General features: G+C 43.9%; 2 protein-coding genes across 4 annotated transcripts in view; both read left to right on the plus strand.

Moving 5' to 3' along the window:
- Nucleotides 1-13,078, plus strand: part of LOC121863613 — a 48,121-nt gene extending 35,043 nt beyond the window's left edge. Inside the window, exons 11-12 of one of the 3 annotated variants that reach the window (XM_042362349.1) lie at nucleotides 11,690-11,716; nucleotides 12,206-12,343. In XM_042362349.1, coding sequence (XP_042218283.1) covers nucleotides 11,690-11,714 — 25 coding nt within the window. In that variant the 3' untranslated portion in view covers nucleotides 11,715-11,716; nucleotides 12,206-12,343. Of the gene's footprint in view, nucleotides 1-5,423; nucleotides 9,279-11,689; nucleotides 11,717-12,205 lie in introns of those variants that run through there. The other 2 variants (XM_042362348.1, XM_042362350.1) reach the window with 2 other exon arrangements.
- A 48,761-nt stretch (nucleotides 13,079-61,839) lies between these two features.
- LOC121863614 lies at nucleotides 61,840-120,489 on the plus strand. Its single transcript, XM_042362351.1, has 5 exons — nucleotides 61,840-62,009; nucleotides 70,671-70,847; nucleotides 71,172-71,922; nucleotides 118,447-118,736; nucleotides 118,994-120,489. Exons 1-5 carry the CDS (start codon nucleotides 61,995-61,997, stop codon nucleotides 119,066-119,068), a joined length of 1,308 nt encoding a protein of 435 aa, XP_042218285.1. The 5' UTR covers nucleotides 61,840-61,994; the 3' UTR covers nucleotides 119,069-120,489.
- The last annotated feature ends 1,407 nt before the right edge of the window (nucleotides 120,490-121,896 follow it).

A 121,896-nucleotide genomic window follows, 5' to 3' on the forward strand; every position in this document is an offset into this window, starting at 1 on the left:
CCGACCTGATAACGAGATCTGAGATTGCCGAGTTCCACGATAATTTAAATAGTGAGTTACTTAATGCACAAAGGCAGAACATACCATACAAAAAACTCAGATCAGACAACAATGACCCTAAATGGATAAATAATTATTTAAAGAACATCATTGGCCAAAGGAAGGCTATAGGTAGAAGGATAAATCGTGGCGAAATTCACCTCCGGGACTATTATAGGGTATTGGCGAGTAGAGTTAAAACCGAGATAAGGAAAGCAAAGAGGAATAATGAGGTAAGGATAGCAAGGGAGGCGAAGACAAACCCCAAAGGATTCTACCAAATGTATCAAACTAAAACACGAGAAAAGATTGGACCAATACGGTCAGACTCCGGCGAGCTCACTGATAACGACGGAGAAATGAGCAATAATTTGAATAAATATTTTTCAACAGTTTTCACCACCGAAAATCTAAACATGATACCCGAGGCACCGACTCTATTCAGAGATAGTGAAGAAAACAAATTAAGTGAGATAGTAGTGACTAGTAACGATGTTAGTAAGCAAATAGACAAACTAAAGCCTAATAAGTCACCTGGTCCCGATGAGATATTTGCCAGAGTATTAAAGGAATGTAAGGAAGAGCTTAGTATGCCCTTAGCAAAGTTGTTTAACATGTCCTTAAAACAGGTGTAGTACCAGAATCCTGGAGGATAGCTTAACGTAATACCGATGCCAAGAAGGGGGATAGGATCACTATCTCTAACTACCAATCAGTCTGAATATCATTAGTAGGCAAATTACTGGAAGCAATCATTTCAAACTCCTATTCGAAATCACCTGGAGAAGCAACTGATTGATCAATGATTCCCAGCATGGCTTCACAAGCGGACGTTCTTGCCCAACTAATCTATTAACATTCTTTTCATCAGTTTTCGAATCGGTGGACGAGGGGCACAATTATGATGTGGTATATCTCGACTTTAGCAAAGCCTTCGACAGAGTCCCCCACGAAAGACTAATTAGAAAGGTAGAAGCTCATGGTATCAAAGGTGACATCCTTAAATGGATTAGGGCGTGGTTACAGGACAGGAAACAGCGAGTGAGCATTAACGGCACTAAGTCCCATTGGAGCAACGCTGCGGAGTTCCCCATGTCAGCATTGGGACCATTATTGTTTATTATATATGTAAACGACATAGATATCGCATAGACAGCAAGACAAGAATTTTGCCACTAATACTAAATGGACGGTTAGTCAAATCTGAATTTGAGGACTCGCAAAACTACAGGAAGATTCCAAACAAATTCTTTTGAATGGTCTAAAAATACAGATGAAATTAAACGTTTCCATAAAACAAAAAGCACTTTAGTATAGGAGATGTAAACAGGGAACCAGATACCAGATGAACAACAATGCCATAGAGAAATCCGACTGTGAGAGAGATTTAGGAGTAATGATAAGTAGGAACCTTAAACCAAGTAAACAATGTGTTTTTGCTCGTAACAAGGCTAATAAAGTACTTGGGTTCATACAAAGGAGTGTTAGTTACAAGACTAGCTAGGTCATCCTAAAACTGTATCTTGCTCTTGTGAGACCACACCTGGATTACGCAGTTCAGTTCTGGTCACCGTATTACAGAATGGATATAGAATCCTTGGAAAGAATTCAGAGGAGAATGACAAGACTAATCCCGGGCATTAGGAACCTTGAGTATAGAGACAGGTTAAAGCATCTTAATTTGCACTCCCTCGAGAGACGTAGAGCGAGGGGCGACCTGATAGAGGTGTATAAGTGGAAGACAGGGCTAAACAAAGGGGACATTACAAAGGTACTCAAATTATCCAACCAGGAGCGAACTCGTAACAATGGTTTTAAATTAGACAAATTTAGATTTAGGCGTGAAATAGGTAAACACTGGTTTGGAAACAGAGTAGTGGATGAATGGAACAAGTTACCAAATATCATCATTAACTCGAATACGCTGAATTGCTTCAAACATAGGTTGGATGCTCATATGAGCAATAGGGGTTGGGTGTAAACGGGACTGCCCAGTATGAGCCAATAGGCCCGCTGCAGTTTCCTCCATTCTTATGTTCTTATGTTCTTAAGTGTTATATCCTTTCTTTTACGATCATCACCGGGAATTCTATCACCAGAACGCTTCTTGTTGATATTCTTCTTTACTATAGGAAGCAAAAATCGCGTTATATCAAACAAGCGTTCGCGTTATACAAATATCGTTCCTAATTCATAAATCGCGTTAGAGCAAATTCGCGTTATCAAAACACGCGTTATAGCAGAACTCACTGTAGTACAATAGTGTACAATACTGTAGTACATTTAAAAAAAATCTGCTGTATTTATGGGTAGATTTACATAAATTTCTTCATGTATTTTCATACATTTACATGCACACACCCTACTAAAAGAAACGTAAAAGAAATACTGTAAATGACTTTAGTGCAAAGCTGGAGTGCACATGTACTAATTTGATTCCGGTACTAAAATTGTTATGTCTAGTGCGAATTACAACATGTTTATATTCAAATAAATCAGTATCTTACAAGAATCCCAGCTATGTTAATTATATTCTCCTAGGTCATATCACTGGCATTTTAAAATGAGAGAAGCTTAGTAGGACTGTTAAATAAACACACAGAGACCTTCGGCTCAAACTTATCACCTCAACCCCCCCACCCCCCCAACCCCTCGCTGGGTGGCGTTGCTGGTTCCGTCAGAACCCCCTCCCTCCCTCCCCAGCCAGGCTTTTAGGCTTACAGTTTTTATCTTATATAATATCTCAGACTAAAGTTAGGAGATTATAATTTGCATTGCTGGAATCCTTGCAAGACAGCCAATAATTTGAATATAAACGTCATATTTTACTCAAGAGAGAAAAATTGTTGTACATTAGTGTACAGTACTGTAGTACATTTTATAAAAAAAAATTTCAACTGTATTTTTGGGTAGATTTACATAGATTTCTTAGTGCAAAGCTGGGGTGCACATGTACTAATTTGATTACGGTACTAAAATTGTTTTGTCTAGTGCAAATTATAGCATGTTTATATTCAAATTAATCAGTATGTTCCAAGAATCCCAGCTATGTTAATTATATTCACCCAGGTCATTTCACTGGCTTTTTATAAGAGAGAAGCTTAGTCACCTAAGAACTGATAAATATACACGTGTTAGACCTGGGCCTGTGCCAACTGTCAAATGTACCACCTCCCCTCCCCCCACGCCGCCTCGCTCGTTCCCACCCTCTCCCCCATCTGCTCGGCGTTGCTGGAATCCTTGTAAAACAGTGAATAATTTTAATATAAACGTCATGTATTTTGCACAAGAGATAAAAATTAATCACATGTATCACATTACAGTAGTGATTTAAGAGTAAAAGTGTATATGTACGTATATAGTATTCCACATACACATAAGTATAAATAAAAAGTTTATGTGATGATCGGACAATGTCCATTTCGGTTAACGTCACATTTCCAAGAACGCATCTAGGACGTTAACCGGCTCATGACTGTATTCATTTTGCACAAATATTAAAGAGCACAATTTTCATTATATTTACTCCACTGGAAATGAATATAAACATAGAACAGATTACTGAATTGGCAGACTAGCCCATCAGCTGATGCTCACAACAAAACGTGATATTCGTAAGGATTTCGTTAATCAAATTTTTGTTCGTTAACCGAATTGAAAGCGCTTATGTAAGGTAATTCGTTAACCGAACCAATCGTTAACCGAGGGACCACTGTACTGGATAACAATATATTGACATCTTATGAAACCAGAAGTAAATATTGGTTTGAGTCATTTTATGTAAACGGTATTAACTAGTTCAATGGTTTATGGGTCTTGTTTATATTTAAAACAGAATAGTACTTTTATACAAATTTTGTATGAGATTAAAAATGGCAGTTGTGATATACCTGTACTATCGTGGACAAAAGTTCGTTCCTTCCCAAACTGAAGCAGTATCGACCCGCACCAGATAACAATCAGGGTAAGTCAGTTCGGAGACTCACTCCCGTGTCTCAGTTTCACTACAGGGAGCGAACTTTTGTCCACGATAGTACCTATTATCATAGTCATTATTTATTATTACTATTAGTAGTGTCAGTAGCAAATGATGTAGCGTAGTATAATACAGTACTTGTGTTAGTGAGTAATGGAGATGGTATAAGCAATGATGATAGCAGGGGCAGATCCAGGAATATCAAAAGGACGGGGTCCAAGAAGTTGTGGGTGGGGAAACATGGTGAGCAGAGCGAGCCCATCTAGCTGGGGGTCTTGGGGTGCCGCCGCCGGCCCCCTTCCCCCAAGAAAGATTTTTTAAATCTGATCAATATCATGTTTATTTTTTTTTTTTTTTTACAAAGTACAGTGGTCCCTCGGTTAACGAGCACAATCCGTTCTAGAAGGTTGCTCGTTAACCGAAACCATTGTTTCAATGGGTTTTTGGGTAATTGGTTCCAGCTCACCAAAAATTGCCTAAATTCAACAAAAAAGGTAGAAAAGTACACTTACTTTGAGGTGTGTATGTAGAAGGCTCCTGGATGATGATGATGGGAATTAGAATGGGGGTGGAGAAGGGAGAAGAGAAGGCATTGGGGTGGAAGAGAAGTCACCCCATGGCGCCATTTCACCCATGAAATTTTAGTTCTCTTGGTGCAATTCAAGATTATTTTCTTTAAACCAACACTGCACTGCATTATATATTGTCAATATGTAAAATAAATTTCAAAATGACCAATAATTTGCTTGCAAAAACAGAAAAAAGGCATTTAGTTGAAGAGAGTCTCAAGCAAGATGTTACCTCCACTGAAAAGATACAAAGACTGACGCCTGTATGGTGTGTTGTGAGGCTGGATGGCACGCATAAAACTAGTTTCATTACCTTCAATTATGTTCAATAATTGTTAAAATGAGTAAAAAATTTAATATTAAACTTTTAAAATTATTGAATAGTATAAACTTCTTGATATTTGCTAAAATGGTAAGGAATTTAAGCCCTAGAACCGATTACTGTATTGGCGGATTAATACTACAGCTGGTGGACCGCCAAATGCAAGCGAAATCATGTTCAGGTTGGCTCGTAAGAAACTCGTTAATCGAGGGATTGCTCGTTAACTGAAGTTAAGAATCTTATGGAAGGCAACTGGTTAACCGAAATCTCGTTAACCGAGGGCCCACTGTAGTTTATTGGGCACCCCCCTACATCCTGTGCAAGGTGAAGCACAGAAATACTTACAGTGCCCATATGGGAAGCATGCTAAGTTCATGCTTGCCTTTATGTCTCATGAGTTAAGGGTGTAGAAGCCTGAAGATTCACAGGTTTTTTTTTTTTTTTTTTGTCTGCAAGTTATTGGAAGCTCCAACAACTTTCCCTGAATACGAATTCTCAACTTTTCGATTTACAACAGGTACCTACTTTACTGCTAGGTGAACAGGGACCAAGGAGGGCTGGGAAGTGTGTCCAAACAACTTTCCACTGGCCCAGGAATTGAACCCGCTCTACCACCGGCGGCCCTTTTTGGGGCCATTTTGAAGTCATGTGCGCTTAATATTAGGAGATATTCTGAAGTCAATAATAATTACTCTTTACTCAACAAAAATGCCTGAATACAATACTGCATTAAAGAAAAAGTATTGGAATTTTCTAATGAAAAGGGGGGTCTGGACCCCCAAGGGCCCCCCCCCCCTCGATAGTGATACTAATACCTGTAGTATAGTACAGTAGAGTATAGTAGTATTGCTGTTATAGTACTGTAGTAATAAGTAATTAGTAGTAGCATTACTAATTGTGAAAGTTTTTCATTTTGTTACATCATAATTTTCTTTGTTTGTTACATTTCATAAAATTTAGGTTGAATTCTTAGTACTTTAGTTTTTGTTTTGTTATATAATATTTCAAGTGTTTGTACTGTACTAATATAAAAAAATTTGTTTGTTATATGTACCGGTAGATACTTCATTTTCTATATTATTCATTCTATATGTGAAGCATGTACTACCAGTGTGGACAGAGTGCCACTATGGTCAAGTTGATATTTATTGAAGGATAGGGAAACTACCTTTGGAAGTGTCAGTATGGTCTATTTTGCTATTAAGTAAAAGCTACCCCTGAGTCACTCTGTGTGGGGCTGGTGGTGAGGGTGGCGGGTTGCAGACCATAGAGGTGCTAGAGGTCCTTTTTTTTTTTTTGCGCTTTGTCCACTCTGGTTGTATGTGCCTCATATATAAGATTGAACTGTGAGGGTGATGATGTTCTTAGTAAATGGTGTCATAATTCATTTCCCTCTTGTACTGTGCAGTATTGTGTTGAAGGGAGTGGCAGGGGGTGGGGACATAATAGTCATCTCTGTCTGGTTGTATTATTCTGGGCATCTTGTGAATGTGGTAATTTAAACAAATAGAAATTAGGCTGTCGGACAAGACTGGTTATCAGTATGTTCCTACCACACCTCGAACTAGCAGTGGGGTCATAATAATGACAGTTTGACGTAATCCTGAAGTGAATGGGAAAGAAAAAAGATGGTGACCTTTGGTCTGTTAGAGTGGGTAATACAAGGGTCCTCATTATAAGTGCTTAATGAGAAAAAAGCCACTGATAATGAAACCACTTGTAAAGGGGAATTGATTCCCATAAGAATTAATAGGAATAGTGTCTAATCAGGACCATCACATTGTTAGTAACACTCATAAAGTTTAATTTGTTATCTTTAACAGTTATATACACCTTAGAAATATTTGTTAAACATTTGATTACACATTATTTTATAAAATTATTTAACTTTATAACTTATTTAAGGTACTTAAAGTCATTTGGGGTCGGTGTGTTGATGTGACATAAGCTACCGAACCATGCATTCGCACACTCATTTCAGTGAAAGTGGTTCATTGAGACACACTCACCACTTTTCTTACGACATATAACTTATAATTTCATGTCCATCCCATAGCTACTACGCTTCCTTTTAACCACTACCCCACCTTGCTTCCACAACAGAATTAGTCCACCAATATCACCAATGACACAACAAAGTTGATAATTATAATTCTTGGAGCACTTCAAAATAATACCTGTGGATACAGGTGACTGGTATTAAGAATGCATAGCGCAGGTGAGAAGGATGTCCTTTACGAGAATAGGAGGTGGGTGGGAATTTCAATCGCTCCAACGCTTGTGCTTTTAAAGACTGACTGATTTCAGCCTTAGAATCTTCTTATCTTTTGGGACTTTTTATGTGGAGGTACTCAATTATTTGTACAGGACCCCCTGTACAACCGAAGAAGCCATTGTGCATAAATTGGATATAGATGTTGAGCTGTTGGTTGTTAAAGAAGGTATAATTGGTTGAGACAGATAGTATTCTCCACTTATGAAAGAATCTACAGTATTTAAAGATTTTATTGATGCAAAAGATGTGAAGTTTGACAAGTTGTTGATAAAGAGGGAATTTTTTTTTATACAATTAATGAACAAGGGCCATGAAAATTGATAATGTATGTACACGTACTGTACTGTACTGTATAGTGTATGCATGTAAGTCTGTTGAATCCTAGGAAGGATAGAATTGTGGGGAAAATTACTGAGAAGTAGTGACTGAACAAAAACTTCTTTTAGTGAACCAGTCAGGATTGATATTCATTAAACTAACTAGCTTGTGCAGCTAAAACTAGAACATTGAATTTATTGGACATGGATTCACTAGTGTGCACATTGTCCACAAAGTTAAGTGAGCTAGATGAAAAGGCTTATAAAAAATTAAGCAAAGTCAGAAGGTGCTAAAATGTAGGGCATTGTGGGCTACTTTTGATGTGATGCTGTATTGCTTATCAAGATGCATGTGCATGTAACATTTCGTGAATGAGTAAGTGCTAGTGAGGTATGAGAAAAGTTGGCTCATATGGAGGTTTGGATGGAGAGACAAGGGTAACTGTATGCTCCTTACAAATTCTTTGCCATCTAGAAATTTTTTTATTGTATTGTTTAAGATTGGCTTTAATATGGTTAATGTGTCATATCAGTTTGAAATTGTTTTCATACAATTCTTGGGGCTTGTGTCTGTATTGTAAGTATTTAGAGTGTGCCACTGGGACTAAAATATCATTATCATGCAAACTCTGAAACTGTCAACTTAAACATGAACAAAAACACAGGTATATTGGGGCCATAAACAGATTTACCTCAACCTTGCTCCCCAAATTTGGAAATAGTGTGTTGAGTAATAATATTATCTCTAAGATACCTTTAACTTCATAGAAACTAATATACTGTACTACAGTATTAATTATCTATGATTTGAAAACTAGCAAGCCCTGTGACTTAAAATTTAATTACACAGAAACTGATATTTAATTTTCCATTACACAGATGCTAACACAATAGGCTCTACTTTTATGTCACAGAAGCTAATATTTATAGATTTTTATGTGATGAAAGATATTTTGTCTTATGTAAAATGAAAGTCATTAAAACAGGATACAGACTGAGGCCAAATGCTGAGTAACACTAGAAAATTATCACAATAAATATACTGGACAGTATGTGTGTTAAACATTCATGAACAGAGACTGACCTGCCATGTTACTGTTAGGTCACCTGTGAGTCTCTATCTCATTGTACTGTATATCAGGAATTGCTTCCAACAATGTAGCATTATTCATTGTGTCCATAAGTCTTCTGTTTGACATTTCATAACAGTACACCCACTACACCTTCTCTTGATGGACAATCGTGACCCCCCCCCCCCCTCCATTTATTTTACCATGCCCAGAATGGAGTGGGATGGGGTTGTCTTCTGCCATATGATGAAAAATAGGGCCACTATTTACCATGTGATCTTGGGCTTTGTAACCATCTGTTATCCAGACTTATATAGATTTGAGTAAATCCCCTTGTTAAGTAACCCCCATTGAGAAGTCCTGGATTCACCTCTGATTATCATATGAGGCGTTCAGTTGGAGAAGAGCGATCTGGCTACTCTCCCGAAAAAAAACATTTTCTCTGGTACCAGAAAATTTCATCCATTCTCTGTGTGATGGTAAGGTCTCCAGAGTGGAAGTTCGCCATTATCCACATATAAATTACCATTAGTTATGAGGGGTGAAATGGATGTGTGACTCCATAGAAAAAGGAAAACAGCAATTACTTAAAACATTGACTTGGCTAGTTCACCCTTATCATACTACAGGTGCTCCCCGACTTACGACGGGGTTAGGGACCCAAATCCAGGTCGTAAGTCCGACTGGTCGTAAGTCTGACATAGATAAAAGAAAACTTTAAAAAAAAAATTTCCTCCAAAAAATAAAAAATCTACAATGAAATACAGTACAGTAAAAGTAATGAATAATGAGGAATGGATAAAGTGTGACTGAGCACTTACCTTTAATGTAGTCAGCTGAATGCACACGGGGCCCCCATAATTTTCTATTTACAGGATACATGGAGACTATATTAATTGGATGAAGCAGAGGAGGAGACAGGGCTGGGTGGGTCAGCAATGTCGCTTTCTTCAGACAGGTTTATGTACTGTGGAAACTTGCTGGTTGAAGGTATTGGATCATCTTGAGGGAGTGAAGAGGCAGCACTGGTGGGGCGTGAGGAGACAGCACTGGGGGACTTCTTAAAATAGATGTCCAATTTAGACTGCACAGTTTCATTATAAATTTTTCGGTAGCAAGCAAGTGCATCTTGGATCATTCTGTCAACTTTGGCATAACGCTCATAATTTTGATCCATGCCATCAAACATTTGCATTCCTTTATTAATTGTAGCAAATGCCTCTGCCATTTTTTTCATTGAAGACTTTTTGAGGGGTGCAGGTTCTTCTTCTACATTTTGTCTCTCTTCTTCCTCTGCAATTTTCTGTGCATCTAGTTCAATAAGATCCTCGTTACTGAGCTCTTCTGCTACACTTTCAACCAACTGTCCAACATCTTCATTATCAATTTCTAACTCCAGCTGTTTACCTAACTCCACTATCTTGTTACTAATATCCGATATAACTTCATTTTCATTAAATCCTTTGAAACTGTTCGCATATCTTTTTAGGATTTTCTTCCATATTCCATTCATGCAATGTTTTGTAACCTGATCCCATGCTGCACTAATGTTCTTTATACATGACAAAACGTTGTACTCCTTCCAAAACTTTCTGAGCGTTTTCTCACCTTCAGTAGCAGCAACAGCCTGAGCGAAGGTCGTGCGTAAATAATACGCTTTAAAGGCAGCAATAGCACCTTGATCCATGGGTTGGATGATAGAGGTAGTGTTAGGTGGAATGTAGACTACCTTAACATCAGGGTGCATGTTGTCCAGGTGTGGTGGGTGTCCCGGAGCATTATCCAAAATCAGCAAAATCTTGAATGGAATCCGTTGTTGCAGACAATACTCTTATTACTGCGATAAAACACTGGCAGTGTGTGCTTGCTGACATGTCCTTGAATGCCTTGAATCCTGGCATTGTTTTCGCCTCTTTGTGGATGTATGTCTGCTCAGGCATGCGCTTCCACAATAATCCAGTCTCATCCACGTTGAATATTTGCTCAGGCAAATAATTCCCTTCCACAATCACATCATCTAACTCTTCCTTAAAAGCTTCGGCAGCACCAACATCGGTACTAGCTGCCTCTCCACTCACCTTAACATTGTGTAGACTGTAGCGTTTTTTAAATCTATCAAACCACCCATGACTTCCTGTAAAGGTTTGATCACATTCATCTCCTGCCTGCTCCTTCAGGCTTTGGAACAGGCTTCTTGCTTTATCCTGTATGGTTAGAAGGCTTAAGGGTACACGCTTTTGTATCTGGTCTTCTATCCATATCACTAATAACTTTTCCATATCGTGAATAGGACCTTGTCTTTTCTTTGATATTTTAGTTCGCTTTATTGGTGTTGTTCCTTTCACTACATCACGAATACGTTCCTTGTCCTTCAGAATAGTGGATATAGTCGAGTGTGAGAAACCTAGGTCGCGTGAAATTGTTGCTACAGTTTTTCCATTCTCATGCTGTGTTATTATCTTCATTTTCATATCAGAAGTAATTGCCTGTCTCCTTTTCTTTGGAGCACCACCAGCACTCTCACTTTTATGCATTCCAGTCATTATAAAGTCAATTAAATACGATAATAACGAAAGTTCACAGCGTGATCAGTATAGGATATGATAGCCAAACACCAACTAAGCGCTCCACTGAGTGAGTGTACCCACGCGGTGGCGACCCGAGCCGCACCACGCTCTCGCCCGAGACGGAAACGTTTTGGTATAGAAAATGCGCGCGTCATTTGAAAATATTTTTGGTCACGACTGCCGCGGTCGTAAGGTCAGAGCAGGTCGTAAGTACCGATGGACGTAAGTCCAAGCAGTCGTAAGTAGGGGAGCACCTGTATATGCCTCATAAATAATGGGAAACCAATATATTTATTGCAGGTACTGTAGTTAATGATGCCAACTTAATGTATTAAAGTGATATTCCAGAATTGAATTTGGAAAGATCAATACGGTATTTTAGCACTAAGAATTCATTTCTTGAGAAACTGATTTGCTACAATGTTGAAAGGTTTCCAATTGTTCCAGTATAAATTTTAAAAGTAATTGTCAATGCATCTTGGTAAAGGGTTTAAACCAGTCAAAAAAAATCCTATATCCTTCTAATATAATTTTTCTTTTTCATGGGACGATAGAGGGCGCACTAGGTACTATATCTGAGAGTAAGTGTATTTTTTTGCTGTTTTCATCATTTCTAGTGAATGAATATGGCATTAATACTGTACCACTGGTAAAGGGTTTTAGAATATCTTCAGCCTCCCAAAAACTTGATGCCAAATATTGTATGGTAAAGGGATACGTCAAAGATGGTGTCAGGCGGGCACTGTACTGCATGCTTCTTTAATAGTTTCTGTATGTTGCTTCATTGCCATAGTACCTTATTATGAATTATGTAAGTTACCCCTCTGTAATGTACTGATATTGTATTTCTACTGAATTTAGCTTGACTCACACTACCTAATATTATTGTCATATTTGTCTCTTTTGACATGCATGATGATAGTACAGTACTGCATTATTTAATTCGGAAATAATGCTCTTGAAATTTAGCTGCTGCAATTGCTTATATGTACTGTGTGTTTTTAAGCTGACTGAAATAAACAACAGTTGTGTTGATTGTATTATTGTATTTCTTCTTCACACCCCATCAGTGGTGGGACCACCATCAGCAGTGACCTAACAAACTTAGGGAGATTCAAGCGAGATGATAGAGTGGTACCAGACTTCCCTACCATCTACCAGGCGCTCTTCAACAAGCCTCAGGTGCCCACGTCCAACCACATGTTTCTCGTCAAGCTTCCAAAGCAGCCTACAAGAAAAGAAGTTACCTAAAATGTAGGAAATCTGCTAAAGTCCTTAATGACTGGGAATATTTACCCATCATGGACTTGACCATAAAGAATAAACTTGCTTGGTTTCATTGATGATAAAATAATCAGAAGTAGGTTTTTTATACAGTAGTTTGTGATGAACCAAAGGAAGAAAATTATACAGGATAAGTAGTGCATTGGCAACTGAGTAAGGGAAAAAAATTCATTTTGTATTATGTAGAACAGTAACCACCTGAGTGATCACTTATAAGGACAGCAAATCTTTAACATTAAGTGACCTGTATTGTATTCAGGATTACTGGATTAATTTAGAATATTGTACAAAACTACCATTCAATTTATATAAAATAAATATTGCATTTCTTTTATGTCTATTTCTATTATTATATAAAGTATATACCCTGTACACCAAAAGAACTTATTCTTGGTTCTTTAGGGATTTTTATGGGGGAAAAGGATTTGTATCTTTATATTATAATTTTAAGATTTTTTTTTTTATGTTTGATATCTTTTTCTTCTTTTTTTTCATTTATGATGTAAAAATGTATTACCTAAGAAAATAAATATGAGGTTCATGTGGTCTTCCTGTTATAGTCTGGTTATCATGAATGATTTTTAACTACATCTAGTTACTAGGCAACTTACAAGTGTTTACTGTTTGTTGCAAACAGAAATAAACCCTCACCTCTGCTACATTGTTGTGTTAATTTCCTTTAGGTACCAAATACATCAGCATCACTGTATTATGGCCATTTTTCACACTTGCATGGGTTAGCAGTGATTACCTGATGGTATGGTATCCCAGTTTCCACCAGGCAAATATGAAGTAAAATAAAGGAAGGACTTCCAGGTGCTCTCTTAGGTGGCAAGACACGGTTTCTACTTGAGGTAATCATAAGTGCTATGTACAGGGGTATTTACAATTCTTAGTCCAACCCACTCCTGTTGCTTACTACACATGTCTTGCATTACTCATCCTTTGAAGTTAAAGTACTCCTTAACTACTTGTGTACAGGAAGGTCCCTTCTGGTCCCTGAGGTATGCTAGAGATTATCAATTGATTGAAAATGTCCGAAGGAGGACCACCAGACTGGTGCCTGCTCTAGAGAGCCTCAGTTACCCAGAGAGATTGGAGCGCCTGCAACTACCTCGCTTATACTACAGACGGGCGAGGGGCGACCTAATTGAAGTGTGTAAACATATCAGGGGGCACTACTCGGTCGAATGTACATACCTGGAGCTGGCGGACGTCCGCCCCACAAGGGGTCACAGCTCAAGGTTGAAGAAGCCACAAGTCCAGAAAAGTGTGAGGGCAAATTTTTGGGGAGGGAAAATTGTGAACTCTTGGAACAATCTGCCCAAGAGCGTTGTGACAGCACCGAGTGTGAGCTCATTCAAGGCCAGACTTGACCAACACTGGAGCAGGTTCTGATATATTCAGGAGCCAGTGCATGTCCTGTATCTGCCAACAGTGCGTATGAGAGATGTGAACGACTGCCCAAGCGGCTAACGAGCCATCTGTGACTGAGGATAAAAGTAAGAGATGGATAAAATATTAAAAGTGGCATGACTGTAGTGAAAGGTTAAACCATCCCAGATAATGGTGGGAGGTTAGCAATACAGTCGAACTGGATCACCCAAAGTTTAACAAACCAAAAGCTAACCTAGTCAAAACTTCCCAGGTAGCATTAGGTGAAATAAGCTCGTGGTTAATCTTGAGGTGATCCATATAGTATATTTACTGTAAGTCGTATATTAACAAACATACCATTTGTCATTTTTTCCTCTCTGTCCAGTGTCCAGAACTTATATTTGTTGTTTTGCTCTTATTAAAGTATTTTCATAAACTCCTTTATTAAGTTGCCACCTGAATAATATTTTAAGACCTGGTTGTATGATGAATAAAGAACTTATAGAAATAGTATCTCCTCCAACTATTCCATGTGGCTCATTCTCCAAATCCTTCTCTAATACTAACTTATTTCACCTGAAGATTAACCACCCTAACGCTATCTGGGGGTTGAAGATTTGCGGGAGTTTATGGAAAGTTCCTAGTTGTTTCAGCCCATATTTGTTGCTTTCTAAACTTTCAAACATTCAGACATGTAAAGAAATATCTAGGTATTGCTTGTCATCTCAAAAGTTCATCTTCCTAATAATTTTGTACTGTCGCAAAAAAATATATATCAGTCCTTGGCATCACAAAAGTTTCTCCTTTTCTTGTCAATAATGTGACAAGTGCAGTAATAGTTGTACAGGGGGGAATAATTTAGTTTTTTGTTTTATCTTTCTTTTTCTTTCTATCGTATTAATTGTGTGTGTGTCAGAGGAGATATCTTTTCTTTCTATCGTATTAATTTTATATTTTTCTATGTCTTCTATTTCTCTTTTCTGTTATTTCAGTATATATTATATCTTCTAAATCACTTTATTTATGTGTTCTAACTTTAATATATTTTGTATGTTATTTCTATCTTATATAACCTTTAATTTTCTTAGTTGTATTATTTTATTTTCTATATTTTTCTAAGTCTTTGTTTCAATATTTTTATTAAATTATTTTCTGTATTTTACTTTGATTACGGTACTTGTTGTTTATTTCTTTCAATGTCAATATTTGTTTCTTGTCTTTTCCTCTTACTTCCTTTAGTATTTATGAACGCCCGGTAAGGAGATTAACCTGCCTCGTCAACTGATACAGTTTATTTCGGTCAAACCTGTCAAGTACAAATGCAGTAATCAATTTACAAGAGGGAAACTGAAGGTTCAGTGACATATCATATACCTAATATTAGCACAAGTAAGTACATTATCTTAATAGTAAACACAACATAAGCTGCATATCGTCAGGAGTTACTCAATTAATATTCTTCACGTCCACAATAAAACAATATTTTCACACTTAAGTGTTGCAGGCTTGGCTTGGACCAGACAGCCTCTGGTGTGTTCAGGGCGATCAGTTGTTGGGTACTGCCGTATGTTATCATCCAGGGGCCTGGCCCGCCTGGGTGAATGTCAAGCCAATTCAGCATATACACGCCTTGTTCCTCATTAAGACACGAGCTGACTCACCAGCATCTCGTCACTTGGTACATAACAACATTAATTCTTATCACTCCCCATAAATACTTTCACTACTCTTTTCACGCCTATGATTACCGCTTCCAGAGGTTAAAGTATTTTTCAGGGCTTAGTTATATTTTATTCAATGGAACAACCCCTACGCGGGCTAGGGTGCCGCTGGGGTAAGTCGAGAAAAATCAGCTTTACCAAAAGTTATTTTTAACCTTTTTAAATGATAAAACAATAACAAATAAGTAAGAAAAACTATATATTGACCCTCTCGAAACTTCCCTGGGGCCGCAGTGGCACGGGAGATAAGGGGACCGTGTTGTTTCAACGGCTAGCATTCGTGGTCACTACTCACTTACCGGCCTTTTTTTGCTTGTCTTTGTGTCCAGGATGGGCAGTAATGCATATAATTACTGATCATAATACTTATTTCCTATAAATAATTGATTTACAATATTTTATTGGCATTTTTCATAAAAAATGCTCGGCAACTCACACAGTCTGTTGCCAGGCTGTCTGGCTGTCTTTGTGTTTGGTAGAGCAGGTACTGCAATATAAATAATTATCGGAATAATAATTCCACAAAAACATACATTTATAACATAATCATAGCATTATTTTCCAGTAATGCTACACTACAATACAACTACACTACTTTTAGCATATTACTTTGATACAGCTTGATAAAATGGGCAAACACTGAAAATGAAACAAACAAAAGTAGGTAATTACATTCAGGAAGCTTCCCGGTGGCCGAGCGTGTGGCGTAACAGGCAAGTAGTCATGCTGGAACGTAATAACCTGCGCTGGGCATTCAAACAATGCCACAAAAAGGCGCATGTTCCAGAACGTCAACCAGGGCAAAGGAAAACCATGTCATTCTTAACAACACCTATGAGTATAATTATTAAACCTTCACGGTAGACTGCCACCATCCAGGCTTTTATTAGAATATAACTTGTATAATTAAGGTGTTAGGTAGCGTGGTAGATACAAGCTTAGGCACGTGAGTGAGTGTTTATTTTCTGAGAAGCAATTGTTAGAAGGAAAAGAGCGGCGATACTCACAATTTACTAATTCAATATTTATTAAAATCAATTATGTATAAGATGCCAATTTGAACATACTCAGTCATGAATGGACCACTAGGTCTTTCTTTAGAAGTAACAAAATAGTTCTTTGATTATTTGTTACAATATTCAACAACTGTTATATTATTTCCTTGATAATAAAGATGGTCACTTTACACGCTTGCTAACAGCACAGATATTAACACATTACTTATAATATCATGTTATCACTGAATGAATAACATGGAAACGTATAACCGGCCATATCAACTGTTATTATGGGCGATCTACTCCCATATACCCTGTATATACATATTTGGTCTGTAGGTAACACTGTTTAGACCAGTGGTTCTCAACCTTGTTTGCCCCATGCACCCCTTTCACCATATGTCAGAATGTCATTCCCCCCTCCTTTCCAAGATTGTCTGCCTCAAAAAGTGCATTCCAAATAATATGCATATAATACTGAAAATCCTTTATTTTTTCCATATTAGTATCAGTTTTCCCCCCCTGAAAACCTGAGGGGGGGAATTCCCCCCTGGTTGAGAACCCCTGGTTTAGACCAACCTGCTCTCACAGGAACATGTACCAGCATTTCAGTTGAGAGTAAACATTGAGGGTTTACTCACAATAAGAAAACAACTCTAAAACTGGTGTAGTGGACGTCTCCCCTACAAACTGCGTATCGCATTCCAATGTGCCGCCTCCCCTAGCAACCAAGCGAGAGCTGTCCCCAGATGTTACCGTATCTTAGCAACGAAACTAGTCACCGGCTACTTCTCGGGTTTTCCCAACATGACTCATAGAGGACTGGCGGCTGCTGCCGGGTGTATATAAGCTCTGTCTCTCCATTGAGATTCATTCTGCCCATTTTCCTGAACAAGCAACATCTCCTCCAGCAAGCTCCACGCTGTTAACATTTCATTCAACCAGGAGGCCAGCAACAGGCAACACCTTCTCTAACGAAGCTCCTGCACATCTACCTCCTTCAACACGATACTCACCGAACGTCTTCTACTGAGCTGCTCCCCACCACACGGCACCTCCAGCACCAGACTGTCTATCATATAACTTATATATATTATATAAGAAAACCACATTAGAGTTTCCTTCCATCCTGAGTGCTAGACAACATTAATATCTCGATACTGGTAATAACCAAAGACATGGTTTCCATACTCCACTGGGACAATTATATTTCTGCTAATTATCCCCAATCATATGCCAAAACACTATTTTGCACATATTATCAAGATTAGTTACACTAGGCTGACACCACTGGTGTTTACATTGTAGTGGACGTCTCCCCTACAACTGCGTAGCCGCATTCCAATGCCACAGTATCCTAGCAACCAAACGAGCGGCCCAGGGGGGGGGGCGTCACCAGATGCCACAGTATCCTAGCAACCAGCCATGTCTTCCCTAGCAACGGAGTCAAGAAACCGGCGACTTCCCACGGGTTTACTTCCAGCGGCTGTGTATATAAGCTCTGTCTCTCCATTGAGATTCATTCTACTCTACGTTCCCCAACACGCAACACCTCCTCTAAGCAAGCTCCTCGCTGTCCAGCTTTCATTCAACCTGGAGGCCAGCAACAGGCAACATCTCCTCTAACGAAGCTCCTGCACATCTACCTCCTTCAACACGCTACTCACCGAACGTGTCTACTGAGCAGCTCCTCACCACACGGCATCTCCAGCACCAGACTGTCTATCATATAACTTATATTATATAAGAAAACCACCACCTTTGAGTTTCCATCCATCCTGAGTGCTAGACAACATAATATCACGAAACCCTACAACTTCAACAAACAGCTGAAGCTCGTTTGCTAGTAGTATAGGGGAGCTGCCACCATTTTATTGGGGATTTATTCTCTTTCTATTTCTTTAATTTCCATTTTCTATCCCACTACTTTTAAACAACTACTTTTTGTTGTGTCTTAATTTCTTAACTCTTCAAACCTTCTTTACTTCAAATTTTACTTTATTAATTCCATATGTTAGTTATTTCTTAGTTACTTTACTTCTCATAGACACCACCTAACCTCTGACCTGTGGTAACATGGCTCGGGGGTTAGAACACGGGGTATACTGTAATACTGGTACCAAGTTCTGGGAAGAAGCAAAGGTGAATACTGCCAGAGAATGGTACTCCCAATATACAATAAAAATGTTACTTTCAGTAGCACACAAAGACAAGGATCAACTCCCTGGCTCCACTCATTTTGTACTTTCAACTCGGTCCATTTTCCAACTTGCACCATTACTTGGTGTACCTCTAAGAAAATACATAACACTATAATCTTACATATAGCACACTTCAGCATCATCAATACAGGTTATCAGAGAACTGTAGCTCTTAATTAGTAACAGGACTAGCAATAGCACCACAACTAATACCTCACTAGTACCAGGACTAGTAGCTTTCCTGCGCTACTTTGTTGCATTTGCCAAGAAGTAAAGTAGCGACCTTCATACTCTTGCTGACTCCAAACACCCATACAACTGAGGAGATTACATACATGGATACTCAGGTGAATAACACACCCAAAAAGTAGCTCTACTTAGTGGTGGACTCATTCATAACAATGCTATGAGCTGGACGTGTTTACTCCTCACGTGAGTTCAACAGGTGGACAGCGAACACATTCTGGCCACCTCCTCTGAGCCGTTGGCTGTACCTGTATGTGAGATGACTGAGCTCACCACATCCGTGTATTATGATGCTATCCGAGATGACTGAGCTCACCACATCCGTGTATTATGATGCTATCCGATCTCAATGGGTTTCATGACCCTCCATACTAGTGTTGGATGTCCTCATGGCATACAGCGACCACCCTTGGTCTATCAGGCACCTGTTCACAGTGAAGTCGAGGTTTGAGTATGTAGTGGATACTCTCCCCTACAACTGCCACTTCTGCCTTTTTTGAGTTTCCCAGCCAAAGCCTCGTGGTCTGACAGAGCGGGGCCGGCTATCAGCGACGTTTACTTCCGGCGGACCCTATATAAAGCTCCCTTCTACCTACAGCCCCCCAACACGCAACACCTCTCAGCAAGCTCCTCACCACACAGCACCGCACTGTTCTTACATATATATATATATATATATATATATATATATATATATATATATATATATATATATATATATATATATATATATATATATATATATATATATATATATATATATATATATATATATATATAATAAAACCGCATTGTGAGTTTCTCTTCTCCAACCCATCCTGAGTGCTAGACAACATCACGAAACCCCACAATGGTGAGCCCCAGAGAAACGCACTCACACAGGATAGAGGAGAAACGGATCACTCTCCCAGTCTTCAATCACAGCATTGAAGACTGGCTAATCCACACGGAGACAGCTCTCATCGGCTCTACACCTACAGACAAACAGAAGTACGTTGCCCTGGTCTGTTCCCTGCCCACAGAAGTCACCACACAAGTTGCAGAAGTCATCACCTACCCTCCAGCTGACAACAAATTTGCAGCTCTACGAGATGCTCTCAAGAGGCGATACCAACGGCCTGACACCAGTCTCCTGCAAGACCTATCCGGTCTCTCCCTCGGCAACTCAATGCCTGCACGTCTCTGGGACGAGATGCGGAGACTGAACTCCCGCCACACAGACAGGCTTCCTGACACTATCCTGCGCCAGCTTCACACTCAGAAGCTCCCTGCAGAAGTTTGTCTCGTCCTCTCGGCATTGGACTACTCCACAACTTCGGCGACCTATGCAGCCACGGCAGACAAAGTATTCCACGAATACACTGCTGTGCGCCATGCTGCCGCGAACAACTCAGCGGCCACACCGTCACTTTCCTCCGGTCTCGTCAACCAGATCAACTCTCCCCAGACGAGCACCATCTCACAAGAAATGAGGGACCTGCTACAGTCCCTACACCGCAGGATGGACACCCTCGAGCAGCTCTGCTCCTCCAAGCCTGCAGCTGCTCCTGTTCCTGCCCCACGCACTGTATCCTACCGACCCCAACACCCCCATCCTGCTCAGACGACGCCGCCAGCCCCCAGCACAGTGTACCTACCTTCTGTTGGTACCATCAACGTTTTGGTGCTAACGCTAGACGCTGTGAGGCTCTTTGCAACTACACGAGGAAGTGACATCGACGGAGATTGGTAGACGCCATAACCTCCGACACTATCAAGCAGCAAATCACATGCCTTACTTCTGACCTTGACCACTTCACTCCTGCTGCCCGTCACGACCTACTACAAACACTACGACAGGCAGTTTCGACATTCAAGGCTACTGCCCTACGCCAGCCTTCCCATCGCCCTGAACACATTCATCCCTCACCTCCTTCGCCAGTCTGCCCACCATTGCAACTTACAGCACCACCTCGCCCACAACATTTCTGGGTACCCTCTTTTCATCCTCAAGTACCTACTGCTCCTGACATGGACCCTGCTCCTGATGAGGATCCTGCAGCCAGCCCTATGGACCCAGACACCCCACCCAGCGCCCCTGAGGACTTTGCACCTGCCGCGAGAGTAGCAGCACATTCCTCGCCTGTTCAACCTTCTCTCCTCTACAACCCTCCTTCTCCCAAACCTTCTCCCACAGATTCCGCGTCACTAGACAGAGTCGTCTCCCGTAGCGGCCAAGTGATCCACACCCCCTCCCGTTTGTGGGATACAGCCCTGCCGACATCAAGTCTCCTGCAGCGCTCAGAGGGGAGGGGGAGTATTGTAGTGGATACTCTCCCCTACAACTGCCACTGCTGTTTGTCGCTGACCAGCCGATCCTTTTTCGAGTTTCCCAGCCAAAGTCTTGTGGTCTGACAGAGCGGGGCCGGCTATCAGCGACGTTTACTTCCGGCGGACCCCCTATATAAAGTTCCCTTCTACCTACAGCCCCCCAACAAGCAACACCTCCTCTCAGCAAGCTCCTCACCACACAGCAACTCCCTAGCACCGCACTGTACTTACAATATATATATATATATATATATATATATATATATATATATATATATATATATATATATATATATATATATATATATATATATATACAGAAAACAGCATTGTGAGTTTCCATTCTCCAACCCATCCTGAGTGCGAGACAACATCACGAAACCCCTCAAGTATTCAGTGTTGACACAAATGTCATAAAATACGTTTCGTAAGCTGATGGCGCCTGAAGACTTTACTAAAAGCAACAAAGTTACGTTACTGGATCACTTGCATATTCAAATAAAACAGACTACATCAAATTACGTAAAAGGACTGGGTGGGACATGAAGTACCAGACATACCTGTTCACAGAGAAGTCGAGGCTTGAGTTTGAGGTCAGAGGGAGTTTGCCTCTCCTCTCCCGATGTTCACAACCCTAAGTTACCAAGTTGAAACTTTCACATATAATCATCAGACTCCTTTACTGTACACATCAGTTTATGAAAATTAGGCTACGAGCTTATGATAACTTTATAAGAATAACTTTTCAAACTAATCGGGGCCCGAGCTCTCAAAAGCAAGAATTAAACTGATGTCAGGTGCTCAGACTGGCAGTACATTGTGGGCGGAGCTTACAACGGAGAGATACAGTGCTGAGATCTTATTTATTAGGTAGTAGGTATTAGGCAGCTACCAAACAGGGAGGTACTACCGCCTGGGAAGGTATTGGAAGCATAATGCGTTGACTATGGTAGACCCTGCTGCTATATGGCATCACAAAAATGTGACCAAGTCCCAGGTTGCTCATCTGACTTTCTGCCTCATTTACACACAATTGCAGGGTCTCAATTGTTTCACTTACTATTGACAATACAACATACATATACAGTATAGTCTGGATTTACACGGTTTTTGTTTACGTGTTTGGTCATTTACGCAGTGACTTGCCAAAATGAAATGTTTTAATTACGCAGTAAATTTCATAATTTACGCGGCGAGTGGCTGGAGAGGTCCAGATGCGCCGCGCCATTTTTTGCTCACACGGTCCATTCTTGACCAAACGCGGGAAGCGGTGCGGTGAGGGGTGCGCATTAGGTCGCTCTTACGTTATCGCTGACGTCATATGACATATCTGACTGTGATTGGGCCACGCATCCTTACCACCCACGCATTCCCTCCGCCGCTAGCTGTGATTGGTCTAATGTAACATGACGTGCCCTGCCACCAGAAGTCGCTGACCTAGCCGGGCCAGTCTCATCGTTCTCAGTCCGCGTATACAGTTCTCTCTTGTGCCCGCTATTCCCCTCACAATGGCTTCCGCTGGACCCCCACCACCCCAGAAAAACCTTGAATTACCTGGACCAAGCCATGATTATGTGAAGGAAATCATCGAGTTGGGGGAGAAAACTAAGCTCATCCTTGACAACGACCCAGACAAGCTTCGGTATGAAGTGTCTAATAACCATCTGACGAAAGTTATGGAGTCTTATATCCAGATCTATCTCGACAACATCAATGCTAGTTGTCAACGTAGTATTAAGGACTTCTTCGCCCGCAACCCACCACAACCACAGCCAGCCCAAGTCAGTGATAGTGACAGTGAGGATATGGACTTTGAGGGGTTTGTCTGGGAGGCCCTGCAAACCTCTGCGAGTAGTGAAAGTGATTCAACGGAGGGCAACTAATCTGCCCTCTGCCTCGGAACCAGCTGCCATCCACGTGTGCCTACCCATCGCTTCTACTAACGTAAGTGTTAAACACCTTTAGATTTGTAGTTTTTTATTTAGATATTATGTGTGTAGCAATACCATCATAAAATTATGATGTTAACTTTACTACAAGGTACATATTGTGTCGGAAAAAGTGGAGTTTGGGAGTCGGCCCAACCTCTATTTCAATTAATCCCATATGTTCTGTTATTTTATTATTATTATTATAATCATTATTACATCCCCCCCCCCAGGCCCTGATGTGGGTCTGTGACCTGTGCCCGGGTGGGCTAATCCCCGTAAAAAAAAAAAATTCTTTCCGTTAGATCTCAGAGATAAGAAGACTGACATTTCCCTTCAGGATATTAACTACTCTCTAAAATACAGTATATAACTGATAACAATTTCAATACAAACACCAGATCCTCTGATGATTAAAAATCAAAATGATCTAATTTCAGTAACAATCTGGAGACTCAGAGTGTCCCCACTGACGATGTCATACTTTTTACTTTTTACTTTTTACTTTTACTTCACCACTGACCGGCTTGTTAGCCGCTTGGGCGATCTGTCACGTCTCTGTTACACACTGTTGGCAAGTACTGGGCATGCACCGGCTCCTGAATGTACCTGAACCTACTACAGTGTTGGTCAAGTCTGGTCTGAAAGAGCTCACACTCGGTGCCGTCACAACACTTTCTGGTAGATTGTTCCAAGAGTTCACAACTCTCACTCCGAAAACGTTTGCCCTCCCAGTTTTCTGGACTTGCGGCTTCTTCAATCTTGAGCTGTGACCCCTTGTGGGGCGAGCGTCCACCAGCTCCAAGTAAGGACACTCGACTGAGTAGTGCCGCTTGAGATGCTTATACACCTCAATTAGGTCATCCTTTGCACGTCTGTAGTATAAGCTAGGCAAGTTCAGGCGCTCCAATCTCTCAGGGTAACTGAGGTGCCGAAGTGCAGGCACCAGTCTGGTGGCGCTTCTTTGAACATTTTCAACCAACTGACAGTCCCTAGCATATCTCGGGGACCAGACGGGGTGACAGTACTCCAGATGGGAAAGCACTTCACTATTAAAGATCGTTACGAGGGACGGACCGTCTAGATATCTGAACGACCTTTTTATAAGACCCAATAATTTATTTGCCACATTTACCTTCCTCTCGCAATGGCCCGAGAACTTCAGCTCATTGTCAACATACACACCTAGGTCCTTCTCACATTCAGTCTCAAATAGTGCAGATTCTTCATCCCATTGGGACATATTATACACCTCCTAACCGTTGGTATGCCCCAGGTGCATCCTCTTACACTTCGTGACATTGAATCTCAACAGCCATTTCTTCGGCCATTCTTGGAGTCCACAGAGGTCCTTCTGCAGCTCTTCACAGTCCGCTTGGTTCTTGATTTCCCGAAATAACTTGGCGTCATCGGCAAACATTTGTATGGAGGAGTGTACAACGTCAGGCATGTCATTTATGAAACAAACAAACAACAGCAGGCCCAATACACTGCCCTGTGGTACCCCGCTTGTGACAGGTACGGATGATGATTTCGTGCCATTAATCACCACACACTGCTTGCGGCCATGTAGAAAGTCTTCTATCCACGCTAGGACATTTCCCCGAATTTCGTACCCTTCCAGTTTGATTTTCAGCCTTTTGTGGCTTACACTGTCGAAAGCCTTGGCAAAATCTAGGTAAATATTGTCGATATTACCACTCTGTTCCAGAATATGGGTCCAAATATCCAATACCTTGAGCAATTGTGTTAAGCAGGAGCGCCCGGCATAAAACCGAGTTGGCAATCCTTTTCAAGGTTGTATCATAGTAGATGTTCCATCGCGGCATCTCTAATTATACTCTCAAGTACTTTACGTACTATGCTGGTCAGGCTCACCAGTCTATAGTTGTTCGTGGAGTGACGATCGCCCTTCTTGAAGATAGGACTCACATAAGCCATTTTCCAATCACTGGGGGACCTTTTGTTCATCCAGGCATTTACAAAACAAGATCTTCAGGGGCTCGGCAAGCTCGTCGCACAACTCTCTTAGCACTCTAGGATGCACCATGTCAGGGCCGGGACTCTTATGGACCTTTAGCTTTGAAAGTTTATTTCTAATACCCTCTTCTGTGAACACATTGTGGGTCAGTGCTGTGTCGAACCGTCTGTCCTCAAACACATGAAGGTTAATCGCATCCTCTCTTGTGAACACCGAGGAAAAGAAGCTGTTCAATGCCTGGTCAGAATCTGCGTAACTTCCATGCATCTTCAAGCCTCAGGTCTGTTACTCCTACTCGCGTTTTTAATTTCGACTTTGCATAGCGGTAAAACGACTTTGGGTTTGACTTGATCTCACTTGCACCTAGCCTCTGGAACTTCTTTTCAGCCCTTCTACACTCTATCTTTGCTTGGTTTCTGCCTCTTGCATACATCCCCCTGTCCTGCTCATCGTTTGACCCAACCCACTTCTTGAATTTCTGGGTTTTCTTCTTAACTTTGTCGACCGCCGCTTGGTTCATGTGTAGGGATCCACTCGTATTTCTAGAGGCACTGGGTTTGGTCTTGGGTATATATTTATCGATCAAATGGGTCACTTTATTAGTTATGGTATTCAGCATAATGTCTGCATTCTTGTGCCTTAATGAGTCAGGCCAGTTGACACCCCTCATCTCTTCCCTCATAACAGTAATTTCCCTTTTAATATTTGCACCTTGGCCTGGCCTTATCTTGAACTAGGTAACAGTTAAATCTGAATGACAACACTATATGGTGACTGGTGCCAACTGGGGCAAGGTGTTCCAGTTTGGCCACCATACCCTCCTCGTTTGTTATGATAAGGTCTAGTGGCTTGGGTGTTTGCTCCCCTCTGTAATGTGTCGGGTCTCTAATATGTTGGAACAGAAAATTATCTCTTGAGTTTCTACAAAAAGAGTAGCAGGGTTATTCAAGTCATTTGAGGTGAACTCGTTTCTCCAGTCAATGTCGCCATAGTTAAAGTCTCCCATGATAAGGAGGTGGCTAGGGTTGAGCATTGCCGCATTGTGTTGTAGTGGCTCCTCTCCCCTACAACTCCCAACTGAGCTCTGGCCGCGCGCCTACCAGCCAATCAGCGTACAGCGAATCGAAAAATGCTAGTGACAGGGGGGAAGGAGGTTCAGGGGAAGAATAAAGGGAGGATTGAAGTGAATTTTAGGAGGAGAGAATAGGTGCAGTGGCTAAACACCGCTTGCATGAGGGATTATAAGTTGGAGGCAGCAGCAACTCGCCCAGACGCGGCCAGGAGGCGACAGGACAGAGTCAGGCTAGCGTCAGGTCAAGCATCAGGTGCGTGTTGGGTTGGGCCATGGAATCTCAGTGCTTGGTCGGCTAGATTGTGTGTGTTGTTTTCTTGTGTGGAGGAAATGTCTTGGCCTTCTGTCTTGGTATTCTTCTTAGCTTGATGTAGATTTTCTTCTAACTCTCCTCCTCTTCTTGCTCTCTTGAAGTGTCCATTCATTCGTGTTTGGGTCTTGTTGTTCATCTTTCTCGTGTCTTAAGTCCTCATAGGTGTGGAAGAAGTCGGAGACGGTGAGGTTGACCACGTGGGCTTCAGCTCCACGGGCCTCGTGGTGTTCTTGATTCTGTGTGGCGGGTGTCTTTTCTTGAGTTTTTTTTTGGGGGGTTTTCTTTTTTTGGTTTTTCTTTTCTGCTGGTTTTTTCTTGTCTTGGGAGCGTACAGCAAGGAGGGCCTCTTTGTAGCTCAGTTTCTTGTCCAGTCGCGCCTTGGCTATCCTGCATCCCTCCTTCCATTTCGGGCAGGTCCGATCGGCGGAGGAGTGTGGGCCGCCACAGGCAGCGCATTTTTTTCACTGTGTTGGGGCAGACCGTGTAGCGGTGTCCGGGGCTGCCGCACAGGGAGCAGGTGTCCTCCTGCGCCTCACACTTGTTGACAGTGTGTCCGTAGTGCTGGCATTTGTAACAGCGTTTCGGTCTGCAGTAGGGCTTGACTGGCACAGTTACCCACGCCAGTTGAGCCTCCTTGGGTAAGGTTGTATGGTGTCCGATGAGGGCAGTGGTGTCGGACAGCTTCTTCACAACTTGGAGTTGCCCCTTGAGGAGCTCACTCAGCTCTGCTTGGTCCACGTGGGCAATTTCGGCGTGGGAGATTACTCCCAGCTTCAGGTTGTCCCACTTGTAGGCAATCATTTTAAATGGAATGCCGTTGATGTCTGGGATCTCCGCGAGCTGTACGGGCATACCCTTCTCGGCGAAGGTGATCTTGATGTCACCATGGAGCTTCAGTCGTTCCACCTTGGTGACCCCCACGATCTCATTAGTTTCAAAGAACTTCTTGAGAACGAGGAGGTTTAATTTCTTGGGGCAGGTCGGCCTATCCGGACGTATCCGCGCCACGTTATCAAACTCGTAACCGTTCATGGTGAGACAGGGTTAGGCTGAGAGCTTGTACTTGTATTGGGGATTGCTGGCCACTCCGCCTTTGGGCTATTTCGGCCGGAGCTGATGTCTTCTTTCTTCTTCTTGAGGTTTCTTCTAGTCTTGGTCTTCTTTCTTGCTACAACTAATCTGATGTTCTTGTTTCTTCTTTTCTTGTTCTTCTTGTTCTTGGTTTCTTCTTTCTTCTTGTTTTCTTTGGGATGAATTATGGTATGAGTGACTTACTGACAGACCAGATGAAATGGCCGGTCAGGTGACTAGTTTCTCTGTTTTTTTTTTTTTTTTTTTTTTTTTTTTTTTTTTTTTTTTTTTTTAGGTTAAGGTGGGGAAAGGATGGAAGGCATGCTGGGGCTCAAGGCACAGCCAGACATGAGGGATGGAGAAGTCACAACATATAGTCGTGGGGGGAAAGGTTGGAAAAGAAGTTTAATGAGTTAAACAGAGGGGGACGACACCCCTTGTTTTACATATTACAGAGTTTGTTGGCTAACTAAGCTAACCTAGGATTTAGAATGAGGTTGCACAATGGTTATTTTAGTAGACAATGACTAGATTGATTTTACAATTACAAGTTTATTAACATCTTATACTGTATTACGTTATGGACTCACTCGATTTTGACTTGTTAAATGTGAATTTATATCATCTAAGTTTTAATCTAAGGTGGATCACTGTGGCGGACATAGATGGATCGCGGGTTGGGTTGTTGTAGTGTGGGCAGACTCCGGGGCCACCAGGCGTGGGGTCTCCCTCCGTTGATGTCTTCCCCGCGTAGGTGGTCTGGGCTGTGAGGGTCGTCCAGGAGCTTGTCCCAAACCTTCTTCCCTAGGCGATGGAACCTGAAGTTGAGGGCCTCTGTTTTATTTCTTAGGTGGATGGTTTCCACTGTCTCCTGGTAGGGTGGCGCTTGGCCACTGGCTGACCTCAAACATTTGTTTTGGAAGCTCTGTAGTTGTTGTAGTCTAGTCTTCCCGAGTGTGACGAGTGGTATAGATGGGTACTCCAACACAGGCCTCACCAGCGCCTTGTACAGGTGAACTTGTATCTTCTCAGGCATCAATTTAAAACGTTTTAATTTGGCTGCGGCGACTTTGGCTTTATTTAGTCTGTCCTTCACGTGGGGAATGATGCCCGTCCGAGAAATGATGAGGCCGAGCAACCTGCCTTGTTTAGAGTACTCAATCTCTTCGTCGTCGATCATCAATGGGGCCGGCTTGAATTTGGCTATGGGTATGACCTCAAATTTCGTTTTGTTTGTTTTTATTTTCCATTTATTTTCATACTCCGAGATCTCCTCTATTGCCCGAGCAGTGAGTCGCGCCATCCTTGCCGTGGACCTTCCTGGGCAGGTGACGATCTGTGTTACATCGTCTGCATACATGACGTACTCGCTGCCGACGATTGGGGGTGGCAGGTCAGCCGTGTAGAGTGTGTAAAGGGTTGGTGAGAGACAAGAGCCCTGAGGCACGCCGCTCGATAGTGAGAATTCTTCTCCAAAATGTTCTTGCATCTTAATTTTGGCTCTGCGGTCCGTAATGAAGTTGCACAGCAGGCGAGTCAGATTTTCGGGTAGCCCCAGTTGTATGATCTTATACTGCAGTCCTGCGTGCCAAACTTTGTCAAACGCCTTGCTGACGTCCCTCAGTACTATATTGCACTGTAGGCGGCCAGTCATGGCATTGGCGATCTGCTCGTAGGCCTGAGCTATGGCGGTGGATGTGCCTCGGTACTGGCGGAAGCCGAACTGGCGGGGATTATGCACGTCTTCGTCCTCCAGATACATCCGCAATCGCTTGTTGACTATTTTTTCGAAGATTTTGGCAGGTACCTCTAGCAGCGATATTGGTCGAAAGTTTTCGACTTTGTTTGGAGGCTTCCCTGCTTTTGGTATGAGGCGAATAACGGCGATTTTGAACATCTTAGGGAAGTATCCAGAGGCGAGGCAGGCGTTGCATATATGAGCAAGCCTCTCTATCATGTTGTCGGGGAGTTGAGCCAGGATCTTCTTGTTAATGTGACTTTGACCAGGTGATTTGTTTTTAAACCCTTTTATGACGGCTGACACATCTGCAGGAACAATGCGTTCCGTCAGGTAGCTTCCGTCCACCAGTCTGGTGAAGTCAGTCCGTGGGAGCGGCTGGAGCAGGTGCTGATGGTCCTGCAACTGACCTAAAATGTCCTCCTCAAAGTCCCTGTCGAAGCCCTCGTTTTCCTGTTCACTAATGGTAAAGATCTTTCGTAAATATCGCCGATGTAGTTGTTCTTGGTTTTCTTCCTCGAATATTTTTACGTTGTTTTGGTCGAGCAGGTAAGGGACCGTGCTAGAGGTGGAACCCATCAGTCGCTTGATCCCTTTCCAGAATGCAGCAGAATCGCGGTAATTGTTGGCTGCCTCCCACACCAAGGCGGCCCACTTTTGTTCATGTAGACGTTTGCTCTCGTGCTGGATGTCCGTCTGTAGCTCTCGGTACCGGTCTCTCAGCTCCTGCGTCCACCCGCGGATACTGGCTAGCTGTCTCACGTGAGTGTACTGGACACTGAGCTGCCTCAGCTGGTGACTAGTGTGAGGATGGGGAATGGTCCTGTAACTGGTGGTCGGGATGTTGTTGTCCATCTCCGTCTTCACATCCTTATACCATTGTTCGACCGCGTCGTCGATGTCATTAGGGCTGGCTTCTTCCAGGTTTCTCCCCTGCTTGAGACTGAGAGACTCCTTGAAAGAGTCCCAGTCTGCCCGTTTGAGGTTTGACCTGATGTTGGCGGGTATCATAATGGGATTGGATGAGAGCGTCACGACGACTGGCAGGTGATCGCTGGTACTGATGGGTCCGGCGGTAACGTGCCTGTTCAGGACGGCCTCGTTGTTAGAGAGGATTATGTCGGGTGTTGTGGCACTGGCACGTCTGATCAATGTCGGGAAATCTGGCCCGAGGTGTTGCAGTTTTCCCCTTCTGATGTTGTCATACAGCGCCACACCGACGTTGTTCTCATTACCGTGTCCGAGTATGGCGTGGCGCGCATTTAAGTCCCCTATGATGTATGTTGGTTTTCTGTGGCGTAGCAACTGGTTTAGGTCTTGTTCGGGTAAGTAAGGACGTCTGGGAGGTAGGTACATCGTGCATATGATAACAGATCCCCTAGTTGTCTCCACCTGCACTCCTAGAACTGAATCCTCGAAGTCTGGCAACACTCTATGACTCAGACGTGACCTGACGGCCACAGCGACACCATCGTTCAGCTCACCCGTCATGTTCCTCTGGTATACAGTGTAGCCAAAAATTTTCAGCTTACTTTCGTCCTTTATGCCCGTACTGTTTAACAGAATGATGTCTGGGTCTAATTGATAGTATAAGTTAGACAGTTCATTACGTCTATTAAGGGACCAGTGTAGGACATTATGTTGGACAATTTTCATCCTGCTAACGACTGCCATTTCGGAGACTGTAGCTTGGGGCGTCGCTTGGAGTGTTTGCTCGGCTTCTGCCATTTCTAGGGGGACGGAACTTCTTAGCAGAGCCTTCGGACATCTGCTTGTCAGTCAATGGCGGGCCCTCGAACCTCTCGTCACCCTTGTACAGGAAGGTGTTCAGGTCCTGGGCCTGCGTGTCGTAGTAATCAACTGACGCTGCAGCTCGAGGGTCTTGTTCCTCTGTGGGTTGAGTCGTCATCATCTGGTCGCAACCATTGACTGTGGTTGCAGTCCGATGGTCACTGTCGTCGCTGGGAGTGCATGTAATGGGATCGCGGGCATTTACGGTGTCGTTGGAGCTGTGATCCCTGGGGGACTGACTGGCCACGTCGGGATTGCGGTTGTACTGACTTTTGCCTAAGTCAAGGAGGTCATGGTCTATTTCTGGCGTGGGTTGAGGCCGTCCATAGGTCGTTGAGTGGGTTACTGCCTTAAGGATTTCTTTTGAAGGGACTTCGTCGCTTATTTCAACAGGTGCAATGTTGTTCCTGGTTAGTGTCTCGTTGAGGTGTTTCGAGAATGAACCTGGATGAACCATGTTCATGTGATGGGCATGCAGGTAAGACAAGTATATAGTGGTGGCTTTGGACTCGTCCAGCTGTGGAGAGGAGACGCTCCTGATACTCTCCGCCACTGCGTCCCTCATGGCGCCCAGTGACTCAGTAACTGCCTGTTGTATTGAGTCCTTGATGGTTCTTATCTCTGATTGCAGGACTTCCATGGTCTCGCTGACATTGTTGAGCTTTTGGGAGTCTGCTTGAGTTTCTTTCAGAGCGTCTTTTAGGGTCTGGCTGTAAGCCATGATTGTCGACTGAGTGGTCCTTTCTATGGTGTTAGAAATTTCCCTGGTTTCTTTTTGTTTGGTTATTTCGGTCAGTTTCTTCTCTGTTTCTTGAAGTACCTGTTTCCTGACCAGGCAGGTGGCAGAGAAGGTCCTGTGGTCACCCTCGCAGACGACACACTTTTTTATGGTGCTACGGCAGTCTTTGTAGAAGTGCTGATCAGATGAACACTCAGAGCATATGACCCCTTGCATGGGGCAGTTCTTGGTCATGTGGTCATTGTATATATAGCACTTCATACATTGTTGGATGGGCGTATACTTTTCATATTCTATTTGGTGGGATGAGATGGAAGTGCCATATGCATAGAGCCCTTTCTCCTTCATTCTTTTTGCATCCGTTGTGTCTGCAAAGCGAACCTTGATTATATTATGGGCATACATAGGATACACCTCCACAACCTTGACATTGTTTTGCTTTTGTATTTCATCTCTTATTTCTTCTGCGTTATTTTCCACTACATCTTTGTCTAACTTCTTACATACAAGGGTGAGCTTGGCGCCGTATTCCCGTGGGACAATGACCTCGTAACCGTTAATTTTCATTTTGTCCATGGCACTAGACTTAAGTAGTTTATCAGCATCTTCATCTGTTTCTGTGAGGATGATGTAACCATCTCTCAGATCCACAAGTCTATTTATTCTCACCCTTAGGTCGCTCAGTAGCCTTTTTAGCCCTATTCGAGACCCCTGGGTCGGGGTTCCGGAGATCTTCACTCTCACTTTGGCCATGGTCAGTAACATACATGAATGAATCAATGAAAATTCTACCTAATCTGTCCACCTCAGCTAAACCCCATGGATGCCGCTCCTTCTGTCCGCTTGCTGGGCGAGTAAAGACGGGTCTAGGGGTAGGGTGAACAGACAATCCCCTGGCGGGGGCCTAGCCAAGCCCTAACACCTAGCAGTGACAGGTTATGAAGCACTGTCGAATCCCTAACAGAAAATGTTGCCACCCTTACTGTCTCGACTCAGCAGCCCTCTGAGGGCCCCCCTTGTGGCTCTGCCCGCAGGGTTCGCGTCGTTACCAAACAGCAGGGACTCTAGGCGAAAGGATAGGATAGGGAAGAAGCGCAGTGTACAAGAATAATGATATCCATGTACAACTACATGATAAAGCAGACAGAACGGACCCAACGCGAAAAACAAGGCAGACAGTCGTAACGGTCAGCGATTTGAACTGAGCAGGGAGCGACGCGTGGCGCGTCCGCTCGCTATGAAGGTTGGGTGCGCTCTGATGTTCAGTGCTTGGTCGGCTTGATTGTGTGTGTTGGTTTCTTGTGTGGAGGAGATGTCTTGGTCTTCTTAGCTTGATGTCGATTTTCTTCTCACTCTCCTCCTCTTCTTGCTCTCTTGAAGTGTCCATTCGTTGGTGTTTGGGTCTTGTTGTTCGTCTTCCTCGTGTATTAATTCCTCATAGGTGTGGAAGAAGTCAGAGACGGTGAGGTTGACCACGTGGGCTTCAGCTCCACGGGCCACGTGGTGTTCTTGGTTCTGTGTGGTGGGCGTCTTCTCTTGAGTTTTCTTATCTTGGTTTTTCTTTTCTGCTGGTTTTTCTTTTTGTCGGAGCGTACAGCAAGGAGGGCCTCTTTGTAGCTCAGTTTCTTCTCAAGTCGAGCCTTGGCTACCCTGCATTCCTCCTTCCATTTGGGGCAGGTCCGGTCGGCGGAGGAGTGTGGGCCACCACAAGCAGCGCATTTTTTCTCTTTGTTGGGGCAGACCGTGTGGCGGTGCCCAGGGCTGCTACACATGGAGCAGGTGTCCTCCTGCGCCTCACACTTGTTTACAGTGTGTCCATAGTGCTGGCATTTGTAACACCGTTTCGGTCTGCAGTAGGGCTTGACTGGCACAGTTACCCACGCCAGTTGAGCTTCCTTGGGTAAGGTGGAGTGGTGTCCGATGAGGGCAGTGGTGTCGGACAGCTTCTTCACAACTTGAAGTTGCTGCCCCTTGAGGAGCTCACTCAGCTCTGCTTTGTCCATGTGGGCAATTTCGGCGTGGGAGATTACACCCAGCTTCAAGTTGTCCCACATGTAGGCAAACATTTTAAAAGGAATGCCGTTGATGTCTGGGATCTCCGCGAGCTGTGCGGGCATGCCCTTCTCGACGAAGGTGATCTTGATGTCACCATGGAGCTTTAGACGTTCCACCTTGGTGACCCCCACGATCCCATTAGCTTCAAAAAACTTCTGGAGAACTAGGAGGTTTAGTTTCTTGGGGCAGGTCGGCGTATTCGGACGTATCAGCGCCACGTAATCAAACTCGTAACCGTTCATGGTGAGAGAGGGTTAGAGAGTGATGGAGTGTGTGATGAGGGGGTTGCGTACAGCCAGCTACGCTGAGAGTCTATGCAGAGGACGTAGGGGTACGATCGCCGACCTAGTCTCGACCTTCAACCTCCAGTTCAGGATCAGAGCGTTTCACACCTTACGCTTAAGCCACTGTGATTGGCCCTCTCGCTACGCTCACCCCAAATCCTGATCCTCGTAAATTGTATAAATACGGCCATGCTGGACCCGGAACTGTGAAGACCGCCCTCTCCCTTGTGCCATTGTTGGCCATCTTCCCGGACCGGACCACCCACGACTGTCATCGTCCACAACAACTCACGAGCGTTCTCGGTTTATCGAGCATTAGCTTGCCCTCCCCACTGGTGGTGTGAGTGACCCACACTCCAGCTGGAGAGCAGCTATAGCGCGATATTCCCGGCGTGGTTTGAGCTCTTTTCCTTCTACTACTATTTTTCCTTTTTCGCTCTGGCCTAGGGACTTGCACCCTCAAAAAGTGTATTCGTCCTGCGGTCCCCCCTGTAACTGTTCACCTCCCTCCCAGGAGATTGTGAACACGAAAGGGGGTTGGAGCAAAACCCATCCCAGCCGAGTCTTTCCAGGAAAACCGTGATCGTGCTGGTCCACCTGGAAAGAGGGTAGCAATCCTTATCCTTCCCAAATAGGCACACTTAGCTCACGTCTATAAGTGAGCAGTCACATACACTAGGAAGTAGGCTTCCCCAACGGGGCTCCGGGAGAGAAGCTCAGGAACCACTCTACGACCACCAGCCAGTGGGGAGTGCTGAAATTCCTCTGCTATTTACTCAACCGGAATAGGTAGGATCTTAAAATAAAAACCGGTTATGGAGCGCGTACGCCCTCCTAACCGCGATCCCCGCCTGAACCGCCAACCTGACGACCCGAACTACGACAGGCTTCGCACAGAGAAAGCGGACCAGTTACGCGCCTTCAATGAAGCCCTGAAAAGTAGGAACACTGCCACCACCTCCAACAACTCCACCACCACTGCTACCGCCACTGAGGACAACTGGACGAAGGTAGAAAACAAGAAACGCCGACGTGCTTTTTCGGGAAACGAATGCCGTCAAGCAGCCCAAAAGGCACCCATCACCACCACCAGCTCACCTCCAACGACACTGCCAAAATTCCGGATCACGAAAACGGACGCAAAAACAACATATGCCGCCGTCACAGAGATGGAAAAGCTAAATCCACTGGCCAAGTTCTCAGTGCGGCCCAACCTAAAGGGGGAGATGATTATTCACCCCAAAGACAAGGACTCCGCCACCACCCTCGACACTTACCTGCAAAACACCACCACCGTTGCATCAACAAAGCTGGACCCCGCCCAGAAACTGATGAAGTCGGTAGTCCTCCGGTACCCAAAGGAACTACCTCTCGAACCCCTGGAGAACCACCCGAAGATCTTAAAAGCCGAGAGATGCTCTCCCCTGTCCGACAAGACGGCCACCACAAAACAAGTGCTCATAACGCACTACGGTTCACCCCCCAGCACCATAGACCTCAAAACCTGGGGGATCTACGAAGTGAGGCCCTTCGTCCCAGAGCCCCTGCGGTGCTTCAGATGCCAGAAATACGGGCACCATCAGACAAGGTGCACGTACAAGGAAATCTGCGCAGTCTGCGCACAGAAGCACGGCACACACTCCTGCCTCACCAAGTTGAAAAATGGGGAAAAAATTGCCCCCAAGTGTGCCAACTGCGGGGGCAAACACCACGCCTGGAATCCTGGATGCTCCGAGAGAACAAAGAGGGTCCAGGCAAACCGACCAGCAGCAAGACCGGCCCCCACCGCCTACACACCAGCCCCACCAAGTACCTTCGTGTGGGGAACCCAAAGGCCAAAACAACAAAGACAACCTCCTCAGCCAGTCAACACCCAAAGTGCAGCCCAGTTTCCTGGCCTCACTACGGCCACACCTCAGCCACCCAAGCAGCAGACAACGACAACCACGAAAAAGACAAAAGAAGCACACACCAAGGCACCAGAAGGAATGATACACGTATCAGACCTAGCCAAGGTACTGACAACCTTCGCGGAGGGCCTAGCCGGACTACTGGGCCACAAGATCCAACCCACACAGCTCCAAATACTCATGGGGAGCGTCCTCGGGCAAGTCGCCACAGCTCCAGCCAACTCAGTGGAGGAAGCCACGCCGGTCCTCACACGAGTGACAGCCGAGGTACACTCTACACCGAAGAAGGCCACCAGAGAACCCAAGATACCGACAGCTCCCAGAAAGAAACTGGACGTTTCAACTCCCCTGAACCGAACCACGGCCCAGAAGGCAAAAACCACAGAACACGAAGATATGAACCTGATCCAGTTGGAATCGAACTTGGACATCTCCATCGAGGACCACCAGAAGTCCCCGATGAAACAGTGGTGGAAAACATCAGCACCCTGAACATCCTAACATGGAATGCTCAGGGCATCAAAAACAAGAAACACCTCCTACAAGAAGCAGCAGCCAAGGACAAGCTTGACATCATACTGCTACAAGAAACGCTTCTACAAGAACACCACTGTTTCAAATTCAGCGGTTACAAGACATACAGGAGGCATTTCACGCAGGCGTCAACAAGAGGATGTATGATCTTGGTCAAGTCAAGCATACCCTCCGCCGATGTCACGCAGCAATTTCCATGTGGGGAAAACATCGAGACACAGGCCGTCAAAGTAACCCTCCAAGAACGGGAATTAACTGTTCACAACATCTACAAGAACCCAAGGGGCTCACTGGAGGTTACTCAATTATTTGCTTCGGCCGCTGACCACGCCACACTCATAGGAGGGGATTTCAACGCACATCATCCCTTCCTAAGCTCGGCAAGCCCCACAAATGAAGACGGCCTACACCTATACACCACCTTTCAAGATACACCCGAGATCTGCCTCCTGAACACCGGAGAGCCCACCCACACTAGGGGAGGAAGGCTAGATCTAACCTTCGTCTCCAGTGCACTACAGCCTTCGGCCTCCTGGCAGATACACCCCACGCTGACCAGCGACCACTTCGCCACCCTAACAACGCTGAAGGTGAACAAACTCCCCACTCCACCCCCCCCCCCCGAGATGGAGATACAATACCCAAAAGGCAGACTGGGGACTCTTTAAGAAACACCTGGCTAAGTGGCGCGAAAAATCACAGCCGGCCGGCGCAGCACCCGTGGATGAGACAACCCTCCACCAACAATTGGTAGAGGCGTTTCACCAAGCGGCAGAAGAGGCTATCCCAAAAACAAAACCCACATCAAGACAGTACAATGATTACTGGTACTACTGTCCCAGGGTGAAAGAACTCAACCACAGAGTGAACATGGCCCGAAGAAACTACAGGAGACATCCCACGGCAACAAACAGACATCTCCTGCAAGTCATAGTTAAGGATACCAAGGAAGAGAAGGAAGAAATAAAAAACGTAAGCTGGCTCAAGTGGTGCTCCGAACTGAACGAGCACACCTCCCTTGGCAAGATGTGGGCCCATATCCGAAGGGCATCTGGGAAGGCAACACCACCACCACCAACCCATCCCAACCCAGAAGAGGAAGCCGAGAGACTTGCAAAACTGTTCTCTGACCGAGCAGCAACGAAAAACCTCCCGAGACAGGCGGAGGAGACACAACGGCGTCTGCGACAGGTCAGACTCCAGATGATCGAAGAGGCCTGCAACAGTGAAGATGACACTGACAGACCATTCAACCAGCAAGAACTCCAGAAGTCGCTAAAACGAAGCAAGGACACAGCACCAGGGGCCGACAGGATAACCTACTCCATGCTTTCTCATGCCGGTACAGCCGGACACGAGGCTCTGCTGCAAGCCATCAATGCTTCGTGGACAGCACAAAGACTCCCACCGGAATGGAAGAAGGCAGATATACAGCCCATTCCGAAGCCCAGAGAACCAGACAAACCGAGGCCCATCTCCCTTCTCAGCTGCATAGCGAAGACGGGAGAAAGAATGGCTCTCAACCGACTGAAGTGGAAAGTAGGCAGCCCACATCCTCACATCTTTGCTTACACCGAGAACACCGGCACAGGCAACAACATCGCCGAGATACTCAGCACAGTGGACAACAAACCAGCTCTGGTGGTCTTCCTCGACCTGGAGAAAGCCTTCGAACTAGCAAATCCATTGGCCATTACAACTACGCTCGCTAAAAAAGGCGTCAAAGGAAGGTTGCTGGGGTGGATCCAGAACTACCTCACGCAGAGAGAAGCACGAGTACGCTTTCAGGGAGCAACCTCAAGCTACAGAGTCCATGAAAACGGAACCCCACAAGGAGGCATCCTCAGTCCAATGCTGTTCAATGTCCTGATGGAAAATCTAGTCAAACTTCCTTTCAGACAAACAGCCAAGCTCCTATGCTATGCAGATGACTTACAGCTTATAGTAAGAGGATCGAACAGACTAGCCAACACGCAACACGCACTCCAACTTATAGAAGTGGAGTGCAACAGACTTGGACTCAAGATAAATCCAGCCAAGTCGAAAGCGATGGCCATCTGCACAAACACACCAGACATGATGCTCTCCATACAAAACATGCCGGTAGTCTGGACCAACACCCACCAGTGTCTTGGAATCTGGTTTGACCAGAAACTCACCTTCAAGCCGCAACTCGAGTATCTCAGGCACAGGACGAAGAGCAGACACAATATAATCAGGTCGCTCACCAGCAAATCCGCAGGAGCAAACCTTCATGTGCTCAAAGCCTACTACACGGCCGCCATCAGATCGCTGGTAGATTACAGTGCTCCAGCACTCATTGGACTGAGAGAAGACCAAATAGCTAAGCTAGAAGTCATCCAAAACAATGCTCTCAGGACCATGCTCGGAGCACCCATGTGGACCAGAATTTGCAATCTGCAAATGGAAACCGAACTACCACCCCTGGCAGTACGAGTCAAGCAGGTGACAGCCGGTCTCCTCGCCAAAATCTGTAGAGCAGACAAGCCCACAGTTGCCAAGATTCGAATCAGTGCCTCCCTCCACCTCGACCACAGAGTGCGAGGGGCCACCTGGTCGCACGAGGCAAGCGAGGTCATCCGACACCTGCAAGCAGAAACACTCGTCAAGAACAACCAAGACACACGAGACAATGGTTACGCTGTTCCTCCACCATGGAGCCCTCCACCAGCCACACTCAAATTTACCGACCTAGGCGATAGTAAAGCCAACCTCCAGAAGGAGGACCTCAAAAAATAACTCTCGAAGCCATAGCCACCGAGACACCGGCTGATGCAGCATCATACTTCACAGACGGCTCGGTGGACCCAAAACATCATAGATCCGGAGCGGCCTTCTACACCCAAGGTCAGACCCTCCAATGGAGACTTTCCAATGACTGCTCCACCCTACAAACAGAACTGGTAGCAATCTCAAAGGCCCTACAACAAGCTGCAACACAACACAACAAGTCCATCATAATTCATACGGACTCGAAATCGGCCATGCAGGCGCTGCAACACAGTCAACCAAGAGACAACGTCCACATCGTTACCTCGATCCTCGCACAGCTACAGGAATTTCAAAGCCAAAACCGACCAGTCGTCTTACACTGGATTCCCAGTCATGTAGGGATCGGAGGAAACGACGTGGCAGACGAAGCAGCCAAGGCAGCTACACGTTCTAGTAGCGTACACATCCAAGTTCCAGCAAGGTGCAACAGATCAAGAATCACCTCAGAAAGACTAGCAAGCTCCACATCAAAAAGAGCTTCCTTCATGCACTCAACGCTGGTTCCCAATCAGCCAAATGGTACCTGGCGGCCACAAAAGGGGAACCACCTTTCGCTGACAAGAAAACTCCAAGACAAACCCAAGTCAGCCTTCATCGACTACGACTAGGGTACAAGTGCTCCTGGCAGATGATCGGAAATGACGTCATGGAATGCACCTACTGTCAGGAGCCAGCAGCCAACCCACTTGAACACTATCTCCTCGACTGCGAGGTCACACAAAGCCTCCGAAACAGAACTCAAATCTCCCAAGAAACACACACAACACCAGCGGCCACTCTAACCCGAAAGGCCCATACAGACCACATTCACCACCTACTCCGGGTCATCACACGATACCCACTACCCAGATAGCTTAGAAAGCATCCTCTCCCAGCAAGTGCGGACCCCAGTTCGGGGGGCGCGCCACTCCGAAACTGACCACGTCCAAGAGTGGGGGTTGGTGGTAAGCGTCCACTGATCGGGGGTCCGCTCACACTTGCAACCTGCAGTATCCCTCCAATCTGCAGGTGGGACCACCTCCAATCCCAATCCGGTCTGGCTGCTCCTGGAGCTCCAGCCGGAACCACCAAACGGGCCGCCTATAGGCAAAGGCCCGTGTCGGACTACGGCCCGACAATCTCAACAACAACAACAGCCAGGGAGACCATCAACACACACACTCGCCAGCCAGCCTTCGTTGTGAACGGACGTCTCTCTAGACCCCTCACTGCAAAGCCAGCCAGCCTATCTCTTACCACTGACAAACTGCACTCAATCATCAACCTCATTACCATTACTTCATACAACAGGGAAGCTCGTTCCAGACAACGCCCTTTCTGTGCCTCCCTACTGATCAGGGGTGACTCCTGATCAGAGGCGGCCCTGACTGGGAGATCTGTAACGGTTTTCTGCAGCGGACCTGGGCCGCGATCCCACTGGTGCACTTGCACCATTGGCTATTTCTCCTTGATCTTCCTTCTTTTTCGCTCTGGCCTGGGGACCTGCACCCTAGAGGTGTATTCGTCCTTGGGTCCCCCCTGTAACTGTTCACCTCCCTCCCAGGAGTTTGTGAACAAGAAAGGGGCAGGAGCACTACCCATCCCTCCGCCGAGCCTTCCTAGGTAACCGTGATCGTGCGGGTCCACCTGGGAAGGGGGTCGCAATCCTGAATCCTTACCCCCCCCCCCCAATTAGGTACACTAGCTCACGCCTATAAGTGAGCATTCAGAAACACTAGGGAAGTAGGATCCCCTGACGGGGCTTTCGGGACAGTGTTGCGGGAACCACTCTACGACCACTCGACCAACAAGTGGCGGTGGGGAGTGTTGTAATTCCTGTAACAAACTCTGTCCTGGAATAGGTAGGTCTCAAGTCTGAAATCACGCAAGGGTGGCATGTCCACCACACACCCTCTAGAATGAGGGCACACCGGATACGGATACGCTCCCATGAAGGGGGCGTGACTGACGGAAGAAAAACTGAATTAGCAAGACTCCTTACTACAACACTACTGATCAAAATTTCCAACCTTATCACGACCAAGGACTCCTTCATCGCCCTGTGCCTGACTGAGAATGATGTTGACCAACTCCTATCGAACGACAGCACAAGGAAACTTAAGTCCGCGAAATTCGAAGTTGCAATCCCTCCTCAACTCCGAGCGAGGAAATCAATTGTGATCAAAAGATTAGATAAAGCAATCACTGAAGAATCTAGTGAACAGGAATTGGCATCTGATATAGAAGACAAAAATGAATGGGCCAAGGTGGAGGAAGTGGTCAAGCTGCCCAGACTGCCATCCATGCTGAAAATACTGTTCACTGAAATAGCCATGGCCCAAAAAGCAATCCAGGAGGGACTGTGTCTCTCCTACTACCACGTCAGCAGCAGCCAGGTGGAGCAGGAGGAATTCTTCCCCATCACTCCATGCTGGAATTGTTACCAATATTCACACATGGCAACAGACTGCCCTAACAAGGACACCAAGCACTGCTCAGAATGCGGGAATAAGGGGCACACCTTCAGAGAGTGCAAAAACAAAGATAATCCCAAATGCCTAAACTGCGAAGGAGAACATAGAACACTGGCTACTCGCTGCCCCATAGGAAAAGCAATAGTCAACCAAAAGAAGGAGAAGGAGAGGGAGAAGACACAGGAACAGCAAAACAAGACATATTCAGCTGTGACAAAACTAACCAGAGAAACGACAAAGATCCTCGAAAAAGTCGCCACACCACCCCACGCAAACCAACCTATTGTGCTTCAGCTTGGAAATAATCTTTCCGTAAAAATAATGACATCCATAATCCACGCCCACATCATGAATATAGCCAGACCTGGAACTTTCGCCAAGGCAGCAAGGGACATGTTCGCCGCCAACAACCTGCCAGACATGGAATTCCCAAACGATGTGCCTTCTTCTGAAATCTTCAACTTCATGTACAAATCAGAGAACACTGAAATTCAAATACCAACAACTCACGAACCATCAACTCACGAACCATCAACTCAAGAACAGACTACCTCAGGCATACAACCCGAGTCAGCAAGCGAGGAAGAATCGATGGAAGACTCAAGCGAAGATGAAACCACCACAATAACAGAACAAGCCGCCAGAGTCAACACCCAAAAAAAGAATCAAGCAGGAACTAAGGCACCACCTGCTACGGAGAACAAAGACCTAGGGCATGAAACTGGTATTCGTTTTTACTCCACTACAGCTCCCCCCATAGTCTCAACAGAAAGACTATTGGCAGAAATAAGGCAAGGCAAGATTAAATACACATACTCAGACAAAAACCTAGATGACACACATATTGAAACACTATTCAAGAAGGGAAGAATACTCACAAGACACAACAGAATAGAGAGAGTTGATCAGTCAACATATAAAAAGATCCGCTTGGGCCTGGACAGGAGGGTGTCAGGGGAGCACCGGTCAGCAAAAATGGCACAAACCAGCTCTAGGCACCAGCCTTCATAATAAATAAGCTTAAAATAATCCAACATAATGTTTTAGCATGGATCCCACAGAGAGCAAGCGAATTATATAACACATACCGTAACATAGACCCAGATATTATTCTCATCAATTCGCATGGTAAGAAAAACTCAGAAAAAATAAAACTATTTAACTACACAGTCTACCAAAAAAACAACCAAGACACACAGCATGATGGAATTGCCATAGCCATCAAACGAAATATACAACACAAGATACACGACTCATTTCAAGAAAACTTTCTGGCGATCGAAATTAACTGCCCAACAGGACCTATTATAATCGGCACCTGTTACCTCCCTCCGAGAAGACCCATATTCCCACTAGCAGACATGCTCAAACTCCTGAGAAGAAACATACCAGCATATTTCTTGGGTGATTTAAATGCTCGACATCGCGTCTTGGGACACCAGGACAACAACGCCGTGGGCAAGATTTTAAACACATTACTGAGTCACGGCAACGCAATACACCTTGGCCCGGAATTCCCCACATACATCAGAGCAGGTCAAATCGGACATCCAGACATAGTACTAACAAACCAGCATCACCATCTTAACCTGCAAATGGAACCCGGCCCAATAACCACCAGTGACCATCTCCCTATCGTAGCCACACTCTCCACGTCGCCAATACAGATCCCTGCCAGGACGAGATACAGCTACAGCCGATCCAACTGGGAGGAATTCCAAAAGGAGTTAAGCAATCACCAAATAACCCGGCTAAACAACAAACACACCTCCCAAATAGACAGCACACTGGAGACATGGTACGGAAACGTGATCCAAGCAATGGAACACCACATACCCACGACCACTCACCGCACATTACCACACCCCCAATACTCACATCAGTCAAGAATTCTACAGACACAATTCAGTAATTTATTCAAATTAATCCTAGAACAAGGATGGACGCCAGAATACAGAATACAATATTACACCATACACGAACAACTAAGAGACATGTCCAAAGAAGCATACGTGAATAACTGGGAGAAATTAATAGCAGACACAGAAGCAATTTACCACGACCCGAAAGAATTCTGGCGAAAAATTAAAAACCTAATGGGAATCTCAAGCAACGAGTCAAACTACATTTTAAATAGCAACCAAATCAAATTAACTGAACCCAAAGAACAAGAACCTGAATTCAGAAAATACTGGAGCAAAATTTTTCAAATAAGCCAAGAAGACAACCTGAACTTCTGTACGAATACCGAGCAACAAGTAACCAATCACATGACACACACAACCCACATCTGGCAACCAAGTCCCAGCATAGACACACACGCTCTGGACGATCTTTCCACACTGATCCAACCAATCACCGCAGAGGATATTCAGAAAACAATAATCAGTTTCAAGAACAAGGCCCCGGGCATCAGTAAAATTAACAAACCCATACTCCAGCATCTACCAATCAACATGATACACCAACTCAGAAACATTTTTAATGCAGCACTTGCCTCTGGCTACTTCCCAAGGAAATTTAAAACAGCAAGCATCAGACTTATATCAAAACCAGGTAAATCCCCAATCCAAGTAGCAAATTACAGACCAATCTCTCTCCTAGAAATACCGGGAAAAATCCTAGAAAAAATAATTAACCGCCGACTGAGAACACACCTCGAATTTGAGGAGAAATACAACCCCAGACAGCATGGATTTAGAAAACATAGAGGAACCCATACAGCCTTAGCCCTAATTTACGAAAACATAGCAAACGCGATGCACAACAAGGAGCAATGTAACGTAGTATTAAGGGACGTAGCTAAAGCATTCGACAAGGTCTGGCACCTAGGACTCAAATACAAAATTACCACCCAAGAACTTCCCAACAACTTTACTTCCTTTCTTTGCAACTTCCTCGACAATAGAGAGGCCAAAATTATCATAGGTAACCACATAGGCCCAAGCTTCAAATTATACAGCGGAGTACCACAGGGAAGTAACCTCTCGCCAACACTCTACACAATATATACGGCGGACATGCCACCTCCTATACACGGAGAATACGTAGCTTATGCTGATGACGTCACCCAAATCATCCGACATCCAGGCAAGGGCAAACAGATGATGGCACGGATAACAACCCACGCCATCGAGCAAATCAACGAATATGAAAAAAAATGGAAAATTCAAACCAATACACAGAAACTAATGATAATACATATTGCCAGAAAAAACCCTACACCAATCACAGTCAACAACGTACCTATACAATACTCCAACCAAGGTAAAATTTTGGGACTCACAATAACAAGAACAGGCATAGCAAAACACGTAAAACAACGTAAACAGACTGCCCAATCACAACTCACGAAACTACGACGATTCAGCAAAATGGACACCAAAATTCAACTACACCTATACAAAGCACTTATCCGCCCTCACCTAGAATATCCACCAATACCACTCAACACGATCAGCAAATCCAGTCAACTTAAACTTCAAGCAGTACAAAACAAAGCTATCCGTAGAGCATCAGAGCAACTCCCGCCATACACCACCAAAATACAAGAACTTCACGAATTATTCAATATCGAACCACTGAACATACGTACGCACAGCCAAGCACAGAGAATATGGACCAAACTTGAAGAGATGGAGGACCCATTATTCTCCAAGTTAAAAGAAGAAGGAACTACTAAAACACACAGCTGGTGGCCTAAGAGCTTCCATGCTGACATAGCAGAACAAGACCCAGACCCACTTTACACATATATGTAAACAAATAACACCACCACCGGACAAACAAAAATTAACACCCATTACAATAATGAATATCTAGCTAGCTTAGCTCCTCCCCTCTCCCTCCTCAACCTCCCTCCCTGAGCGGACGGGCGTGTGCTGCGCGCGGCCACCACCCATCATTTCAACTCGTCTCCGCTAGGTGGACAGCCCACCTGCTATCTACCCCTCCCACTCTTCTTCCCGTTTCCATGCTTTACTTCTCTCTCTCTCTCCTCTCCTTTCCCAGTGCAAAGTCATTTGCCACTTTACTTCATTATCATCATCATCATCATCATCATCATCAGCCAGCCTTCGTTGTGAACGAACCTCTCTTCTGACCCTTCACTGCTAAAGCAGCCAGCCTTCTTTCTACTGTTGACGACCTGACTACAACTCGACCTCTCTGTCTACCACTGGCCTTCCCAGAAATCTTTTTTGGGGCAACGCCCCTTGGGGGCCTCCGTCTTTGGAAACGACCACGACTGCCACCGGACTACCTCACGAGCGTTCAGGACTGTCAACCCTAGTTAGCCCTCCCCACGGGTAGAGTGAGTGACCCACACTCCTGCTGGAGGGCAGCTATTGATTGGCGGTACTGACGTGGTTTGCGGTCTTTCTCTCTTGCTGAAATCCTTCCTTACTTACCCTGGCCGAGGCACCTGCTTATATTTAAGTATTCGTGCTAGAGCCCCTCCAGTGGAGCACACCTCACAGTAGGTGGGATTGTGTGCGTCCGTTGGAGGTCGGGGAAACACAGGCCAATCCGGCAGTGGAAAAACAGTGATAGTGCAGTTACACCACTGTCCGGGGGTCGCCTATAGGCACACTAAGAAGGGTCTTCAATAACCTTTATCACCCACAATTATTATATGCTAGGAAGACACAAACAAATAAACCCATGGCTACCAAGGTTAGACTCAAGATTATAGACAAGAGAACAGCCCCTTCACGTTCTCAGATAACTGAAACAGCGTATGGTACACTCAATGTACCCTTCACAAGGATTTTCTCCTCGAACGATGGATGCACTGCAATATGCAGGGACTACAGGGATGCAGATACCATTCTGAGCCCTGAGGGAATGCAAGCCTTTGGAGACATAGGACTCCAGGTCATTATGCCACCAGAGGTTAAAGCAAAAAGATCAGTATTTGTACGTGGACTTGACTACGAATTTGGAAAGCACTCGGCACAAGAAATAAAAGAAGAACTAGAAATAAAAAACAACTGGTTAAAAATCGAAGAAGTGGTAAAAATAAAGCAATACACTCATTGCCTAAAACTGAGATTCACTGACACTTCAATGGCAGACAAGGCCCTGGAATCTGGAATCTTAGGGTTCAACATGTCAGTACTCCCTAAACAACTAGAAAGGGAGAAATATGTTAATATTCTCACCTGCTTTATCTGCTATGCACATGAATCTCATGCAACAAAAGACTGTCCTCAAAAGGAACTTAAAATATGCTCTGAATGTGCAGAAGAAGGCCATACCTTCCGGGACTGCAAGAATCAACCCAAAGCATGTATAAACTGTAAAAATCGGAAGGAACCAGGATATAAGACCCACAGAACCCTAGCAATGGCCTGTCCATACAAAAAGAAAATAATAAATGAAAAAGTAGCAAAGGAAAAACAACAACAAGAACAGAAGGAGAATACAACATATGCTGCTATTGCAAAGAAAGTAGTTGAAGAAACAACACAACCACAGAATACCACCAAAATTGTACTGAGCGAAATACGAGACTACAAAGTGCTCATCTGCCTATTATACTCTCACATAATGAACATAGGGAACCCAGGCACGTTCGAAATAGAAATGAACAAAATGCTTGGAAGAAACAATCTCCCAACAATGAGTTTCCCAGCCAACCCAGCTTCCGGATCTGTGCTACAAGCGTCCCGCTTAACCAACCCAGATGCACCACAGGAGACAGTCAACGCAGAAGAAAAAGGAGCAACGGAGCAAACACCAGCCGCAACAGTACACGAAACAAACGAAGCTGACAAGGCAAAGTCACAAATGATTGAAACATCCACCCAAAGTACAGCAGAGAGGCAGTACCTTCAAAATACCATCCAAAGAGAGACAGGAGCCGTAAGGAAAAAAGTCACAACAGCAACCATGGATACCCAGGGCGAGGAAACGCTCCTGACTTTAGAATGTGCAGACGACTGTGAACTACAGCTTCACTGGTGTGACAAAATATTTATCCTTAATGAATGCAAAACGATGCCAGACATTATACAAGCCATAACGAAACAAGAACTAAAGTGGACCTACTCTAACGACAAATACTCTGAAGCACTAGTGGAAGCTTACCTGATAAACCAAAGGATAAAAATATGGAGACACAACTTCAAAAAAGAAGAACAATGGAAATTCCAAAGAATCCATAACGGACTGGTTCCGGACAAGAGATCGCCACCCGCGCAACAAACAAGAAACAAAAAATCAAAACACAATGAATAAAGACAAACCCAGAAGACTTACCATCATACAACACAACGTCCGCAACTGGGAAACAAATAAAAACAACCTTGCAAACACATACCTCAGCATTGATCCGGACATAATTTTAATAAATAGTCAAGGCAATTCAAATTCCAGGAAAATAAAAATATTTGGATATACAACCTACCAAAGAAATAAAACAGAAGAATTAAATGATGGCGTGGCCATTGCTGTAAAACACAGACTCAAACATCAAATCATCGACGAATTCCAGGATGAATTCCTGGGAATCAAAACAACTACCACACTAGGAGAAATAGCAATAGCCACGGCATATTTACCGCCAAGAAGGAACTACCTGCCGGCCCCAGACTTGATAAAACTATTGAACTACAACTGCCCAACATATATAATAGGAGATCTGAACCCAAGACATCCAATATTCGGCCACGGAAACAGGAACAGAGTGGGCACTGCACTGCATACCATAATGTACACAGGGAAGCTGATCCACCTAGGACCACACTTCACCACATTCATTGGCAATAACAAAACAACAACCCCAGACAAAGTCTTCACCAATAACAAGGCATTCCTGAATTACCATAGAAAACAAGGACCACTAACTACCAGCGACCACACTCCAATGATAATAAAACTATCCACAAGCCCAATCCAAGTACCAACAACCCCACGTTTCCAAATGCAAAAAGCAGACTGGGAAGGCTACAGGAAGCAACTAGAACAAGTTAAGACCCCAGATCTCCAAGGCAAAATACTAGAAGATATTGACAACGAAACAGATACCCTTATACGTAACATCAAAAAGGCAACAGAGAACAACATACCAATCACAACATATCGAACGCTACCACACATCAGAACATCCCATGAATTGCGAATGCTCCAAGTACAATGCAATAACATAATGACTACATACAAAACTATCCACCAACAACAGAGCTTATTAGAAACTTAAGGCAAATACAACAAAAGTTAAGAGATGAAAGCCTGACAGCACACCAACAGATATGGAACGAACTAATAAACAACCTGGATACCACAAGAAATGACAAGAACTTCTGGCAGAACGTAAACAAAATTCTAGGAAACGACAAGCCTCAACAAAAGTACATAAAGGACCAAAACGGGAAAAAACTCTTTGAAGAAAAAGAGATAGAATCCGCATACAGGAGAGAATGGAAAAAAGTATTTCAAATATCAGAAGAAGAAAATGAGGAATTTGATGAGGAACACGAAAATCACAACTGCAGAGAAATGACTGAAATGATACACAGGATAACCCCATACCATGTGGTGGACAAAACCAGGCTCAACCTGACAGAACCAATTACAGAAGGAGAACTGCTACACTACATCAGGCACACTAAAGAAAAAGCACCAGGATTTACAAAAATCACAAGAAATATGATCTTATACCTACCCAATAACTGCACATAAGGCATCCTTGAAATATTTAACTCAGCTTTGGCAAGTGGATACTTCATTGATGCATTTAAAAACGCAAAACTCATATTCATACCGAAACCAGCCAAAGACCACACTCAGGTAATTAACTACAGACCGATTTCCCTACTCGAAGTTATAGGAAAACTATTTGAAAAGGCAATAAACAAGAGAATCAGAAAACACAGAAGCGAAAACGGACTACTAAACCCCAGACAACATGGATTCACTGAAAAAAAGGGAACACATACTGCACTAGCCATAATCACGGAAACGTTAGCCAACAAGAAAGCAGAAAGAAACCAAGTCAACATTGTACTAAGAGACGTCAAGAAAGCGTTCTATAAAGTATGGCACCGAGGATTAAAATTCAAACTGCTTCAATTAAATCTTCCAGAACCAATCGAAAAAATCGTCTGTGACTTCCTAGACGACCGCACGGCACAAATACAAATTGGCAGCTATATAGGACCACCCATAAAACTGAAAAGTGGAGTACCCCAAGGCAGTGTCCTTTCACCCACGCTCTACAATATCTACACAGCAGACCTACCAGAACCAGCTCCCTACAGTGAATACATAAATTTTGCAGACGATATCACACAAATCATCACATACCCCGGCAAATCAACAGCAATAATGGCACAACATACTGCCAACGCAATAGAGAACATCAACCAGTACGAAAAAAAGTGGAAGATACAAACGAACACCAACAAGTTCAAAATAATCCCAATCGCTAAAAGGAAAAAAGACCCCATTATAGTAGACAACAAAGTGATTCCATATGCCATGGAAGGCACTGTCCTAGGGCTGAAGATAACAACAAAAGGCTACAAAACATTCATCACCGAAAAACTTGCAAAAACCAGAAACATGGTAATTAAATTAAAACGCTTCAGAAGCCTGTCAGCAAAAAACAAGTTAAAGTTATATAGAGCCTTTGTCCAATCCCGACTAGTATATCCGCCAATTCCCCTACATGCAATAAAACAAACAAACATAAAGAAACTGCAGACAATTCAAAACTTAGCCCTATGGGATGTATACAACATCAGATATCCTGACATAGTCACCAACCGTCAACTACACCACGAGCGCAAATAGAACCCCTAAACGTTTACCTACACCAACACTCAAAAAGAATATGGACAAAGTTAGAAGAAATAGAGCCAGGACCAATCATAGAATGGATGGAAGAGACAGAAGACGGACGAAGAGAACACTCGTGGTTCCCTCGCAGTAAAAGAAGAGCCCTAGAACCCACACCAACTCCACTCTATTGAAAGATGCAACGTTACCCCAGTGACAACCTTGGCAGCCCTACCACTTACAACATTAGATCATAAAAAGATGGGATGTTCTTAGCAGAAACACAAGTACCTGCCCTAGACTCCTCACCATTGGCTAGGACATAAGACCCGAAAATGTAAGGCATAAATTTGCAATATTTGCTAAACATGCAAACACTTGACATAAATATAATACCTAAGACGAAAATTAGCTGAAACACAAACATGAGAAAACAGAAGCACTTGGGTTGAGCCCCAAGACCTAGCATTCTACTACTATTTTCCAATTTCCTCGCTTTTCTTCTGCACTATCCACCAACCCCAAGTCCCTCCAAATTCCACCATTATTCTTCAAGTCCAGTTCCCGCACCACCAATCTAAGCACCTGCATCAAGATTTCTTCATACTTTACTTCACCCATCGATCGATCAATCGGGAGACCATTCTACACTCGGCTACTGGACCAGCAACATCTCTCACAGCTCCTCACCACTCAGCTTCCTCAGAAACCTCCTCACCCTACGGGACCTCTGAGCAAGTTTCTCCTCACCTAGTCACTCCTAAGCATTGCGCTGTACAACAATATATATACAGAAAGCGCATTGTGAGTTTCTATCCTACCTCATTCCTGAGTGTGAGATATCTACATGTACGTACGTTTGTGTGCCCATACAAAGAGAATTGACAACTGGCCACATACAGTACGCTACAGAGTCACGAGCGTGTGATTCTTCCTTGTGCATTCGTATATGTGTGAACCTGGGGCAGTTCCGGCCTACGCATACATACCAGAAAAGCTAATCTCACCAACAACAGAAATTCTATTCAACTCAGTCGCTGTACACTCAACTATAAAAATCAGTGTCACGGGTCAGGTGAATTTCTTATGTCCATTGTTATAATCTAATCAGAGATTGAGTTTGTCAGGAAAAAGTGAGATGGACGTTAAACACGCACTAACAACTCTACTTACCGTGTACTGCGCACATCATTGTCATTCCTAAAAACCCATTTAATTCATATTACGCTATATAACATTCAAATCCACCGCGCTTGTAGAACCTCAGAAAACGGGAAACATTGATAAAGGATAACAAACCTACTCAATGTTACTAGACCAGGTGTTGTGTTGTTCCCAAGTACAGTTATATCATATTAATTGTATGTATTCATAGCATTAAGGAGAACTCAGGGTATCCATAAGATGAATGTTAAAGTCCAGTTGAGCCGGACTAATGTACTGTTGAACTAAGTGTGGATCAGTGTTTGAAGGTCATACTATTTGCGTCTGTGAGCGTGTAGCGAACATAACTTCCACAGATATCATATGAAAATACATGAGAACAATGATTTGGAAAAAGGATAAATGTATCAGAGCTATGTGAGGTGTTGGAAGTGACCCAGAAACTATACTTGAAAGGAAATATCTTGTATGCGTTGGTATGAACTTAATACACCTCTTATCCTCACGTGACATATACCCACGACAGGTACAGTGATCAGAGAATCTTATGTCTGTGTTCAAATAGTGCAATGTGTGAGAGGAGGATCCCTCATTACAGTTTTAAGTGAAGTTGATACACCCCCGCCATGAACCTTCAGCCTTTGTTTTAAGGCGCGTCATGTACCCGCCTCGGGTGTGCGTGTAGATATTATAACCCAATGAATTTACCCACGAAACTAGCAAACCAAGACCTTACCTTAGAGGGTAATTTAGGATTAAAATATGTGTTTATACGGCATGAGTGACAATATACCGAAAAGTGTTCAGGTGAGAACCGTAAGAAATAAAAGTAAAAATTAAAGATTGGAAACTGTAGGCCTACTCGATGAGGAGCGGCAGGCACTGCCCTCAGTATCCCCCGTTCTACCGTCACCTCAGGTCAGTGTCCTATCAGGCTATATCCCGCCCTATAATTAAGGTTTATATAGAAGTTATTACAGTTTAAAGCTTTGCCTGATATATAAGTGTAATTGTAATGTGTTAGGGGGTGTGATAACCGCCCGTCAGGCATTATTTCTCAGTATCCCCCGTTCTACCGTCGCCTCAGGTTCCATGCAGTCGGAGTGCCTTGCTGCCCGGCAGCCATTATCCCTGAGCGTCCCAACAGGTGGTGACTACTCCCAGCTATGCCAATCCACTGTGAACCTGTGGATTTCCAGCACACCACTCCAAATGAATAGTCACAAATAAGGAGACCGTGAGAAACTCTGCGGTCGTCACTTGGAGCGACCTATAATACCAGGCGTAGAAACAGTGCTGGTATGTCTCTAGGTGAAGCCCTCGCCTTTACCCACAGAGGGCGGTGTGCGAACGAGGTGCCTGGTGTGTATACCTAAAAGTCACAAGGAGTCCCATACTTGCAGGGGTGGAGTGTAACATATGTGTTGAGGTGGTGCTACTATGTATGATAACCGACGGTGCTATATTCCATACAGGTGGAGCAGTCTGATGTGTTAAGGGATAGTGTAAGAAGGAATGACTGAGGTAAGGTGGTCATAGATTGTTATGCAATAAGTATGTGGATGACACGCCATTAATGTAAGAGTCTGGGGCCCATCTGGGTAACCAACATTTTCGTTGTTCTTCCGAGGAAGACCCATTCATGTGTATGTTTTTTACCAGTATGCTTTATAAGGAATAAATTAATTAAGACATGTTATGGTTTCACCCTTCTTTCCCCTTATCGATCTGGTCAATGGAAAACCTAACCCAATGCCTAGTCCACTCTGCACGCTACCTAACGAGCTACATGCTGTCCAGAGGGGGTCTGGTGGCAGCGACCCTTAGAAAGTAAGATTAGAGTTAAGTATTTACCTTAGTATTAATGACCCCAGAATCTGGCAGTATAACCGGAAACCACAAACCACAGCCAAGGAATTCTTCCTGGAGAGAGCCGTTAGGTTTTGGAGATTTTGAGTTTGACAGAATCTTTTCAGGAGATTAATGACTTTCTAAACTAGACAACTGACATTAACTAAACTACAAACATCAGATTCTCTGATGTTTGGGCATCAAAATAATCTAACTTCAGTAGCACTTGGAAACTCATGGCTATCCCCAAGGACGATATAAGGATATGCCACTCATATTGACAGACCCGACACTCACTTAACAAGTTTAACTAACAATAAGGACAGGTGAAGCCAGGGCTGGATTCAGGAGTGGGGAGCTGCCCAGGGGCCTCCACAATCTGGGGGCCTCCACATATTACAATATGTTCTAATTTCCTCAATATAACTGCATATGATTTCAAATTTCTCCAAAGAAGTGTTAAAATTTCAAAATTTTCCCGGGGGGCTTTCAGCGCCCCCCGCAACTCCCAGATGTTTAGGCTCGCTTCACTCGCCACCCCACCCTCTTGGGTAGTTATAATGAGGGGGGGCCTCCACAAAGAGGCTGCCCATAAGCCTCCACAGGTCTAAATCCGGCACTGGGTGAAGCTTTCAACATCACTCACAATGGATCTTGAATGTTCCAACTGTAATCAGACATATCTAAGTTGCCTCAACATATGCAACCACAGTTGCAATTTCAAATTCTGTGTCATTATACTTAGGAATAACGAAGTCCCGGGTGCAATCTAAGATTGAGAGAAAACGAAAGACTCAGACGTCCTGAAGTGATGAGAAAACGGACTCCTCAGATAGGAAACTCAAATAAAGAAAGCATAGCTACATGTTTTGTGGGCTATTGTGCCTAATATGAATTGTCTGATTTTACGTAAACTGACGTGTACGACTGTGGTCATTACATAGGTACCTGTACCCTAGGCGTAGTCTCGTATACATAATCTATTGAGATCGAGTCAGGGATTGATACTCTTTGTAGTGGCGGTTGTCGTCACCGGTTACAGCGACATAGTGGGGTCGTGTGGCGCTACCCCGTTCAGTAGCGCACCCAGAAATTCTGTAAGGGGGGAAGGGGACTGGAGGCCATGGACGTGTGGGGTAATGGAATGTTTGGTTCACACTCGGGATGGGTTGGAGAAAGGAAACTTACAATGTGCTCTCTGTATACATGTTGTATTGGATGTACAATGCAGCTTGGTGCTGGGAAGGCAGCATGGTTACAAGCGTGATGTAGAAAGAGCTGGTTGGTGAGGGTGCTCAGAGGAGGACAGCTTGTGGATCGTCATGCTCGCCGGCGGGAGCGAGGGCCGCCAGGCAGGCGGAGGAGGAGGAGGTGTTGCTGGCTGGTTGGTGTAGGTAGAAAGAGAGCGATCACCACGAGGTCAGGTCTTAAATAGCGGGGGGTAGGCGTGGCTTAGTAGTTGACCTCCGTGGTGTATGGCGGCGCTGGTTGACCACGAGGCATACACTGGGGAATTCGACAGGTCGGCTACGTAGCGACAAACAGCGTTTGTAGGGGAGAAATCCACTACAGACGTACCCAGAAATTCGTCAAGGAGGGTGCAAAATTGCGTGGCCGAAGGCCGAGCAAGCGGGAATTTTTAAGCAATTTGGTGAAAGCTGAGACCTAATAAATTGTTTTATACAGTATAAAAGCCAGCAAAAAATTCGGCAAATAATCGGAGTTTTAAATAATTTTGGGTCAAAATATAATATTTGATCATTTCAGATTAAAAAAAATATTTCCTTAGATGATAAACTGATTACAATTGGATTCCAGCATCTGACCACGGACGGTTAAGGAATCGTGGGCTTTAGGGGGGGCCAGGGCCCCATGGGCCAACCCCTTGGGTGCGCTAGTGACCCCGTTGTTTCAGGTGTTTCCAATGTTCGTCGAATGCTTCTCGTTGTGCGACGTGTATGCGAGATTATTATTCAATTTTCGCTCCCCAGGCCCCGATGTGGGTCAGTGACCTGTGCCCGGGTGGGCTAATCCCAGTAAAAAATAATAAAAAAATAAAAAACTCTTAAACCATGATATGAAAGACTTTACCAGTTAAACTTGCTACGATGCTCCAAATGCAACATTTCATTGTATTTGCCGATATACAGTAGTCGTGTCATGGTCACAGTGGCACTGCTGGTCTGTTTGAAACCTGATGATTCATATTATACTTACGCTCGCAAAACATGTGGATAACTGGTGAGTTATCCATACGAAAAAACGCGTTTTCTCTAGCTTAGGTGTCATCCATTTTCTCTGACTTCCTGAAACCAACCTCTCTATAAAGTGAATTTGAATATGAGAGAGGACACCATTGTTTTGAGTCGATGTCTGATTACAGTTAAAGCATTCAATATCCTTTGTGAGTGATGTTGAAAGCTTCAACTGTCTTTATTGTTAGTAACACTTGTCAAGTAAGTGAGTGTCGAGTCTGCCAGTACGAATGGCATCCAGTGATAGCGTCCCTGGGGATAGCCAGGAGTTTCTAAGTACGTACTACTGAAATAAGATCATTTTGAAACCCAAACATCAGAGAAACTGATGTTTGTAGTTTAGTTAGTGTCAGTTGTCTATTCAAGAAAGCCATTAATATCCTGAAAGAACATGTCAAACTCCTTATCTCCAAAATCTCAATGTATACCTATAGAGGGTCCTTGTCTGAGAATGACGTTAACAGCGTGTGTATTTGACGTCCATTTCACTTCTTCCTGGTAAGCTCAATCTCTGTTTAGTTTAGAAAAATAGACATAAGAAATTCACCTGACCTATGGCATTGATTTTCATTGTTAAATGTACAGCAACTGAGTTGAATGTAATTTCGTCATTGCGTGATTAGCCTTTCTGGCATGTGTGGCGCACAGGCCTGAGTTGCCAGTTAGTCGTATATAAACTCGTGTACGAGGAGTAGCGTCACATCTCTGATGCTGCTCCATCATTATCTCAGGCACAGTGTGTGTGTTAGCTGAATACCCAGCAGCTACCGTAGCTGCATACCAGCTAGCTGTCTTGAAGGATAACGTATGAATTGAGCGAGTCTCACACCCTGGGAACTAAGCCCGCGGGATGAACTCCTTCTCCAACCGACCTAACAACCTCTTTGTTAGTTAGTGTGACACCAGTATGACACCCTGGTGTATTCCTCACAGTTACAATATGGGGCCACAGTATTATTGTTGTACCTGATTGGGGATAACTAGCAGAAATATAGTTATCCCATGATTATGGATGTTACCAGTAATAAAGTTTGTTATGGGTTGTGAGTACGTACATTTCATATGGACTACCAACTGAGTTCTAGTGAAGGTACCATATGTAAGCTTGTCATGTGGTGTGTTCTTTTAAATGTACAACCCCTAATGATGTAATAAGCAAGAGTATCTAATTTTAATTGCAGATGAGTAAAGCCAAGGAGTTAATCCTTGTAGTTGTATATTAATGACATCTTTAACCTAATTTAATTTTATATTAATAAGCCATGTTTAGAGTATGTTGGGGGCACCATTTTCCCCTCAGTATCTACCTTTATTCTTGTCCAATAACTTGATACCAGAATTACAGAACCCATGTGCCCTAACCCTCACCATGCTACCAAAGGTCAGAGGTTATGGAGTAACTATATGAGATGAAATGATTAGACAAAACTAATGGAGAAAATGAATTAATAAACAGACAAATAAAGAAAAGCCCCCACCCCCGCCCTTATAGCCAGCGGAAGGAATACTATTTGAACAAAAAACTAGGACATAGGAATATGTGTTCGGAGTTTCGACGACTTGTAACATTGTTTTCCATAACTGGTGGTAAACAGAACGTATCTGACTGGCTACACCTAAATTTTCATTCATTAATATATATATATATATATATATATATATATATATATATATATATATATATATATATATATATATATATATATATATGCAGGTATACAATGTACATAGTACAAGTAAATCAACAACGATAAACAATAGGTCAATTCAACCACGGCTAACCCATCATGAAGTTTAGGTTATAATTACGTCGATATGAACTTTTAACGTAAAGTTAAATACATTCTCTAATCTCCAGCTAAGAAATAGAAAATTTTAAATCTTGTTCAAGTCTGAAAAACTGACCCCCTGGTTCAGAATGCACGCGCGGAGCAACCGTGTTTACTTGACCACAATTAAGGAGCGGCCCAGACATCTCAACTATTTACTCACTTCCTATCACCTGTCACACTCACACGTCCCAATAGAGATTAACAGAGGACAGTTCTGTGCTAATATTACTTCGAATCACCTGAGGATTATACACCTCAGCTTAGTTATATGTGATGATTAATAACCCGCATGTGTTAGGTGTTAATCATTGCGTGAAAAAAGCTGATGGTGCTAATCTTTAGGCGATTCCTACATTTTAATCCAAGAACCGGAAAAGCCATGTCACCTGGTGTGAATTGGCACTTCGCTCAACTCCGAAGTCTTACCTACAACGATGGTGCTGACAGGGAAGGACGTGATGGTAGCAAATTATATGGTGATGGTGATAACGGAGGGATGTAATGGTGGAAGTTGCGGGGAAGGACGTGATAGTAGCAAGGAAGGGTGTGATAGTAGCAGGGAGGAGTGTGATGGTGGCAAAGAAGGATATGGTGATGGTAGCCCTGTTACCGTAGCAGGGAAGGCTGTGGTGGTGGTGGTGGAGGGGAAATTGGAAGGGTACGGAATTCGGGGAAATGTCCTAGCGTGAATTGAAGACTTTCTACATGACTACAAGCAGTGTGTGGTGATTAATGGCACGAAATCATCATCCGTACCTGTCACAAGCGGGGTACCACAGGGCAGTGTATTGGGCCCGCTGTTGTTTGTTTGTTTCATAAATGACATGCCTGACGTTGTACACTCCTCCATACAAATGTTTGCCGATGACGCCAAGTTATTTCGGGAATTCAAGAACCAAGCGGACTGTGAAGAGCTGCAGAAGGACCTCTATGGGCTCCAAGAATGGTCGAAGAAATGGCTGCTGAGATTCAGTGTCACGAAGTGTAAGAGAATGCACCAGGGGCGTACCAACGGTAAGGAGGCGTATCATATGTCCCAACGGGATGAAGAAACTGCACTATTTGAGACTGAATGTGAGAAGGACCTAGGTGTGTATGTTGACAATGAGCTGAAGTTCTCGGGCCATTGCGAGAAGAAGGTAAATCGGGCAAATAAATTATTGGGTCTTATAAGAAGGTCATTCAAATATCGTAACGATTTTCAAGAGTGAAGTCCTTCCCCACCTGTCACCCCGTCTGGTCCCCGAGATATGCTAGGGACAGCCAGTTGGTTAAAAATGTTCAGCGGAGGGCCACCAGCCTGCACTTCGGCACCTCAGCTACCCTGAGAGAATGGAGCCCCTGAACTTGCCTAGCTTATATTACAACCTGGCAAGGAGTTACCTAAATGAGGTGCATAAGCATCTCAAGGGGCACTACTCAGTCGAGTGTCCTTACTTGGAGCTGGCGGACGCTCGCCCCACAAGGAGTCACAGCTCAAGATTGAAGAAGCCGCAGGTCCAGAAAACTGTGAGGGCAAACTTCTTCGGAGTGAGAGTTGTGAACTCTTGGAAAAGTCTTACAGAAAGTGTTCTGACGGCACCGAGTGTGAGGTCTTTCAAGGCCAGACTTGACCAACACTGGAGCAGGTTCAGGTACATTCAGGAGCCTGTGCATGCCCAGTACTTGCCAACAGTGAGTAACAGAGACGTGGCCGATCGCCCAAGCGGCTAACGAGCCGATCATTTGGTGATGAGAATAAAAGAAAAAGAAAAGTGACAGAGACGTGACCGATCGCCCAAGCGGCTAACGAGTCGATCAGTGGCGAAGAGGATAAAAGTAAAGTAAAAGAAAGATAGACCCACTTTGCTATTTCCGGCCATTGTCATGAACTGATAGCAGTGATCCTCTCACGCGGGGCGGTGTAGCTCGCCAACACATGACTGAACTGTCTTAATGAACCGATGTTGACTTCAGTTGAGGTGAGAAGCAGATTAGAGTACTGTACTGGACTAGATAAATAGGCGGATGTATATAAATTAATTATTCATTCAGCAGATATCCACCCAGTAAAACCGTTATTCAGGTTCACATTGACTCAGCATGTAAACTGTATACTGATAATGCAGGTGTACGTACATCGACAGTGCAGATATACAATATAATTAGACAGTGGAGGTAAACAATGTATACATAGACATAAGAATGGAGGAAACTGCAGCGGGCCTATTGGCCCGTACTGGGCAGTCCCATTTACACGCAATCCCTATCCCTCATATATCTATCCAACCTATGTTCAGGGGCGTCATTTCAGATTTTGCTTATTTTGGGGGGCAACACCATTACATGCAAAGAGGAGGGGTAAAAATCCTGCTCCACGTGGTGCCACCGGGTGGTGCTGTAACAGACGGAACATGTTCTAACACGTTTTATATTTTCAATTTGCATCTGTCCGGTGTGGACCGTGTGGCTGCTGCCCGGTGTGGACCGTGTGGCTGCGAGCAATATGACTAACTTCCTTGCTGCTATTCAGTTTATAAATAATAGGCAATGGGAACGATGAAAATAGATGAATATTCATAATTTTGTTTAAATATGCATAGTAAAAATACCATTGAGATGTTCTCACCAAATCCAAATTCGTCTATATGAAAAAAGAATATAATTGCACTTTTCCTTGGAGAGCAAGACAGCCTTTGGGAGGGGCAAGACAGCCCTTGGGAGGGGCAAGACAGCCCTTGGGAGGGGCAAGACAGGTCTTGGGGAGGGCCAGTCTGCCCCCCCCCCCCCTAAATGACACCCCTGCCTATGTTTGAAGCTATCCAACGTATTCGAGTTAATGATGATGTTTGGTAACTTGTTCCACCCATCCACTACTATATGTCCAAACCGGTATACGGACAAAACCCCAATGGACAAAACCCCAACGGACAAAACCCCAGTGGACAAAACCCCAGTCTCATATATAAAATAAGAAATAAAACACTTTCATGTTTGCAAACACAATTATATATACATTTTATTTTTCACACTCCACAAAACCCTTTTACATTTGTAGGTAACTGACACCTGCAATATGCTGTATGGTCCACTGATGAGAATGGTGAAAGGAAATAAAATCACAGGAAAAAAAGTCACATGACTTGTACACATTGACAACACATTATATACATGATGGCATTGCACGTAGGTCGTAGGTTAGGTTAAGTTAGGTTAGGTTCGGTTAGTTTAAGTTAGGTTGGGTTGGGTTAGGTTAGGTTTTTTCCGTTGAGGTTTTGTCCACTTTTCATATAATGGGTTGAGGTTTTGTCCACTGGGGTTTTGTCATGGATTTTTCCAAACCAATGTTTACCCCTCTCGCGCCTAAATCTAAATTTGTCTAATTTAAAACCATTGTTACGAGTTCGCTTCTGGTTGGATAGTTTAAGTATTTTTGTTATATCACCTTCGTTTGCCCTGACTTCCATTTATACACCTCGATCATATCGCCCCTCACTCTACAGTACGTCTCTCGAGGGATTGCAGATGAAGATTAAGATGAGTTTATAGAAGAAATCAATTACATATTATTGATTGTGGTAATTACATCCCTGGCAAAATTTCAAATTACAGAACACAGTAATGAAGATATTCTATGCAAAGTACGATATTAGCATAAATTTGGAAACACAATTTTTTGTAGAAAATAGGATATCATATACGCACAGTATAAGCTTACATGAAGAATCCATTGCAGATAAGGTAATGAACTGTGCAATTATGACTATAAAGTGGTTTGATGTTCAACAACATGACGCAACTCGTAACTTCGGTCCACACTGCCAGACGTAGGATCATTTATATGACCGGATAAGGAATAGGAAAAACATATTTTTAAGAGTAAAATTATAACAATATTAACGAATATGTTTTTGTATAATGTTAAAGATATATTCAAATATAAGATTAGATCAGCTTCAGAGAAATTTAGTCGTGGGTGTACAAAGTTTTTCCCACACGCCGAGTGACTATGACGGAACCGAGCGTTCAGTCACTCACGGACACCCAGTGCACTGTTCGTTAGATTATATTTCACGCTGGCTGAGATTACTGTGGGATGTAATTGATTGTCACAGTAATATTATCAGTGATAGACGACAAATCCAGATTCATAATTAGGAATTTTTGTCGGCCTTATAAGAGACTCCACAACTAAAACATGTCAAAAGACAGAGTAAGTAAAATGATCGTGTTTATTTGTGACATTTAGGGACTAGCCATCACTTCATCTGATCAGTGTTGATTTTTTTTTCTTTTACCATATTCCCAAATCGCTTAGTTTCATTTTAAAAATTAAATATTACTTTGTGAATTATGAGAAACAAATTGGATCTAGATAAATAGTGACGTTTTCTGGATAATAAATCGCCTTTGATATGGATGTGCTGCACCTGTTACGGGTAAGCAGTTTCCATTACCCCCAGATAAAGACGAACTCATTCCTGTGACACGTAGTAAACCTTAAAAGGGTGGAGTGTGCAACAGGGTGACACAACTGTTGAACCACACTGGCTAACTTACTCATTGCTTGTGTCACCAGGAAGAGCATTAAGACCAACGTGTTTTATCTGGTGTCGTGTGAGAGATGACTGTCCTACCCAGAAGTCATTGACCCTTTTCTGTGACATTAATTTGATCTGTTTCTTTGGGTAATATTGGCTTACGTAAGATATTTATGAAATTTGGAACTTTTGCACGTCAACCGTATAGACTCCCGTAGCACGTTTCTTTGAACATTGCCTTGGATATATTGCAAGGAATCGCCCTAACGCTACCTAAGGTTAGGGTACTTAATTTTATGGTAATTTAAGCTGGGGAGCTAATCTTAAGGTCACATACGAACTAGAAAAACCTAGTACAACCTTACGTAATTAAAAACTAATTACAAGAACACTTGGATAGGTTTCTTGTGCTTTGTTGCGTTATGGCAGGGCTTTGAAGAAGAGGGAAAATGTGGGGTTAAAACACGTAAAACATAGCACCCTATTCTAAAGAATAACAAAGATAGTATGGAGGTTAGTTCTTATTATGTGTAACCGCCTTAATTATCCATGGAGAGATTGGGCATTTGTACTATAAATAAGGTTAATATTCGGTAGTGACTGCAGGGAACTCAACAGTATATTGAATTGTATAACGCTGGAGGATTTGATGTAACACCTTGAAAACGGTGCTACTATAGCGTGCGGTCTCCAAAGATATATTTAATTCTAACCAATCCTAGATCTCCTACCTTAAACTTCAATCTTTAGTACCATATAGCATGGCATCTCTTATCTTTCATGTACAGTACAGGATAGCATCATGTCCCCGGAACGTATTGTTCACCGTGGCATTTTCTACGCTACGCGTATTATGCAGCCTGGCAGCATGTTCCCAGCACGTAGCACTGTACAGCATAGCATCATGTATTTGGCACGTACTGTACAACGTGGCATCTTTTACCGAACCCACACGGGGTAATAATATTCTGGATTTAGTTCTGTCGAACAGAGAAAACCTCATTAGCAATGTTGAGGTAGGGAACGAACTTGCAAACAGCGATCACAAAGAAATTCGATTCCAGTTAGATTTTCAGGGCAGACGTAAGGAAAATTCCACTAAAGTACCAGATTTCAGAAGGGCAAACTTTGATAGTTTAAAGAGGCAGCTGAGAGAGGGGGTGTCGCGCTTGGCCGTGAACCTGACAGATGACACCGACCTGATAACGAGATCTGAGATTGCCGAGTTCCACGACAATTTAAATAGTGAGTTACTTAATGCACAAAGGCAGAACATACCATACAAAAAACTCAGATCAGACAACAATGACCCTAAATGGATAAATAATTATTTAAAGAACATCATTGGCCAAAGGAAGGCTATAGGTAGAAGGATAAATCGTGGCGAAATTCACCTCCGGGACTATTATAGGGTATTGGCGAGTAGGGTTAAAACCGAGATAAGGAAAGCAAAGAGGAATAATGAGGTAAGGATAGCAAGGGAGGCGAAGACAAACCCCAAAGGATTCTACCAAATGTATCAAACTAAAACCCGAGAAAAGATTGGACCAATACCGTCAGACTCCGGCGAGCTCACTGATAACGATGGAGAAATGAGCAATAATTTGAATAAATATTTTTCAACAGTTTTCACCACCGAAAATTTAAACATGATACCCGAGGCACCGACTCTATTCAGAGATAGTGAAGAAAACAAATTAAGTGAGATAGTTGTGACTAGTAACGATGTTAGTAAGCAAATAGACAAATTAAAGCCTAATAAGTCACCTGGTCCCGATGAGATATTTGCCAGAGTATTAAAGGAATGTAAGGAAGAGCTTAGTATGCCCTTAGCAAAGTTGTTTAACATGTCCTTAAAAACAGGTGTAGTACCAGAATCCTGGAGGATAGCAAATGTAATACCGATTTTCAAGAAGGGGGATAGATCACTATCCTCTAACTACTGCCCAATCAGTCTAACATCAATAGTAGGCAAATTACTGGAAGCAATCATTTCAAACTCTATTCGAAATCACCTGGAGAAGCACCTATTGATCAATGATTCCCAGCATGGCTTCACAAGCAGACGTTCTTGCCTAACTAATCTATTAACATTCTTTTCATCAGTTTTCGAATCGGTGGACGAGGGGCACAATTATGATGTGGTATATCTCGACTTTAGTAAAGCCTTCGACAGAGTCCCCCACGAAAGACTAATTAGAAAGGTAGAAGCTCATGGCATCAAAGGGACATCCTTAAATGGATTAGGGCGTGGTTACAGGACAGGAAACAGCGAGTGAGCATTAACGGCACTAGTCCCATTGGAGCAACGTCACAAGTGGAGTTCCCCAAGGCTCAGTACTTGGACCATTATTGTTTATTATATACATAAACGACATAGATATCGGCATAGACAGCAACATAAGTAAATTTGCTGATGACACTAAAATAGGACGTGTTATCAAATCTGACGAGGACTCGGCAAAACTACAGGAAGATCTAAACAAATTTTTCGAATGGTCTGAAAAATGGCAGATGAAATTCAACGTCGACAAATGTAAAGTGCTCAGTATAGGAGTTGTAAACAGGGAAACCAGATACCAGATGAACAACGATGCCATAGAGAAATCCGATTGCGAGAGGATTTAGGAGTAATGATAAGTAGGAACCTTAAGCCAAGTAAACAATGTGTTTTTGCTCGTAACAAGGCTAATAAAGTACTTGGGTTCATACAAAGGAGTGTTAGTTACAAGACTAGCGAGGTCATCCTAAAACTGTATCTTGCTCTTGTGAGACCACACCTGGATTACGCAGTTCAGTTCTGGTCACCGTATTACAGAATGGATATAGAATCCTTGGAAAGAATTCAGAGGAGAATGACAAGACTAATCCCGGGCATTAGGAACCTTGAGTATAGAGACAGGTTAAAGCATCTTAATTTGCACTCCCTTGAGAGACGTCGAGCGAGGGACGACCTGATAGAGGTGTATAAGTGGAAGGCAGGGCTAAACAAAGGGGACATTACAAAGGTACAGTACTCAAATTATCCAACCAGGAGCGAACTCGTAACAATGGTTTTAAATTAGACAAATTTAGATTTAGGCGTGAAATAGGTAAACACTGGTTTGGAAACAGAGTAGTGGATGAATGGAACAAGTTACCAAATATCATCATAAACTCGAATACGCTGAATTGCTTCAAACATAGGTTGGATGCTCATATGAGCAATAGGGGTTGGGTGTAAACGGGACTGCCCAGTATGGGCCAATAGGCCCGCTGCAGTTTCCTCCATTCTTATGTTCTTATGTTTTATCCTCCACGTGTTGCACAACATTGCATTCTGTACCCCATGTACTCTGCTCAGAAATTTTTCAATCATCCGTACTCAACCACTAAGACACGATAAACATGTATTTTTATTTTCTGCCTCGTACCCTAGCTTTTATGTAAGGCAGAATTTTCACCACTAGAGTAAATGTTATACTGTATTTCCGAAGATACTGGGTACTACAGGATCGCCCGCGCCTTGTTTATGTGGCTAAGCTCTTGAAAGAGTGGATAGCAATTGTTGATATTTAGCGTGTGTGAAGTCTACAGTACCATGCATCATTCATCGTGTGTCCGACTAAAAGCGTCCACATACATCCATTAAACTTGAAATTTGTGTGCGAACCATGTTTAGTTTGTGTTATGGCGAAACTGACATTGGAAACCGGACCCATTGGTTGGTCGTTTAACAATTGTTTATCGAATCTTTATCTGAACCTTGAATGTTTGATATTAGAAGCGTAAATAACAGTTGCGATAATACAGTAGTACAGTATAAGTTATAACGATAATTGTATGAACGATAATAATTATAAAATTGATAATGATGATAAAACAGTAATTGGTAAAATTATTATTATTATTATTATTGTTATTATTCTAATGCCAACAGCTTGAAAAAAGTTTTGTATTAAACTTGGTATTTTAACAAGGAATGTATTTCCAATGTAATTACCAATGTAATGATTTTAATTGTTAGTTTAGTGAGTGTAAAAGTTCTGGTATCCCTGTAGGGGAAGGGTGCCCCCCTCACTTAGAAAACGAGTCAAATTTCTGGAGTGAACAAAACTAGAACTTGGAGCAATGTGCAGCCTGAGTAAAGTTGCTTTACATCATTTGCCTCTGTCTACCCAGCAATAATTGGGTACCAGGATGTTAATCGATTTGCGTATCGTATTCCGGGGTAATGGTTAGCCAGTGCAGTTGGCGAGTAGTCCAGTCTTCCCTGACTATTCCTTGACACTGAGATTCCGCGGTGAGCAGAGCTGGTGAGGCGACTGATAGTAGCATTATACTGTATTCGACTCCTATGCGTTTATAAAATTTAATTTACTGTTAAACATAAAAGTCCATATTTTTTTTAGAAAGTTAAATAGTAAATTCGATGGTGTGTAGAGTGAACCTGGTCGAGGTGTGGTTATATTAGTGAGGAATTCTTGTATTTCTCTTGTAGACAAAGTAAATTTCTTGAATGGTCATTTGTGTGATAAAGCGGTATGGTGTGAGATCATTATGAAAAGGAAAAATATACTAATTGGTGCTGTGTATAGGGCTCCTATTACAAGTCGTGAGATTTTTTCTTTTTATTGAATTACTTAACCAAGTTGTTTCCTTCCTCGTGGATGTATGTTAAATCTCCTTGTTTTGCTCTACTAAGATACTATTCCTGCTGTAACTATGTCTTCTCGTGGTTGTTTGAACAATCCAAACGTATTCTGCTACATATGTGGGGGGTCCGACCAATTACCCAAATGTATCCAAATATAGCCGGAATGAAGTCAAATAATGGTCCTAGATGAATAAATCGGACTGCCAATCACTTCTCGACTAGTATATGGTGTCAGAAAGTCACAAAAAATTGGTAAACTTAATTTAATCTGAGTTAATAGATCGAGAGCATGTACCTAACCTAACCTAACCTCGACTAGTATTTGGTGTCACGAAGTCACAAAAAATTGGTAAACTTAATTTAATCTGAGTTAATAGATCAAGTGCATGTACCTAACCTAACCTAACAACACAACTCAGATTAAATTAAGTTTACCAATTTTTTTTTACTTTATGACACCAAATAATAATCGAGAAGTGATTCACAGCCCGAATTACGCTTGTACGACCATCATTTGACTTCATTGCGGCTACATTTGGTTACATTTGGGTAATTCCTCGCTCCGTCGGTACATGCACGCGATCTATTAACTCAGATTAAAGTAAGTTTTCCAATTTTTTGTGACTTTCTGACACCAAATACTAGTCGAGAAGTGATTAGCAGTCCGATTTATTCATCTAGGACCATTATTTGACTTCATTCCGGCTATGTTTGGCTACATTTGGGTAATTAGTCGGACCGTATGTGGATGCTTTGTGCATAAGCAACGACAAGAAATAGTCACATCCGTGAAAAATGCATATTTTGCCTACTCTCGGGTGAAAATTGGCGATTTAGATAAACCATGGGCGCCACATAAAGTATGACGCACTTGTGTTGAAGGTTTAAAACTGTGGAAATATGGTAAGAAAAAAGTTATGCCATTTGGAGTCCCTGTGGTATGGCTGGAGCCTAAAAATCATGGTGATGACTGTTTTTTTGCTCTGTGAAGATAGAGAGATGTAATGCAAAAAAATAAACAAGGAATCGTTTATCCCAACATTCCATCTGCCATGAGACCAGTGCCACATGGTCCCGAGGTTCCAGTCCCCATTCCGCCAGAGGTGTTGCATTCCTTGTCATCAGAATCTGACCATGATTCACCGTCAGATAACGGAAGTGATGTTTATCAACCTGAAGATATTAGTGATGTACCGGAGGTGTTTACCCTGAGTGAACTTATCGATCTGATTAGGGATTTGAATTTACCAACGGAGTCTGCTGAACTTTTAGGATCTAGGTTGAAAATCAAAGAAGTTATTGAGCAAAGGGACATATTTTTCATGGTATAGGCAACGTGAACAAGAACTAGTTCAAATTTTTTCAGAGGAAGGCTCCTTGGTTTATTGTAGTAATGTCTGCTTTAATTAACTATTTTGACATTACCTATACAGCTACTGAATGGAGGTTGTTCATTGATTTTTCAAAAACAAGTCTCAAAGGAGTTTTACTTCATAATGGAAATGTATTTTCATTAATTCCTGTGGCTCACTCTGTTTATCTTAAGGAAACATGAAAATTTGCAGGTACTTCTCGAAAAAGTTCATTATAAAGATAATGGTTGGTTGATTTGTGGAGATTTCAAAGTCAATGCTTTGTTGCTTGGTCAACAGAGTGGATACACGAAAATACCATGTTTTTTGTGCAAGTGGGACAGCAGAGCGAGACGTGTACATTGGGACAAAAAAACACTGGTCACCAAGACAGGCTCTTGTGCCAGGTTCAAAAAAATACTCTGCTTGATCCATTGATTGACCCTAAGAAAGTGCTGTCGCCTCCACTGCATATTAAATTAGGGTTAATGAAGCAATTTGTAAAAGCCCTGGATAAGGAAAATGATTGTTTCAGGTACATATGCAGGGAATTTCCATTAGTTTCATATGAAAAAATCGAAGCTGGCATTTTCATGGCCCTCAAATCCGAAACTTAATGTTGGACCACCAATTTGAAGAATCGATGAACCAGTGTGAGATAGAAGCATGGGATAGTTTCAAGAATGCTGTGTATAGTTTTTAGGCAATATAAAAGATCTCTACTATCAAAACATTGTTGAAGTTATGTTGAATAACTTTAAAAACATGGTTTGCAGTATGAGTGCGAAAGTGCATTTCTTTCATTCCCATCTTGAGTATTTTCCTGAAAATTTAGGTAGTTTAAGTGAAGAGTAAGTTGAAAGATTTCACCAGGACATTAAGGAAATGGAAAAAAGGTACCAAGGAAGGTGGAATGTGAACATGATGGCAGACTACTGCTGGATGCTGAAGAGAGACTGTGCCAGTGAACAGATTGCCAGAAAATCGAAAAAAAAGTATCACTCATCCTAGAAGCCTAATATTAGGTTCATACATATTCATATACTGTATATCATTTCTTTCTGTATTTGCAAGCAAATAGCCTTATTCGCAATACTCTTTTGATTTAGTTAACTTTGAAGCCTATTGAATTGTCTTATCTGTATTGTAATATTTGTATGTTGTATTTGTATAATTTATAATATCTTGTCTTATTGGTAATAAGTGCGACGTGCTAGAGCAAAACAAGGTTTATTTTTGAAATCCTTGATAAAAAACGAATCTGAATCACGTCTGTTTTAAAACATTCAACTTTTCTTAAAATGCAGACCGGTGGAAAAACAACCATACACTTGGCTCATACATCATAAATAAGCACACACACACCTTCCTTCCAGCCTAGTATATATGGGTTTCAAAATGCTCAGAATAGGGAGATCAATTCAATTTCAATTGTTTATTCCTTGACAGAGGAAGCGGGATCCTAGTGCAGTCACTAGGTACCCCTGTACAATGACAACAGAAGCATCTGGCAAGTGTGACAAGTATATACAGCATAAATATTATAAAGGGGCTTACTAAAGCCTAAGGAAGGAAGGATATTCCTTTAACACATAATCAGTGTTTTTTTTACGAAATATCTGGCCAGTATGGGGAGGATCATCGTGTCTCCGTCGGGGGGTCGTGGAGTGGTGGTCCAGCAGGCGTCACGGAAGCGTTATGTGTGGGGACATCTTAGGAGGTAGTGGATAAGGGTGCTGCTGTCGGGTCTTCTGCATAATGCACAAGAGCTATAGGGAGATTTAAATGTTTATATCCTCAGTAAATATATATATATATATATATATATATATATATATATATATATATATATATATATATATAAATAAGGGTAACACATCCTGACCTTAAGGTAAGACTAAATAAACTGTATTAATGTAATATCATCCACACAACATCCTGACCTTAGGGTAACACTCACTAAACTGTATTAAAATATGATTTAAGCAATACCAAACGTATAAGCACGTGCGTGTCATAGGAATGCAAGTCCATCATCTACGCAGAACTGACTTCAACTGAGGCTGACTGCAGAGCAACGCCAACCGACTGCTGTCCGAATGAGTCGTACGTCTGGCACTTCATTTTTACCTAAAGCTTCACTTTTAACTGCTACACCGGCCATCCTCATTACACGAGGGACAACCACTATTATTATATAAGATGTCACTAGGCTAGATCGTGTCCATAATATGATAGTTATTAGTGGTTAGTGAGGCCATTTTAGATAGCTAATACATTGTGTTTATTTAATCTGAACACACTTGTCGCATTGTGTTGGACTTAAGAATTGTCACCCCCAACAGGCGGATAGTGCAGTGGAGGTGGACGTGTGGGACGACGCCCAGCGCGCCACCTCTCACGACGACGACGATGACATCACTGACGACGTGTTCGAAATGTCGTCGACGTCGGTCAACTCCCACGACAAAGATAACAAGCACACCAGTAACCCCACCTCTCTACCCCAACAACGGAAGATGGTGAGTATCTAGCGCTTCATATCTCTTACACACACACCAATAAACAACTTTATGGAACCATATGTTAGCTTTTGCATAAGTTGATGTGAGTATTCTGGAAAAGCTTGAGGGTAGAAGGTAATGTGTCGAGGTACGGTAGTGGATTGTGTCTAAGAGGGTGAGGTTTGATATATTGTATGGTAGTTTATACTAAGGTTGCTTGAGGAAGGTACGTTTAAGTGCGAGTGGTTAATCTTATGATGAAATAAGTTGGTGGGGGCGAATCTTTAGGGGATAGTCTTTATTATTTGTGTCATGTGTTCATTCATCTTATGGTTGATGCAGTGTGTGTTCAGCGGGCCTCGAGCTGAGTCACACAAGGAGGAGGGCCAGCGGGGTCGCGTGTTGCTTCACCACCGTCAGAAGGAGCTTCACCACCTCTGGGATGTTGGCAGCCGACGGTACGCGGGTCATGTCAGCACCACTAGCATCATTACTCGACTTCATCCTAACTTCTGTGTCAGCACCGCCCATGAACCTGTACATCCGCCCACGCCACCCGCAACGCCCACCTTGGTCCTGTCACAGTTGCCAAGTTCGCCTACACTTACAACAGAGGACCACGGTGGGATGGTGACCCTCCAGTCTCTCAACTGTCGCGGCGACTCGGGCTATATTCCCTCCCCCTCCTCCACAAACTCATTCACCTTCTCCAGTGATGAAGATGAACCTAGGGCGGCTGCCGCTTCTCGCCTGGGTGTCACGCCGCCCATAGACATCCCGTGTGCCCGTCGACGACCCGCCCATCAGCTGGCCATCAAGGAGCAGCGGCACCAGGAAGAAGCCACACCCAAGGCTTCCCCAGTACAAGACTGGACACCCGTACAGCGAGGACGCTTACGTTCCTGCCCTGAGCAGATAACGCCTTCCGTGCCACTTCGCGCCCCCGTGCTCAGGTTCCCAACCATCCACGGTCGTCACTGGTCTAACCCGGCCACTACACCCGACGGCCAACCACTCCTGACGGCACCGGCAATAGACACGAGGACCAACACCTCCAGGGACAGGCTCATTGATCTGACGGAGGAGGGAGGTGGTGAGTACAACACACATATATATATATATATATATATATATATATATATATATATATATATATATATATATATATATATCTATCTATCTATATCTATCTATCTATCTATCTATCTATCTATCTATCTATCTATCTATCTATCTATCTATCTATCTATCTATCTATCTATCTATCTATCTATCTATCTATCTATCTATCTATCTATCTATCTATCTGTATACATACATAGTGTAGTGATATAATATTTTCCCGTGTGATTTTATCAAAATATACAGTATATATACAGTACCTAATACTGCACTGTGTAGTGATGAGACCTCGGCACTTGGTAGTGACCCTGTGTGTGTGTCCTTAGTATTGTTTGGATTTACTCGATTTGTATCTACTGACTTGTTACTGTAGGCGGGTGACGTGGCTAGTACTAACTGGTGACATGGCTAGTACTAACTGGTGACGTGGCTAGTACTGGCTAATGATTTTCAGTGTCGATATGGGAGTGTGTTCCGAGTACAGTGCCATTCAATACGTTACAATTTTTATCGGTTTTTCCCAAATTAAAAAAAAAATAGTTGATTGGCCTGAAGATCAGACACCCCAGCTGAGGTGTAATCTCCTGGTGATTCAGTAGGCTGGGGTGTCTTATCTCCAGGTGATTCAATAAGCTGGGGTGTCTAACCTCCAGGTGATTCAATAAGCTGGGGTGTCTAACCTCCAGGTGATTCAATAAGCTGGGGAGTCTAATCTCCAGATGATTCAATAAGCTGGGGTGTCTAATCTCCAGGTGATTCAGTAAGCTGGGGTGTCTAATCTCCAGATGATTCAGTAAGCTGGGGTGTCTAATCTTCAGGTGATTCAGTAAGCTGAGGTGTCTAATCTCCAGGTGATTCAGTAAGCTGGGGTGTCTAATCTTCAGGTAATTCTATAAGCTGGGGTGTCTAACCTCCAGATGATTCAGTAAGCTGAGGTGTCTAATCTCCAGGTGATTCAGTAAGCTGGGGTGTCTAATCTCCAGATGATTCAGTAAGCTGGGGTGTCTAATCTCCAGATGATTCAGTAAGCTGGGGCGTCTAATCTCCAGATTCAGTAAGCTGGGGTGTCTAATCTTAGGTAATTCAATAAGCTGTGGTGTCTAATCTCCAGATGATTCAGTAAGCTGGGGCGTCTAATCTCCAGTTTCAGTAAGCTGGGGTGTTTAATCTCCAGATGATTCAGTAAGCTGGGGTGTCTAATCTCCAGATGATTCAGTAAGCTGGGGTGTCTTAATCTTCAGGTCATCCAAGGATGCCTAACATTAAAACCTCGATTTGATTTCAGAGATGGAGAATCCTGCTGTGTGAATTTACATTATGGGAAGTAAGTGTGTGTGTGTCGCTCTTCTTCTGTCATTCCTTCACCTATCTCGTGGCGGATCTGGTCAGTATCTTCAGGTGGTCGCATCCCGTCAGCCGCTATCGCCTCGGACCTTGACCCCGTACAGTGTGTTTCCTGGGGATGGCGCGGCGGGAACGTCAGTTGTGTACAATGATCTGTGGCTGCCTACCTGGTCATGTTTACTTGTCTGTGATGATGGTAGGGCGGGGATGGGAGTGTGGCAGGGGGTACTCGCTACTCTCCCGTGGGTGGTAGGTGGCGCTGTTTCCCGGTTTAGAGTCACGTCCATATTATGAGGTGTGTGTTGTTTCCCTGTAGTGATAAGAGGTGAAGCAGATGAAGTACGGCTGTTTATCTCTCTTTAGCCTGGCGGTCAAGAGATACATCACCTCATTTACAATGGTTACAGTTCATATTTTGTTCATTGAATCACGCATATTTATTTCCGTGTGTGGTTGGGTTTGGTTAGGTTAGCATAAGAGTGTTTAATCATCCGGTGAAATAAGCTGGGGGAGTTCCTAATCTTCATGAGGAGGTCTGTACACATCTGGTGTTTTCATTATCTAGGGAAGTGAAAACGTGATCTAGAAAGGACAGGGTAGTGTGTGTGTTGTCGAGGGGGGGGGGGTGCGGTGCCTCCACTGGTCAGTGGTCACACGTTCGGTTCATGGTGAGTTAGATGGTGACACGCTCCGCACAAAGCTCATCCACGGTGCTTGGTGTTCTTCTGTTTTTGTTGTGTTAAAACTCTCGGTGTGGTGCGTGATGGCTCCTTGTCACCGTGAGACTTCACACTTCTCATGGTTCTGGGATTTTTGAAAGACCTTGATATTTATGGTGTTGACAAAGGCTCCTGGTTATCCTTAACCAAGAGAGATTAGAGCGTCTCAGTTGCTTAGTTTATACTTCAGGCGGGTAAGGGGAGATTACTAGAAAGTTATAAGCACTTCAAAGGACATTACTGTCAGGTGTTCATATCTGGAACTAGCGGATGTCCTCCCCACTAGAGGTTAAAGAAGCTACATGTACAGACAACTGTCAGAGCTAACTTCTTTGGATTATGATTTGTGATATATATTTCTATGATAACCTGCCAGAGAATGTTATGATAGCACCGAGTATAGGCAACTTTGAGACCCGAGTTGACCAACTCTAATATTATGTTGAGGTACAATCTCGTTCAAGATTCTTCGAACACTGCTGGCAACTAGGGACCGTTTGTTTATTATAGTACGGAGTATAAATTATGAATGAATGTAAAAGTGATTGGTTACCTAGGTCCCTGTTGCTTAATTAATGGTTGGGCTTGTTTACTATAGTAAACAAACGGCCTTGAGTTGCCAGCCATCTCCAGCAGTGTTGGAAGAATCTTGAACGAGACTACATTCAAGAGCCCGTGCCTGACTAGTACACAACAGCGTACTGGGGTAGTGAGCTCATCAGGGGTGAAAGGGATAGAGTAAATTTATTGTATCTATATTGTTATGTTGAACTGTTATATTTATATTTGTAATAAATAGTGAAGGGAGAGATGAACGTCACTGCCAGATCTACTCAACGAAGTAGGAGGTTTTGGTGTGTTGGAAGGTTATCAACTATGTCTCAACCTGGCATCACCTTACCATAGAAACATTACACAGTCTGTTGTGCTCATTCATCTGTGTCCTGATCAATTGTTCACCCTTTCACTGCGGGGACGCTCTTTTTAATATTTTATTTTCTCATCCTAGACGGTTTTATTCAGCACAGAGACGCCCCCCACCACCCCCGTATACAAGATTCAAACATTTCTGTCTCATTCCACACACTTAGTATCATCCTCCTCCTTATCAGAGAAGGGGTGGGGGAGAGGGGGGATGGATCACAGCTTCCCTCAGCTCAGTCATTAATTGCACCTGTACATGTTAGGAGGCAGAACCTCCCCCATTTCCCACCCCTATCCCCCTCCTCCCACCCCTATCCCCCTCCTCCCACCCCTATCCCTTTCCTCCCACAGTACAGGTGTTGTTGTTTACTTGGAGACTGATTACTCCCTTCCATTCTCCTCCCCCCTCCCCCATCCCCCATTTTCCTCCCTTCTCCCTCCCAACAGGTGTGTGGCTCACGTTTGGGCAAGTCAGGTTAAAGCGGAAAGGAGTGAGGGAGCGGTCCGCGTGGGAAAGGATTGCCTTTTCCGGCCGCTGCTGGCAACATACCCCGCACACTGGCCACTCCCAATTTTCTCGCCGAACCCAGACCCGGTACCGGACCCGATTGGTTAGGTCGGGGGTGTAGTATGGTTAAGATAAAGATAAGTTAGGTTAGCGCATGTTAGGGTAAGTTAGGTAAGGTTTGCTGAGATTGTTCGAGTAGGTTAAGTTAGGGTTGGTTGTTTGGCTACGTTAAGTCAGGGCATATTATGTTAATTTATGTTTGTCCAAGTAACGTTAGACTTAGTTTGGTAAAGTAATTCATTATTTCACCACTTGTCTGTAACGTTACGACCCATGATGTTTGGTTAGGGTCACACTGATACCCTTCTTACCTCTGACCCTGGGCTGAGGATTGAACACAGGTCTCATTAGTGCGAGGCAGACGCGTTACGACACTACAACCAGCGTAAAATTGAGTGTTGTTTTTCACTACACTCCTTTATGATACTACACTGCCCTTTGTCTTAATTCACACGGGGGGAGGTATGCAGGGCCACTCCTGACACCTCCATCAGTACACAATACTGAGACCAAGGCGCGCTCATACTGCTGGGGGTGACAGCTTGGTGGTTGTGGGGGAGGGTGTGCTCAATGACTTCAGTAAGGCGAGTTCAGGTTTAAGAGTTTCCTAAGTATAGTTCAATGACTTCAGTAGGAGATATTGACTTTCACCCATAGTAACTTAACAGGTGTGAGGTGAAGGTGGACGGAAATAAAGTCCACAGGAAAAAAGAGGCTCATGACTTGTACACGTTGACAACACAATATATATATGATGGCATTGCACCTAGGTTAGGTTAGGTTAAGTTAGGTTTTTTCCGTGCCTTTTTATGTGACTTTTTTCTTGTGACTTTTTTTCCTGGATTCGAGGTGAAACACGTTGAAGCAAGGGTCACCCACTCAAGGTTTCAGCCCCTCCCCCAATCGCCAGGATTACTCGACCGCGTGACCTGGCTGGTTGGTGACCTTGCATGACTCAGTGTGTGTGTGTGGGACATCGATCACTACCTCATTCTCAATCCTCCTCCTCCTCCTCTTAGCTGAAGCCGTGTCCCGTCACCAGGACACATACTCCAGGAGTTTAATTCGTGGGTGGGGAGTGAGTACAGTGGGTGGAGGGGTGAGTACAGTAAGTGGAAGTGATGAGACAAGTGGGTGGAGTAAATTATCACCCACACACACACACACACACACCCACACACACACACACACACACCCACACCCACCCACACACACACCCACTACGTAATAGATAACAAGAAAATATTTACAACCGACGAAATACAGTATTAAGGTCCCAATACACTGTGTCGTTACCTGGTTTCCCCAAGTAACTTACCCCCACTACACGGTCACACCTGATGCTGCTGTAAACAACGCGTCCGAACTCGTCTGTCCATTTCAAACTGGCAGAAACATGTTTGAATTCTCCTGGGAATGACAAGGGCTTAGCAACGGGGATTTGTTCTCGGCTGCACAGTGGTCATTTCTTATTATAAATTCTAGTTTATTTTCCGAATAGGAAGTTATGGAGAGGGTTTGGTTTAAGCTTATCTTCTGTATTTAAAGCTGGATTTAAAGCGAGAAATTTGTATTAGAGACGATGCACGAATTTTGGTGCCACAAAAGAGACGAAAATATACCCAGAATTCACCTGACATCTTGTGTGTGCTTGAGTGTATCTTGACATGACTATGATAAGAAGTCTTCTGTTTCTTTAGGTCATTTATGTCTGAAACTTCGTAGGAATTTTCTAGATAGTGGTTGTTATTGAGTGTAGGACAATATCCCCCTTGGACAAAGCCCTCCCCGATGACAATAGCCCTCTATGACAATAGCCCTCTATGACAATAGCTCTAGGACTAAGTCCCCCTAGAAGAAAAGCCCCATAGGATATAAGCCCCCAGGGCAAAAGCCCCGTGGGACAATAGCCCCATAGGATATAAGCCCCCTAGGACATAAGCCCCCAGGACAAAAGCCCCGTAGGACAAAAGCCCCCTAGGACAAAGGCCCTCTAGAACATAAGCCCCCTAGGTAATAAGCCCCCTAGGACAAAGGCCCTCTAGAACATAAGCCCCCTAGGTAATAAGTCTAGAACATAAGACCCATAGGACATAAGCCCCCTAGGACAAAAGCCCGCTAGGACAAAAGCCTCCATGGACAATGGCCCTCTAGAACATAATCCTCCTTGGACAGCCTCCTAGGACAAAGGCCCACTAGAACATAAACCCCCTAGGTCCTAGGCGGCTTATATCCTAGGGCCTAGGATATAAGCCGCCTAGGACAAAGGCCCTCTTAGAGTCTAGAACATAAGCCCCTTAAGACAAAAGCCCCCTAGGATATAAGCCCCTAGGACAAATAATTTTATTTCCAGTTTCTGAAAACTTCTCGAACATGTAAAATATTGCATTTATTACACATAAGACTAAAACCTAACCTAAACTACAGTACCTAACCGAACTACAATACCTAACCTAACTAAACTATGATACCTAACCTAACATATTTTTCACTTTAACTGGAGGGGCTTTTGTCCTACTTTGCACATTGAGGGTCATTTCTCCGGACCCCGACAATAGGAGTAGACCGTGCTTTGGGGTTAAGTCAGTGCACTTGTGCATTTGACCGGTCTTCCTGGGCTATCGCCACTTATCAGCTTACTAGCCATTTGGGCGACTTATCCAGTGTTAGTGCAGGAGGATACCAGGGACCGGCAAACCTGTGGTGTTGGTAGGGTCACACTGGATAACACCCTAATCACTTGTGTCCAGGCCGAGGCTCGAACCCTTGACATATTGTTGAGAGTTATGCGCGTTACCCCTGTACCATAAAATAACACGGATCCCATGAAGATTTGACTCTAAATTATTTCACCCGATTATTATTATTATTGTTGTTGTTGTTGTTGTTGTCGTCGTCGTCGTCGTCGTCGTCGTCGTCGTCGTCGTCAGACTATATTTCCCCAAATGGGTGATCGTTACTGATTATAACGAAGGCTCACAAGTAGTTCTGCGAATAGCTGGGAAATAGTCATGAAGCTAATGTTCCTAAAGCTTTATATAGACCTTTGAAGAAAAAAAAAGTACTCCGGTATCCCCTCAAACCTTCCCTATTTTCTCTACCAAGGAAATGCGCAGGAAGATATGTAGATGAAGTTGTAATACTTGTAGCTACAGTATATTAGTTCACTTGTTTACTCATCATGAGTTTACATGGTAGTTTTTATAATTGTTTACATGGTAGTTTTTATAATTGTTTCTCATTCCGGCAAAGAAGTGGCAAAATAGTTTTCCTATCCTTTCTGGGTGTTGTCTGTCTGTCTCCTCAACCTACTATACCAGAAGGAACGCTGACAAACGCTAGGGCACCCGGTTATATATTTTTACAAGGTTTTGGTTTACTGAACTATATACAGGCAGTCAGATAAAATATTTGATAAGATACATTGCGACCGTTCGTTTGTTGTGTTGGCTGCTCACTCTTCGTGGAAACATGCGAGTCACGTCCGCACTATGATAATCACTACAGCTTTATACTGTACAACGAGAAGCTTGAAGCCTACATCCTTTAATTTTACTTTTATCCTCTTCACCACTGATCGGCTCGTTAGCCACTTGGGCGATCGGTCACGTCTGTTACTTTTCTTTTGCTTTTATCCTCTTCACCAATTGATCGGCTCCTAAGCCGCTTGGGCGATCGGTAACGTCTCTGTTACGCAAGTACTGGGCATGCACCGGCTCCTGGATGTACCTGAACCTGCTCCAGTATTGGTCAAGTCTGGTCTTGAAAGAGCTCACACTCGGTGCCGTCACAACACTTTCTGTAAGACTTTTCCAAGAGTTTACAACCCTCACTCCGAAGAAGTTTGCCCTCACACTTTTCTGGACTTGCTGCTTCTTCAATCTTGAGCTTTGACCCCTTGTGGGGCGAGCGTCCGCCAGCTCCAAGTAAGGACACTCGACTGAGTAGTGCCGCTTGAGATGCTAATACACCTCAATTAGGTCGCCCCTTGCCCGTCTGTAGTATAAGCTAGGCAAGTTCAGGCGCTCCAATCTCTCAGGGTAACTGAGGTGCCGAAGTGCAGGCACCAGTCTGATGGCCCTCCTTTGAACATTTTCAACCTACTGGCAGTCCCTAGCATATCTCGGGGACCAGACGGGGTGACAGTACTCCAGATGGGGAAGCACTTCACTCTTGAAGATCGTCACGAGGGACGGACCGTCTAGATATCTAAACGACCTTTTAAGACCCAATAATTTATTTGCCTGATTTACCTTCTTCTCGCAATGGCCCGAGAACTTCAGCTAATTTTCAACATGCACACCTAGGTCTTTCTCACATTGTCTCAAATAGTGCAGTTTCTTCATCCCGTTGGGACATATGATACGCCTCCTTACCGTTGGTACGCCCCAGGTGCGTGACGTTGAATCTCGGCAGCCATTTCTTTGACCATTCTTGGAGCTCACAGAGATCCTTCTGCAGCTCTTCACAGTCCGCATGGTTCTTGATTTCCCGAAAAAACTTGGCGTCATCGGCAAACATTTTTTTTTTGCGGGAATTAGCCCACCCGGGCACAGATCACTGACCCACATTGGGGCCTGAGAGGCGAAATGTAGTAGTAGTAGTAGTAATAATAATAATAATAATAATAATAATAATAATAATAATAATAATAAAGAAACATAAATAAATACAAAATGAAAAAAAGATCAAGAGTGAGAAACAATATATGTATGTTGTGTTGTCAATGGTAAGAGAAACAATTGAGACACTGCAATTGTGTGTAAATGGGGCAGAAAGTCGGATCAGCAACCTGGGGCTTGGTCACAATTTTCGTAATGCCATATGACAGCAGGGTCTACCATTAGACAATACATTATGCTTCCAATATCTGGCGGTAGTACCTCCCTGTTTGGTAGCTGCATACTACCTACTACGCAACGTCAGGCATGTCATTTATGAAACAAACAAACAGCGGGCCCAATACACTGCCCTGTGGTACCCCGCTTGTGACAGGTACAGGTGATGATTTCGTGCCATTAATCACCACACACTTCTTGCGGTCATGTAGAAAGTCTTCTATCCACGCTAGGACATTTCCCCGAATTCCGTACCTTTCCAGTTTGATTTTCAGCCTTTTATGGGGTACACTGTCGAAAGCCTTGGCAAAATATGGGTCCAAATATCCAATACCTTGAACAATTGTGTTAAGCAGGAGCGCCCCGGCATAAAACTGTGTTGGCAATCCTTTACAAGGTTGTTTCGTAGTAGATGTTCCATCCCAGCATCTCTGATAATACTCTCAAGTACTTAACATATTATGCTGGTCAGGCTTACTGGTCTCTTGTTGTTCGTGTAGTGACGATCCCCTTCTTGAAGGTAGGACTCACATAAGCTACTTTCCAATCACTGGGGACCTTTTGTTCATCCAGGCATTTACAAAACAGGATCTTCAGAGGCTCGGCAAGCTCGTTGCACAACTGTCTTAGCACTCTAGGATGCACCATGTCAGGGCCGGGACTCTTATGGACCTTTAGCTTTGACAGTTTATTTCTAATACCCTCTTCTGTGAACACAATGTGGGTCAGTGCTGTGTCGAACCGTCTGTCCTTAAACGCAGGAAGGTTAATCGCATCCTCTCTTGTGAACACTGAGGAAAAGAAGCTGTTCAATGCCTGGTCAGAATCTGCGTAACTACCATCTTCAAGCCTCAGGTCTGATATTCCTACTCGCTTTTTTAATTTCGACTTTGCATAGCGGTAAAACGCCTTTGGGTTTGACTTGACCTCGCTTGCAACCAGCCTCTGGAACTCCTTTTCAGCCCTCCTACATTCTATCTTTGCCTGGTTTCTGGCTCTTGCATACATCCTCCTGTCCTGCTCATCGTTTGACCCAACCCACGTCTTGAATTTCTGGGCTTTCTTCTTAACTTTGTCGACCGCCGCATGGTTCATGTGTAGGGATCCCCTCGTATTCCTAGAAGCACTGGGTTTGGTCTTGGGTATATATTTATCGATCAAATGGGCCACTTTACTAGTTATGATATTCAGCGTAGTGTCTGCGTTCTTGTGCCTTAATGAGTCAGGCCAGTGGATACCCTTTATCTCTTCCCTCACCCCATTGTAATTTCCCCTGTAATATTTGCACCTTGGCCAGGCCTCATCTTGAACTAGGTAACAGTTAAATTTGAATGACAACACTATATGGTGACTGGTGCCTACTGGGGCAAGGTGTTCCAGTTTGGCCACCATACCCTCCTCGTTTGTTATGATGAGGTCTAGTGGCTTGGGTGTTTGCTCCCCTCTGTAATGTGTCGGGTCTCTAATATGTTGGAACAGAAAATTATCTCTTGAGTTTCTACAAAAAGAGTAGCAGGGTTATTCAAGTCATTTGGGGTGAACTCGTTTCTCCATTCGATGTCGCCATAGTTAAAGTCCCCCATGATAAGGAGGTGGCTTGGGTTGAACTTCGCTGCGTTGTCTATTAAGGCTCTTAAGTTCCTTTGATTTAGTGGGCCACAGTTTGGGGATCTGTAGATACACCCGACGATAAGTAAGTCCCCTCCCTTTAATTTAATTTCACACCACTTGGACTCTTCAAAAACATCCTCTCTCTGCACCCTCGCCTGGCTGGCTCTAAGGTCTTGTTTAGCATAGATAACCACACCCCTCTTGCACGTTTCTTGAGAAAGGTTCGTAAATGAGTCCTATCCAGCAATACAGAACTCACATTCCTCTGGGTCGATTCTCCTGTTCTTGTACAACAGTTCTACAACTCCTACAATATCTGGTTGGTGTACCTTCAGTAGTGTTTGAAACTCCTCTCTCTTATCAAGGAACGTGTCCGTGTAAGTGTACATGACATTCAAGCCAGAATTTGTTCTCGGTAACGTCTCTGTTCTTAGTACTAACCCTCCCCACATTCTCATAAGCGGCAGCATTTGCTAAGTACACTGTATTTTACAGGGTGTGGTTAGAAATGTCATTGTTTACATGGCGCTCGGCTGGTCGGCGGAGCTGGTGCAACCTCCCTGGTGGGGGGTGGAGGGTAAGCTGCTGCTTTCCTGGCCCTGTGTCGGCACACTTGCTTCCACTACCCTCTCCCTGAATATAACCCATGTACATCCGTCCCCGTTCCTCCTCGACTCTTCCCTTCTCTGCTTCAAGCCCTGCAGACTAAATTACTCAGAATAGGCAAACTGTACTCCAAGCTTTGTCAATAAATCTGTTAAACGAAACTAACTGCAGGCGCTTCTTGTGCTGTTCCCTTTGCATTACCGTGCGATGTGGGTGAATGAATACCCTCGGAGATGCCTCGCTCCTTGCTAAGTTTTTTGCTTGCCGAATAACCTCCCATTTCTCCTCCTCACTTACTAGTGTGATCCTGAGGGGGCGAGGCTTATCCCCCTGCTTTTGTCCCAGCCTCCTCACATCCTGAGGGGTTGATGGCATCTTCAGAACCTCTGTACTAATATTCTTAAACTGCATCTGCATCATGGAGGCCAGGCGGGCCACGCCACCCTCTAAAGTTCTAAGCCATACACTCAGCAGAATCAGGGCATCTTGTTTGTGCAGGTCGCGTGGGGGGGGTGGGGGGGGCAGCGCACGTGGTCGCAGGCTGATATATTTAATGTTTGTTCGGGTAAGGCAGTGCATCTTATCGTGTGTTATCTTACTCTCAGTTCCCTCCGCCTGGCTCTCAGGGACTCCAAAAAGTATTACATTGTTCCTGCGCTGGAAACGTTCCCGTTGTTCCTCCTCCCCTAACAGTAGGTCCGTTAATTTTCATTTCTTCGACACACTTCTTCAGAGTTCCTAGCTGCTGTAGAACCTGTTCTGCATCCTCACCCATCAACATATTTCCTAGTTGACTACTGCGTGTTTAGGGTGATACGTTATTCCGTAAACAATGGAATGGCCTTCTTTGTATTTCATAATAAGAAATGTTTAACAAGATATGGATCGGGCTTGTCACTCAGTTATGGGCAAAAATCAGTGTGGGCGATATATATCTTATTATTGAACGAATACTAGTAACTCAAGAATATTTTTCGCTCCCAATTATCATCGGGAAGTACCCGGACCTTAGTGTTGTACACATTGAATCCGCGTCACTAATGTCGACAGAGTGTCAGCGGACGGCTTTGTTCACCACGTTCTTAGAAGTACATCCTGTGGGGTTAGCTAGCACTGAGGTATTTACGTTTTACGGTGATGTACTCGTGGGACGCTCAACTATTGCTGCATTGGCTGTCAGGAAACCAAGAGTTTGTTTCTTTGTATAATTGTACAACAGAGAAAGCGTAGTTGGCATCTGTTGACATTCAAATTTTCGTTCCCAATATACAGTACATACAATTATGTTCGAGAAATACACCCTTGCAATCTTCGTATGATGTTCTTGTTAGATGTAAAGAAATACATTAAAAGAAGTTTAAAGAAGTTTTCATTCGTGATATTCAGCAATGGAGGGGACAAAGGAGAGCCGCCCACAAAAAATTAAGAATACTTGAGGCTTTTGGGACGCGTCCATTAACGTCGTGCGTCCTTGGAAATACTAAACACCTTAGAGATCACGTGAAGATTAGGCACCCCAGCTTATTTCACCTGATGATAAAACCCCTTAATGCTCCCTAGATTAGGTTAGGTTAGTAGACTTAGACGTTAGCGTATTTAATTATCAGGTTAGGATAGTATTAGAACATAAGAAAATAAGGAGACTGCAATAGGCCGGTTGGCCTGTGCATGGCAGCTCCTGTCGAGAGTTACTACCACTCTATCATCCATGAATCTATCTAGCCTCCCTTTGAAACTTTCCAGCGTTCCAGCACTTACTACAAAGTTGCTAAGCTTGTTCCACTCGTCCACCACCCTATTTGTAAACCAGTTCCTTCCTATCTCCCTCCTAAACCTAAACTTATCCAACTTGAATCCGTTGTTCCGAGTCCTATCCTGCTCGGATATTATAAGAACTTTATCTATATCCCCTTTATTGATTCCTTTCACCCACTTAAATACTTCTATCATATCTCCCCGCACTCTTCGTCTTTCTAGGGAATGCAAGTTTAGTCTCTTTAACCTATCCTGATATGGAAGGTTTCTAAGTCCCGGAATCATTTTCGTCATTCTTCGCTGCACCGACTCTAGTGAATTTATATCCATTCTATAATAGGGGCACCAGAACTGAACCGCATAATCGAGATGCGGCCTGACTAGCGCAAGATATAGTTGCAATAAGACCTCTGCACTCTTATTACTTACACTTCTAGATATAAAACCCAATACTCTGTTTGCCTTATTTCGAACATTAACGCACTGTTTTCTAGGCCGTAGGTCCGGGCTTACAAGTACCCCTAGGTCTCTTTCACAAGTCGACTTCTCTAGGTTGATGTTGTTAAGGCTGTATACATTATAAGTATTTGTTCTTCCAATATGAAGTACGCTGCACTTGCTGGTGTTGAATTTCATTTGCCATTTTTCAGACCACCCCTGCAGTTTATTTAGATCCTCCTGTAATGCATTTGCATCCTGCCCTGAATTAATCTGCCGCCCTATTTTGGTGTCATCCACAAACTTGCTTATGTCACTGCTGATCCCAGTATCTAGATCGTTTATGTAGATTATGAACAAGAGTGGGCCTAGTACTGACCCCTGGGGAACCCCACTGGTTACACGGCCCCACTCAGATTTAACACCATCTACGCTGACCCTCTGCGTTCTATTTAATTATCAGGTTAGGATAGTATTAGGTTACGTTAGACTTAAACGTTAGTGTATTAATTATCAGGTTAGGTTAGGGTGGCGTTAGTTAGGGTGGATATTATTATCAAGTGAGATAATATAGGGTGCCTGTGCTTCACTTAATCTTAACTTCGAGTCACTGGAGTAGAAGTAAGGAGTGTTTACCTCAGCGGCTGCTCCCCAACACAACTTCACCGAGCCGTCAATGCATAAAGCCCGGGAGAAGAGCAGGTGGTGTGTTGTTGGCGGGGTGACGGACGCAAACACTATTGATGCTAAACCATGAATACTCACCTGCCCACCTGTCCTGCTCTCGCCCTTACTACACCTCTACCTCCCTACCTCTACCCCTCCCTTACTACACTCTACCCCTCCTTTACTACACTCTACCCCTCCTTTACTACACTCTACCCCTCCTTTACTACACTCTACCCCTCCTTTACTACACTCTACCCCTCCCTTACTACTGTACACTCCCCTCCTTACTACTGTACACTCTACCCCTCCCTTACTACTGTACACTCTACCCCTCCCTTACTACTACACACTCTACCCCTCACCACTACTTATACCTCTACCCCTCCTTACTACTGTACACTCTACCCCTTCCCTTACTACTGTACACCTCTACCCTCCCTTACTACTGCCTCCCCTCCTTACTACTGCACTCTACCCCTCCTTACTACTGTGCACTCTACCCCTCCCTTACTACTGTACCTCTACCCCTCCTTACTACTGTACTCTACCCCTCCCCTTACTACTGTACACTCTACCTCTCCTTACTACTGTACACTCTACCCCTCCCTTACATACTCTACCCTCCCTTACTACACCCTCCTCACTACACCTACCCCTCCCTTACTACCTCTACCCCTCTCCCTTACTACACTCTACCCTCCTTACTACTGTTCTCTACCCCTCCTTACTACTGTACACTCTACCCCTCCCCTTACTACTGTACACTACCCCTCCTTACTGTACACTCTACCCCTCCTTACTACTGTGCACTCTACCTCCCTACCATGCACTCTACCCCTCCTTACTCACTGTACACTCTACCCCTCCTTACTACTGTACCTCTACCCCTCCCTTACTACTGACACTCTACCCCTCCCTTACTACTGTACACTCTACCCCTCCTTACTACTGTACACTCTACCCCTCCTTACTACTGTACACTCTACCCCTCCTTACTACTGTGCACTCTACCCCTCCTTACTACTGTACACTCTACCTCCTTACTACTGCACTCTACCCCTCCCTTACTACTGTACACTCTACCCCTCCCTTACTACTGTACACTCTACCCCTCCCTTACTACTGTACCTCTACCCCTCCCCTACTGTACACTCTACCCCTCCCTTACTACTGTACTCTCTACCCCTCACTTACTACTGTACTCTACCCCTCCTTACTACTGTACACTCTACCCCTCCCTTACTACTGTACACTCTACCCCCCCTTACTACTGTACACTCTACCCCTCCTTACTACTCTACCCCTCCTTACTACTCTACCCCTCCTTACTACACTCTACCCCTCCTTACTACACACTCTACCCCTCCCTTACTACACTCTACTCTCCTTACTACAATCTACCCCTCCCTTACTACACTCTACCCCTCCTTACTACACTCACCTCCTTACTACCTACACTCTACCCCTCCCTTACAACACTCTACCCCTCCCTTACTACACTCTACCCCTCCTTACTACTGTACACTCTACCCCTCCTTACTACTGCCCTCTACCCCTCCTTTACACTCTACCCCTCCCTTACCTCTACCTCCTTACTACACTCTACCCCTCCTTACACTCTCCCTCCTTACCCCTCCCTTACACTTACCCCTCCTACTCCCCTCCTTACTACACTCTACCCCTCATACCTCTACCTCCTTACACTCTACCCTCCCCTTACACTCTACCCCTCCCTTACTTACACTCTACCTCCCTTACTACCTCTACCCTCCTTACTACACTCTACCCTCCCCTTACTACCTCTACCCCTCCTTACTACCTCTACCCCTCCCTCTACCCCTCCCTTACTACCTCTACCCCTCCCTTACTACACTCTACCTCTCCTTACTACCTCTACCCCTTACTACTGTACCTCCTCCCCTCCCTTTACACTCTACCCTCCTTACACTCTACCCTTACTACCTCTACCCCTACCTACACTCACCTCTCCTTACTACTCTACCCCTCACTCTACTCTCCTTACCTCTACCTCTCCTTACCTCTCCCTCCCTTACTACACTCTACCCCTCCTTACACTCTACCCCTCCTTACACTCTCCTCCTTCCCCTCCCTTTACATCTACCCCTCCTTACTGCCTCTTACCCCTCCTTCTACACTCTACCCTCCTTACTACACTCTACCCCTCCCTTACTACACTCCTCACCTCCTTACACATTCTACCCCTCCTTACTACCTCTACCCCTCGCCTACACTCTACCTCCTTACTACTCTACACCCCTCCCTCCCCTCCTTACTACCTCTACCTCCCTTCTCCCCTCCTTACTACCCCTCCTTACCTCTACCCCTCCTTACACTCTACCCTCCCTTACTACCTCTACCTCTCCCTTACTACCTCTACCCCTCCTTACTACTGTACACTCTACCCCTCCCTTACTACCTCCCCTCCTTTACTGTTTACTCTACCCCTCCTTACACTCTACCCTCCCTTACTACACTCTACCCCTCCTTACACTCTGCCTCTCCTTACTACTGTGCTCTACCCTCTACTACTATCTCTTCCTTACTACCGCTCTTCCTCTCCTTACTACTGTATCTACCCCTCCCTTACACTCTACCTCCCTTACCCCTCCTTACCTCTACCCCCTCCCTTACTACTGTACACTACCCCTCCTTACTACTGTACACTCTACCCCTCTACCTCACTGTACACTCTACCCCCTCCTTACTACTGTACCTCTGCCTCATACTACTTCTCTACCTCCCTTACACTCTACCCCTCCCTTACTACCTCTACCCCTCTTACACTCCTACCTCTCACATACTTACCTCTACCCCTCCTTACCTCTACCTCTCCTTACTACTGTACATCTACCCCTCCCTTACTACACTCTACCCCTCTATACTACCCCTCCTTCTACTTATCTACCCCTCCTTACTACACTCTACCCCTCCCTTACTGCTTCACTCTACCCCTCCTTACTACACTCTCACCCCTCCTTACTACACTCTACCCTCCTTACTACTTACCTCTACCTCCTTACTACTTTACCTCTACCCCTCCTTACTACCTCTACCTCTTTACTTACACTCTACCCCTCCCCTTACTACTGTACCTCTACCCCTCCCTTACTACCTCCCCCTCCTTACTATACTCCCCTCCTTATACTCTACCCTCCCCTTACTACCTCTACCCTCCCTTACCACTCTACCCCTCCCTTACTACTGTACCTCCTACCCCTCCCTTACTACACTCTACCTCTCCTTACTACTGTACACTCCCCTCCCTTACTACATACCTCTACCCCTCCTTTCTCCACACTCTACCCCTCCCTTACTACTCTACACTCTACCCCTCCTTACTACTCCTACACTCTACCCCTCCTTACTACTCTACCTCTACCCCTCCTTACTACCTCTACCCCTCCTTACTACACTACCCCTCCCCTGCACTCTACCCCTCCCTTACTACCTCTCCCCTCCCTTACTACACTCTACCCTCCCTTACTACCTCTACCCCTCCCTTACTACACTGTACCCCTCCCTTACTACACTCTCCCCTCCTTACTACTGCACACTCTACCCCTCCCTTACTACTGCCTCTACCCCCTCCCTACTACACTCCTACCCTCCCACCCTACCTCCCCTCACCCTACACTCCCCCTCCCTTACTACCTCTACCCCTCCTTACTGTACCTCTACCCCTCCCTTACTACCTCTACCCCACTCACTTACTAGACTCTCACCCCTCCCTTACTACTGTACACTCTACCCTCCCTTACTGTACTCTACCCCTCCTTACTACCTCTCCCTCCCTACTACCTCCACCCCTCCCTTACTACTGTACACTCTACCCCTCCTTACTACTGTACTCTACCCCTCCCTTACTACTGTATTCTCTACCCCTCCTTACACTGTACACTCTACCCCTCCCATACTACACTCTACCCCTCCCTTACTACTGTACACTCTACCCTCCTTACTACCTCTACCCTCCTTACTACTGTACACTCCCCTCCCTCATACTACACTCTACCCTCCTTACTACACACACTCTACCCTCCCTTACACTCTACCCTCCCTTACCTCTACCCCTCCTTACACTACCTCCCTTACTACACTACCCCTCCTTACTATACTCTACCCCTCCCTTACTATACTCCTACCTCTTACTACCTCTATCCCTCCCCTTACTACCTCTCTCCCTCCTTACTACCTCTACCCCTCCCTTACTACCTCTACCTCCCTTACTACCTCTACCCCTCCCTACTACCTCTACCCCTCCCTTACCACACTCTACCCCTCACCCTATACCCTCCCTTACCTACCTCTACCTCCCCTTACTACCTCTACCCTCCCTTACACTCTACCCCTCACCCCCACCTCCTACCCCTCATACTAACTCTACCCCTCCTTACACTCTACCCTCCCTTACTACACTCTACCCCTCCCTTACTACCTCTACCCCTCCCCTTACTACACCCTACCCCTCCCTTACTACCTCTACCCCTCCCCTTACTACCTCTACCCCTCCTTACTACCTCTACCCCTCCCCTTACTACCTCTACCCCTCACCCTACACTCCACCTCTCCCTTACTACACTCTACCTCTCCTTACTACACTCTACCTCTCCCTTACCTGTACACTCTACCCCTCCCTTACTACCTCTACCTCCTTACTACACTCTACCCCTCCCTTACTACACTCTACTCCTCCCTTACTACCTCTACCTCTCCCCTTACTACCTCTACCCCTCCTTACTACTGTACACTCTCTCCTCCTTACTACTGTACCTCTACCCCTCCTTACTACTGTACCTCTCTCCCTTACTACCTCTACCCCTCCCTACTACCTCTACCCCTCCCTTACTACTGTACCTCTACCCCTCCCTTACTACCTCCCTACCCCTCCTTACTACACTCTACCCCTCCTTACTACCTCTACCCCTCCTTACTACTGTACACTCCTACCCCTCCTTACTACCTCTACCCCTCCCCTTACACACTCTACCTCCCTTACTACCTCTACCCCTCATACTACACTCTACCCCTCCCTTACTACACTCTACCTCCTTACTACCTCTACCTCCTTACTACACTCTACCCCTCCTTACTACCTCTACCCCTCCTTACTACACTCTACCCCCCTCCCTTACTACCTCTACCCCTCCCTTACCTCCCCCTCCCTTACTACCTCTACCCTCCCTTACTACCTCTACCCCTCCCTACTACCTCACCCCTCCCTTACCCTCTACCCCTCCCTTACTACACTCTACCCCTCCCCTTACTACTGTACACTTACCCCTCCCTTACACTAGGGGTGGCCAACCTTTGTGTGATGTGACCTATCAAACAGGGAGGTACTACCGCCTGGGAAGATGTTGAAGCATAATGTGTTGTCTAATGGTAGACCCTGCTGCTTATGTGACCAAGTCCCAGGTTGCTGATCTGACTTCCTGCCTCATTTACACACAATTGCAGGGTCTCAATTGTTTCTCTTACTCTGACAACACAACATACATATATTGTTTCTCACTTTTGTAGGTCTTTATTATTATCATTATTATTTTATTAATTTTATTTTTATCAATTTCGTTATAAATTTTATTTATGTGGGTCAGTGGCCTGTGCCTGGGTGATATCCGTCCCCAAAAAAAAAATTTTCCAGTTTCCTGATGCGATCTACGAGGCTAATATTCACCCATAACACCCCTCCCTTTGCCATAAAATATGCAGATTCGGAGAGAGAGAGAGAGAGAGAGAGAGAGAGAGAGAGAGAGAGAGATAATATTTTTCAAGAACTGTTATATATTGTTAACATGACAAAAGCATACACTTACTTTACTAATAGGGTGGTTAGCATTGCATGTTGTCTGCCAGCATTGTGTAAATAGGACTAGGCGGTGACTGCTAGCAGCCAGGTGTTCATCTGACATTGTTGATGGGTATTTGAATTTGATGTGTTTCATGTGTGAAAATATTGATTCACAAAGGTAGGTTGATCAAAAAAATGCTGTTAGGTATATGGCACTTTTTTTGACATTGGAATATTTTTCTTCGTTGAGAATGTTGAGAAGGTTACAGAAACTTCGTCCTATCGCTTACACCGGGTCACCATTTAAGGGATAGATCTTGTATTAGTGACGACTTAGACAAAATATCACGGATCACCTGCAGATTTGGCACCCCAGATTATTTCACCTGATGATTAAACACCCTAACGCTAACATTATCTCTATCCAACCTAACCTATTCCCTCTCCCAGATAGCAATAGGTTGTCTGGAGAGAGAACTTGGGGTGACTCATCTTCAGGTGGTCCAAGTTACATACAGAGTAATTAAACTTTATTACCACTTTCTGGCAAGTGGCCGCACCAAACGTTCACCTTGGGCGAGGCTCTTTTGTGTTCACATACGTAATGAAGGTTTACTGAGCCCCAAATGACACTCTTGTGCCGGTTGACTTTCCCAGAGTCATGGTATATTGCCTCACTTGAGAAGCCTATCACAAAGGAAATATTTCACCATTACAGTGGTAACGAACTTATGAATCACCCTGTAGTGGCCTCAGAAGGCACATTAAACAGAAAAAAAAGCAGAGAGAGAGACGCGTATTGTACCAACTCTCGAGCCATCAACTGTTCCCTTAATCCAATTATAGTTAGCCATGCGGTAAGTTGGGTCGGCCGCCGTGTCCTTGGTGTGTCAGATTATCCGCCTCTTACCTCACCTGACGGAGGAATAAATACCTGACCAGACTCGACCCTCAGTTTTGGATGGTTGGGAACCTTCCTGTGGTTGTAGTTATGTTTTATGAGATCACCTGAAGAATCGTCACCTTAGAGTGGGCTACGGTGCCGATTCTTCAGGTGGGGGTTAGGTTAGATTTGGTTAGTTTTGGTTGTGCTGTGGTTATTCCCTGTATTTCGCTTTTCTCCTCCCCATCGTTTGATTACAGTATTTAAAACACACACTCACACACACACACACACACACACACCTACTACAACTACTATTACTTTGCTGTCACTCGGAATCGAGTATGACGATCATCCAGCTATGGTGTAAAGATATGAGCTATTAAGGGTGTCACCTAGGTTGGTGAGTTCTGAGGTGACTAAAGAGGCCAATACTGGACCGGCAGCGTCGTTCACAGAAGTTGCATATGTGGAGGGCTACAACTAGTGTGGGAGGGGCGGTGGCAGCGTCTTTCCGGCGTTGGCGCTTGTCTGCCTCGTTATGCAGTCGGGTTAACTCGAAAGTTTTGACTTCTTCTTATATGGTGCTCCTCCAAGCGTTATGGTGTGGAGTAATCATCTCCCAGGTGAGGGGGTTAATTTGGCACTTTTTCAGGTTTGCCTAGACCATACTTATACCTCTTCAGTTGCCCGCCAGAATTACGTTTACTATTCATTAGGTGACTGTAAAGTAGCTGCTTTGGCAGTCTACTGTAGTCCATGTGGGCAACATGGCTTGTCCAGCATAATTGTTCATGGAAAAAGGTAGCCTCGATGCTTCTAGTTGGTGTCAGAAAGAATACTGGCATTTGTTCTCTTGTCTTCCCAGCGAACTCGGAGGATGGAACATAGACTACGTTGGTGAAAGTTTTCAAGTGCCTTAATGTGCCTCCCGTATGTGACCACTGTCTCGCTGCCATATAGCAGGGTGGGGAGGACCACTGCTCGATATACGTGTAGCACTGTAGATAATTTCAGCTCCCTATAGCTGAGGACACGGTCTCGGAGTCTACCAAAGGCTTGAGATGCACATCTGATCCGATGCTCTTCATCAATGTCTGCGGTGGTGGACAGGTGGGAGCCGAGATACCGAAAGTGGGTAACATTAGAGAGGGTAGTACCGTTAAGCTGGATGGATGGTGGAGGTGTGGCTGAACCAGGGGCAGGCTGAAAGACAATCTGAGTCTTAAATACATTCACCTCAAGGCCCAAGTGTGCATACACATCTGCGTAGGTGTTAAGGATCTCCTGTAGGTCGCATTCAGTGTGAGCGACAAGGATGAGGTCGTCTGCATACTGAAGTTCAGTAATGGAAGCTGCCGACACCTTTGTTCTTGCCTGGAATCGTCTTATGGTGAAAAGACCCTTCATCCGGTACCGGATGTCCACCCTGCCGGCTAAATTTGCGCTGGCACGAGTAAGGAAGGCAGCCAAGAAAATGGAAAAGAGCGTTGGTGCCAGTACACACCCTTGTTTAACCCCCATTTGGATGGGGAAGAACTCAGATTGGGTGCCATTGTGCAGGACACTGCCGTTTATGCCATCGTGGAGTTGCCTCACAATGGCATCCGAAATGGCTGAGGGTCCACCAGAGGGCTTCCCTGTTGACTGAGTCGAAAGCCTTGGTTAGGTCGATGAAAGCCATGTTGCAGGTCATGGTGCTGTTATCTGCACTTTTCCTGTATCTGATGGACAGCAAAGATCATGTCAGTGGTGCCACGTGATGGTCTGAAGTCACATTGAGATTCTGGGAGGAATTTTTCTGCTTCAAGAAGAAGTCTGTTTAGGAGGACTCGGGAGATAATCTTGCCAGCTACGGGCAGCAGCGTGATCCCACGGCAGTTGCCACAGTCTGACCGGTCTCCCTTGTTCTTATAAATATTGACGATGGAGGCGTCTTTAAGAGCTTGGGGGATTTCCTCCTTTTCCCATATATTCTCCAGGAGAGAGTGGAGACGGCTGGTTAGCAGAGGTCCTCCTGCTTTATACACCTTGGCTGGGATTCCATCAGGCCCTGAGGCTTTGTTGTTTTTCATCTGTTTGATGGCAGTAGCTACCTCATCCAGGGATGGAGGATAGCTGAGGTGGGTCAGCTCTGGATGCTGAGGCACCTGCTGGGTAGTCAGGACATCCACATCGGTGTTTCGGTTGAGCAGTGAATGGTAGTACTCTTTCCAGTGCGAAGGAGGCCTTCGTCGTCTTTAATTATGGAATTGCTATCAGATGAGCAGAGGGAGGCTGTGCCATAAGTGAGTGGCCCATAAAATGTTATGGTGGAATTGAAAAATTCACGCATCTTGTGCTGATCTGCAAATTTTGTTTCACATGCTTTATTTTTAAGCCAGTCATTCTTTAGATTGCGAAGTTCCCTCTGGGCTGTCGCTTTCTTCCTGCGGAAGGTATCAACTTTGGTCTTAGACTGAGGGTTGTGCTGCCAGTCAGTTAAAGCAACATGTTTATCATCGATGAATACACTAATTGCCGGGTCATTTTCATCAAACCAGTCCTGGTGTATTCTTTCGATCTGGCCGAGGGTATCTCTGCAGGTTTTTGTCATAACTGTCGAGAATATCCCATTTGTGCACTGGGATGTGAGTTGCTCGTTGTCGGGTTGTTTATCAGCCCATGTTCGAGCTTCTCTCTGAAAGCATGTGCTACCGCTGGATCCTCCAGGTGGTTAGTGTTAAAACTTCTTCTGGAGGCTTGTTGCCTTCGCCGTTTTGGTGGGACGTGAAGTGAGAGCTTGGCTCTGGCGAGCCGATGATCAGTGTCGCAGTGGCGATCTCTTTCTCTGACAGTGATCTAGTCAATGAGACACAAGTGTTTGGATCGTGGGTGTTGCCACGAACCCTTGAACTTATCAGCCTGCCTAAACCAGGTATTGGTGATAGTGAGGTTGTGTGCAGCACACTTGCTGAGGAGGAGTAGGCCGTTGGGATTACACTTGCCTAGTCCATTTCTCCCTGAGGTTCCCTGCCAAATGTCAACATCTCTTTCAACTCTGGCTTTGAAGTCACCAAGAAGCACAACCTTATCTTCTTTGGGGATAGAGGTTAGCACTCTGTCGAGGTCGGCGTAAAAGGTCTCCTTGATGTCATCCTCTGCATCCAGGGTTGAGGCATATGCACTGATGAAAAAGTCATGACGTAAGTGATTCAGTGGGACTCCAAGCGTCATGAGGTGCTCGTTGATCCCAATAGGCATTTCAGTTAGCCTGTGTAGGATGCATTGGCAGATGGCAAAGCCAACTCCATAAATGCAGTTTCTCTCTGCAGAAGGCTTACCCTTCCAGAAGAAGGTATAGACAGACCCCCGTTCTGTGAATTGACCCTCGTCTTGGAGCCGGGACTCACTAATGGCTGTTATGTCGATGTTATACCTAGCGAGCATTTTAGCCACATGGGGCGGTTCTTCTTTCAGGACGCTCATTTGTGCCAGTATCCAGAAAGGTCCTGACATTCCATGCAGCGACCATAAGAGGTTGTATAGTTTGTTTTTGCTTGGATCTGTGATTTTGCTTGTGTTTTTGACCACATAAGGATGATCATACTGGGTGCGATTACCCAGTCAGGTTGATTTTTTAGGCAGGCTATGTTTAGGGCTCCCTTTCTAGCCACCTCCCGATGTGGGATGAGCAGAGTGGCTCCTCGGAAGGGCTGCTCAGTCGCACAGTCAGGACTGGGTTGCACTGCTGTCTAGATCCCAGTGCATAAACGACCAACTTACCTGTGCCGCCCATGTGCAGAGTTGGGACTAGAGACTCCCAGCCAGGTTATGTTTAGGGCACCTTTTCTAGCCCCCTTCCCATGTGGGGTGAGCAGAGTGGCTCCTCGGAAAAACTGCTCAGTCACACAGACAGGACCGGACTGCACTGCTGCCTAGATCCCAGTGCATAAACGACCATCTTATCTGTGCCGCCCATGTGCAGAGTTGTGACTTCAAACTCCTGGTAGTCATCTCTGTTTGTTCCCGTCGCCATAGGACTTTTGGGGGGTATAGGGGGTTTTGATAACGATCAGGTGTATGATGAACTGGATGATGGCTGCGCGTGAGTTGATTTATGTGGTGAGGCAGGAGCGCAGGCTGCAACCACACATCTTGGCTCCCCCCCCCTTCCTAATCCAGTGGTGCAAGTGTGGCAATGACTGGGGAGAGGGAGAGTTGTAATGGACAGCCGATAGCCCAGTTTGTTGGTTTCGCCTTAGTAGCCTGTCCATCAAGCATTGCCTTTCCGCCGGTGTAGTCGTTGGGTTCCCATGGTGGTCACCTTTTCCGCCTATACCACCGTTGGGGTCTTGTTGGAGCTCTGTAAGCATATCTGCCTGATTGTGGGCGCCACCGCAGATTTTTCGTTCGGAGGTTACTCCGGTAGCCTTATACCTACCAAGGTTTATCAGCAAGGCAGCGGGGCAATGGTTGGTAATGCGCCAGAATGTGTCCTCATGGCAGTGGGCCTATGCGCTGTCCTTCTGGGGCCCACTGCTACCCCGAGATTCCTTGCTGGTCTAGCCTGGGCCCACGAGGCACCCAGTTACCCTGTGTTGCCACGAGGAGGCACAGTAGGAGTCTTGATGGTGAAGAGGCTGTGTACTGGTAGGGGAAGACTTATGCAAGTTGATTCCCTGTTCGCCATGAGGGCTAGCCAGCGTTGGTAGCTGAAAGCGAGAGGGAGCAAGCAATGCCTGCACCTTAACATTAACATAATGCTGCCACACTTGACTCATTTCACCACTCAGTGTGCGAACACACACACACACACACAGTGTTACAAATGACTACTCAGCAGACGTGGGATGGGCGGTCACAGCTCAAGGTCAAAGTTCTGATCGTGAAGATTAGCCTCCCAGCTTATTTCACCTGATGATTGAATACCCTAACGTTTCGGATGAGTTTGGCTTAGATAAGTCATGTTAGGTTAGGTTAATGTAGGTTAGAATAGGTCTGGTTAGGATATATTAAATAAGGTTAGGTCTGGATATGTTAGGTTAGCTTAGGTTAAGTTAATCATAAGATGAAATAATCTGAGAGGGTAATCTTCATGTGAACCCAAAGGTGGTATGTGACAACGAGAGAGTGATGTACTGTACAGCCACTGTGTGTGTTGTCTCGGACTGTTAAAACACTTCAATAAGGTGAAAGTGTATGTTGTGTTGTTTATTAAAAACATATACATAAAATTATGTTCGGTTTATTTTGATTAAAAATCTTAAGGGGTCATATTATGGTTTCATAGTTGTAAGGTGGTGCCCTGGCCACTACACCGAGCATCTGGTAGAAGGAGCGTCTTGGTCAAGTTTAAAGAGCCAGATACAGTGGTCATGATCAACAGATATCAGTGTAACTCGTTCAGCGATTCGCAGAAGGTTTACTGCCTTCGGCGCATTGGAATCTTCAAGTGATATTTTGTGGGATGTGTTGGGGAGGCTGGGGGTGTGTTGGGGAGGCTGGGAGTGTAGGAGGGGGTGTGTTGGGGAGGCTGGGAGTGTAGGAGGCTGGGAGTGTAGGAGGGTGTGTTGGGGAGGCTGGGAGTGTAGGAGGGGTGTGTTGGGGAGGCTGGGAGTGTAGGAGGGGTGTGTTGGGAGGCTGGGGAGTGGGAGTGCAGGAGGGGGTGTGTTGGGGAGGCTGGGAGTGTAGGAGGGGTGTGTTGGGGAGGCTGGGGTGTAGTGTAGGCTGGGAGTGTGGAGGGGGTGTGTTGGGGAGGCTGGGAGTGTAGGAGGGGTGTGGTGGGGAGGCTGGGGGTGTAGGCTGGGAGTGTAGGAGGGGTGTGTTGGGGGAGGCTGGGAGTGTAGGAGGGTGTGTTGGAGGCTGGGAGTGCTGGGAGTGTAGGAGGGGTGTGTTGGGAGGCTGGGAGTGTAGGAGGGTGTGTTGGGAGGCTGGGAGTGTAGGAGGGGTGTGGAGGCTGGGGTGGGAGGGGTGTGTTGGGGAGGCTGGGAGGAGGGGTGTGTTGGGAGGCTGGGAGTGTAGGAGGGTGTGTGTGGGGTGTAGGAGAGAGGCTGGGAGTGTAGGAGGGGGTGTGTTGGGGAGGCTGGGAGTGTAGGAGGGGTGTGTTGGGGAGGCTGGGAGTGTAGGAGGTGTGTTGGGGGAGGCTGGGAGTGTAGGAGGGGTGTGTTGGAGAGGCTGGGAGTGTAGGAGGGGGTGTGTTGGGGAGGCTGGGGTGTAGGAGGTGTGTTGGGAGGCTGGAGTGTAGGGAGGAGGCTGGGAGTGTAGGAGGGGGTGTGTTGGGGAGCTGGGAGTGTAGGAGGGGTGTGGGGGGCTGGGAGGAGGGGTGTGTTGGGGAGGCTGGGAGTGTAGGAGGGTGTGTTGGAGGCTGGGAGTGTGTTGGAGGCTGGGAGTGTAGGAGGGGTGTGTTGGGAGGCTGGGGAGTGTAGGAGGGGTGTGTTGGGAGGCTGGGAGTGTAGTGTGTTGGGGGAGGCTGGGAGTGTAGGAGGGGTGTGTTGGGGAGGCTGGGAGTGTAGGAGGGGTGTGTTGGAGGAGGCTGGGAGTGTAGGAGGGGTGTGTTGGGGAGGCTGGGGTGTAGGGGGTGTGTTGGGGGAGGCTGGGAGTGTAGGGGGGGTGTGTTGGAGGCTGGGAGTGTAGGAGGGGTGTGTTGGGGAGGCTGGGAGTGTAGGAGGGTGTGTTGGGGAGGCTGGGAGTGAGGAGGGGGGTGTGGGAGGCTGGGAGTGTAGGAGGGTGTGTTGGAGAGCTGGGAGTGTGGGAGGGGGTGTGTTGGGAGGCTGGGAGAGGTGTGGGAGGCTGGGAGTGTGAGGGGTGTGTTGGGAGGCTGGGAGGGGAGGGGTGTGTTGGGAGGCTGGGAGTGTAGGAGGGTGTGTTGGGAGGCTGGGAGTGCAGGCTGGGAGTGTAGAGGGAGGCTGGGTGTAGGAGGGGTGTGTTGGGAGGCTGGGAGGGAGGGTGTGGGGGAGTGGGAGGGGGTGTGTTGGGGAGGCTGGGAGTGTGTAGGAGGGGGGTGTGGGGAGGCTGGGAGGGTGTGTTGGGAGGTGTGTTGGGAGGCTGGGAGTGTAGGAGGGGTGTGTTGGGGGAGGCTGGGAGTGTAGGAGGGTGTGTTGGGGAGGCTGGGAGTGTAGGAGGGGTGTGTGGGAGAGGCTGGGAGTGTAGGAGGGGTGTGTTGGAGAGGCTGGGAGGAGGGGTGTTGGAGAGGCTGGGAGTGTAGGAGGGGTGTGTTGGGGAGGCTGGGAGTGTAGGAGGGTGTGTTGGAGGCTGGGAGTGTAGGAGGGTGTGTTGGGAGGCTGGGAGTGTAGGAGGGGGTGTGTTGGGGAGGCTGGGAGTGTAGGAGGGGGTGTGTTGGGGAGGCTGGGAGTGTAGGAGGGGGTGTGTTGGGGAGGCTGGGAGTGTAGGAGACAGGTATGGTGGGGATTGTGGGTGTGGGTGTGTGAGTGTTAAATAATAATAATATTAATAATAAACGGTTTATTAATAGAGTTGCAGCCGGTGGCTGAAAATATACAAATGTACATGTGATTTAGACATAATGATATGCGTTCAATACATTTACAAGGCTGTACAGTACAAAAATCAGGAGTTGTTTATTATTTTAACAATAGGTGTGTGTGTGTGTGTGTGAAGGGGTAAGTTGGTGAGTGTGTACACCCGGCTAAGAGTGTGGTGGAGTGTTGGGAGGTAGGGGAGGGGAGTGTCAGGGACGGGTGAGTCAGGGGGCCGTGATTTACCTAGTGATTTACCCAGGTCACGTACACTGTGTGCTTCTCCTCGCAGCTCTTCACCTACAGAAATACAGAACTGACAACAATCATATAAAACAAGTGCTGCCTTGATTTATCCTTATTTTACTCTAATGGATATATTTTCATCAAGATCTTTCCGTTGTGACATGACCTTGTTAGTATAATCGTGTTTTAATGTGTGTTGGGCCTAGTGGCGGTGGTCATCACGTGTCGCCATAACAATATGTTGTCCACTTATCCAGCCGGGGATTTGTCATGGGCGTAGCTGCTATATTTAGCACGGACGGTCGCTCACAGATCCCCTCCCCCCCGGCAGCCAGCCAGTCCTCGGGGCGGGACAGGACAAGGGCGATACACACACACACACACACATGAACGGGCGGCCGGTCGGTCGGGTGGGCGCTTGCGAACAACCACGGGAGGACTAGTGCAGGAGGATTACTTAGCCGCGTGTACCCGGAGACGAGGACAGCGGGTAGGGATGAAAGAGAGGTAGCGGGGTGGGTGGTGGTGGGGGAGGGGGGGGCATTTATGGGATAAGAGAAAACATAGACATTGAACAATATATTAATGGATACAATTTAAGCAGGTGTAGTGAAGAGTAGTAGTAGAGGGTGTCAGCGAAGAAAGGGAGTGTGTGTGGGAGGTGGGAGGACAGATGGAGGGAGGGTACAGGGCTGGAGGGGTGGGAAGGGAAGGAGGAGTGCAGTAGCCGGATCGCCTGGGGGCATGAGGTGAGGAGGCTCCGCCCAGCGACAGACACACTCTGGTGTCCATCATTACATCAGGTGTCGTGATGCTCACACTGATAAACACTGTTGACCCCACACGTGTTCCTATATCCACAACACCTCCACCTCCACATACAGTTTCCCCAACAAGTTCCTCATCACTTGTCAAGGCTCCTGTCTGGGTGGAAATTGTTGTAGCGAGGGACAAAGGATAATTACAACTTTAAAGTCGCATTTTTATAGAACCTTTTGTAGTTAGAGATGGATTATTGTTTAAACTTGAAAATTAATACCTATTGTAAGTTGTGATGTTTGACTACCGTTTGAATAAAAGTGATAGGCATGTAAAAAAATGTGATGTTGGGAAACGTAAGCTGATGACTTTAAACAACACTCAAGATGTTTGTGATGTTCTGGGTGTTACTCTTCTCATTAAACACCACAGTGATGTACCTGAAAAACTGTATTAATAAGATCCAAGTAAATGATAATTACCAAAAAAAAAACGATAATAGTTGTAGAGTTAAAGACCAGAGAGTATAAATGGTGGCGTGACAAGTCTAACTGAGCCAGTTGACCAGCGCTGTGATGGCTGCTGTAAAACAAAGTGGGGGTGACCTTGCTGCAAACTTGTTCCTCGTACTGTACCTTCTTCAGGGAGGTGGTGGGGGAAGGGAGGGTTTAGGGGACAGTGGGGGATGAGAGAGCAGTCAGCTGAGATGGGAGGGAAGGGGGAGGGGTGAGTCATAGGATACAGAGTACGTGTGTTCCCTGCTCAGGTAGCTGCCATGGGGACTTGAGACTTTTTTTTATCATATCCGCCACTTATCAGCTTACTAGCCGTTTGGGCGGTTTATCCAGTGTTAGTACAGGAGGAAACCTGTGGTGTTTGGTAGAGAGGGTCACACTGGATAACACCCTTCTCACGTGTGTCCGGGCCGAGGCTCGAACCCGTGACATTGGTGAGTTATGCACATTACCGCTGTACCTTATTCACTTTTAAGTACCTTCTCCTTTCCCCCTCCTTCTCCTTTCTTCTCATTTCCCCTCTCTTTTCTTCTTTATCTTCCTTTCTCCCCTCCTTTCTCTTCCCTCCCTCCCCCCCTTCCTTTGCCCCCTCCACCCACTCTTCCCTTCTACCCACCCTTTCCTCCCTTCTTCCCCGTCCCTGCTTTTCCTCTCCCCTTCCTTCCTTCCCTTCCTTCCCCTTCCCCTTCCTTCTCCTCTCCCTTCCCTTTCCCCCTTCCTTCTCCTCTCCCTTCCCCCTTCCCTTCCCTTATCCCTTTTCTTCTTCCCTCCCTTTCCTCCCTTCTCCCCTGTCCTCTCTCACTCCCGGATCTTTCCAGTTACTCTTATATGGTCCAGAACACAATCACTGCCTAATAGCTATTGCAAGCCTTCGTATATCAGGCCCACCACCGCCTCATTATTGGGTCATCCCCGCCACTACCACAACAAATGACAAGTTTTCGCAACGAAATTGTTGGTACCGGGTATATTTGATTACCCTAGCCTGAGCAGTCACAAGATGACCCCGCTCCTCAATCGGATAAATACTGGTGCAGTTATAGCGTGTGGTCTACAATATATTTAGTTTAGGTTAGGTTAGGTCAGGTTAGCTAAAGTCAGGTTAGACAATATGACACAATGACGAAGGAGTTTGACAATCCTACCGAGACAACATGAATCGTAGTGTTCATTTTGAAATTCATGGGACCCACGCGGCAAAGGAGCCGATCAGTGGTGAAGAGGATCAAACAAAACAGATTCTTTTTGACATGCGAGTCTGGGCGCGCGGTAAGTCCAGTTAGAGCAATGGAACTAGAATTTCAACGTGGGTTTGTTTACAAGGTGAGCGGGGGTGTGTGGGTTTCGGGAGACACCCATAACACCCCTGGACTCCGAGACCTGTGTCCAGGATCTTGGGTGACGGACCACACACCTGCGTTGATCACTGTAGTGTAGCATCAGGCAGGACGAATCAGGAAGATATGGAAGTAATGATGAAGGACTGGCGTCGCGTTGTGGAGAGCCGAGTCGTGTAAAAATAACCGGTATGAATTGTGTGATGAATGAAGAAAATCAGATAACCAAGAGAAACAGAAGAAAAATCGGATTGAAAAAGAAATGCGAGAAGTCATCTAAATCAGCCAAATTGTGACTGTTTTGTCATTATTATGGTCATCACACTGTTCCCCCTAACAACACGGACGAGGTAGATAATAGTTTTGACCCAAGTCCGAAGGTTTAATGGTGATCGTAGTTATTAAGCGCGTTTAACCTTGTTGAACTGCGATGTCTAATTACATGATAAAAAAGTTATGTTCTGTTAGGCATATTTGATATGTTATTGTAGAGGAAGAGTGAGGGGTGGAGTGGAGGCATCAGGAAAATACACATTAGATACAAATCCATTAATTACCAATTTGCCTTGACGACAAACAGTTTAAGTACAAATAGTCAAGCAGAATGGTCGGGCACAAACTATAGGAAGATAAAGTATAATAGAGTCCACGACACCCTATGTAAAGATGGGAAGAACTGTCGGTATAGTATTATGAGGTCTGGTCAGGTCAGAGGTTCGTACCAGTATTCTCTGGCCGTCAATAGTCTAGGTAGGTCATGGCGGCCGATGGTTGTGGAAGGTCTAACTGGTCGAGAGGTATAGATTTAGCAGGTAGTAACAGGGAGAGACGGACGTTAGCCATCATTGTTTTCAGTATGAGTTGGTACGTTGAAGAGAGCGAAGGGCGACAAGAAAAACAGTAGTAGTAGCAGCCAGCACGCGAGAGGTTTTCACTCATACGTGTGTCATCATTAGAAATCGGAAAAACAAAGAGAACGAAGAGGCAGGGAGGGAGGGAGCGAGCAGATGGTGCGAGGAGATGAAGACAAGAAGGGAGGTTATGAAGGCTGGGTGGGAGGGGGTGCGGGAGGAAAACACCGCCGCGGGGATCCCCCACCTGCTGGTTCGAAGTGTGACTGGAACCGTGGCTGGCTGGCTGGCTAGTCTTTGTGACCGCGTGCGCCTTCCAGACACCGACTCCCTCCTCTCCCATTACACCCCCCCCCCTACCGTGCCTTGTTCATTGCATATGTGAATCCTCCCCTCATATCGTCACCCTTTCCTAACTGATGAAGTGCTTTCCTTCACTTTATTTGGTACCTTACGTCAACTAATGAATTTATTCAGAAAACAAAAATACAACATAAGCACTTATAACGCAGTCGGTTAGGTTAGGGGCTAACCTAACTGACTGTATTACCTGAGTGCAGGGTCATGGTAATCAACTGAAGAATATCCACCCCAGCGCGCGCACCTTAAGAAGTCACCCCCCCCCCCATACCTCTGAAAAGTGTGTAAACTTTAAATAAATCGAGATCCAATAAGAAATACATTTAGAAAGTTTTACAAAAGTACTGATATATTAATTTTACGTGTACAGTATATGGCTCCCGGAATGAGAGAGTTAATTTGGATGAAAATAAAAATAGCTACGGTGGGCCGGCGACATACAGTAGATAAGGCGGCCTAGAGTCTTACCCAGCAGATAACATGGCAAGGTGGTAGGGTTGTTCCAGCATCGGCAAGTGTACCGGGTAGTGTGCACTCATACATGTTGTTGAGTATATGAACTTCCGGGAATGAAACAACACAATTTGCTCGCGGGGTGTCCTGATTTCTCTGTTGATAGTTTTCTCTAATTTTATTTATCCGAACGGTGACAAGTATTTTTGTTGTATTGGATCACCACATTCATCTTGAAGTTAATTTACAATGGATTAAGTAGTTTAGAACTTAATCTCGTATGTCGATCAGGGAATGGAATATATGCAGTTACCTCAAGCATCATGCATGCAGTCATAGTAAGCTATGTATTTTATTGTAAATATATGTGAAATACCTAATAAATCCAATTATCTACAAACAAAAACTGAAAGAAAAACATTGGCATTTTCCGCTACGTATGATGGACGTTTTTATGGCGAGTTGAACAGTGCCTCTATTTCAAATGTGTATTATTTAATAAGGATGTATGCATCCTTGATTAAGTTAGTATTGACATCTATATTTGATGAAATATATTTTAGCAAGCATCTAACCGTCACTAGTTATGCTTGTAAAATTAGACACACAAGCTTCATACTTTTTTGGCGGTTGCAGTAGTAAGTAGTAGAGCTCTTGGTTTAAAATTAACATGTAGTTAATTTGGATGGCGAATGCAAATGTTAATTCATGAACACTATAACATGGGACATTTAAACACCAAGATCTGGAGTGTTGTGTGATATTTACGATAAACAAATGATTCACCTCAGTTTGTGTGGTTCCTCGTCTTTAATTTGTTGTTAACCAGAGGAAGATCTCATTGGGAACCCTTTTGTGAAATACCTGTGTATAATATTGGAATGAGTGTATACAGTACTTTTTTATTTTTATGGATAGAACTTTATACTCTAATTTGTCCAACATTTAAAAGGGAAGATTAAAATTAGTGCTAGTATATCACTTCAGCTGGTGAAATAATTGTGCAGTGACACATTTCTGTTCAATATTTTGTTGTATGGATGTTGACGTGACGAATAGAGAGAGATCTATTTATCATAATTTTTCGTTGCTGCTGCTCCTGACTCGAGAATAACCTTGCTACACGCTTTCAGACTTCAGTTGTTGACGCACTATAATAAATGTGGCTGGTATTCATGTCGACGTAGTTGTGTACTCTTGACACTTTTGCTTAAAATTAATCTTTTACTTTAAGATGAGTTCAATAATCGTCTATTGTTTTGCAATGAAGAAAATAAGCAAAGAAGCAAGTGAAGATCGTCCTGTCCGTCAGGTTGTATGTCTGGAGGCAACAGGTATAAGGTGTCCCACGCCATTTGTTACTGGTATAATGACCTTTGTTCCCTAACGTCGTGGATGTCAAATTACCCTGAAACCTGGAGTCTTAACACGCTCATTTGTGTGTCCATTACCCCAGATGATGGTCACGTGGGATAACAGCCCATGAGGAGGAGTGTTGTAGTGGCCAAGTTCTGTAGCTCAAAGGTGAGGTTTGGCCTTAGGGGTTTCCAAGGAGTGGATTTAGTTCTTGTGGCTGGCGAGTGGTGTATGAAGTGGATCAAGGACAGGCTCTGCTGAGGGTAGTTCTCCATCCCCTCGGCAGCGGTGTGGAAGTATACATGTTGATGACTTAAAACGGTAAAATACTGTTTTTGTAGTGCTTTCTTTTATGGAGGAAACTACGATGTAGGAATCCTTGTCTGTTAATTCGTTTTTAATGAACTTATTTCTACATCCACATCAAGTACGTACTTCTGTCCCACCCAGGTTTATTAGCAGCATTACTGGAAAAATATATACAGCACAGAACTATATATTGTATATTAAAGTAGTTTTTGTTTTGACCAGTTTCAGAGGAATTGTCCTTTGTGTTATTAGTTTTGTTGTTGATTCAGTTATTTTTGAGGCTGCTGATCATACTGGTTTTACAGTAGTTTGTTAGGCTGGACGCTCTTCTTCATTTTTTAACCTTGAAATAGCAGATATCGACGAAATCACTGCTCTGAGACAGAGCCAGAGCATGTCAGTTGAAGTGGTTTACTTCACGAACAATCCGGCCCGGTACCCGTTCACATACACTTGTAGGCCATATGCCAATTAACGCATTCCTGTTCGGAAAGCGATATTTTTTCATAACCAAACTTCAAAAGTAAAGAAATAATCGTAGTTTTGCAACCTCGAGTAGTTAAGGGTGCGATACTGCATTGTTCCCACTTTGCTCCTGTATTCGGTCTTGTAACTGGAGAGTATTCAAGGTCGTGTCTAACCACTAGGCTATGGTGTATTCAGTGTATCTGACTACTAATATTTCTGCTTATTCTTGCTTGCGTGTTGGAGTTTGGTGTCTTCAGTCATATGAGGTATTATTGCACTGCAGTAGTGACAGTGCAGGTAGTGTTGTACCATGTCTAATATGTACCAACAAAAAGAGCAATTGATAATATCTCATAAGATGGAGTGGCTTTACTAGATAGCTTTTGCAACGGGCACGAAAAAGAGTTATCCCAAAAGATTCTCTCTGGGTTAAAGCACATATGCTTTTGTTATGCGTGATATTAATGGTTATTTTTTAATGTTTGTTCCAGTTCGTCCCCGATTACTTTATATTAAATTGCCCAGTTGGTTATTATATGTTTTGAGTGCAGTGCTTAGTGGCATTAACGTGTTTGTGATCCTGTTGTTAAAGGCTGATTTGTTCCGTAATCGAGGTGTACTCTATCTCACCCGTGTTGACAGTTAGAGATGATTTTATTCTTTGTAGATCTTGCTGCTTCTCAGAGCTGACACTTGCGTTCTTATAGTTCATACATGCTGACACTCGCATCCTTATTAGTTAATAATACATGCTGACTCGGTTGACTCGCGTCTTTTCAGTTAATGCAAGGTGACACACGGTTCTTATTAGTTAATACATGCTGACTCAAGTTACTTTATGCTTTTATTATTTCCCGTTTATTGATATTGAAACAGTTTATTTGGCCAGAAAAACACATACAAGAGTAAATAATAATAATATTATTAACATGGCTGAGCCAGTTGAGAGGCTAAGCGCTCTTGTAGGCACCTGATATATACACTACTGTACATTCATCTCAAGGAATTATTATGTAACATTTAATATCATCTGGAATAGTACACATAGCATTGCCAATAGTGCTTCTGTTGACAACTCCTGGTGGAGACTGCCACCTCCACTCCTATTCTTATAAAAAAACAACAAAAGAATTTCAGATTCCTCTAGTGACGTAGGTAACTTGTTAAGGGAAAAGGATTGGGCTTATATTGGCTAGGCTGTTAACAGTAATAGCCTCTCTAGCCATTTAAATCCCAAGTTCAGCCGTGGTGAATCGCCATTGGTCTTGTGAATTATAATCCTGATTTTTTTTTAAGGGTAATGATAGGGGGCAGGTGAAGAAAGATCAGATCATTCATAGGCATTGGTGACGTGTGTGTGTGTGTGTGTGTGTGTAAAAGTATGATCAACAAATTTTATGCTTATTGAATAAGGAGACTTGAAATTGGGAGAAACCGAGTAGTTTATACAGTCCGTATAATTATCACCAATGATACTTGAACTAATCCTCTCGATCTTCTCCTAAATAATGTTGGTTTACCCTGGTCGTGTTTGTGCTGACCTTACTCGCTTTACAAGTTGTAATTTATGCCTAATACTGGGCAGTACAGTGGTTGAGTCCCTCATACCTATCTGGAAAAGGCACCTGATGACCACAATTAAAGTAATTAAAAATCAGGGAGTATAACAGGTTCGTTAGCAAACACTGTGCGTGGTTTTTAACAAATAAATCTTGGATAATTGGGACACTTCAATATATAACTTTCAATATATAACTTTTGTTCATAAACCAGCGTTTTGCATTCGTTTCTGGTACTCCTGTTTATCCTTGTTGTGGTTTCCATGAGAACAATAGCAAGAAACGTGACGATTTATAATGAATAATTCCAGTACTTGTTTCTCAAGGAAGGTTAGAGATTGTGTGACAAGGCTTGGAGCTGGTTTGAGTGATTTTGTATTTTTTTTTTACATTGCTACATGGAGGCAAATTTGAAATCTGAATTGGTGTGCATTAGAATTGCTTTCTCAGAAGTGAGACTGGAGCAGGTAAAATGAGAGGTGGAGTGTGTTGAGTTATTAGTAAGGAGCGGCTGGGGAGAGGGGGTTGAGAGAGTGTTGGCAGGAACACCTGCGTATACCCTCCTCGCATGTCTGCTGCCCCACCCCATCCTTAGTGTACTTCACGCTCATCTTGCCCACGAGCCATAAGGTCTACATTTCCAACTGCCATCCCAGAAGATTGTACCGTAATGCAGGACCCTTACACAGCTGACCCTTAACCTTGGCGGTGGCTGGTCGCGCGATCTTACATTAGTGCTTAGGGCACATAAGACCCCTGTGTAATGACACAGTGGTGGCGCTGTAATCAGGTAGTGTATTATCTCCATAACAACAGGCTGTTGCTCTGAGTGTAGTGGTGACTTCGTGAGGTGGGACAGCCTTGCACGTATCTCTGGCTTGGTCCAGAAAAAAAACTAGTTTACTTCCAAGATTTGGAGCGACCCAGATACACGATCATGTGGTTGAGCGATAATATACTTTACACCATGATCCGTTTACCAGTCAATGAAATGAGTTTACGAATATGACTAAGTAAAGATATGTTCCTTGGATTGTTTATAGTATAAGAAACGGATAAAATCCATTTGTAGCCACCAAATTTAAGTCGTTGAATATTTTGCCAAGGAGACTGACTGCTCGCTACATTTTTTTTTTAATGTGCTTACGATTCAACTTGTACACGTAAGTGGACCCATACAATGAAACTGTACTTATAGAGAATTGTATACAAATTCGATGTATTGTGTAGTTGAATTAGGCATACAGTATTATGTGTTTGTTGATTTATTTTAGCAGTGAATCTTGGCTGGACCAAAAGTTTTTTAACATGAGAATATACAAAGTAGGTGACAAGGGGTGTCAGTGATCGGGGTCAGTCAATCACATACTGTGGGTGAAGGAGCTATTCCTTTTTGTACGTGCCTATCCCACCGCTGTAGGTCATTTTGTAGGGGAGGGATTTATTTATTTAACTATTTCTTATTTTTTTCTTTTCTTTATTTCTTTAGACTGGTTTCTATGTTTTATATTCTACTTCAACTTTCTTTCAGTTTCTTACTTACTTTATTTATTATTTTTGTTACCTATTTCATAGTTATTTTACCTCCTATACAGATAAATTTTAACATCTTAAACATGTTGTAACATGGCGAGGTCTAGGGAACGTGGATTCAGTTGTATTCCACGTTATAAAGATATGGGGAAGAAACAAAGGTAAATACTGCAGGTTAATGATACCCCAACATACAATACAGATGGTTTATTAAAATGGAGTTGAGTACTGAAACTTTACCAGAACATAAACACCTGAACTACTCCTTAAGGTTCACTCAAGTCTTGGCCAAATTTATGTTAACACTGATACAAATTACAAAGACCTTGGCATTACTTTCACATCAGCCAACAAGTATTCACTATTAACAGGACCAATGTTCAGTCAAATTACTATAGGTTACTGGTAACATTCTATGACAGTGACACACAACAAAGATTGATCTTCTGCCTTCAATTATAGCCCCCACAATACTTTTACTTTTATCCACTTCACCACTGATCGGTTCGTTAGCCGCTTGGGCGATCGGTCACGTCTCTGTTATGCACTGTTGGCAAGTACTGGGCATGCACTGGCTCCTGAATGTACCTGAACCTGCTCCAGTGTTGGTCAAGTCTTGTCTTGAAAGAGCTCACACTCGGTGCCGTCACAACACTTTCTGGTAGATTATTCCAAGAGTTCACAACTCATTCCGAAAAAATTTGCCCTCACAGTTTTCTGGACTTGCGGCTTCTTCAATCTTGAGCTGTGACCCCTTGTGGGGCGAGCGTCCGCCAGCCCCAAGTAAGGACTTAATAATTTATTTGCCTGATTTACCTTCTTCTTGCAATGGCCTGAGAACTTCAGCCCATTGTCAACATTCACATCTAGGTCCTTCTCACATTGTCTCAAATAATGCAGTTTCTTTGTCTCGTTGGGACATATGATACACCTCTTTACCGTTGGTACGCCCCAGGTGCATCCTCTTACACTTTGTGACATTGAATCTCAGCAGTTATTTCTTCGACCGTTCTTGGAGCTCACAGAGATCCTTCTGCAGCTCTTCACAGTCTGCTTGGTTCTTAATTTCCCAAAATATATTGGCGCCATCAGCAAACATTTGTATGGAGGAATGTACAGGGTCAGGCATATCATTTATGAAACAAACAAACAACGGACCCAATACACTGCCCTGTGGTACCCCGCTTGTGACATTTCCCTGAATCCTGTATCCTTCCAGTTTTATTTTCAGCCGTTCATGGAGTATGCTGTCGAAAACCTTGGCAAAATCTAGGTATATATTGTCCATATTACCACCCTGTTCCAGAATATGGGTCTAAAAATCCAGTTCCTTGAGTAATTGTGTTAAAGCAGGAGCGCCCCGGCATAAAACCGTGTTGGTAATCCTTTACAAGGTTGTTTCGTAGTACAGGTAGATGTTCCATCATGGCATCTCTTGTAATGCTCTCAAGTACTTTACATATCATGCTGGTCAGGCTCACTGGTCTATAGTTGTTCGTGGAGTGACGATCGCCCTTCTTGAAGATAGGACTCACTTAAGCCATTTTCCAATCACTGGGGGACCTTTTGTTCATCAGGCATTTACAGATCTGGATCTTCAGGGGCTCGGCAAGCTCGTTGCACAACTCTCTTAGAACTATGGGATGCACCATGTCAGGACCGGGACTCTTATGAACCATTAGCTTTGAAAGTTTATTTCTTATAACCTCTTCTGTGAACACAATGTAGGTCAGTGCTGTGTCGAACCATCTGTCCTTCAAACGCAGGTATGTTATTCGCATCCTCTCTTGTGAACACCAAGGAAAAGAAGCTTTGTTCTGGTCAGAATCTGCTTAACTACCATCTTCAAGCCTCAGGTTTGATACTCCTACTCGTGTTTTTAATTTCGACTTTGCATCACTGTAAGACTCCTCTGGGTTTGACTTGACCTCACTTGCAACCAGCCTCTGAAATCTTTTCAGTCCTACGACACTCTGACTTGGCTTGGTTCCTGGCTCTTGTATACATCCTCCTGTCCTGCTCATCGTTTGACTTAACCCGCTCCTTGAATTTCTGGGTTTTCTTCTTAAATTTATGGACTGCTGCATGGTTCATGTGTGGGGGTTCCCTTGTATTCCCAGAGGCACTGGGTTTGGTCTTGGGTATATATTTATCGATCAGATGTTTCACTTCACTAGCTATGATATTCAGGGTAGTGTCTGCGTTTTTATGCCTTAGTGAGTCAGGCCAGTGGATACCCCCCATCTCCTCCCTCATCCCGTCATAATTTCCCTTGTAATATTTGCACCTTGGCCTGGTTTTGTCATGAACTAGGTAACAGTTAATTCTGAATGACAACATTACATGGTTGCTGGTGCCAACTGTGGCTAGATGTTCCAGTTTGGCCACCATATGATGAGGTGCAGTAGTGGCTTGGGTGTTTGCTCCCCTCTGTAATGTGTAGGGTCTCTAACATGTTGGAACAGAAAATTATCTCAAGAGTTAATGCAAAAAGAGTAGCAGGGTTATTTAAGTCATTTGGTGTGAACTCTTTTCTCCAGTCGATGTCGCCATAGTTAAAGTCCCCCATGATAAGGAGGTGGCTAGGGTTGAGCATCGCTGCATTGTCTATTCAGGCTCTTAAGTTCCTTTGATTTAGTAAGCTACAGTTTGGGGATCTTTAGATACACCCGACAATAAGTAAGTCTCCTCCCTTTAATTTAATTTTACACCACTTGGATTCTTCAAAAACATCCTCTCCCTGTACTCATGCCAGACTGGCTTAAGGTCTTGCCTAGCATAGATAACCACACCCCTCTTGTAAGTTTCTTGAGAAAGGTTCGTACGGTACAGTAGGCGCACGGGTCGGGTCGTGTTGCATCTCGTAACAAAGTGTGCTTGGCATTGGGCCTTCGTCGTTGAGCGGCAGAAATTAGACAGTGATTACATAAGAACATCAAGATTGTCTTAGTGATGTGAAAGTGTAAATCAATGTAGGATTTTTAATGCTAGACGCGATTGTATTTTTGAAAACTCAATCTCCACCAAGTTGGAGGTACAGCCCAGGTCAAGAGGCCTACAACCACAAAATTATTGCCATATGACAAAACTTTTATTAATTAATGTATTTATTTTTTACCGAGTTGTGGTCACGGCTGTGATAAAGGCCAACCAGGGAGTATAGTGCTGTGCCCTTAGTTAAATCAGTTCATAGTGTCATCAGTGACTGCAGAAGAGGTTGTAAAAAACTCAAAGTGAATACAAATTGGGAAGCAAGCTGGTAAGGCACCACTGCCAGCAGAAACCAAGTCGTGTTATAGGTGCCACAGAGACTTTAAATTTTATTTTGTTTGTGTGCTTTCTCATGGACTAAAACTGTGCCTACAATACACCATTCACAGGGAGATACAGTGTACACAGTGATAGCACAAAGAGATATAATCGTTGATGAGAACATGAAAAGAAAGTATAAGGAAATAATAGTTAAAATAAAGTAAAAAATAAAAGGCAACAAGCTTGGCTATCGTAAAAGGCATTCTATTACCGCCCCAAAGAAAGTTTTATTTTCTTTTTCTGTGTTTCTAAAGGACTGAGTGGGCATATAAAATCCGTTATTCATAGCAAAATGCAGTGTACATACATGTAGAGATAGCACATAAATTCCGACAAATCGCTGAAGTAAACTGAAAAAAAAGAGAAGAAAAACAGAAGACAACTCTAAAGGCAACAGGGGAGGTTAAAACCAGCAGAGGGCAGCTAAGGACTGTTTTTTTTTCTCTTTATTTGTAAATAGGTGTAGATGTATACACAGTCTGCACCCCCCTTCCCAACAACCATGAAGGGTATGATATGTGATTACTGCAATTACTGCAGGGGGGCGACGGATATAGATGGTACAGGCCTGACCAATGCAGTGTTTAGGACGATGGAAGTTGCCGTAAAGCATGAAGGCTGTTTCTGGTATTGCCCTGATTGCATAGTCAAGTTGAAAGAGGCGATTGCAAGCCATAGAGGAACGAGTTCCCTCAGGACGAAAATAGATGAAGCTGGAGCCTTGCTGGTTGCCAAACTAGAACAAGTTGGGAAAGAGATCCTTGCTAAGACTGAGGAAGTAGCCAATAGAATGGAGGTGGTTGAAAAGAGGAGTTATGCTGAGGCCTTAGCAGGGCCACGGGGGGTGGCGGAGAGTAATGCAGGATCAGAACAGGTTCTACAGCAGCTAAGGACTCTGAAGAAGTGTGTCGAAGAAATTAAAATTAACGGACCTACAATTAGGGGAGAGGAGGAACAACGGGAATGTTTCCAGCACAGGAACAATGTACAGGTAATAGTTTTGGAGTCCCTGAGAGCCAGGTAGAGCTGGTGCTTGATCCTGGCTTAGGGTGGCCATTTCCAAAAAGGGAGGTTTTTTTTTTTTTTTTTTTTGCGACACCCATTTTTTTACCAAAATTAAGCATGTTTAATGATGAGTTGAAGATGTATAAAAAAATTGTATAAAATATATAAAATATGCTCAGAAGAATTGTTGATTTGTCGAATATCAATATAATGTGAAGAATGCTATTTTGTGGTCACTTATAAGAGCTTGTTTTCTCATTCATTTCCTCCATTAGTTCTGTCTAGTTATTTTAAATCGTATTGTTACTTCATAACCTCTGACCTTTGGTAGCATGACTCCAGGGTTATGACAAATGGGGACATTGTAATTCTGGTATCAAGCAATGGGAAAGAATGACGGCAAAATACTGCAGGTAAATAACATCCAAATAAAATGGTTTATTAAAATGAAGTTATATTTTCTGAATAATTTCAGTAACACTCAACTACAGGGGTCAACTCCCTGGCTTTACTCATTTTGTACTGTTAAACTTAGGGACATTCTCCACTTACACCATGACTGGGTGTACATTTACAAGAACCCACACAATACTCTTACATAGCACCTTTGAGCACCATTAGATCAAGTGGCAATGATGCCAGTTACAGCACCAACACTAATACTTTTAACATCACCAGGATTTATAGCTTCTCTCCATTACTGTGGTACCTTTGCCTTCAAGCAAGGTGGTGGTCAACCTACTCTTGCTGACTCCAAACACTCAGACAATTCAGTTGAATACATACAGGTGTACTCGGAGGAATAACACAGCCACAACATAGCCCTACTGAGTAGTGGACTCATCCATAACAATGATGGGGGCTGGCAGTGTTTGCTTGGCCTGTGAGATCAACATGCTGGACAGTGAACGTGTCAGGTGAACGGCTGGCCAGTTGACTGGGCCCTAGAGGAGGTGGTTAGTTCCTGATGCTCGTGTTCACGAATTTACTCGAATTTACTGGCCTTCATGCATCTCCCAAACTAGTGTGGAAATCGTCACTTGCATATTCAAACTATTAACTAAGTCAAAATCACTTAATGTGGCGAGGTATAACACGGAGCTGGACATTACCTGTGGGTGGAGGAGTTTCAGACGCTGGACTGGTGCCTGGGAGCGTCAGTGCCCTGCACTCCTCCTCCTTCGCTATAATAATTGCTTCTAATCTGTGTCTTGGTGGCAGGGCTTTAGCGGCAAGGTCCCTTTAAAAGCCCCGCTCCGCTGCCTGGGTATAAGCCGTTATGACCGAGAAATTTATCTCAATGGGATGACTTTCTTTATAATCATGGGAGTGATTGTGCCCTTATGGCAATTCAATGTTATTTAAAAAGAAAGAAAAAAATAAATAACTTAGCTGTCCTCTGCTGGTCTTAACCTCCCTTGTTCGCCCAGTGTTGCCGTCCAAGACAGTTCGAATTGTCATGTTTTTTGTTTTTTTCAGTTCTACTGGACAAGTTGTTGTTATCTATGTGCTATCCCCTATGTACACTGTATCTTGCTATGAATGGCAGATCATATGCCCAGTCAGTCCTTTAGAAACACAGAAAAAAAAGAAAACTTTCTTTGGGGCAGCAATAAAATACCGTTCTAGTTAGCCCGGCTTGGTTTTTTATTTATATTTTCTTAACTATTACAGTACAGTATTTACTTATATTTTCATTTCCAGTTCTTGTCAACGAACATGTCTCTCTCTACTATCACTGTGTACACTGTTCTCCCTATGAATGGTGGATTGTAGACACAATTTCAGTCCTTGAGAAATCACACACACACAAAAGAAAAAAAAATTGTGGCATCAATAATTTATGACTTGGATACTGCCGGCAGTGGTGTGGTGCATGCTTGCTTGCCTCAATTTGTGCTTCACTTTCAAGTTATTCCCAACCTCCTCTGCAGTCACTGATGTCACTATGAACTATCTTTAATTAAAGGCACAATACTACACTCTCTGGTTGGCCTTTGGATGGTCAATCACAGCCTTGAACACAAATATAAAAAAATCAAATAAAAATCTTGTCATATGGCATTGATTTTGTGGTTGTATGCCTCCTGACCTAGGCTGTATCTCCATGCTCTTATGTAATCACTGTCCAATTTCTGCCGCTCAACAACGAAGGCCTGAATGCCAATACCCTTCGTTACAGATGCAACACGACCCGACCTGCATGACCTAACTTGTCTGGGCTTATATTAATTTTCTAAGTTAACTTTTATAATCTAATCAGTGTTCAAGCTTTGCAATGCAAGAATTAAATTGATGTAAAGTAAATAGGATGGCAATACATTGTGGGTGGAGTCACAAACCGCAGCATCCTGTCTACTGAGGAGTATCATTTTTGTGTGTTGACAGGTTCTGTTCTCAAGATTAATGAGTTTCTCAAATACAAAACTGACACTGATTTCAATACAGTAATCGGATTTTCCGAGGTCTCGTAACTTCACGAAAGGCACAAACTGATCACAGTTGTGACTGGGCACTCAGCACACATCATCTTAACACAATTTACACTACACATAAAGATAGATGAAGCTTTCAACATATACCTAATACATCTTGAATGCTTCAGCTCATTGTAGGTACATCATACAGGTTACATCGTACTTTAAATTAACATTACAGAAGGCCACTTCAGGGAGAGAGAAAATGGATGGTAGCTTTCATTAGAGAAAACACTTCTCTCTCGAGGAGCAACTCATTAGTTTCGTGCGTGTTTTTTGGACGTCATATTTAATATGAATAATTAGTGGAGAAAATACTAGCCGTGCAATTGTGCCTATGACAACACTACCAGATTTATCAGATTCAAGGTGTAGATCCTGTTGGTGGTAAGTTTTTATATCATTGTTGTAACTCTTCTAGAATAATTCTACATTTGTGTTTGTGTTTTTTTTTATTAGTTCACCCTGGTTTTGTGTGAGCCTTGGGTGGCATACAAGAGCAATTTAATTACTTTTATTTAACCCAAATATCCAATATATAGTTTTGAACTAATGTGACACTAGAAAACTTGTACTGTGTACCATGGTAAGTTATTAATATTGTTGTAGCCACAGGGTTAACATGGGTGGATTTATTAATTTTCCTTGTGGTCATACGAACATAACTTCTCTTATCTGAGGTTTGGGATCAGCCTTCCATCCCATCCAAGTTTGACAAAGACTCAATACATATTCCTGCCAAAAGTTTGAAACAGCACTAGTGACACTACTCATAATAAGATCATCTACAATATTTTTGGAAATTATAACGAATCTAATTGGTTCTAGAACCTTGTTCGTTATAGGATTAATCCGTTCCAGGCCCCCAAATGCAACCACTTAACACTGAAAAATATAATATAAAATTGTAAAAATTGTAAAAAAAGTGCATAAATATGCATCTAAACCCCTGAAATAAAGAATATCATTAATACTTGTAATAAAAAAAAAAAATAATCGTTGTAGGAGTTTTGTTCGTTATAGCATTCTCAATTTTATAGGTAAAACCGTTCGATATAGGAATATTCGTAGTAGAATCCATTCGTTATAGCATACCCCACTACACTGTATTTCTAAGAAGCCCATTAATCATAGGCAGAAATAGAATTGATCCCAGTTCTGTGCTTTGTGGTACAGTTCAGTACAGTATGGCACTCCACAAATAATATTGGTCCTTATGAAGAAAGTAATGATGTCACTGCATAATTAAGTAGAACATTTTAAATGTAAAGATTAGGTTAAGTCATTAAAACAATATTTTTGCTTGTTACTTTTTAACATTGGTTTCCATATACAGTTGGTCCTCATATTACGCGGTTAATGTAACCCGGAGGGTACCGCGGAAAGTGAGAAACGCGTAAAGTGAATAACATAACATATGGGATTAATTGAAATGGAGTCCGGGCCGATCCCCAAACTCCACTTTTTGACGACACACAACTGTGTTGTAGTAAAAATATTATCTTAACTTTATGATGGCATGCACACACAATTAATAATTAAGAGAAATATCAATAATGTTAGGTTTTTTAACACTTACATTAGTAGAAAAGATGGCTGGGCACACGGGGATGGGCGGTTGGTTCCGAGGCAGAGGGCAGATTATTGGCCCTCACCTGTATCACTTGTATCAATTGTATCACTATCCACCACAGAGGCTTGCAGGGCCTCTTTGTCAAACCCCCCAAAGTTCATATAAGTCCATATCCTCACTATAATTATCACTATCACTGACTTGGGCCGGCTGTAGTGGGTGGCGGGTGAAGAACTGGTCATGTTTTGATGACTGGGCGACCTTGTGCGCACCATTTTCGCGCCTCTTACACAACATGGCAGATGGCGGGAGGTTTGGATCCAAAAATGGCGCGGCTTGCCAGCCGCTCTCCGCGTAATGGGGTTCACGACCGCGGAATGTGAAAATGTCAGGTTCTGGCAAGGCACCGCGTTAACGGTGAAACGCGGAATGCGGGACCGCGTAATATGAGGACCAACTGTATACAAATAATTTATGTACAGTAGCTAAAACAAGTATCTGGTGGTCGATATGCTCCGAAATTTTACATGTGACTAGTGACAGCTCTCGTATACCAAACTTTATCGTCCGTGGTCTCGTATTGTTTCCCACAAAGTATGCACAGATAGTTGGTTTAGCTACTGTACATTGGTTTACTCAGTTTACAATTGATTTTGTCATTGAACATTTTTAACATAAATTTTAACACAATAATGGTACTTTTATTTTTTCTGTAGTATATGAATGTAAAAAATTATAACATTTGTATATGTTTACAGCCAGTGGAGGACATCGCAGACGTGTTTTGGTATTAGCCCTACCAGACCTGATTGTTGACACAGAAGGGCGTGCCAGTGGTGCCTGCACTCCTCCATACACCACACCCTCTTCACAGTCTTTTGCTGGGTCCTTTGAATTCAGTGACACTTTTGAACTGCCCAGAGGAATACGAGCTCGCCCAGCTTGGCGACGACATCGAGCCTTATCTTGTGATGTGACTTTGGCAGTGGAACTTGGCCAAGAACTAAGGAGAATTGGAGACAACTTTTCATCCACGCATGCTTCTGCCGTAAGACATTAAACTTGGGCTTGTTAGGGTTTTACACTTCAATATTCTGGTGATTTGTAATAATAAATTGATCAAAAAGTTTTTAAGATATATTACTAGTCCAAACTACAGTACAGTAGTAGTATACAATACTCATAAACTTGACTCGTCTTAAAATAAGATGCTAGCAGTGAAAAGTAAAGAATAATTGAAATACTGTATAACATTTTACTGTTAAAAGAGGTCTTCATGAGCATGACATGTCAATATTTCCACAGGGTGCAGGAGAAAATTTCTCTGTATGGAGGCACCTGCGGAATAGTTTCTCTTCGTCTCTTCCATCTTCAGAGTGACATAGGAGACCACTACAGTGCCATAAGAGGTTAAATTTGGATGTTGATGGTGCATACAAGCTCTTACACATATTGAAGGAGTTAAATTCAAATTTAACAGTTATAATATTCATTAATGTTGTACAGTATATCACTTTGCCTAAGTACACAATACCACAGTGTCTTGTATTCATGCCTTACTCGTTCCATTTTATATTTTGTAGACTGCAGTACAGTACAGTATATGCACTTTAATTCTAACTAATAAACCCCCTTTGATCAAGAGATCTTAAATCTTTTTAAGTTGTACATGCCGAATAATAATAAGTTGAGTTTAGCAGTGGAATAAAAACAAATAGCACATGCAAAATATCTCTTTCACCTGATAAAATATCTAATATATGACTTAGGCTCAGTTGTTATTTAATTTTAGAGTGTATATCGGGATTGTAGAATAAAGTCATAGATACTTATCTGCAAGCATTTCATTGACTGTAATAGAGGTAAAATGGACTCCCAACCTAACCAAACCAGTATGATTTGATCCCCTTTGGACTTCTGGTCCATTAAGACAGTCCCAAATCCTCATGGTGTAGGTTAGTTTGGGATCCAGTACGACCGGGACCCATTTGACCAGTCATTGCTGAAACATGAAGGATCACTCACCTTGGCTGCCACACTCAATAAGGTTATTCTATTTCTTTCTGTCACTCCATAGGTTGATAGGCAAACTATCCATGCTCAATCTTCAAAGAGTAAGATATACCCTGGTATTGTTCACCATTAATGTCTCAAAATACCCTGGTATTGTTCACCATTAATGTCTCAAAATACCCTGGTATTGTTCACCATTGTCTCAAAATACCCTGGTATTGTTCACCATTAATGTCTCAAAATACCCTGGTATTATTCACCATTAATGTCTCAAAATACCCTGGTATTATTCACCATTAATGTCTCAAAATACCCTGGTATTATTCACCATTAATGTCTCAAAATACCCTGGTATTGTTCACCATTAATGTCTCAAAATACCCTGGTATTATTCACCATTAATGTCTCAAAATACCCTGGTATTATTCACCATTAATGTCTCAAAATACCCTGGTATTGTTCACCATTAATGTCTCAAAATACCCTGGTATTGTTCACCATCAATGTCTCAAAATACCCTGGTATTGTTCACCAATGTCTCAAAATACCCTGGTATTGTTCACCATTAATGTCTCAAAATACCCTGGTATTGTTCACCATTAATGTCTCAAAATACCCTGGTATTGTTCACCATTAATGTCTCAAAATACCCTGGTATCAGACCTTTACTTGTAATATCCTCATGTCTTGATGAAATAACAATAGGTGTAAGACATCTCATAATGATGTACAGTATCATAGCAAAGTGGTTAAGTTTGTAGGATTATTGTACTTGTTGAAGAAACTTTTATCGGCTTTCATTGTAATATTTACCCCTAATCCATAATGAACAAAGCCTCGGCCATTCTCATCATGAGCATTGGTCTAATTTGATGCTGCCTTTTCACACATGACCTTGTACTATATGAAAACTTTCAAGAAGAAAGTATTTGACATCTTTAAAAAGGTGTGGATGATTTATTTTCTGTGTTCTGAGTTCATTGTACTGGGAATAATGATTCTTGGCACATGAATAATTTATATACAGGTTTATATACACATTGCCCTCAAGATTTTTGTGATCACTTGAATATTTGTATTACAACAGCAACATTGTCCTCATTTGTGGGAGAACTTGGACATCAACAAGTGAGGACAGTGTTGCTGTTGTATATTGTACATTTCTGTACAAGTATTCATGTGATTGCCACAAAAATCTTTTAAGACAGTGTGCATACATTCTTTTGAAAAATCCTGTATTTTTCAAAGTAATGAAGACTTCATTGACTCAAATTAGTTTCAGCAAATGTATTTTAAAGCACCATTTCTTACCACATTTCATAAATCCTGGAAAATTTCATCCATATTATTTGTTTAATTTCATTGGCAAGTACACAGGTGTCATTCTAATGTACAGTATTGGATGGTGTGTACATCAGGTGGTAGAACTCATTTCTAGAGCACAGTAATGCATTTGAAAGGTATGTGTGGTGTTGGGTGTATATATGTGTGCAAACTACACATGTTAGTGTGTGAAGTGGGTTACTATAATAAAAATGTTAATTAGTGTGTAATTCAGTTTGTGTTTGGAATTACAAGCTGTGCCGAATGTAAGGCAGCTTGAATTTCTTGTATTACGATATTTATATTGTATTATATACCCGTGAAATGACATTTACTGCCAGCTAACTAATACTAAAGTTTTATTTATAACTGATCTCATTAATTAGTTTAATTTGTACATAGCATTATTGATGTGTACTGGTGCAATGAATAAAATTTTCATTTAGTTGTTGAATGTGAACTTTAGCATTATAGTACAGATGCTTGTAATGTAATAATTATGTATGAATTTTATTTTAATGTTGGTTAAACCTAGAGTAGAGTAGGTCTTCGTGGTAGTGGAATCTACATAATTTTTATTTTTGTTATAGCAGTTATAGACAGTAAGTCTTGCGTGCGTTGATATTTCTTTTGAAACAATGTTTTGACAAGTAGATGTATGAGGTCAAATGTGTACCAATTGTAGTAGGCCTTTAGGACTAAAGCTCATTTGGATTGAAGCTTCAGCCCTAAAGATTAGGTTGGAATCTTATGATAGTCCCAGCAGATAAGCCAGGGGTATGTAAGCACTGTCTCATTCTGTCATATCCCTGGCTTACTACCAAAGATACAGTCCTTGGCTGGAAATATCATATTCCTATTCAAACATTTAA

Source organism: Homarus americanus, unplaced genomic scaffold, assembly GCF_018991925.1.
Source record: "Homarus americanus isolate GMGI-L3 unplaced genomic scaffold, GMGI_Hamer_2.0 scaffold41366, whole genome shotgun sequence".
NCBI lineage: Eukaryota > Metazoa > Arthropoda > Malacostraca > Decapoda > Nephropidae > Homarus > Homarus americanus.

Excerpts from the sequence above, each read along its gene's own strand:
- LOC121863614 (XM_042362351.1), top strand. Across the intron at positions 70,848-71,171 it reads TACCCCAACAACGGAAGATG|TGTGTGTTCAGCGGGCCTCG; the intron begins GTGAGTATCTAG and ends TGGTTGATGCAG. Across the intron at positions 71,923-118,446 it reads TCTGACGGAGGAGGGAGGTG|CCAGTGGAGGACATCGCAGA; the intron begins GTGAGTACAACA and ends ATATGTTTACAG.